The 144179-nt window shown below is 34.8% G+C and overlaps 1 protein-coding gene across 5 annotated transcripts; it reads left to right on the top strand.

Annotated features, from left to right (window-relative positions):
* Nucleotides 1–15027: 15027 nt before the first annotated feature.
* On the top strand, nt 15028–62170 carry LOC111044992 (protein drumstick). Of its 5 annotated transcripts, none has more exons than XR_005571394.1 (4): nt 15031–15295; nt 41291–41750; nt 52631–52695; nt 59161–62170. XR_005571394.1 is itself a non-coding variant. In XM_022330279.2 (4 exons), the coding sequence occupies exons 2-3, from the start codon at nt 41536–41538 to the stop codon at nt 52644–52646; spliced, it is 231 nt and encodes a 76-aa protein (XP_022185971.1). In that variant the 5' UTR covers nt 15036–15299; nt 41291–41535; the 3' UTR covers nt 52647–52695; nt 59161–59299. The 5 variants fall into 5 exon arrangements, 4 of the variants coding, with proteins under 4 accessions (XP_022185969.1, XP_022185970.1, XP_022185972.1 ...); XM_022330279.2 differs by having other exon boundaries at nt 15036–15299; nt 59161–59299; XM_022330277.2 differs by lacking the exon at nt 52631–52695 and having other exon boundaries at nt 15028–15299.
* Nucleotides 62171–144179: the final 82009 nt, after the last annotated feature.

Below are 144179 nucleotides of genomic sequence, written 5' to 3' on the forward strand. Positions count from 1 at the left end.
TTGAAGATTCCTCGGCCCAGCGTCTCCACTCCCCACGATCCTCAGCCAATATTTTCATCTGCTGCCAGTTTTTACCCCTAGCAGCCCCCATTCTCTCGACATGGTTTTCAAACGTTATTCTTGGTCGTCCTCTTTGCCTCACTCCATATTTGTTTGGCCTTTCTCTCGTTTGTCATCCTCGTTACATGACCGAATCATTTCAACTGCCTTTTTTGCATTTTGCCAACCAGGGGTTCAATCTCCACTCCCTGCCTTATGACTTCGTTCCTTATCCTGTCTCTTCTTGTTTTTCCCACAATCTTTCTAAGGAATTTCATTTCAGATACTCTGATTTTCTGGGCTTGCCTTTCAACAACTGGCCAGCTTTCTGTGCCATAGAGGATAGTAGGTACATACACTGCTTGGTATATTCTCTTCTTTGTCGTTTTACTGACTTCAAAGTTTTTGACTCTGTAAGTTATTACGTGAAATTTTACCTCCCCATACGTCACCGTTACCTACCTATGAGTTCTAAACTCCTTAGCCATGATTAGTGAAGCTCATTGGTAGAAATGGACCATTCATCAATTTCAGAAATTATTGAGGTAATACTTTCTTGTAATTTGACTCACCTACTGAGCAGAACAGAAGTTTTCCGACATAAGCGGAATCTATAGATCTTATTTACAATGAGATCACATGATTCAATTCTAATTTATTCAATCTAATACAATTCAGAATAATGTTATCAGTTTCTAGTATCTCAGAGGTCACTCTGAACTGAGCTTGAAGATGAGCCCCTATTTTGAGGCAGTCGAGCCTCCCTGACTTTCCGAATTGGCTACTGTTTTTGGCACTGTATATATGGAATCCCCAGTCCTTCTATCCATCTATTATCCTATCTTCGACAACAACAAATACAGAGATCTTCTTGTAATCCACTCAAAATTTAGATCTTCTCAGTATTGGATCGCGAGTGAATTCAGATAATTATTATTATTGGAGTTGTATACTCTGTTATAAGATAATACTTATCAACATCTTTATCATCACCCACACATGATAATCCATTGAGAAAGAAAAAGTACAGCTCGCAGTGCTGGACGTACGTCATAAGGGCTTTATCTTAGTCAGTACGGTGAATAAAACTGATAATAAGATAACATGTTTAACTGATAATACCAGCTCCAAGACCAATTTTTGAACAAAAAATACTCATAATTTGTTTAAGGCTGTGCAAAGGCTAAAAATAAACTTTCTACTCATGATATTTTTCTAAGTTTTTCGATTTGTATATCATCAAGCTATCAAAAAGAATAAGTTTCCTCAGGAAAACATTTTTTTTTCTGATCATTACTTTTTGAGATATGAGCTCCTAAAGTTTAAATTTTTGTGACAGAACATTTCAAATTTGGTAAGAGATAAATCCATTAGATTTAGAGAATAGATTATTTATGGTATTGTTGTTCTATTAAGTCAAACATTTTCTGAAAATATCAATTTTAAAGATAGTTATTCAATTTACTAAAAATAACTTTCAGTCGAGTTATTTTTGGTAAATTGAATAACTTTTTTAAAAATTGATTTTTTCAGGAAATTTCTATTTTAATAGATTAACAATATCATGAAGAATACATCCTCTAAATGTCAAGGATTTATATCGTACCGAATTTGAAATGTTCTGTCCCAAAAATTCAAACTTCAGGCGCTCATATCTCAAAAAGTAATGAACGGAAAAAATGTTTCCCTGAGAAAACTCGTTCATTTTGATAGCTTGATGATATACAAATCGAAAAACTTAGAAAAATATCACGAGAAGAAAGTTTATTTTTAGCCTTTGCACAGCCTTAAATGAAAAGAGCTCATTCATATATTTGAGTGGCGAGTGTATATAATCGGGGAAAACATAACAAGAGTAAGAAATCAAAGTATATAGCATTAATTAATATCCATTAACTGACTATTACCTAGAAGCATTCCCCTTGGAATGACTGGGAAATAATTCTATCTCAAGACAGCGTCCGACTAAAGCTGAGGTTTCGTTTGTGCGTAAATGCCGTCGTCGACCACGACAGGGAGAGAAACTCAGATTGGGAAGATTTCAATCTGTCTACATAACCTAAAAGATTATGTTCAAAATTATGTTTTAATGGGGCAGGTTGAGCTTATACTTTTTTGTACTTTTAAATGGCAATATGTTGATATTATTAGAAATGTTTAATTCTTTAATAATAACACAAATAATGAGAAGTTATTTGATCAGCTGTTTTAGCACACATGAAATTTGGACAATATGAATGTCAACAATGCTTATCGTCGTCGACTGCGGAAATTCACGCACAAACGAAAATGCACCTTAGGCGATTTAACTCAGTGGTCGCGCTGATAAGCTATTATAAATTTTTGACAATTCCTATACTCTGATTAGAGTCTCTGGGAAGCTTTAAAAACAAACAAACAAACAAACAAAATCGCTTAGATAAGTTAAGAACCATGCGCATGCTACTTTCGTTGAAAGGGTGACTTCTTGAGCCAACTCCTCTGAATATGATTCATAAGTTGGAGAATCACTTCCCGGTGGTTCGGAGCCCACCTTAAACTGTAGGTCCACTCATCTCTCCGTTCATGTGTTGATGGGAACATATCCTTTCCAGAGAGTTACAATCATTAGTTAAAACAACGCCGATCTATGTAGATACTTTACAATACTATATCATAACTAGCAGTCAGGCTCGCTTCGCTCGCCATATCCGTCTAGACAGGGGGCCCCGCCCCCTGGACCCCTGACTGGATCGTCCAGAAATGAGATCAGCGGGCTCGCTTCGCTCGCCTGCATTTTCCGTTTGAGCATGCTTCATTCCATCAGAAAGTCAAAGTCCTTCCTCGCTCGATAAGAGCAAAAAAACGCTAATTTTGGGCGTATCTTTGACGTTATTGCAAATTCCTCCTAACCCAACATTATTACACCCTAGCTGAGCTTCTGTACTAAATTTGAACAATTTCTGTTCATTTTTTCTCGATAAATCTGAGAAAATGCAAAAAAAGCTAATTTTGGGCGTATCTTTGGCGTTATTGCAAATTCCTTCTAACACAACATTATTACAACCTAGCTGAGCTTCTGTACTAAATTTGAACATTTTCTGTTCATTTGTTCACGCTAAAGCTGAGAAAACGCTGGAAAACATTATTACACCCTAGCTGAGCTTCTGTACTAAATTTGAATAATTTCTGTTCATTTTTTCTCGATAAATCTGAGAAAATGCAAAAAAAGCTAATTTTGGGCGTGTCTTTGGCGTTATTGCAAATTCCTCCTATCACAACATTATTACACCCTAGCTGAGCTTCTGTACTAAATTTGAACAATTTCTGTTCATTTTTTCTCGATAAATCTGAGAAAATGCAAAAAAAAGCTAATTTTGGGCGTATCTTTGACGTTATTGCAAATTCCTTCTAACACAACATTATTACACCCTAGCTGAGCTTCTGTACTAAATTTGAACATTTTCTGTTCATTTGTTCTCGATAAATCTGAGAAAATGCAAAAAAAACGCTGGAAAAACGCTAATTTTGGGCGTATCTTTGACGTTATTGCAGATTCCTTCTAACACAACATTATTACACCCTAGCTGAGCTTCTGTACTAAATTTGAACATTTTCTGTTCATTTGATCTCGATAGAGCTGAGAAAAACGCTGATTTTGGGCGTATCTGTGGAAATTTCTCCAAATCCGTTCTTAGTGCGCCTGTAAAGGGCCAACTGAACATACCTACCAAATTTGAACGTTTTTGGTCCGGTAGATTTTTAGTTGTGCGAGTGAGTGTGTCAGTCGGTCAGTCAGTCAGTGAGTGAGTGCCATTTCGCTTTTATATTTATATAACTTAGATTACTAGCCGTCAGGCTCGCTTCGCCCGCCATATCCGTCTAGCCTGGACCCCGATTGGATCGTCCAAAAATGAGATCAGCGGGTTTGCTTCGCTCGCCTAACGAAACGTCTGGCTAAACGGATATGGCAAGCGAAGCGAGCCTGTCGGCTAGTAATATAATATTCCCAGGAATAGCTCTGATTGAAGTAGCAGTACCCAATCAATTTTTCCGCGATAAATCAGGACCTCCTAAATAGGTATTTAGGAGGTACTGGATAAATTGGTATTTAGGAGGTCCTGGATAAATGTATTTCAATCTTCAACTTGGTGCCAACCTAACAAAGTCAACTCAACTTAATGCCAACCTAACCAAATTTTCAATTTAGTTACCAGAACAACTGTCACTCTCTCTAGAGGTACTCTCTCTAGATTATAGTTCTATATTAACATATGGTATGGACATTTCAATTATAATTTCAAGATATTGGAATAAGAAGAATATACATACTAAAAAACGAACTTTAAACCCTTAAAAACTAAGAGATCTTTTGGCAATATTTTAACTCTAAGGGTTGTTTTTGAGGGTTTGAAGTTCGTCTTTTAGCATGTATATTCTTCTTCTCTCAATCACTTAATTATAATTGAAATTTCCATATCATATGTTACTATAGAACTATAATCTAGATAGAGTACCTCTTCGAAACAGTTGTTAACAGGTAACTAAATTAATAATTTTGTCAGGTTGGCATTAAGTTGAGTTGACTTTGTTAGGTTGGCACCAAGTTGAAGATTTGAATGCATTTATCGCGGAAAAATTGATTGGGCACTGCTACTTCAATCCTGGGAATATTTCATTACTAGCCGTCAGGCTCGCTTCGCTTGCCATATCCGTTTAGCCAGACGTTCAGTCTGGACCCCGACTGGATTGTCCTAACATATGATAAAAATGCTCAAATGAAAAATGCAGGCGAGCGAAGCGAGCCTGCTGATCTCATTCTTGGACGATCCAGTCGGGGGTCCAGAGGGCAGAGCCCCCTGGCTAGACGGATATATCGAGCGAAGCGAGCCTGACGGCTAGTAATAAAATATTCCCAGAAGTAGCAGTGCCCAATCAATTTTTCCGCGATAAATGCATTTAAATCTTCAACTTGTTGCCAACCTAACAAAGTCAACTCAACTTAATGCCAACCTAATATAGATACAAATTGCATTCAATCTCAATTCTGATTAATGATTATTAGTCATACTTTGTGAAATTCGTTGAATAATCAGCTATATTGTCATTTGATTTGAATTAGCGTATAAGCAAGAATATAATTATAGTAAAATACATGAATGAAGAACTCTTATCAAATTTAATCCATCTTACGGCTCATCACCAACGAGCTCAGAGCTAATGTGGGCATCATCACCCCCAGCAAAAAGTACATTGTGACCACGGTATTTAGATGAAAATATATATACTTGTTCTATATACCGTGATTGTGACCATGAAAGTAGACATAACACTCAACTGTGGAAACACCTGATATACCTTTACAACCACAATCCATCACCCAATTAAAGAGCGCATGAATCACCGCTACAAACACCCTCAAAAATTTGTTTATCCCGGTGTTGGATACGCATCGTAAGGGGGAAGAGTGATTCAATCAGTTAGTGTCTCAATCATAAGGGCAGTGGGTTATTTGTTAGACAAGGCAGAGCCTGGGAACTGGCAACAAAATAACAAGAGCATCGAGATCATCTTTTCTCGATTGTGCTGTGGCTTGTGCGGTAATTTACGGGTTGGTTTTTCTCCTTTCACGCCCTCTCGATTTTATTGCCTCCATTCATTCATTCATGCGGTGCAGTCGCCCTCTAGTTTGTGGAAGATAGATAAGAGGGTATCACTCAACTATACTGTGAGATCCATTTCAAACTGTCACTATTATTTGAACGGGAGGCATTAGTGATTTCTATGAAAAATTCTGAAAGTCAAGATAGACAAGAGGGCATCAGTCAGCTATAGTGAGATCGATTTCAATCTGTCAGCATTAGTTTTACGTGAAGCATTGAAGCTATTTATGAGGAATACTGACAGATTAACGTGAATCTGTCCGCAGTCGAAATAAGGGACAACGAGACGAAGGTGGTGATGTGGTTTTGAGGGTGGGAAGAATGAAAGGGTGAGAAGCAAAGGAATGTGAGTGAGAGCGAAAGTGGGTGACGGGAGAGAGAGAAGTTGGAAGAGGTAGGTGGAGGGTGGAAAAAAGGATCAGGAGAATTGAGGTGGAATATATGGGTGAAAGGGAGTGGGGAGAAAGATGATGAGGGGGAGAATGATAGGGGGTGGAGGAAATAAGATGAAAGGAGAGAAGAGAAGAATAGAGAACAAAAAAACTTTAGTGTGATAGACAGGATTGAATGAATTGCGGCATCTTTTTCAATCCTGGGTGGGTGAAGTTTGGGCGCAGCCGGCCCTCTCTCACACTCAACCTTCAGAATTCGGAGGTATAGTATTGGAACATGGAAAATGGTGTTGAAATAGTTGAGAGACATCATAAGAGAAATGGAGGAGAGAGAGAACGGAGAAGAGAAGCAGAAGAGGATGAAAAGTGGGAAAATTGAGAGAAAGTCGTAGAAGATGTGGAAAATTAGGCAGAGTTGGAGGAGTTGAGGAGAAGAAAATGTTAGAGAGAAATGGAAAAAGGTGTTGGGTGTGAGAAGAGATAGGTGTTGCGAGAAAGAATAAAAGGGAGGAAGAGGTGGAGAAGAAGAAGAATTAAGAAAAAGATGAAGAAGAATAAGAGAAGAAGAAGAAGAAGAAGAAGAAGAAGGAGAAGGATATAGCCTAAAATAAATATAAATGAGAAGAAAAATGAAATAAGATACAATAAACAAAGAAAGTAGAGGGTCGATGATGTGAGAAATGGATATGATAAATAGAAGAAGGAGATAAATCTCAGGTTCAGAGAGGAAGTATTTAAGTAAGGCGAAAAGGGTAAAAGAAGAAGAGGAAATTACCTGGAAGGAGTTGAGCTGAGTAAAATGAAAAGAAGGCAGAAATGAGAATGAAAGGGTGGCAGGATATAAAATAAATTTGAATCATGATAAAATGTTTAATTTACTTCATGAATTTTATGAAAAATGCAAATATTCGATTTTTGCAAAAATCCATGATGTAAACTGTTATAAAATAAGTTTGAATGCTGATAAAATGTGTAATTTACTTCATGAATTTCATGAGAAAAGCAAATCTTCGAGTTTTGCATGAATGATTTAAATGATAATGGAATGTTTAATTTACATCATAAATTTCATGAAAAGAATGCACATCTTCGATTTTTGCAAAAGAAAAAGGATGGAAAGAAGATTAAAGGAAGCTGGAAAGAGTTGAAATGAGTAGCATAAAAGGGAGGTTAAGAATGAAGATTGTAGAATAAAAGGGTGGCTGGATACAAAATGAATTCAAATAATAATAAAATAAGGAGGATATACGAAAAGAGCTGAATATCTTTTGCCTGAATGAGAGAGTTGCATCTTATCATCAGTAATGGAAAGAGCATGTGGAACGAATGTCAGCTGATAGGTTTCCTCTCAGAATTTTCAAGTATAATCCGGTAGGCCGAAGAGACATAGACAGGCCACGGAAAAGATGGCGATGATCATTATATTTATTATAAAACTAGCCGTCTAGCCAGGGGGCTCCGCCCCCTGGACCCCCGACTGGATCGTCCAGGAATGGGATCAGCAGGCTCGCTTCGCTCGCCTGCATTTTTCGTTTGTAGGACGATCATTTTAGGACGATCCAGTCGGGGGTCCAAACTAAATGTCTGGCTAAACGGATATGGCGAGCGAAGCGAGCCTGACGGCTAGTAATATAATATTCCCAGGAATAGCTCTGATTGAATAAGCAGTGCCCAATCAATTTTTCCGCGATAAATACATTTCAATCTTCAACTTGGTGCCAACCTAACAAAGTCAACTTAACTTAATGCCAACCTGACAAAATTATTAATTTAGCTACCATTTAACATCTGTTTTGAAGAGGTACTCTCTCTAGATTATAGTTCTATATTAACATATGGTATGGACATTTTTCAATTATAATTAAGAGAATAAGAAGAATATACATGCTAAAAGACGAACTTCAAACCCTTAAAAACCACCCTTAGAGTTAAAATATTGCCAAAAGATTTCTTAGTGCGCCTCTAAAGGGCCAACTGAACATAGCTACCAAATTTGAACGTTTTTGTTCCGGTAAATTTTTAGTTCTGCGAGTGAGTGAGTCAGTCAGTCAGTCAGTGCCATTTCGCTTTTATATTATTATATAGATATAGATAAAATAAAAACAGTAGATTGTAGTGATGCTTATGGTGATAGTGATGATATTAGATTATATTATATTGATGCTATCAATTTATACATTTTTGTTTATTATTATTTTTATAAATTCTAATTTAAAGCTGAATGTGAGTCCAAACAGGCAATAGCCTTATCCCTGTTTGAAAGAAGAAGAAGAAGATAAAATAAGGAGTAAGAGGATGGGAAGAAGGCTCAAAGAAGCTGGAAAGAGTTTGAATAAAAGGAAGGTCAAGAGTGAAGAAAGAGAATAATAGGGTGGCTGGATGTATCACCTAGTTTTTTCGAAGATGTTGGTTCGGACAGCAACCCCGTTCTATCATGTCACGAGGCGGCCTCAGGGGACGACTGAGCCCCTGACCACCCTGCCCCCCCCACAACTTCTGCCACCCACGTTCCTTGTGTCATGGGAGTCCCCTGGCCGCTGATTCCCAAGAGAGAAAAGCTCCACTGCCACGGGCCAATTCAAGTTCCTCTCTGAACGCACTCTCTCCTTCTTACGCACTCACAAGCTCTCCCTCTCGTTCCATTCAACACGCAGCTCGCAACCCCCACAAAAACCGATTGGTTCCACAAAATAGCCCGATAATTATAAATACACAAACAGTGAGTGTTTCGGACAACTGGGAATTCGAGACTCCATTGTTGAAGGTGTTGTTGACCACTCAGAATTGCAGATTTACAAATTTTTTTTCATCTTCAACAATATTGTTGGAGTCATGAATACTCAAATTTTTAAGATATTCATGAAAGTCTGTCAAATTTTAACCGTGATCAATGCCAAGAGAACCAATCAGTGATGCCTTCGTTTCAAAAAGCCTTCTCTGACTGGTTCTGGTGGCATTTTTAATCAATCATGATTAAAATTTAGCAGATTTTTGTAATATCATGAAAATTTCAGTATCCATGATTCCAACAATATTGTTTAAGATGAGTTATTGAGTGGTAAACAATAGCACAATTTCAACAATGAAATCCCAAATTCTCTGTTGTCCGAAGCACTCACTGTTTGTTATTTAAAATATCGGGCTATTTTGTGGAACCGCTATTTTGACCTAAGAGATTGAGATACTAGAAGAATTGGAGCTTCATTGGAATTGTACATAATGCAGATATATGTACATTAAAATTATAAAAAAATATTGAGAAATTAGTAGAATTGAAGTTGCATTAGAATGATACATAACGAAATCCCAAATTCTCTGTTGTCCGAAGCACTCACTGTTTGTTATTTATAATATCGGGCTATTTTGTGGAACCGCTATTTTGGCCTAAGAGATTGAGATACTAGAAGAATTGGAGCTTCATTGGAATTGTACATAATGCAGATTGTACATCAAAATTATAAAAAATATTGAGCAATTAGAAGAATTGAAGTTTCATTAGAATGATACATGACGCAAATATAATTCACTCAGAATTCATCAATTGATTGAACATGGATCGATTCATACATTAGCTTTTGCAATATCACTTTTGTGGATCTGTGAACACAGAGAGCGGTTAGGCTTAACGAGTTCTGCGTTCTTGGAAACTGAATACATAAAAATTTTAGCTCAATATTGAATGAGTCGGAAATTTTTGAATATTGGGAGAAGAACGTTTATCATATCAACTCAAAATGTATGAATTCAGGGCAACTTATTTTTATTTATAAAATTATAGTACCCTTTATTGAAATTAATAAAATGATAGATCAAAAATAAAAATTATTACAACTAGTTTCAGAGATCCACATCATCTTCAGGTTTTAAAAAATAAATTTTGAATAAATTTTTAAATTAATAATAATAATATCGAGTGACCTGGCTGGCTCAGGTCTGGTGTCAGAGTTTTCAGGTCGCAACTGATCAATTTCAGGGCCTCTGACGTGACCCAACGACTGCTTTTATTTTTAAAGTTTATCATATTATTCAATCGATACGCCTACTGAAGCTACAGATAATAATAGATCCTTTGTCTTATAGTACAGCTGTACAGCAACTGTTTCCCTAAATTTATCTTCAATTGAAATTTTCAACTTATTTTCATACATTAAATGTATTAGGGCAGAATGCATTTACATCATAAGTGCATTATGAAATTAAAATATGTAATAAATTAGAACGTTGTATTCGACCGCCGCCATTTTGTCCATAGGAAAAACGTTGACAGCAGAACCCAGAACGTCTGGCCGCTCTCTGTGTGCACACACTCTTTTAATATACTCAAAGGTTTATTGAAATTTCCACAGTTAAGGTGGAAATGAGCTGGCCTGGAGTTTAGACAAAAGTGTCACTATATATTCTGTCAACTGTCGCATTCAGTAGCCAGCTTTGCAGGATACGTATAGGCTACCTGCCTTACACGTGTCTTTTGTTCTAAATCTCTCTCTGATTGTTGGGTCTGTGGAAGGGAGGGGAAAGTAAAATGCGAAATACGCTGCTTTGAATTTCTTTCTTTTTATTACAGCCGGCTATTGTCTATCCGACTAATCTATGGTGTCTATCTAGTCTATCAATGTTGGACCGGTAGTAAGACTGCTAGTCGGATCAATATTGGACCGGTAGTAAGACCACTAATCGGATGAATGTTGGATTGGTAGTAGGACCACTAGTCGGATCAATGTTGGACCGGTAGTAAGACCACTAGTCGGATCAATGTTGGACCGGTAGTAAGACCACTAGTCGGATCAATATTGGACCGGAAGTAAGACCACTAGTCGGATCAATGTTGGACCGGTAGTAAGACAACTAGTCTAATCAATGTTGGACCGGTAGTAAGACCACTAGTCTAATCAATGTTGGACCGGTAGTAAGACCACTAGTCTAATCAATGTTGGACCGGTAGTAAGACCACTAGTCGGATCAATGTTGGACCGGTAGTAAGACCACTAGTCGGATCAATGTTGGACCGGTAGTAAGACCAATAGTCCAATCAATGCTGGACCGGTAGTAAGACCACTAGTCGAATCAATGTTGGACCGGTAGTAAGACCACTAATCAGATCAATGTTGGGCCGATAGTAATACCACTAGTCGGACCAATGTTGAACCGGTAGTTAGACCACTAGTCGGATCAATGTTGGACCGGTAGTAAGACCACTATTCGGATCAATGTTGGACCACTAGTCGGACTAGTTGGACCGGTAGTAGGACCACTAGTCGGACCAATGTTGAACCGGTAGTAAGACCACTAGTCGGATCGATGTTGGACGGGTACTAAGACCACTAGTCGGATCAATGTTGGACCGGTAGTAAGACCACTAGTCAGATCTTCCACCTTTCACGCTCCGACTGGTTGGACTACCTAGTCGGATCATTCACCACTCGACTCTGACTAGGCGGCTGACTTTGGAATGTCGGATGTGTTGGAGGTTCAGTCGATTTAACTCGTCCGGCTCGTCATCTAACATTGAACCCGATATAAACAACCCCGTTTACGGTCCGACGTCGAATCCAAAATTGAATATGGACCTCAACTTGGACAAGAAATCGGATAGCGAATGGCTGTGCAAATTGCTTTTGAAATCTTCTTACTGTTTAAAATATTCAAAGTATTTCGATTTAGATAAGTACAATCAAATTACCAAAATGGGACAAATTTCTCAGGGATAATTTTTTTCTATAATTTTTACGTTTTGAGAGGGCCTGTGAATTTCAAATCGTTGGGTGATCCAATTCAATTTAATTTATAATATCCCAGAACATCTGATAAACAGATAGGAGATGCGTCACAGAAACATAAAAGAGACACAAGGAATAGAAATTAACAAATGAAGTTATTGAAAGCAGATTATTAAGCTCTGCAAAAACTCGGCAATAGAGTAGTATGCTTTTTCAATTGAATGTTTCTTCAACAACCCGTATTCCGTATTCAAGGTATGGGAATAGAATTAATATATTCCTATGATTCTTTTTCAGCAGTGACTTGAAACTCAAAGTGCCGGTTGCATAACAGCCGGTTGAATTTTAACCACGAGAACCAATCAGAGAAGCTGTCTTTTCAAAACTCCTCTGTTTGGTTCTCGTGATATTAATCACGGTTAAAATTCAACCGGCTGTTCTGCAACCGGGCCAAAGTGTTTTTTGACACAAAAAGGAGGCTGAAATTCATTTTCGAATTGGTAGAGAATAAATTCATGAATTTTTGAGGATGCATTCTTCAAAATATTTTTGTTAATAGTATGACGTATTCGATTTCTCTGAACATTAATTATATAGGATTGAGAAAAGCCCTGTTTTGCTAACCAACTTGATCAAACTTTATGTCACATATTTCTGATAGTTAAAAGGTATTTTGAGGTGAGATACTTATACTATGTCAAACACTATGTCAAATACTATGTTCACTATGTCAAACACGACTGAACAATAAATAATAGGTTCATCGATGAGTACATTTTTAATGTTTTCTCTATGATGAGACTAGGAACTCGATTTCAAGATTTTGATGATTCATTCCAAAAATCTTCTTTCGAAACTCAATTAACTTTCTCTAAACAAAATAATACGAAATTTGAGATAACTGATGTTTGTCGAGAAGAGATCGCGAAACGGATGTAAAGTGGGAAATTCCAGAGTGAACAATGAATGCTTGATAGTTGGCAATGACGTAAAACAGATTAGGACCAACCATAGAACTAACGATTGATGATTTTGTTGGGAGTTTCATGATGCTCACAAATGTCCTTTAAATAATGACAACTTCTAACCCATTACATATCTGTGATAACCGGAGGGGATCTCTAGTGAATAACGAAAAATTCAGAATGCATACGTTTAGCAATCCAGATTGATGGAAATACATTTTGGATAACCAATCAGTTGCAAACACCAAATAACGATAACTTTGCAACATCTGATATAACCATAACTTAGAGCTTTTTGGGGAGAGATCGTAGAACGGATGCGGAGTTTTAAATACTAGGAGGATCATGATGAACAAAAAACGTTCCAGCCAGTCAATCAGTCTCTGGCGAAGCTATGAAAACTTTGATCTGATGACATATCTATACTATATCTAGACTTAACCTATTTCGGACTATGTGTAACCTTATCTAAACTTGAGAGAGGAATAGCACAAGGTTACCTTTTTTATTCTCTCCCTATCATTTTGATGATGTACTTATTGTATGAATCAATAAAGAATCAATATCAATATCAATGAATCAATGAATCAATATCTGACGTTGTCCAATTTAAATTTGATAAGACTAGAATACATCATGTCTTACCAATCGGTTATTGACACCAAACAGACAAAACTCATGACAACCCATGACCTACCAATCAAAGAGAACTGGAGAGATTTTTGGGGATGTTCGAACAACGGATGCAAAGTACAATCAATGTCAGGATTCAGTGTAATAAGTTTTGTCTAGCCAACCTGTTGCTGGAAAAATTACGAGACCTTCGATTCATCTGTGATTAGCAAAAAGGATTTTGGTGGAAGATCTTAGAATGATTGGGGAATGAAAATGACGAGCTAATATCGTGATTGAGTGAATACATCTTGCCTAGCCAAAAAGTTGCTGAAAAAATTATGAGACCTTGGAATTCATCTGAGATAATAATAATAATAATATCGAGTGACCTGGCTGGCTCAGGTCTGGTGTCAGAGTTTTCAGGTCGCAACTGATCAATTTCAGGGCCTCTAACATGACCTAACGACTGCTTTTCAGGCAGCCGGGACCGACGGCTTAACGTGTCCATCCGAAACATCGGAGATTACCAAAGAGGACTTTGCGGAAAGATCGGACGGATGTAAGATGGGGAATACTGGTCTGGTCTGGACAATCATTAACATTGAGTGAAATACATTTCTGCCAAGCAGCAACCAGTTTAAGGGGAAATTATGAAAACAATGAACTAATCTGTGATTACCAAAGAGGATTGGGGGAAGATCGGATGTCAGATGGAAAGACTGGTAGACAAGTATCAAGATTGAGTGAAATGTATTTTGTCTAGCCAACTAGTTGGTGAAAAATTATGAGACCTTGGAATCGATCTGTGATTACTGAAGAGGATTTGGGGGAAGATCGAATGTAAGATGGGAAAGACTGGTGGACAAGTATCAAGATTGAGTGAAATGTATTTTGTCTAGCCAACTAGTTGGTGAAAAATTATGAGACCTTGGAATCGATCTGTGATTACTAAAGAGGATTTGGGGGAAGATCGAATGTAAGATGGGAAAGACTGGTGGACAAGTATCAAGATTGAGTGAAATGTATTTTGTCTAGCCAACTAGTTGGTGAAAAATTATGAGACCTTGGAATCGATCTGTGATTACTGAAGAGGATTTTGGGGGAAGATCGAATGTAAGATGGGAAAGACTGGTGGACAAGTATCAAGATTGAGTGAAATGTATTTTGTCTAGCCAACTAGTTGGTGAAAAATTATGAGACCTTGGAACCGATCTGTGATTACTAAAGAGGATTTGGGGGAAGATCGAATGTACGATGGGGAATACTGGTAGACAAGTATGAAGATTGAGTGAAATATTTTTTAGCCAAGAAGCAACCAGTTGAAGGGAAAATTACGAAACCTTTGAACTCATGAGAGGTTTTTGGGGAAGATCCAAGTACGGATGCGCCTCTCTTGATTATAGATTGTCAGGAGGGTGGATAATTTTGGCGGGGAGTAAGAGGGGAAGCCGAGTATGGCGGCCGTGATGGCGATTACAATAATTAGGCGTGTGCGACATTTCAATATCGCCGGTTTCGGTATAAATTACGACGTACGCTCAGCCCACGGATGTTGCGATCGGCCAATGATTAAGCTCGGCGAGGGCGGAGCCTGGCTGCTGTGCATTTCCCACGGCCGCTCAGCCGAAGAGTGGGGCGAAACATCTTCAGAAGCTGGGACGAAGCATCATTCCGACACAGCACACGGCAGCTCTATTCTGTTGCACTGCGCTCTGAACGGCTACTCGACTATTAGGTAGGTACCTGCCCTCTGCTTTGCTCTGCTCTGCCCGACGCTGGTAGCAACTGCCACAGACACAGAAGACAACGGCCTACCGCGCTCTCACTGACTTCACTCAGCCACCGGTCACTCTTCTCGCTGCAAGCAGTCCTATCACATCTCATCGCAACGCTACGCGTATTGCTCCACTCCAGCATCAACACCGGTAGGTAAGCAACCAGCCACTGGTCATACTATACTAACCACTCTTATTAATACAACTTACACTAGCAACAGAAATGTTGTGGAATTTCTCCATATCAAGATGAAATGTAAGAGAAAACTGAGTGCAATTGACTACATCTTTTTCATTCCACCTAAATGTTATTGACATTCACATTGTTCCTATGTATTGTTTCTAGTGTTTAGCAATGTTAAATAAATACAATGTTGAAATTTAGCAATGTTAAATAAATGCAATGTTGAAATTTAGCAATGTTAAACACTAGGAACAGAAATGTTGTGGAAATTCTCCATGTCAAGTAAGTTATAATGTAAGAGAAATCATGTGGAACTAACTACATCTTTTTCATTCCACCTGAATGTTGTTGACATTTACATTGCTCCTATGTATTGTTCCTAGTGTCGAGCAATGTACACTAGGAACAGAGATGTTGTAGAATTTCTCCATATCAAGGTGGAATGTAAGAGAAAATCATGTCGAACTGATTTCATCTTTTTCATTCCACCTGAATGTTGTTGACATTTACATTGCTCCTATGTTGAGCAATGTACACTAGGAACAGAGATGTTGTAGAATTTCTCCATATCAAGGTGGAATGGAAGAGAAAATCATGTGAAACTGATTTCATCTTTTTAATTCCACCTAAATGTTATTTACTTGTTAACAATGTAAAACAGGAACAGCGATGTTGTAGAATTTCTCCATATTACGTTGTAATGTAAGAAAAAATCATGTGGAACTGAAAACATTTCTTTCATTCCACCTCAATGTTCGAAACCAGCTAATGGTAACCACTATTCATTCTACTATACTAAGCACTATTATTGATGAAATTTACACTAGGAAGATGTTGTGAAATATCTTCACATAAAGGTGTAATGTTGGAGAAAATTGTGTGCAACTAACAACATCTCTCTTATCCCACCATAATGTTATTGGAATGTTATTATCATGTATGACCACTGTTCTTGTCATCTGTTGAACTTTTCATACAAGAAGTCCTAGAAGATATCAAGTGAATTTGAATTAAATTGTACAAGTTGATTTTGTTGTACTGAGCAAACAGTATGTTATCGTGATTTGTGAACTATGCATACAAGAAGTGCTGAATGAAATTCATGTTGCTGTTGAATCGAGTATGTGGATTTTGTTGATTAGCAAACCGAAGCTGTTAGATATTACGATGTGAAGGATTCGTTACTTGAATCGCTTACATTAGTAGCATAAATTGAAGGGATTAGCTATTGTAGTATGAATTACTGTAGTTTCATTAGAAAAGGAATATTTTGTACTAGCTTTATTCGATCGAGGTTGCGCAATATTGACATGTAAATGAAACACGTTTGTTACATTAATTACATTCGTTTATTGATTGAACCGAGTACAATATGAATTTCATTTAAATAAATAACTATGACATGAATGAATAACTATGATAACTGTATTATTTGTCAATGACTGAACAATGACATTATGTATTTTGACTAATCTCAATTGGAACTGTTCACTGCTTTAAATACAACATCAAACCTTGAGCCTATACATGTGAAAAATGAATATTGTTATTTTTCAAAAGGGTTGTATGAAGTAGGTCTATCACATGTGAAAAATTAACAGGATTTCGAGAAGTTTCAAAATATCTACAAACGTTGATAAGGTCAATTTGCATCAACTAGAAATGTAGCCTATGTAGAAGACGACTGAGAGGAAGGGATCAATACTCTTATCTTGAATGAAAAAGACTAAGAAATTGTCAAAATACTTTCATCCCTATAAAAGTTTGAATTTATCCGGTCAATGTTGAGATTGATTGATTGAGTACGATGAGTTGAGATGGAAGCAAGCCAGAAGTTTTCCGTGGTTGTTTAGCTCAATTAGAACTGATTGGAACAATGATTATCGCCCATTTTAAAAGCATTTGATATTTGAAAAACTGAAACCACTTCATCTGTCAACTCAGAAGTATAGGCTTTCTTATGAATTGGACTGTAATATATAAAAAAATATCGCTAATCCTTTGTGAGCTCTATACAAAGCATTGGCGATAACTCTTCGATTCTGAAAGTTGAGAATAAATGCCTGTAGCCCAGAAAGGATTTTAGTTGGGAAAACAGAGTTGAACCTATTAAAGAAAGAACAAATTGGAATTATAGTATAAATTCATCAGTCAGTAAGCCTGAGCTTGTCTGAAACTCATCAGTCAGTAAGTCTGAGCTTGTCTGACACTCATCAGTCAGTAAGCCTGAGCTTGTCTGAAACTCATCAGTCAGTAAGCCTGAGCTTGTCTGAAACTCATCAGTCAGTAAGCCTGAGCTTGTCTGAAACTCATCAGTCAGTAAGCCTGAGCTTGTCTGAAACTCATCAGTCAGTAAGCCTGAGCTTGTCTGAAACTCATCAGTCAGTAAGTCTGAGCTTGTCTGACACTCATCAGTCAGTAAGCCTGAGCTTGTCTGAAACTCATCAGTCAGTAAGCCTGAGCTTGTCTGAAACTCATCAGTCAGTAAGCCTGAGCTTGTCTGAAACTCATCAGTCAGTAAGATAGGTTGGCAGTTAAATATCGTCGATGATTTTTCTTGCTTTCGAAAATAATTTATTTTATTTTATGTTCAGAAATAGTCTCTCACTACTCCAGGCGTAAATGAGTGGCTTTCCAATTGTGTCAAAATTACGCTACTGTAGTTTTGCTCCACTATTGATCTCCTTATCATCAATTTCCCATTCAACACTCTTTTCAAAACTGAAGTCTCACCTATGTTTTACCATAAAATCCTCAATAACTGGAGTTCAACTAGTCCACATTACCTTTCTAAAGGATTGACAATAACTGGAAAGTACTCTATTCACGATCGTGAAGGAGCAGCCTAATTTGATCATTTGTCATTCATTTTTGTTGAAAAAATTGACAACGGTGGAGAATTATGAAAAGTGTATGTTTTCTAGAAAATTACATTTATTTCAATTGGAGAAATTTGCTCATATGAACCATCACAGTTTAAACAGAGATTGATAAGCTATTTTTCGCCCCACTTGGATGTAATGAGCTGGTTTTCGTGCGTCATATGGAGGCCGAAAATGATTGTTTTCTGACCAGGCCGGTAAAAGTTTTACGGCCCTAGGGCTGTAAAATAACCTTGAAGTCAGCTGATTCTGATTTGATGTGAACGTGTTTACAAAATGGTTTATGAAACGGAATCAGTTTATGCTTCTGGAATTGAATAAGTATTCTGCAATAAGATACTATCATTTTATTTGGATGAATAAAATACAGATACGATATATATTATAAACTATTCAAATTCGATTTTCAGAGTAGGATAGAACTTCTAACCTAAACTTCCGAAGTCAACGACAACAAGCATTGTTGACGTTGACATCCAGATTGGCCAAATTTCAAGTGTGCTAGAACAGCTGATCAAAAAACTTTTCATTATTTGTGTTTATTATTCAAGAATCAAAACATTTATAATAATATCATCTTATTGTCATTTGGAAGAATAAAATGTATAAACTCAACCTCTTACATAATTGAACATAATCTTTTAGGTTATTTAGACAAATCAGAATAAAAAATAAAAATACTTGGACAATTTCCTGATATTCAGATTACCTCAGATTTGCTAGAGCTATGACCCTACGGCCTACGGCCTACGTTCCGATTTCGAGCCGGAAAAGTCTCATTTTCGGCCCTAGGTGCGAAATATACTATTAAACCTGGAATTGAACAAATTTTAATACATATGACCATATAATCATGCAATCATAATTATATTAGCATTAAAACTAGGTGATATGGCTCTTGGTTTGGTTTTAGGAAGACTGTGTTTTAGGCTAGTTACATACACATCGATTTTTGGTCGTACGATATTTTACCGTCCTTATAAATTCTATTAGATTGAACAGATGATTTCAAACATATGATGTTTGCCAAGTTCCGTTTAATCTGACAGAATTCATAGTGACGGCAAAATATCGTACGACCAAAAATCGATGTGTGTGTAACTAGCCTTACTCTGCAGGTTCGCTCTTGAGCAAATTTGGCTCTGGTCAAATTTCAGTGAAAAAACACAATTCGATTTTGGTGAAGTTCCAATGATTTTTGTTCAGTTTTGACGAAACTGAGCTTTGTTCAGCAGGCTTCCCTTCCAAGCAAATCAAATCACCGTCAAATTCTAGCAAACTGATCCGAATTTGGTCTTAGCGAAACCTGTTGACAGCCTATTTTATTAGAATCTCATCTCTTCATTTGCTTCCGCCCCCTCAAGGAATCTAGAATACTTGGGCCCGGCTGCTCAAAAGCCTTTCATAATTTAATCCCAATAAAATTCCACGAGAATCAATCAGAGAAGGTTTTTCAAAGAAGAAGGCTTCTGTAATTAGTTCTCGTTGAATTTAATTGCTATTAAAAGTATGTTAACTTCTAATCCCAATTAAATTCCACGAGAACCAATCAGAGAAGGTTTTTCAAAGAAGAAGGCTTCTGTGATTAGTTCTCGTAGCATTCAATCAGAATGTTTTATTGATTTATCGATTGATTCATACAATAAGTGAATCATCAAAATGATAGGGAAAGATAAAATTAGGTAACCTTGTGCTATTCCTCTCCCAAATTAAGATAAGGTTACACATAGTCCAAAATAGGTTAAGAATTGAAAATTGATAACCTTTTTGAATAATTGGTAAATAATAACTTTGCCAATCTGTAAAGTAGGCTTACATTGAGAGGCCTTTGTTCGAATTCAAAAGTAAATTAAGCTTTATTATTATAGACTCTATTTATTCATTTATTATAGACTCTTGTGCAAGCGGGTGTGAGTTTTTTAGGTTCCTTGAGCTACCTTATCCACTTGCTCGTGACAGCTGAGTAAACAAGTCGGATGAATGAAAATGCTCCAGGTGCAGAGGAAGTAATTGAGTCAGTAGCCGTGTTATTTATGTGTGGCACGGGTCACGTGAGAATTATAGGCTGCCAACATCAACATTACAAGGCGGTGGTTGGTAGCCTCAAGCCCCTTCCACCGTAACCAGCTTTCTAGGTTAAACAATACGGTAGCCGAGCTCTACATTAACTTGTTAGGCTTACCTGATTCGTGTAGGTAAGCCAGCCGATTATAAACTATCGGGCCTATAACTCATTTGAATTGCTGATTGAGAGCTGCTCTTGACATTTGCTCACTACGAACGGTAGCCCGATTGTTTTCTGTCCTACACCTCTCACTCTACCACACAGTAGGCAATTCACCATAAAGGATTTGATTAAATAAATATGATACGAATAAACTATTGTTAGCTACTTGCGAGTTGAGAGCCTACTTTGAAACGATTCTATTCTTGTATTTGTAGTCTAAAACAAGTGAGACTAATTAAAAACAGTAGCCCGATTGTTTTCTGTCCTCCACTTCTCACTCTACCACACAGTAGGCAATTCACCATAAAGGATTTGATTAAATAAATATGATACGAATAACCTATTGTCAGCTACTTGCGAGTTGAGAGCCTACTTTGAAACGATTCTACTCTTGCATTTGTAGTCTAAAAAAAATGAGACTAATTAAAAACAGTAGCTCGATTGTTTTCTCTCTTCCACTTCTTATACTTCTAAGGGCGAGTTTTTTCCAGGCAATTCCAGAGTCATCAGGGCAGAAAGCTCTTCGATTTGCTGATTGGGTTAGCACCTGAAAATGCTTGATATGGTCTCATCCTAAATTATTATTCAATCGACACTTCATTGGTGAATAAAGTGGAAAATAAAGGTTGAGAATGACTATAAAAAGAGATACAATCCAAAATGTTGAATGCAAGATTATTAGTATGATTTGTCAGTTGTGAGCCTACTTCAAGACTAATATTCACCAACATCCAACTCTTTAATTAATTGATATTTTATTTATTAGGTTTGCACAAACAATACAACGATTGGAGAAGAAAAAACAGGGTAATGCCCAAAACTTCTTCAATTTCCTAATTTAGTATCAAATTGTCCAAATATTACACATAGGCAAATTAATTTGAATTTAATTTCAATTCAAAATTGACTCATTCAAGAATATAGAATTCACATGAATTGAACTTACATACAAGTACAATTCAAGAGTTTAAACAATTTCATACCATAACAAAGTTACATCCATCAATATATGTAGTAATAAAAAGTGCAAAAATGTAGGCCTAAGCCCGATATACTTCTCAAAATACAATAATTTTCCCAAATGAAAGTCAGAGAATATAGGAAGCATCAAATAATGAGTTTGATTTTAATGAACCTCTTATCAACTTGGATGATAATTATAAAAAAATTGGTCTATTTGCTATAAAAAATGTACTCATTAAACGATATCAAAATTGCACCCATACATGATTCAATACACACTTATCATGTATGTTATTGAAAAATAAATATTTTATTCGTGGATTATAAGAAATCATATTTACAATCAATTCTTTTCTTTTTTCTTTTTAATACTGAGGGTGAAGCCCACATAAGCTCTTAGGCTTGTGCGTGAGTAATGAGTGAGAGTAATGGATGATGATGATGATAGATGACGACTACTTATTAGGTAGTCGGGATCGATGGCTTATCGCCTCCTCCGAAAACCGGGTTAGAAGTATCTATGTGATTGTGCTGCGGTCAAAAACTCTTGCCCCGGTCGAGATTCGAACTCGGGTTCTCTTGATTATCAGACCAGCGCGTTATCACTTACTCCAACGAGCAACCCAAGGGTAAAATTCAACCCCTTGGAAGTTTCAGGGTGAATCAACACTTCCCTTGAAGAATCGCATAAATCCAATAATAATTTACTCATTCCTTTCCAAGAATATCAGTGAATGTTTAAGAAATCTTCATTTTCGTGATTTGGAGGCTTTCTTATAGCCTCCAGTGTGTTCTGTAACTGATTTTGAGGTTGGTTTCCCGAGGCAACAAGCCGTATTGGCAGTGCATTTTTTGCCATTTGCAGCTATAAGTTAATACAATAAAGATTCCTTTTCAGGAATATCAGAGAATATTATTAAGAAATCTTCACTTCTTACTCAAAACTCTTTCTCAATATTCCAATCAAGTATTATATACTTCGTAGTTTAAGCCTACACCATTTATATAATACTAGCAAGTAACCCGTGCTTCGCAAGGGTCTTTCTTAAAACTTGACGTAATGAAATCTAGAAGAATTCAAAATAGGCCTATGTACAGTGAGTCAGTCATTCTATCAGGGCTCGAATAATTTTGAAATTTTAATTAAATGAAAATGGAAGAATATTATTTCTTCATGTAAATAGCAACACCTTCATTGAAAGACATATTAACTGCAAGCGTTTTCATATTGCCGATACAGCATTGATGAAACTGTAGACGTTTATTTAGCATTTGTCTCAAAAATTGTTCTAGCTGAAAAATTAATAATCTATGCCACGTGTAGGCCTAAACATTGCATCAGGAAAACGAAGTTTCAAAACTATGTTTTTCAGGTAGAAAGCAATATAGAAACAGACGTTCCTTTTTTAATTTCGACCAAATGATTTGGTGATTTTTTTAATGAAATCGAATGAACCATTAATGCAATTTAAACATTAATTCTGAAAAACCTAGAAGAAAAATTAAAATTCGGGCTTCCAGGTGCACGAGATTGATATTTTTAGAATCTATGTGCAAAATTTGGAGATCTGAATCATTCCCGTTTTTCCGGTATGCAATCCACAAGTTGACATGTTTTGATGCGAACACACGAACAAACACAACCCTTCTCTCTCTTTTATATAAATATAGATGCCACCTACAATAATGCGAATCAGTCAGTTGATATAGGGTAGTTGATGAAAGCATTGAGTTGACCTGTCATTGACCTTTACAATTGAAACTACGACAAGTAGTCAAAATACAACAATAAAGATTTATAAAATACTAAAATTTGTATTTGTTGAACTTGCTCAAAATGATAGGCTAAAAAGATACTTATAGTACTTGAGATACTTGGGCTGGAAAGTGCTTTCGAAGTAGACTCCACAAGAAGTAAATATGAAGAAGCTAATCGCTGTGTATTTGCCAAGAAAAAGTGGTTATTACACCGGCCAGTGAGTATTGCGTGGATTTTGTCCATTCAACTTTCCCTCTCAATGCAAGAATGCTGTATACAACTTACCGAATAAATGCCGTATACCTCTCGCTGTTAGTTGCCTGCAATCATTGTAGCCAATATAACCATCGTTCCAGTAGCTAAAACATTACATTATGTAAATCCTGTAACTGGCATTAAAACTGAGTTCTTAGGTTGTTCATAACAACAACGGCTTGAGGAAACAAGAGATTGTACTTGCAAATATGCATAATGTGGTAATATGCTAACATACTCCTTCCAACATTAAGCCTTCAAGATACGCATTTGAATTTTACAATTTATCTTTATAATACGTGTATTTTACATGATGAGAGGTAACCACTTTGCTACTGTTTCAGTTTTTTTGTGATAAATTGAAATATAAAAATGTATTGAGAAGTCAGAGGCTATTCGATAAATGCGAAACACCAGCTCTTAACTGCCCTATAAGATATTTTGTGGATCAATTATTTGAAAAGTTAGCTGGAAATGTAGTGAGAAATCAGAGGCTATTCGATAAATGCGAAACACCAGCTCTAAACTGCCGTAAGATATTTTGTGGACCAATTATTAGAAAAGTTAACTAGAAATTGTCACCTGGTCATATGGGACATATATATGAATCATATATTTATCTCATATTGATCAGGATTTTAGAGTTTTAATTTAGAAAAGTTTAATGAACAATGTTTTTGTCTTTGAACAGTTTTTGTCATCGACAGAAAGATTGTTTATTTCATTTGTTATCAAAATTATTGTAGCTTCTCTTTTGTTTTTGATAACAAACGTGCTCGCTTGTGCGACTGATATAAATATGTATTTGAAATGGCTTCATGTTTGGCATTGACTGAGTTATATATTAATACCCAAAATTTTACTTTTGTGGTCGGTGTGTGAGTTCGTTCGTTAGGACTGTGAGTAAAGTCCGGCTGTTCTGGTGAAAGGGGATACATTTTGTTCTTGTTTTATAATACAGTTTTCCTGTCACAGTTCGGGCAGTTTAAAGAGAATTGTATTATTGAATAAGAAGGGATTTGAACCCACTTCATTTGATCAGTTTTTTTTTTCATTAATAATTAACGTCGCGTTGAACCAGTGGATGCCAAATTGGGGGCCATTATCATAAAGGTAGGTGACTACTGAGTCATTGTTTTAAATTTTCCATAACCACAACAAATTTAATCTTCACTAGCAGCCAAACGAGTAGCCCTTGAAATATTCATCTATTTATTATTATTTCGTTATTTCTAATTATAATTCTAAATTTTGTACTAATAATTTATTGTTTTGTTTTTAATTATCAAAACCAGTACAATCATTTCTTGTTTTTCATTTTCCCACCCTTACATACTCGGTGAAGGCAGATCTTGCTTACATTTTGGTGGAGGTTTATCCTGCCGTCCACAAAATGTATTGAGAAATCGGAGGCTATTCGATAAATGCGAAACACCAGCTCTAAACTGCCCTAAGATATTTTGTGTACCAATTATTAGAAAAGTTAACTAGAAATGTATTGAGAAGTCGGAGGCTATTCGATAAATGCGAAACATCAGCTCTAAACTGCCCTAAGATATTTTGTGGACCAATTATTTGAAAAGTTGGCTAGTGACATCCCGAGTAAGATAAATAATTCAATTCTGAATGATGTCCAGTTTCTATAAATAAGAACCTTTCTTATTTTGTAGTTCAATCAAGATTTGAATTTTCATAATTTTGTTATGATGATTAGAAATATTTCATGAGTTGACTAGAATGTTAACTATGGGTCTATAGAGATATTATATGGAGGATATTCCAAGTCACACAGTCCAATAATCAGAATTTCTTTGAAATGACTGATATTCCCACCCTTGATGCTTGCAAACATAGAGAAAAGATAGCATAGGTTATTTCTGCTATCTTAAAACCATCTTAACTGTACTTGTTCGGTTATTGAGTTTCTACCAACCTTTTGACTTTGAGCTCCATACGGCTTCATTCCAAAAATATTTAAAATTTATAATCACTATGATAGACGTGTCAAACTGAACATTAGGAAAATCTGACTCCAAGAATATTTTTTTCTAGAAATAGCTGGGTTTTGTGGAATATACATGAACCTACATAACATAAATAAACATGAAACATAAACATGAAAAACATTTTTTTTTCATACAGAAAATATAGCATAAGCTATTTTTGCTTTTTTTTCGCCATCCCAGCTATCTTATTATATATTTTCTGAAACTTGGACAACCTCCATATTTCCATTCGATTTGGTGGCATAATTAAATTAATCTATGAATATTGATTTTTTCATTGTAGTTTTACTGTATATCTAATAGACTCTGGCCCGGTCGCACAAAAGCCGGTTAAATTTTAACCGTGATAAACTCCACAAGAACCAATCAGCGAAGGCATTTATGAAAAGGCGGATGATTGGTTCTTGGGGAATTGATCACGGTTAAAATTCAAACGGCTTTTGTGCAACCAGCACTCTGCCTTATAATAGTCTCTTCCTGTTGATGCTCTACTATAATCCTTGTTGTATTCCTGGTTAGGTGTCACTCTAAAATACCCAATTCCTGGTTATATGCGGTCTTTTTGCCAACTATTGTAGTCCTTAATGAGGTTAAATTTTGCTGAAGACTGACTACAGAAATTTGACAGGTAGCCTGACCCCCCTACACCCCTGCTGAGTGACCACCAACACACACAGAGGCGTTTTGCTGACATGTGTCAAAATCGTCAAACAAGATCGATCTCCAACCGCCGTGCTCGAGAGGCTATTGGTTTCACTTTCCAAAACAAACTGTCAAAACAGTTGACAATCGACTGTTTGCAAAAGTTTGTCCATTGTCAAAATGCCACTTCGTTGGTGTTCTGTTTACCTCCTTTTCAGAAAACTCATAACAGCGAAAACCAATTAAAAAGTGACACATTTCACATGCCTCAGTTGTGCAAATTTCTTCTGTTGGTCAAAACTCTTTCTATGCTAATAAAGCGTGTGATTGAGTAGCTCTGCACGAAGAATGGTAGCTTTTTGGCACATTTCTCTAGGGGGATGCTTCCATTTCTTTTGTGAATACTTGTTTTCAGGGAAGTCAACTATTCATAGAAAGCTCTTGGACAGCAACTCTTTCGTATTTACAGAACACAGAGAATCAAATTGAATCAGGAATGAAAATTAAATAGGCATTACAATTACTATTCTGTTTGACTCCATAACAGAATCAGATATCTTTTACTTTGTAGCATGAGTAGCATAACTTAAAAATCATATTCTGATCCTGATCATCATTGATTAATCTAAGTTATATGCTCAGTATAGGTAGTAGCTCTATTCAGTTTACTTAAAAGTTGAAGAAAAGCTGAATTGAGTTACCAAATACCTAGAATGGAGTTTATTTGATAATATTATAATGTTCACACACGCTAGCTTCCTCTCAATGCGAACTTTATAATATAATCGTACGATAACTCATCTAGCAGACTTGAGTCACGTCGTGTCGTGTCTCGATATGAGACTATAGTGAGGTCCACGTTATAATGGCAGTGGAGAAAGATAGGAGAACAACGTTGCCGATCCTCAGTCTTGTCAATGACTACTATAGACAGTAGCTGATATAGCTTTATTGATGTAATATTAACTGTTCATTCTCGTTTAAAATAATCAATTATATTTTATTAAGCAAGAAGTTATATTTTCCAATAATTTCACAATTAAGATGAGATATCTTGTTAATTGATTATCAATTCTACATTGTTGAAAGACGATCTGGAAACGGAGCGAAGCGAGAAAGAGATAGCGCTATCCGCTTTGTTGAATGATAAACAAGGGTAGCAATAACTTTGCTGATCAAACACTGCCATTATAACGTGGACCTCACTATAGCCTAAAAGTTGATGTGGGGATTAATTTTGATAACACTACTGCCCACAAAATAAACCCCATTCTTGGTGGGTTAGAAGAGATGAAATGAAAAAACTCTTTATCAGGCGGAGTTACGACTTTTAAGTCCTCTCTACCACTGATCCTCGCTGAACGATGGTTTATTCCATTATTTAAGTCAAAGCCAGTGCTACGAGTTGGATAGCTTCTTGAAGATACTTGATAGATACTTGATAGATACTTGAAGATAGACAAACGAAAGTGTATAATGAGACGAGGTGTAGAAATGAGTCTAACTGTGTTGAAGAAGCATCACGTGAAGCAGCAAGCAAGAGCACGACTGCAGCGAACGAGTTGGGACTTAATTAGGGCTGGCGAAGCCCAAAGCCGGCAGTCGAAATAGGCGCGGTGGCGGTGCGGACTGCGGTGCTACCGGATGGGGAATAATTGGCGCCCAGCGTCGACCAATCACACGTCAGCTACTGGTGTTGCGCGCGCACACTGCTACTGGCTTGCTACTGGCTACTTGGCTACCTGTATTTCCGCTTTTCCCTTGCTGCTACTGGTTCTCCGCTCCCCCCTGCACCCCGCCCCACAATCACTGCCTCCTCGATCACAGTGGCTGCACGGTAGCAGCTGACTTCATTTTGTGACGCCCACACACTTAACCAGTGCACGCAATGTTTGGCTTCACCAGGACTTCCTGTAGACTGCTTTCTATATATATAGGGGGTCCTGGCTTCACCATTGTTCCATGCATATTTAAGTCAGACACTTTATATTAGTCGATGGTACGTTTTCTAACGATCGTAATAAGGAATACTTCAAGGAATACACTCTTTGTGATCGATATCCTGATGTATATGGGAATGTTTTATCGTTGTACGGTCCTCTAATCCTTCAATGATTTATCCTTTAATGATTTTGGCAATAAATATTTCTTTCTTTCTTTCTTTCTTTCTTTCTTTCTCTCTATAGTGAGGTGCACGTTATAATGACAGTATCTGATAAACTTTGATGTTGCTATCCTTGTCTATCGTTCGACAAAGCAGGTAGTACTATCCTTTTCTAGCTCCACAACAAAGCCGAATATGTTTTTGACGATGTAGAAATACAATTAATTAAGGCAGATGATAGACTAGGCAAAGCTGTTCTTCCTTCTCTATCCACTGCCATTATAACGTGGACCTCACTATAGTATTCAAATGGCTCACTTCTAATGTATCGCAGGAAGCTAATTCTTTCCTGATTTCTATTTTGAGGTATGAAAATACTTGTTATTCACCTCTTGAATATTTAAGTAACTTACTTCACATGAATATTGTTAGAGTGTCATGATGGTCTACTTCTTTCCTGACTATTATTCTAGACTATCTGTGATAGTCTATATCTTGATATCTGTGATATTCAGATTCTTGTACATTCAAACAACGCATCTTTCTCTCCTCGATGAAAATTGTGTTGCTTCTTTCCCGAATCGAATTTCAAAGAAACTCTATTCATAATGAAAAAATCTATTCCTCGCGAAATGATGCTCTATTTTTGAGTTTATTCTCTGTGGATAGATCCTAATGTACATGAATAATTGTCTTCCAAACTATACTTTTCTTCTTTCAGTTGATTTAATTCCTCGTGCAATTTTCTTAACTCACTTATCATGTATGAAGGAACATTCATCATAATATGCATTCCTGAATATCGAATTCATTCATTATAGGATTGTTGGGAAAAAAATCAACGAAGTCCTCCAATTTTTTGATTTCATTCAAAACATGATGGAACTTTTCATCTTGAAAGAAGGTAATTTCTTCTGAAATGAATCTGTGGGAGAAGATCGAAGGAAAGTATTCTAATTTCACAGAGAACGTTATTTCAAGTAGCACCATGGAAGTGGGTTCGTCTTTACTGGACGAACATCAATAAATTGTAGAAAAGACTAATTGAGCTCTTCGAACTAAATTGTTGAACTACGGGTATTTGTGGAATGATTGACATTCTATGAACAAATTTCCTCAAGCTCATCATTTTCTGAAAGGAGAATCTAGTTCAGGCCCCTGTTTCATAAAAACTTAGAAGTCCTGTAATACAGGAACAGCTGATTTTATCAGCTATATTGAGCATGTAATTGGAATGGTGATTCTCCTGTATTAGACTACGTGGCTTATAAGTTTTATGAAACAGGGCCCAGGATTTGTGTTTGTAATAGAAGAGGAGCCTTCTACAAGTTTCGTATATGTATATTGTGTATTGTTTGTACTTTCTAAGAAGAAGAATGAAGATAATTTCAATTTCAATTTCAATAAATATCACAATTCGATTTTGTGACTCATTCTTCATGTGATTCAGATTCACGCCTGACATTATTCCCCATCTACATTATCATTTTCTACTCCATTAATATCACAGCATCAATAAGAAGAGCATTACCATAGCTCACCAATCTCAAATCAGTTCCCAAGAATCGGATCGCTGCTCAAACAATCATGCAATCTGGAGAATCGTCTCCAGACTTGGAGCGTTCTCAAAGTTTAGCGTTACGTGTCATAGCCTGGAAGGTGAGCCAAGTATACCCTGTTCTTCTGATTATTGCTGTTGGTCTGATAGATCGACGAGGCGCATGGGAAGAGAGAAATAAAGAGAGAGAGGCTGATTGAGCGAAAAAGAGAAGAAGTAAGATGAGAGCAAGACGCGAGAAGCTAAGCGACTTTGTTTCTCTTGGATGGTGCTCGGATCTAAATTGGTGGTGATGGCAAGACAAGGAGAAGATGAGGAAGAATAAGAAGGGGAAGAAGAAGAAGAAGAAGAAGAAGAAGAAGAAGAAGAAAAAGAAGAAGGAAAGTAAGAGACAAGCTAAAGACGCCGAAGGGCTGAATCTTTAGCTGGCGCTATGTTCCCACGCCGTTCTTCACCCCTTTCCTCCTTCAGTAAGTTTGCCCCCTTGCCTTCAAACCCCCCCCCCCCCCGGCCGCTTTGTAATGTTACATTGAAATAAATCTTTTGACTTGTAGTTGTGAGTCGCGCAGTCCCGAGTTCTGTGCCGAACGCCGCATCTCATAACTCATCGTCTAAACGACGCTAGTCTCACTACCGTCACTTGCTATCATTTTTCTCATCCCTTTCGGTATAACTTTTTCTTCCATCATTTCCACTAGATCACTGGAGCTGACTTGAAATGATCGTCTCAGTATGAAAGGCTAAAGATGAGTAGTATTCCAAAGTCATCTTAAGTATTCATAGAACTCGCTCATTAACAACGTTCTGACTTTGGCAAGTTTTCGTAATTGTTTATCACTTGCTTAATGTTAATCATAATATCTCTCAGTGACTCCTACCCAAACAATCAAGTTCGAGACATGTATAATCACTTGCTAATCATAATATCTTTCATCTAAAAATAACCTATTTTTATGAACTTGAAGATGACATATGGTCGAAACTAGTCGTTGTAATATTTAAATAATAAAGGGTACTTCAAGCTTCAATATTGTTTTATTATACAGATGGAATTAAATGGATAATGCATTTATTCAAATGCTAATTAATATATAATTATTATTTAACGAAAATCCTAAATAAATGCTATAAATCACCCCGAAGACTTCTGCTGCTGCAGACATTGACAACAGGGTTAACAGCTAGATGGAAATTCGATGAGAACTACTATCCAAAAATTATTTGCCAGCCCGGAAATCGAACCCGGTACCACCCAACGGCTGGCAAATAATTTTTGGATAGTAGTTCTCATCGAATTTCCATCTAGCTGTTAACCCTGTTGTCAATGTCTGCAGCAGCAGAAGTCTTCGGGGTGATTTACAGCATTCATTTAGGATTTTCGTTAAATAATAATTATATTGATTTATTATCTTTCATCTCTATCTGGCTTCTAATACCCTAGAATCAAGTTCCAACTTGATTCGTACTTCTTCCTAAATCATGAGAAAGAGTGATTTCTCATTTTTCTAATAACTTGAAATTGGCACAAATTAGATTAACGAGATACCTATTTTATTTGCTAATTCTCTGGTGGAGTGTTCACATACTATTCATTGATAAACTATTTTTTTGTTATTCTTACGAATAACAAGAGTTTATTATAGATAAAAGCCTTCTTATTCATGGTCTGTCAAATACATTTTTTTAGAAGTTGATTCCAATGAAATTCCAAAGTTTGCTAGAGAAAGAAATAAAAATCCGATTAATTCTTAAGATTCCATGATGAATAACAGGTTGTACCTAACAATTTTAAGTCTCATTAGACAATATTTATGTAATTGCGGTTTTGATGTGGTTCAATACTTGAAGACTGAAAATTTTGTGAATTAAAAAACTACAGGACTTAACCTATTTCGGACCATGTGCTATCTAAATTTAGGAGGGGAATAAGCACAAGGTTACCTTATTTTTCCTCTTCCTATCATTTTGATAATGTAATTATTGTATAAATGGATGAATTAAGGCGTTCTTGAGGAGCAGTAATTTGTCTATTCACTCATTGTCGGTCTCCAGTAGAAATCTCAGCTGAATGGAATTCACCTCTACTATCAACTGATTTCAAGTTTGTATGATCACTGCATGATAGGAATCATTGAAAAACGCAGTTTCATTGGATATCGAGTAGGAAATAGAATGTGAAATCGTAATGAATGCAGGCTTGAAATCGGTAGACCCACGCAAAAAACCTCTCGCCAACTACCTTTCAAATCTCCTCTCTGGGAAGAAGAGAAAGGAATTCACATTGGGGGGCCGATGTAGTCTCTATTTATTTGATTAACGACTTTTCTACAGCAGGTGGTGATGAAACTTTCAAACCAATTAAAATCGTCTTCTCTCTCCCAGTTACTATCACTTGAATGCCTAGAATACGTTTAGCTTCTTCCTAGTCTATACGTGTCGATACATGAAGTGTTCTAGCAAGGAAGAAATAGTAGAAAGACTCATTTCAACACTAGTAATCATTATTTACAAAAAATAATTGTCTTCAATCTTCAGTCTTATCCATAGTTCCTTATGTATACTGAAAGTAAGAAACTTATGTTATTCACAAAAAATAATTGTGTACCTTTATCAAATTTATAAATCTTCAATCTTATTCATAGTTCCTTATGTATACTGAAAGTAAGAAACTTATGTATTGGAACAGATGAGGAAGGCGTAGTCTCTTGAGTTCAATTGATGGAAATTACAGAGATATTGCAATTATTCAAATGCTATTGAGTTATTTTTGCAGTAGCAGAAGTCTTCGGGGTGGTTTACAGCATTTAATTTGGATTTTTGGTTACTAATAATTATTAGATCCATTGATTCCAAAAGCAAGTAATTAAAATTACATTAATAACTGATAATAAAAAAAAAAACGTGAAGTGTAAACATAACCTATTTTTGGTCGATTTCCATTTAAATTTGGGAAAGGAACAGTTTTGGGCTTTAAGCCTGTTGTTCCTCCACCAATCATTCATAGTTGAGAATTATATTGTATGTACCAATGTTTAAATACATACAATAAATGAATAATGTAATCTAAAAATCAAAATGTACTAAAATATTTGAATGATACTAAATATTATATAAATGTAAAGCATATAAATATTTCTGAACGATTCGATTGAGAAATGGTTATCATTTTCATAAAATGCATAAATCGATAAAAGTACAATACAAAATAAACTCATCACCATGGAGGAACACAAACTTTAAGATGTAAATCTATCCATGATAACAGGCCTTACCATGATATCTTACGATCAGAACAGACCAAACGTGTCTTATTATTTTTGATCAAAACTGTCATCCTTGAAGATTTCCCAGAACAATAGTTTATCAAGTTGATGCAAAGGTACAAAGGCATAGCCGTAGATTGATGAAAATGACTCCACATTGAAATTCAATTTGATTAGGGTGTATGATAGAAAGCTAGGAACCCACCCATAAATGTGATGTAATTATGTGTCACAAATCTCTCTCGAACTTTTTCTAGTTGTCCGAAAACAGACCGCGCCGCTTTTATGTCTTTCATCTGGTTTTTGTCTTAAATTTTACGACCTCTTTACGCTCCCACATTGTTTGTATATTTACTCCTCGACCTCATCAACAATTTGGTGGAGAGTGTGGTATGGCATGGCCGCCCACAGCTGGCTCTATATGAGAGCTTTATCGCATCGCCGCTCTCCCTCACGCATAACTTACTTTTGTCGGAAAGACTCACCCTCTCTGTCGCGCACCAGTAGGCCAAACCGTCCATAAATCCAAGGGTAATCATGCTCAGCCACCTCGACATCAGACGTTACTTATTACGACAACGCGAGAACTTGTTTATTCATTACCAAAAATTATTACGGTCTTACGCCTTCGAGAGGTCTCAAAGAGTAGGTGCTATCAAGTCTGCCAAGTGATTGTGAAATATAAGACATTTTTGAAATCTGTATCTTGTTGAGTGTATAGGGGGCGTTCATTTTAAAAATGGCGGCTGTCAGTGGGATGGGTGACAGTCGAAATCCTACACAATTAACGTAATATACAGAGTACACAAGTTTCACAGATTAATAAAAAAAATATAAAACTTGAAATGCTTTAATTAGAAAGGGTACTACAAAATTTATATTGTTTTGTAATTAGAATAGCAGCCCCTATGTGAAGTGACTTTTAGTTACACAGGGTACACAGAGTTATGTCTAATATGATATACACTAACGGATGAATCGTGAAAAGTAATCAGCCATATTTCAATCAGTCTTTTCAATGGGAGAAGAATTTAAGTCCATCTACACGTCTATTATTATGATTATTAGAAGTCCAAAGAGATTAAAGTCCTCCTAGTACCCATGAAGATCACAATATCTGTACTCTTGTATCACAGACATTAATTTTTGACAATAATTTGACATTATTTTGACAATAATTTTGACATAATTTTTGACAATAATTGAATTGAATATTATTCAATGCGGTTGATATCCTAATCATGATATAGGATAATCATGATATATTATCAGGATAATAAGATTTATTCTAGAATAATACTCTACTTCCAAAACTGAACCCAGACAGTTTTTTTCTTATTCTGGACACGAGGTTCAGTCTACTGGAAAATGAATAAATAGTGATAACTACTTGAACAACATCTTGGCAAAATTATCTAGAAAGTCTGTAAAATGTTGAATATTGTTAGTGAATGACGTCTACGTATATTATCATGATTGTTAAAAAAGATTGAACACCTTCTAGTATCCATGAGATCACAATATCTGTACTCTTGTATCACAAACTTACTGGGAGAATATCAATAAATCTATCAATTTTTGACAATTGAATTTAATATTATTTAATGCGGTTGATATCCTATTCATGTAGATAATAAGATTCATTCTAGGATAATACTCCACTTCAAAAACTAATCCCAGACAATTTTTTTTTATTCGTTTTGTGTAGCCTATAGATTTATCAATTTCCGTCAATGAGGCTTGTTCACACGAGGTTCAGTCTACAGGAAAATGGATGAATAGTAATAACTACTTGAACAACATCTTGGCAAAAATATCTTGGGAGTCTGTTAAAGGTTTACTCGCTTGAATATTGGATTAAATAATGATTAAGCTTATCATAGCAAACTTTCTATTGACTTAGAAATATCTAAACAGTCTGTGAAACGTTTACTCTTTACAAAACTCAATTCAATAGTGAATAAACATAGATACACTCTGAATAAACATACAGTGTGAATAAACACACTCTGTAGCAAACTCTCGACTGACATGAATCAAAAATAATTCTATGAAAATGTGCTCTCTGATTTGAGTTTGGGAACAGTCAAGCTACATATCTGACGGGTACCCCAAGTTATTAGTGCAAGTCCACATAAACTTCAAGTCTGAAGCCACTAGTCATAGAATAGTTGGAATTCGACGTGATTGGACCGGTTATAATCAACGTGAGAACATTACGGTGGGTTAGTTGAATGCGATGGTATCACCCGGGCTGGTTCAGTCAATGACTGTGAAGTGCCGGTCTGTATACCTATATTTAGACTAAAAAGGATCTACCAACTCTGCTAGCCAGTATATCTATCTATATTTAAACTGAGGAGGATCTACTAACTCTGCAGAGTATACCTATATTTTGATTAAGAAAGATCTAGCAACTCTGCAGGATAGTAAACGAGTATCTATATTTAGACAGAGAAAGATCTATCAAATTTTTTGGTCAGTATATCTATATTTAGACTAAAAAAGATCTACCAACTCTGCAGGCTACATTATACTTATATTTGGACTAAGAAAGATCTACCAATTGTGTAGGCCAGTATATCTATATTTTGACTGAAAAATATTTACAAACTGTGCAGGCCTCTATACTTATATTTGGACTAAAATGATCTACCAACTGTGTAGGATAGTATATCTATATTTTGACTGGGAAAGATCAACCAACTCTGTAGGCCAGTATACCTATATTTAGACCAAAAAAGATCTACCAACTGTGTAGGCCAGTATATCTATATTTAGATGAGATAGATCTACCAACTCTGCAGGCCCCAGTATACTTATATTTGAACTAAGAAAGATCTACCAACTCTGTAGGTCAGTATACCTATATTTAGACCAAAAAAGATCTACCAACTGTGTATGCCAGTATATCTATATTTAAACTAAAAAGGATTTACCAACTGTGTAGGCCAGTATTATCTATATTTAAACTAAAAAGGATTTACCAACTGTGTAGGCCAGTATTATCTATATTTAGACCAAAAAAGATCTACCAACTGTGTAGGTCAGTATACTTATATTTGGACTAAAATGATCTTCCAACTGTGTATGCCAGTATATCTATATTTAAACTAAAAAGGATTTACCAACTGTGTAGACCAGTATATCTATATTTGACTAAGAAGGATCTACCAGATCTGTGGGCCAGTATATCTATATTCAGACTAAGAAAGATCAACCAACTATATAGGCCAGTATACCTTTATTAAGGGTGAGAAAGATCTATCAAATCTGTAGGCCAGTATACTTATATTTAGACTATGAATGAAAGCTGGTTATTACGGATGGGCTAATGCAGGGGGCCTTGAGCAGAGCAAGGAAGGAGCCGAGTGTTGAGTGTGGATGAGACACCACGGCGCGATAGCTGGACCAACAATAGTAAACAACGAGCCTCCTATTTTGTAGATCAACTCTCTCACACACTCACACCAACACACACCCACACCAACACACACCCACACCGTTCCAGTAATTTGTTTGGGTACGCGTGCGTCGGGAAGTTCTTTATTTTTATAACTTACTATTAATGGGAGGGTCTTCACGAGTCGCCGAGACTACAGGCCTGGGAACACCTTGAGGGCCCAATTACCTACACCTTCTTCTTCTCCTTATTTTCTTTTCCCCTTTTCTCCCTAGCCACGAACCGTGAGACGCACGCGCGGCCCGCTAAACAGGTATGCTCACTCACTCACTCACTCACAATTACCACCCATTCTTGGGAAAAGGTATTTTTGGCTCTTCTCAAAACGGTGAGTTACCGGCTGATTTGTTCGCTTAGTCACATGCAATCCACAATGTTGAGTCATACTGATTCCTGCTCCATAATTTTGTTGCTTTGTAAAGTGACCGCCAATTGAACCGTACAGATTCACGTCAGAACATGAGTATTTTTGAGGAATCATGTTGTTTCCTTGTCTCTTCTCAGCTCCAAAGTCTGATTTTCCAGATTTTAGTCTTTAAACTACAGTAGTTCAATTCCAAATTGAATTCCATGTAAGTTAATGAATGAATTGGAGATTTCGAGAACCACCGTCACAATTTGTTCTAGATTTTTTTTTCGATCGTACCAGGAGGCTGAAGAGAAAGAAGCCTTTTGAACTAGTTTTAAATCAATTTGTAATAGTGTACGCAGACTATATAATTTTTACTGTTCTTATAATCTTCAGAGCTACTTGGGCCATCAACGGATGAACTGAAGTTTTATAGTTTTTCATAGTGAAAAATTTATAGAAAAATGAAAAATAATGATTAGTCTCTAGGAAGCCTTTTGAACTAGTTTTGAATCAATTTGTAATAGTGTACGCAGACTATATAATTTTTACTGCTCTTATAATCTTCAGAGCTACTTGGGCCATCAACGGATGAACTGAAGTTTTATAGTTTTTCATAGTGAAAAATTTATAGAGAAATTAAAAATAATAATTAGTCTCTGAGACTAGTTTTAATGACAATCAACATTAAAAATTCATCCTCAACAGCAAGTTTATCAATCCAGCAATAATGGCACTATCCACCATTAGCCTATTATAGTGAGATTCAAGTTTTATGTCAGAAGAAAGGATAGAACGGTGGGGTTACCAATTATCTTTCTTTGCCGCCTTCTTTAGTAGATAGGTTATCAAGTTATCCCTGTATATATGATATTATATTGATTGCTTATTCTTATTTATATTGTTCAATTCTATCTCAAATACCGTTTATTAGCCAAGAAACCACATCTTCCCATCATTTCATAATAAATTTCAATAATCTAGATTGAATTCGTTATATTCATAGTCATGAATATAATACTCTTCATAGCATGAAAATTATTTGGCAATAGAATGAAGCTAGAACAGGATAGACTCATCTGCTTTGTCTAATCACAGACAAGGATAGTCAACCAATTTCTATCAGAATCTAATTCACTGCGAAATTTTACTTCAGGGGCATGTATCAACTAATATCAACAAATCTATTCTCATCCTAAACTGTTATAATGATAATAATAATAATAAACTTGAATATAATAATAATTATTATTATTATTGTGAAGACAGTGGATAAATCTTCATTGGAGAATACCTAAAACATAATGCAAAGAGATTCCTGTTCAACTTATTATTCTAACCAATTATATTCTTTCTCGAGATCTAATGTCATATTTATTCCTGAAGTACAGTATTTTACTCAACTTAGAGTTCATTCCGAACACAAAAAGAAAGCACTCAAGAAGCGTTGATGTTATTCACATCACACAATCGAAAAGTAATCTATTTATCTAGATTCAATGTCTCGATTATTTCTGCAGAAGTACGCAGTATTCTACTGAACTCAGAATTCATTCTTTATAGAAGAGAAGTAGGCCTACTTGGAGGACTTTCTTCAATATCATACTAGGATGATATTAATTTGTAAAATAAAAGATACAAATTAAACGACTGCGCCCTAACTTCGCTCTCTGGGAAAACTAAAGACAGTCATTCAATTCAAGATCCGGTTGATATTGGACGTTTTATGATACCACTTGATACGGCTTAGATTGAGTAAACACTTGAAGCTGTATGAGCAGAGGCTAGCTCATCAGTGTACAGTTCATGTAGAGTTCATGCTTATGACGCAACATGGCTGACTAGTGGCCAACCAGTCATCTGCTGTACTTTCCATGCCAGCAGCTTCCAATTCTAGGACAGGCGAGTGAATGAATACTTCAGCGTACCTGATGACTCGTTAGCCAATTTCGAATCACTTGAATCATTGTGCTGATCATGCATACACCTGCGTCACTTAATCCACAGAAATTGGCTGACTAGGGACTCGATATTCATTCATGAATCATGATGTTGCATCATTCGAATAAAATGAGGTCACTGTACGCTTTTATATTTTTGTACAGTATCACTTCCCTACACCTTACTTATTCAACCTTCAATGAACAGTATTTTTATCAATAATTATTAAACGAAACCCCAAATTGAATGCTGTAATTCACCCCGACAACTTCTGCTACTGCAAATATTGACAACAGGGTAAACAGCTAGATGGAAATTCGATGAGCGCTACTATTCAAAAATTATTTGTCAGCCCGGGAGTATTTTTATCGTATTCGGAAAAGATTGAAACCATTATGTGCTGTAGGTAATATCCATATCATCATCAATATCGGGGACTGATCTTCGCTCTGGAGTACAGAAGCATAACAATTTATTACGAAAGAAGAAATTATCATAACATTCATACAGAAATGTTCTATCTAATCACAGTAAATTGAGATTAATTCACAGAGGATTGCAAAAATTTCCCTCACAAAGGCCCAGTAGCACAAAAGCTGGTTAAAGTTTAATCCTGATCAACTTTACGTGAACCAAATCAGAAAAGACCATTTCAAAAAGATGGATCTACTGGAATTAATCAGGATTGAAAATAATCGGGCTTTTTTGCAACCGGCATCAAGTACCTGATTGAATGATTACAAAAGTTCAACAGCTGAGTCATAATTTTGACACAGTCCCACACACATGAACTCGCTCACTCACTTCCATCACCAAAAGACGACGAAATAATTATTATTATCATCTGTTTTTCCAAGGATGAATAATATTTATCCTTTTAATGTCCTTCAGCGAGTTTTCCCAGGGATGAGACCTAGTGCAATCCAATCTTTATATTATTATAAACCTACTATGTTCTGAGTTTCGTGAGAATCGTTAGAGCCGGTTTCTAGTTCCGGTGGAATACAAACATATAAACATCTAAACATACAAATATCCAAACATATAAACAGAAGTTGCTCGTTTAATAGTATAGTATTATAAACCTACTATGTTCTGAATTTCGTGAGAATCGTTAGAGCTGTTTTCGAGATCTGGTGAAATACAAACATATAAACATATAAACATCTAAACATCTAAATATCTAAACATCCAAACATCCAAACATCCAAACATCCAAACATCTAAACATATAAACAGAAGTTGCTCGTTTAATAATATAGGATTATGAGAATCATTTCCATTTATCAACACTCTAATTAGGTATGCAATAATTCTAAGATGTGTTTTCATAAAAATATGGAATGATCAAATGTTATGGGCATGCATCTTTTTATTCATTTCAAGGTTTTCTGAAATTACTAGCATTAAGATTCGACTCCCTACCGCACTATCTTAAGGATATTGACATTAGAGTGCAGCTCAAGAAAAAATTGAAGAACTGGCAGACTGATAAGTGTTTTTATTATATGAATGGCTTTTTGTTTTGTGATATGTGACGATTGCCAAACAGTTTTATTGTTGTATACGCAATGAGTAATAATTTTTTTTTATCAATATGACATTGGAGGAAAAACTAGGCTGAGCCTGTACTATTTCTCCCCAAAAATTTCGATAGAATGTTTATGTTATCCAAAGGTTAAGTTTATGAAATTCAAAATACTAGTAGTTCTGTGAACAGTAGACCTCACACAGTATTCTCATTCACAAGTTCCTGATTGAAACTATAGACCTTATGGAAATACAGCAATAGACTAGCTTTTCCACACATCTGTGTAATCACTTGTCAGCTGATTTATGATGAATAATTCTATAGTCCGATTTTTACTCTAATATTGGCGTATGAATGAGGCTCCTTTTTCCTTTTATATTATCCTTGAAATGCAAAATTTCCAAAAACCTTGTATACATCGACACGCAATTGAAAAAGGAACATACCTGTCAAATTTCATGAAAATCCATTACCGCGTTTCACTGTGAACGCGCAACATATAAACATTTAAACATTGAGAGAAATGCCAAACCGTCGACTTGAATCTTAGACCTCACTTCGCTCGGTCAAAAATTCAAATCCAAAGTATTTGATGAATTTCCAATTGGGTGAAAAACAAATAGTAGACACTTAAGTATACATTAAACGTTCAATAGTATAGAGGAAGTACAGTAGATTATATGATTTAGTCATGTCAGCTACAAGAAGTATGGAAAAGACCAATAGCTTCCTCGTTGTAAGCTATTGCATCATATTTTTAGCATCAACTCCATTGCTTTAATAAGAAAAAAATGAATTTTAAAGTAACATCTTTATTGTCATCCTCAATATACTGTATTACCTAATATAAATAAGACTCTCTCCCTCGAGATAACGTCTACTCAAAATTACCAACAACATATCACTTGGCCTACTCCAAGATTTCATTTACAACTTTTAGTTTTCCGACTGTTATTACTCATTGAAGAGGAAGAATCAACAGAACGTATTTAACCAGTGTTTGTCTCTCTTGTTGCAGGTGGGGAAAACACAGCCAATCGTGCCGGAAGTTTTCATAAGAGGCGTGTTCAGTTCGTCGAACAAAAGCGCTCGAAAAAACTGTGTGCTCAAGATTAAGTTTCAAGAGATGCTGGTTAGAATAAGTTTGCTCAGTGAAGTACTGAAAACAGTCTAGTATTGTTTTTTATCTTGCGGTTGTGTCGAGAGGTAGTAGTGGGAGTTGAGTTGATATTGGACAAGAAGAGGCTCGGCTAGACAGAGAAGATGTTTGCGATTATGCAAGTGGAGACGGAGGACCGGAGGGAGTTCCGTCGGAAGATGCGGGCCAAGTGCGAATTCATCTGCAAGTATTGTCAGCGCCGATTCACCAAGCCCTACAACCTCATGATCCACGAGCGCACCCACAAGGATGACGTCACCTTCACCTGCGAGGTCTGCGGCAAGACCTTCAAGCGCCAGGACAACCTCAAGCAGCACAGGTGAGCACAATCACGTCAAACTGGCTGTGTTTAATGATCGGACAGCGTACATAGTATATGCTCAATCAGTCAGCATAGTATAGTCTGATTTAGCTTAAACTGTCACCGTTAGTTGAACGGGCTTCCTTAATGTGATTTTTATAAGAAGTAGTGACTGTTGCTAGAGAATATGGCTGTAATCGGATTCAATTTGAACAGTCAGCGTTAATTGAACGGGAATCCTTAATGTTTTTATGAGAATTAGTGACTGTTTGAAGTAAATCTCACTGTAATAGGATTCAATTTGAACTGTAACCGTTAGTTGAACGGGAATCCTTAATGTTTTTATGAGAAGTAGTGACGTTTGGAGTAAATCTCACTGTACCCGGATCCATTTTGATCAGTCAGTGTCAATTGAACGGGAATCCTCAATGTTTTCTATGAGAAGTAATGACTGTTTCAAGTGAATATGATTGTAGTCAGACTGAGATGAAACTGTCAGAGTTAATTGAACGGGAATCCTTAATGTTTTTATGAGAATTAGTGACTGTTTCACGTGAATATGACTGTAGTCAGACCCAGATGAAACTGTCAGAGTTAATTGAACGGGAATCCTTAATGTTTTCTATGAGAAGTAGTGACTGTTTCAAGTGAATATGACTGTAGTCGGACTCAGATGAAAATGTCAGAGTTAATTGAACGGGAATCCTTAATATTTTCTATGAGAAGTAGTGACGTTTGGAGTAAATCTCACTGTACTCGGATCCATTTTTATCAGTCAGCGTCAATTGACCAGGAATCCTCAATGTTTTCCATGAGAAGTAGTGACTGTTTCTAGAGAATATGGTTGTAATCGGTTTCATTTTGAACAGTCAGCGTTAATAGAGCGGGAATCGTTAATGTTTTTATGAGAATTAGTGACTGTTTGGAGTAAATCTCTCTGTAATTAGATTCATTTTGAACAGTCAGCGTTAATAGAGCGGGAATACTTAATGTTTTCCATGAGAAGTAGTGACTGTTTCAAGTGAATATGACTGTAATCAGACTCAGATAAAACTGTCAGAACTAATTGAACGAGAATCCTTAAAGTTTTTATGATAATTAGTGACTGTTTGAAGTAAATCTCACTGTAATAGAATTCAATTTGAACTGTCACCGTTAGTTGAACAGGAATCCTTAATGTTTTCCATAAGAAGTAGTGACTGTTTCTAGAGAATATGGCTGTAATCGGTTACATTTTAAACAGTCAGCGTTAATAGAGCGGGAATCCTTAATGTTTTCTATGAGAAGTAGTGACTGTTTCAAGTGAATATGATTGTAGTCAGACTGAGATGAAACTGTCAGAGTTAATTGAACGGGAATCCTTAAAGTTTTTATGATAATTAGTGACTGTTTGAAGTAAATCTCACTGTAATAGAATTCAATTTGAACTGTCACCGTTAGTTGAACGGTATTCCTTAATGTTTTCCATGAGAAGTAGTGACTGTTTCAATTAAATATCACAGTAGTCAGACTCAGATGAAACTGTCAGAGTTAATTGATTGGGCAGCTTCAATATTATATTTATGAGAAATGCTGACTGTTATAGTAAGGTCCACGTTATAATGGCTGTGTTTGATTAGCAACGGTATAGCTATCCTTGTCTATCATTCAACATAGCAGATAGCGCTATCACTTTCTCGCTTTGCTCTGTTGCCAGATCGTCTTTTAACAATTTAGAACTAATAATCAATTTACAAAATATTTCAACTTAATCATGGAATTATTGGAACATATATTTTATTGCTTAATAAAATATAATTGATTACTTTAAACGAGAATGAACAGTTAATATTACATCAATAAACCTGTATCAGCTGCCGTCTATAGAAGGCATTGACAAGACTGAGGATCGGCAACGTTGTTCTCCTATCCTTCTCCACTGCCATTATAACGTGGACCTCGCTATAGGAGTATGTCTCATCCTAGTTAGACTCACATAGTACTATCAGTTTTACCATAGAGAAACAATAGCATAAGTAGATATCCCATGGTATAGGGCGTTTATGTCGCAACTTTTACTGTTATCTCAAGCCGCTAGTTCATGTAATTCTTTGCCGTGAAGCCGTGTGACACCGGTAGTCTTTCATATTGTGCCGTTCATACACTCTCACCCCAACAAAACGGTAATATTCGACAATAATCAACAGTAATCGGCTTGAGATAACAGTAAAAGTTGCGACATAAACGCCCTATACCATGGGATATCTACCTACGCTATTGTTTCTATATGGTTTTACTCAATAGGGCAGCTTTAATGTTATGTATCAGAAAAACTGGTGACTGTTGAGAGTGAGTCTCACTTTATTTGATTCACATTTGATTGTCAGTGTGTGTTGATTAGGTATCCTTAATGTTATATTCATCAGGATTACTGACTGTCTGATGTAGATATCACTGTGGTCAGATTCACTTTTGAACTGTCATCGTTAGTTAATTGAGTACCGTTCATGTTATGTATGATATATGCTGACTGAAGTAAATCTCACTGTAATCATATTCACTTATTACTCTCAGTGTCGGTTGATTGGACTGCGTCAATATTGTTCATGAGAAATGATGACTGTTGGAAGTGAAGATCACTGCGATCAGATTCACTCCAATCTGACAGTGTTGTTTGAATGGAGATTTCTGACAGATTAAAGTGAATCTGCAGCAGCGCTTGCAACACTGTTGCATGACCTACTCGTTTTGGCGATCGTCGATTTTATCGTCTATTGACTAATGTCTCTTGTACAGTCGCCACCAAAAGTGTGCTGACTACTTGGCGAACCTATCATCTGAATGGCTTCAATACAGAACCTTCCAATATTCGCTTTCAAAACTGAAGTTACTTGGCGAACCTCCCATCGGAATGGTATCAATACAGAATCGTGTAATACTTGCTTTGAAATTGGGAATAATTTCTAATTTCATTCTCATAGAAGGCTTGTACAGTTGACACCAAAATCGTGGCTACTTAGCAAACCGCTCATTTGAATGGTTTCAAAATAGAACCTTTTTAAATTCAAATTCAAATTCATTTATTTGCCATAAAATAATACAGATTGATAAAATAATTATTCTAACTTACAAAATGGCAGAATTTAGAATTGCTCATTTCTCTCTATTCTACTTCTTTATGATGATCACCACCAAAACTGTGCTGGCTACTTAGCAAACCGCTCATTTGAATGGTTTCAATATAGAACCTTTTTAGATTTGCTAATTTTTCTCTATTGAGAATGATGCTTGAGATAATCTATTAATTTCTATAGAAGACTACTGTGTAAAGACTCCACCAAAATTACAGAGCTGGCTACTTAGCCTCACGTCTGCATTGTTTCAATATACAGAGAATCTTCATAGATTTCCTAAACTCACTTGTTTGAGAATGATGCTCAAGATAATCTATTTATTCTTGTAGAACACTGTTTTGTACTGCCGTTAAAAAAGTGTGCTGGCTAAAGACCCGCACACACACATCGATTTTTGTTCGTACGGTATTTAGCCGTCCTTATGAATTCTATTAGATGAAACAGATGATTTCAGACAGATGATGTCTGTCAAGTTCCGTCTAATCTGATAGAATTCATAAGGAAGGCAAAAAAATCTGGTGTGGCGAACTCACACAACTTTCCTTGCCGTTATGAAAATTGATCAACTGACGCTAGCGTTCCCGCGCAACTCAAGTCTACTATTTAAAGATCTAAGCCAGCTGATGACAGAACAATAACGCTGCAGACACACGAAGTCTGCTATATCGTCATAGTGAATGATTTAATAGAATCAACAGTTGCCAACAGTTTGCAATTTAATAATCTTATTTTCTCGAACATCGAGCTTATTTTCAAATTTAGGTGAAAATGTTACTAAACATTAACTGTAGAGATTTTCATGCTTAATCTTTTCCATTTGAAATTTTTTGTTTAAACTGTATCTGAAGCCTGATAATTGAGAATCTAAAATCAAACTTTGCATAGATGGGGAGCAGCTCCTGGAGTTTTTACACATATGGGACTTGTGGTAGTTGATAGAGCTTATCAATGACTTTTTTAGGTATAAATTTGATCAAAATCGTTGGAGCCATTTTCGAGAAAATTGCGAAAAACCCTGTTTTTGACAACATTTTCGCCATTTTAGCCGCCATCTTGAATTGCATTCGATCGAAATTGTTCGTGTCGGATCCTTATAGTGTAAGGACCTTGAGTTCCAAATTTCAAGTTATTCCGTTGATTGGGAGATGAGATATTGTGTACACACACACACACACACACACACACACACACACACACACACACACACACACACACACACACACACACACACACATACAGACCAATACCCAAAAACCACTTTTTTGGACTCAGGGGACCTCGAAACGTATAGAAATTTACAAATTGGGGTACCTCAATTTTTTTCGGAAATCAATACTTTCCTTACCTATGGTAATAGGGCAAGGAAAGTTATATCGTACGAACAAAAATCGATGTATGTGTACGAGGCTTTAGTTGCGAATGGCTTCAACGCGGAGAACTTTTACAGATTGATTTGCTATTTTCACTCCGATGAGAATGATCATAAATCAATTATCTTTCTCTACCTTCAAAGAGTGATGAGTTCAACAAGTTTTCACGTTTAAATTATACATAAAAGTGGATTATAAGATTCATTTTTCGACCTACTAGTCAGGTTTCACAATATCACTTCTTGCCAAATTCACTCCACTCTCCATCTACTTCATCTAATTGTCATCTCCATTGACTGATCACTGACCAATTTCAATACAATAAACTTTGAGATTGCATTTGGAGGAGATGTATGATTTTCTTTTATGAGAAGATGGAAGGGGAATGTTTAGAAAATTCCACATATCGCGAAGTAGGGAGAGACACTAATAAGATTGAAAATAATCCAAAGTCATATTCAAATTTATCGGAATTTCCCATGGAAAAGTCAAATTCATTGAATATCACTTGAGACTTGATATTCTTCCCAGAGAGAAATAGCTAATAAAATGATTCAATCTATATATACGTCATAGCATATAAATAAAAACTTTTAGCCTACCTTTTTATTAAAAACTTCAAATTATTTTAATGTCTAGTTTCGACCACAGGTTATTTTGAGCTTGAAAATGACCTCTATGGTCGAAACTAGACTTTAAAATAATTTAAAGTTTTTAATAAAAGGGTACTAATAGTTATTTGTATATCTAGAGTGAAAAGTATGACTTTTTCTCCCTGTGGGAAAAAGTTTGAAGCCCGAGGCAAAGCCGAGGGCAACAGTTTTCCTGAGGGAGAAAAAGTATTTTTCGCTCATGATGTACACAACATTTTTCCTACATCTACATTTTTTTATAGAAACTGCAAATAAAATCATTTTAATATCTTATGTATTGGTGACAATGTTTCCTAACATAACCTAAAATCTAAAACCTAAAAACCGGTCGGCTGATTGGCACTGCCGATTTCGCTATCTATCGGCTAAAGTTGTAACAATTATATCAGCTGAGCGGCTACCAAAAATGGCTGACTCCAGATAACGCGTTTCAGATTTGAATAATTGCAGATCAAAAATATTTGTTGGCTGGTATTTTGAATAGAATAAAATATTTTTAAAATTGTATAAATTTTTATCGTCTACTAATATTAAGAATATATCATACAAACATATATTTCATGAGTTGATCAAATTTCTTGTTGTGGTATTGAATTCAGTTGACTCAATGACATACACCTCTATTACGCTTTCTCATCTGAGCTTAGATCTTCTAACCTATTACAATGTGAGTTTTTGAAATAGAGATGCTTCTCATGTTATTTAAATGGAGTCACTTTTCCTCCCTAGGGAGTTTTTATGTTTTTTACTACCGAGAGCGAAAAAGTGACACTTTAGTATTATGTTTCAGGGAGTAAAGTAAGTACTTTAGACAGTAGGTGGAGGAAAAAGTTTTTATTTGAATCAAGTAGCCCATTTTAGCGAAGTGATTTTGTCATAAAATACATATCTATCAGATTCAATCCACTAGAACTCCACTCTTAGAGTATCGCTTTTAGTACACTGAAACATTCAAGTCTCAATTTGAAGAAAAGAATGATGAAGTAGAGGATTATGATTCAAGAAAAAGATTTAGTATAGTCTACTGTTTTAGAAGTGAAAACTGAGACTAATAAAAATAAGAATAGTCCAAAGTAAAGGAGCCGCGAACATTTTGGAGGTGAACTACTCGCTAGTCGCTCAGCGGTCATTATCAGCAGCTCTTTATGACGTCATCAAATTACGAGCAGAGAGAGAGAGAGAGAGAGTGAGTGTGAGAGTTAGTGGGAAGGAGGACAACAACAAAGGAATTATGAATGCCAGTGGCCTTCGACTGACGTAGACCATGGGAAGGGGGCCCTCCGCCAATGGCTACGAGGGGGGAGGGTTGCCAGGGGACATTAATAGCCGTGAGCATGCGATCGATTGCCAAAACCAGGCAACGTTTGGCTACAAATCTATTGGATTTAATTAAGTTTGATAGAACTGTATTGAATTGAATCCTTGTGTAATATTTTGAAACACTGCTTCCCTTGATGATAATTGATCAATGAATTTGACTTTTAATTTGGAATTCTCATAAATTGATGACCTATCACCAAAGAGTTTTTCATGACCATATTCAGTGAGTTGTCAATATCCAATGTTTCATTAAATTCTTTGAACTTGATTTTGCTATTTTATCAGTCATGTTTACTACTGAGTATCGTCATAGAGAAACAATAGCGTATGTAGATATCCCATGGTATAGGGAATTTATGTCGCAACTTTTACTGTTATCTCAAGTCGATTACTGTCGATTATTGTTAATTTTTACTGTTTTGTTGGACTGATAGTGTATGAACGGCACAATTTGAGAGACTACCAGCGTCACACAGCTGCATGGGAAAGAACTATGTGAACTATCGACTTGGGATAACAGTAAAAGTTGCGAAATAAACGCCCTATACCATGGGATATCTCCTTATGCTATCGTTTCTCTATGTCAATATCCAATGATTCACTAAATTCTTTGAACTTGATTTGCTATTTTCTCAGTCATGTTTACTAAAGTGTATCGTATTCTCTTTCTCTCGTTCACTGATTCTTGGAATTGACTGGCGATATTCAATGAGAATTTCATTGAGAACCATTGATGTCTACTATGGTCTGGTCAAAACAAAGGCGTTTGTGGAATGAGGCTTTGGAGACATTAATCATAGAAGATTTACTATGATCTGGTCAAAACAAAGGCTTTTGAGAAATGAGATATTTTCAAGATCCAACACATGTTGAAACATTGACATTTTTCCATGAAAAGCTTAAAACAGCTCTAAGGTTCGTTTAGTCACAAAACTTCAAAAATTTAACGTTCCTCAGTTACGTATTCATTTATGACAGTATACTGACTAAGTATTGAAATTTCATAAATTATTGAGTGGATTTTTGGTTTTCTTGGAATACCGATTCACTAAAATATAACTGATTCACGAGATTTACTAAAAAAAAACTGATTATGATCCAGCGATCTCTGAGAACCATGAATCAGGGGATTCAATAAAATTCTCGAAGTACCAATTCGTGTGTCAAATGAATGTTGAAGATTAGAGCTATGTTAACATTCCTGTCCATCTGACTATCTCCGGAAACAGACTTGAATTTTTCAAAATGTTAAAAAGTTGAAAAAAAATGTTTAATGTTAAAAAAAATCGAAATGTTAAAAGAAAAGTTAAATGTTTTCTAGGAAATTCTAGGCTTGCACCCATCACTTTATTCAGGAGATATGAATATTATAGAGTAGGATTCTCTCAAGAGTGGGATTCTAGCAGCCTACTGAGCCAATGATGAGTCTAGTGAGATATTTATCGAATTGAGGAATATTTTATTCCTTTTTCTGTATTCCATATCTCTCCATAGGTTCTGTAATGTTATACTTACTTTTCTTACCAATTCTAAAAGAAAAAACACATTTACAGTCTATTTCGTGACAATTTTTCATTATTCATGATTGAACTCATCATTTTTCCTATTATTTCCTGGATTGGATTCAACCAATCAAATACTGTATCAAAATTCCCCACCGAATTCAAACCAACTTGTTCTAGAGATTACATTAATAGGGAACTACCTTATTATTTTATCTACCAATGTTATTACATTAGTCTCATTTGCATTGTAAATAAATGGAAAAAAATGAAGTGAAACATTTTAAAAGATTGTTGGAGATTATCTTGTATTCAAATATTCAATGGCACGCCGAAAGCTACCTTCACAATTTCATTCTAAAACACGTGAATTGAAAAAATTATACTTATAAGATTTTGGGTTTTGGAGTGAGATACCAAACATAACAGACAAACTATTTCAATCATTTGTGATTTCCAAAATTTGTTCCAATATTAAGAGTTTTGAAAGTGATGAAGTAGCTTGAAGCACGGTATATAGATGAAGACGGTAGGTGTCACGCGCAAGTTTGTGCTAAATTTCCGGTGTGGCTGACGTCATTTTATATCCAATCATCTGTTTTTAATAAATAAGTTTCATAATTATTGCAAATAGGTGCTAAAAACGTCGGTTGGTGGCTATGACGCAATCTAGCTGGCTGGCCACTGCGCACACATTTCATGACCCCACCGTTTTCATCTAAATACCGTGGCTTGAAGAACCTCTCTGTAACTCAAAAGCTGACATGTTGTAAAATTATTGTTCTACATTTATAAGGTTCTGTATTGATATCAAACATTTCGCAAACAGGCCAACTAAAAACAAAATTTTTAATTGAAATTAACAAGAAGAAAATAAGTCATTAGTTTAGTGGAAGCCATATTTCTCTGATATATTATACTGTATCAACCTATTAATTGATTTTGAATACGATTGGACTCCATATAACCATGTACAATCCTTTAGTGGAAACCATATTTCTCTGATGATATTACACTGTATTAACCTATTAATTATTGATTTTGAATACGATTGGACTGTACATAACCATGTACATTGGAGAAACATTTTTGAGAACCATATCTGAACTCAACATTCAACTGCATAGAGTTGGAGTTTTCTCATCAATCCTCAACACAGATTAGAGAAACATTTTTGAGAACCATAATCTGAACTCAACTATCAACTGTGTTTTAAAGCTACAGTCTTCTGCTGAGTTTTTAAGATTTCTGTCGTATTTGTTCATGGTTTTTTGTATTTTATTCATTGTGTACAATGTGAACTGGTTCAAGCCGAAGTGTGATCCTGGCAGTGTTGCAAACAAATTCATTTTTGGCCTTGTAAGTAGCGCTTATGTATTTTGTGTTATAATATTCACGTTTTCACATTTTTCCAAATAATTCACTTTCTGCTTTTAAAATGGAACTGGCTCGATGCACACAATTAATATCCTTCTCCTGGTTTGCCTGGTGTTGAGAGCAATGCACTAACCAGAATAATGATGTCATTTTAACTCTATTCTTCCAACATGTATCGACCAACCAGTTTCACACTTCGCTTACTAGTATTTATTACTTACGATATTTCTTCCTTTCAACCCTTCTGTGTTTTGATTTACAGGAACCGCAACCCATGAATATTCTCATCGTATAATTATTATTCACTTTCAATAGATTTCTGGGAAATAAACTGTATACGCCCCGGTTTATCAATGTTTATATTTGTTTGTAATCACAATAATTGAATACTGTTACATACCACAAAATGTTTTTGTAACTTGAACAAAGTATGAAGAAGTTTCCCAGTTCTTATCACTTGAATGAAAAATCATTTGAGACTCAGTAGTTGAGTTTAAACTTTTCAACTATAGCTCTTTCCGAGATTAGATTGACTTAGACTTGGTACTTGAGTTTAAACTTGTCAACTATAGCTCTCTTCCCGTAAATTCAAAAAAATAATGAATTTTGATTATTGTAATATTATCCATCATATGAACTTATTTTATTTTAGCTATTTATTATTCATTCAGAATTACACAACTTACAGAAAAGTACCACAAGCTTGTAAGCCCTAAACGGTTCCAATTCTAATTTATAAAACCGTCCAAATGTAGCTAGGTTATGAGTGTCACTTAACATTCTTCAATTACACACTCAATTTACAATTCAAAACACACAAAAATCATTTTTAAATTAATTTGTCTTTTTTAAGGATACTCTTTAAGATGAATTTATTATAAATCTTGATTTTTGTAATATTATCCATTACATGAATAAGCTCTTTCCGAAGATATCAATCAAGCTTCATAGATGATAAATTAAGAATTATTTTTAAATGAAAATGAGAAGAGATAGAACAGAAGTTTGTACAGCCCCATTTGCAATGGACGTAACAATATTGCAGTGACAATCAATTTTCAAGAATATCTCTCCCATTGTTAGGATATTTTCCGAATGCCAAATCATCTGATAATCTCTATTTTGGTCGAATTAATCAGCAGTAGGTGTAATTTTTGTATGATGAATACCTTCTTTACATTGATGTAAAGAACTATTTCAATGTCATGAAAGTTTCCCATTGAATTAAATATCTTAAATCTGATTCATCACATCTCGAATTTCAAAGAAGTTCTCTCCCATTTTCAGGATATTTCCCAAATGCCAAAAAATCTGAAAATCTTTATTTTGGTCGAATCAATCAGCAGTAGGTGTAATTCTTGTATGGTGAATACCTTCTTTACATTGATGGTAAAGAACTATTTCAATGACAGGAAAGTTTCCCATTGAATTATCTAAAATCTGATTCATCACATCTCGAATTTCAGCTCCAGACAATGTCTATGTTTCTATTGTATTATATTTGATAAAATTTCATATTATTTCGAAGTGGAAAGTGAGGACAATGTCTGGTTTTCTTTGTAGATGTGGGTGGCGGTGAAGAATTGTGGTGTATCTGTTCTACCTACAGCGCTCCTCTTAACTGTAATGTAAGCACATTATTACTTACTATTTCTAATACTATAACTACTCTCTACTTTATACTTATAAGGCTCTAATTCACATAACTTTGCACAGATTTTCAGTCACTTGAGCACAATAATTAACAGACTCATTACTGCATCTTTTCGGTGCAGTAATTTTTGGCAAGTGAAAACGTGATGTGAATAATAATAGAACTGCATGTTTAACAATAATATTTTGAGCTAACTAAAGCACACTGCACACAGGGACAATTGTAGCTTCCACTAGCTGATGCGGGAACGCGGAATCGGGATAGCCTAGTACTGAAATGTACATGACATTTCCATTTCCGAGCTCCCACAGTATTCTTTGGAAGCTTCTATTGTCCCTGTGTGCAGCGTGCTTTAGTCCCTTACACAAAAAGTATTTTCAATGTTGATTCACTATGAATGAGGTTTGACTCATGTCAAAGCCAAATTTACTTCACTGTGAATTAATATCAATTAAACTTACTAGAATGTACTATGCAGATGGAAATTTGTGAGAAATTGTATTTATTCAAATTCTAATGGATTAATAATATTATTATGAAACGAAAATCCGAAGAATGTACTGTTGTATTTCAAATGTTGATTCGCTCTTATTGAGATTTCGAATTGCTAAAGCTGCGTTTACACCAAAGTTAATAACAAAATGTTTACTTCTCCGTCTTTAAAGATTCTATTAGAATGAATATAACTTATCATACACATGATGAACATTTATGTGTATGTCAAGCTCCGTTCAATCTAATAGAATCTAAAGGTCAGATTTTTTTTTGTTAATAACTTTGGTGTAAATGCAGCTTAAGTGTATTGGATTGGGATTTGATCTTAGCTCAAATGTCAGATTCCACTGATACAGTTTAAATGTTTATCTACTCTCATTAATAATTAAAATTACTCATGCTATAGTTGAATTTTTGAATTGTGAGTTGATATTTTGAACATGTTAGACTAGTTAAATAATAAAATGAATGAGGTTATTTCGTTTAATCATTGAATTCCATTATGCTATCTGGGATCATAATATTGCTTGAACAAGTCAGTATCGATATTGATTGCCTTGATATAGTTCAGAGCTCCATAATTTATAGGCCTGGTTGCACAAAAGCCTGTTAAATTATAATCATGATTGAATGCCACGATGACCAATCAGGGAAGGCATTTTTGAAAAGACTGCTTCTTTGATTGGTCCCCATGAAAATTAATCACGGTTAAAATTAAACAAACTTGCAACCGGATGATACTCTATCAGATTGATAACCAATGAGCAGCCTGAGTAGTTTATTCAGAAGGCTAAAGGCTAAAGGCTAAAAATAAACTTTCTATTGGTGATAATTTTCATAGTTTTTCGATTTGTATATCATCAAGCTATCAAAATGAAAAAAAATTCAAGAAAACATTTTTTTCCGAGCATTACGTTTTGAGATAAAACGCCTAAAGTTCAATTTTTTGGGACAGAACATTTAAAATTCGGTAAGAGATACATCCATGAGATTTAGTGGATGAATTCTTCATAGTATTGATGATTTAATAAAATAAAAATTCCCTGAAATTATCAACTTTTGATAAAGTTATTCAAATGACATTTTTAGTAAATTGAAAAAAACTTTCTCAAAAATTAATATTTTCAAAACATTTTTGTTCTATTAAATCAACAATACCATGAAGAATTTATCCTCTGGATCTCATGAATTTATCTCTTACCGAATTTGAATTGTTCTGTCCCAAAAATTTGAACTTTAGGCGCCCATATCTCAAAAATTAATGATCGGAAAAAAATGTTTTTCTGAGAAAACTCTTTCATTTTGATAACTTGATGATATACAAATCGAAAAACTATGAAAAATATCACCAGTAGAAAGTTTATTTTTAGCCTTTGCATAGCCTTAATGAGAAATTTGATGAGAATCATAGAATATGTAGAATTATTTGATAGTTTTTATAGATAGCCACGTTAATCATCTCAAAATATACGCATCATCATGTCAATGTCAAGAATATTTAAAATATGCATGTATTATGAACAAAATATTGCATTTACTTTCTTGTTTGAAGCTACTTGTATTCACATAAGAATTGAAAATCATAGAACCCTCTTTTATTCTGTTGTATTGAATTCAATCAGTTATACTGCTTTAAAGAACCATCAAGTTTCCAATCCTCAATATCTCCACCGTTGAATGCAAACATTTACAGAAAGTAATAGCTGTTTTTATTGTAACGTTGCATCGTAATTACTAGTTCCCTAAACAGACAACTGGTTTGAGATTGGCATGAATAAAAAGAAAACTGCTAACATCAATACAGTACTATGGTCATAATTGCTGCAATCCAGGTAATCATATTATTGGCGTTTTGCTGGTTGGCAACAATAAACATAATGATGGGATTCCAAGTAGCCTGCAAAGTGAAACGTTTAGTCATTGATTAGGGCTTACTTACTTCCAGCACAAATTCGAATGGTTTATTTCAACTTTTACGGTCGCCGTTATGGTTTCATTGTTTGCACGGTAGTTATAATGTAAACAATGAGACGTGACGCTAAAAACAGTTTTTCAATGTGCCGGTAGTTCAATTTTTCTCTTTATTTTTATGACAAATTAACTGTCTTATTTGCAGCTGTGAAAAAAAATCTGCAGCAGCTTCTCAACCAGTGTGGTCTCTCTTTCGGGTTCAATGACAGGATAAAGCCACTACAATTTCACTTTTTGTAATTTTTTAATGGTTGAGAGCTGGAAAGTAAAGATTAGATGAGTTCTCTCGGTAGGAGGCATACTGCTCCACATCCATTTCTCTAGATTCATATCGTGTACATCTGATGAATTGAAAGAACCTCCTCAAATAATGAAAACATGAAATTTATCAGATAAATTAATAAAAATTATTTGTATACCCAATTGAAAACTCACAGGAATTGTGAACCCAAAAAATGGTACACCATTTATATTTATCATCCCTCTAATATATTACCCACGCACAAGCCTAGAACTCATGTGGGTAACTCTCCATGAAAGAGGTAAATTTTTTTAATTCAATGGGTGTTTTAAAACTTCAATGTTTCGAATGATTATTATTTCAATATGTGATTCTACATGTCATATTCTGTCAATCTACAGATGGAAATTACTGAGATATGCAATGATTGAAATGCTAATGAATTGATTATTATTATTAAACGAAAATCCAAATTAAATGCTGTAATTCACCCCGAAGACTTCTGCTACTGCAAATATTGACAACAGGGTGAACAGCTAGATGGAATTTCGATGAGCACTACTATTCAAAAATTATTTTTCGCCATACTGCACAGAAAGCAGCTGTTTTCCAGTCCCTACGTAGATCTGAAAGACATTGTTTGCAGACGACTCTCGTCTGACGTCAGAACAGGTTTCTTTCGCGCCTAGGCCGTAAAGAGAGAGTACCCTTTCCAGCCGCTAACAAGGAACTAAGAAAGGTGATCAAAAAACAGATGATCAAAAAACTTTTAATTATTTGTGTTCATTATTCAATAATTAAAACATTTATAATAATATCATCTTATTGTCATTTAAAAGAATAAAAAAGTATAAACTCAACCTCCCACATAATTGAACATCATCTTTTAGGTTATTTAGATAAATCAGAATAAAAAATAAAAATACTTGGACAATTTCCTGATATTCAGATTACCTCAGATTTGCTAGAGCTATCACCTTCCACTTCTGCTTTCGGAAGTGCTTAGTAAACAACTATTCTCATATATATATATATATATATATATATAATATTACATTTGAGTGTTTCGCGGATGGATATATTATATGTAAAAGAATTAACCGGGTACATCCGTTTGTTTTGACTTACTTGAGTCTGACGTTTCGTCGCCATCGCAGACGACATCTTCTGAGGGTGGCGTCGAGATCCACACTGAGTCCTAGGTATTCTTTCTGGGTCGAAGAGCATATCTCCTACCCCTCCCTCCACTTGCTTGTGCTGGCGCTGTTGGGTGAGTGAAATTCCAGGAAAGTTGTCTTGTTTTGGTGACAATGGTGCTGTAGCGGGTTTCATTGTACCAGGTACTGGGCGTTTGGTATTCAAAATTAACTTCCATAAGGGAGACACGTTGAGGCTGTCGTCTCTTTTATTTAGAGAGCCTTGCTTTTCGATTTCCAACGCCTCTCTCACAATCCTGACTTGAAAATCTCGAATGCTGGCTATTTGTTTGGAATTCACGAAATTTATTGTATGACCAGTATTTTTCACATGGTTATATAGGGCTGAGGTTGATTGTTGATTTTTTATGCTTAATTTATGTTCATCTATTCTAGCAGAGATTCTCCTATTTGTTTATGTTAACAATCAACCTCAGCCCTATATAACCATGTGAAAAATACTGGTCATACAATAAATTTCGTGAATTCCAAACAAATAGGAGAATCTCTGCTAGAATAGATGAACATAAATTAAGCATAAAAAATCAACAATCAACCTCAGCCCTATATAACCATGTGAAAAATACTGGTCATACAATAAATTTCGTGAATTCTAAACAAATAGCCAGCATTCGAGATTTTCAAGTCAGGATTGTGAGAGAGGCGTTGGAAATCGAAAAGCAAGGCTCTCTAAATAAAAGAGACGACAGCCTCAACGTGTCTCCCTTATGGAAGTTAATTTTGAATACCAAACGCCCAGTACCTGGTACAATGAAACCCGCTACAGCACCATTGTCACCAAAACAAGACAACTTTCCTGGAATTTCACTCACCCAACAGCGCCAGCACAAGCAAGTGGAGGGAGGGGGTAGGAGATATGCTCTTCGACCCAGAAAGAATACCTAGGACTCAGTGTGGATCTCGACGCCACCCTCAGAAGATGTCGTCTGCGATGGCGACGAAACGTCAGACTCAAGTAAGTCAAAACAAACGGATGTACCCGGTTAATTCTTTTACATATATATATATATATATATATATATATATATATATATTGTTTATTTTTGTGTGTGGCGAAAAATTGCGTTTGCACCACGGGCAAAAATGTTTTTCCGGCTCGAAATCGGTTTTCAAGTCCGAGGCCGTAGGCCGAGGACTAGAAAAGATTGAAAAATCTAATTTTCTGCTCTAGGTGCGTAATATACTATGTCAGCCAGGGAATCGAACCCAGTACCTCCTAAGTGCCGGTCAGGAATGCTAACCCTTACACCTAACTGGCAATCTCTGGATAGCAGCACTCTTTTTATACGAAGCCATAGCGGCAAGCCAGTCTACAGTTTGAAATTACTGAGATATTGCAATTATTCAAATGCTAATGAATTAATTATTATTATTGAACGAAAATCCAAATTAAATGCTGTAACTTGGATTTTTGTTTAATAATAATAATTAATTCATTAGCATTTGAATACTTATTGCAATATCTCAGTAATTCTAAGCTGCAGACTGGCTGGCCGCTATGTCTTCGTATAAAATGAGCGCTGCTATCCAGAGATTGTCAGTTTGGTGAAAGGGTAAGCATTCCTGACCGCCATTTAGGAGGTACTGGGTTCGATTCCCGGGCTGACAAATAATTTTTGAATAGTAGCGCTCATCGAATTTTCATGTATATTCTGTCAATGTTATTGATAGAATAAGTTGATAGCTTTGGTTAAGGAATTGTTGTTTAACGAAAATATCTAATTTTTTTTATTCACAAGTACTCAGATTGCTAATAATAATTACAATAGCTGTGGCTTTAATATACTTGAAAATAGTTTTGATAAATTATTTTTACTTGTCTCGAATCTTCAGACTTATATTGATAGAATCCAACTAGTAAATAAGATATCAATAAGGCTATTAAAAACAATATACGAATCTTGAAGTACCCTTTATCTTTTAAAAGCTTTAAAATAGTTCAACAATTAGTTTCGGTGATCACACCATCGTCAGTTTATAAAATTATAAAATTATAATTTTTATTCAATTTTATAATTTGATAATTAATTTTAATTTTATAATTTTATTATGAAATTATAATTTTATAAACTGAAACTAGAAACTTTATCACCGAAACTAGTTGTTGAACTATTTTAAAGTTCTTAAAAAATAAAGGGTACTTCAAGATTTGTATATTGTTTTCAATTATTTAGAAAGTAGCTCATTTGAATGAAGTGTTTTTACATTAAGGCTATGTATAATTTAAAAGTTGTAATGAAAAAATGTGATACCTGTAATGAAATGCCTGATTACTTGAATGAGTTCAGTGTCTGGCAAAGATACTGTGAACACTTCTTGATAACGTGAAACAGCATGACAAAATTTGAACAAAAGAATGAATTGAACTTCATCCAACATTTTCACAATTGAATTTATTCCTTTCTTCCACACAATTTCATTCCGCGTCACGTAACCAAGGCCACATTTGCAGACCTGGATATCTTATCAGTGCCGACTGTTATTAGATGATTGAGGTCGATTATTATGGTTTCAGGTCGATACACAGTCCCGACAACTGCAGGAATGCTGGCAATGGATACGCAACCAGGTTATGAGTTCTACAAACAATCATTCTTATCGCCTGGTTTCTGTGTTCTTTAGAACTGCACCTGTCACAGTTGATGTTGAACAGTTTGTGATATGCGAACAGTTTTCATTCATGTGGTCTAGAGCCAGTGATATAATGGACTCATTCATGTAAAATGTTCTCTGCACACTTTCTACTACGGAATAGAATAATCCATAGTCTCGAATCAAAAATATGATATTAATAGAATAGGCCTACTATACACGATTGAACTTGTTTATATACAGGTAACAGAATGAATATTTTGACATAGCTCACCAGTCTGTTCCTCCAGATTCAAGTAATAGATTGTATGATCTGCCCTAAGCTTTATCGTTCATTTACTCTCCTCAATGAATTGATCGATCAACGAACTCAAATTTCCTTAAATAATTCCTCAAATAAACTAACATAATACGTATCAGTGTTGTTGCTGAGATAAACAATGACAATTATTGAGAATTAATTATGTGCCCTAAGCTTCACTGTTCATTTACTCTCCTCAATGAATTGATCGATCAACGAACTCAAATTTCCTTAAATAATTCCTCAAATAAACTAACCTAATACGTATCAATGTTGCTGAGATAAACAATGACAATTATTGGGAATTAACATCCTTATAATCTGCAATAAAACTGAAGGCACAATAAATGGAGGTATGTTTGTTTTAATTATATAGGCTAGCAATAATTCCAATTGCCGGGAAATTTGAGCTTGCGAGATTCACATGAGGTCCAATCTGTGTAGGAGACAAAATATCATGTAACTTATTCATGCAACTTTTCTGGACTCGAGTCTGTCGTATACAGCGACATAATGGCTCAGTTATGTGAGCTTCAATTATTGTTTTCACTTCAATTTTCGCAACATTTTTTTTTTGTTTTTGAAATGAATTAGTTAATGCAGATCAACTGCTGGTGATTTTGCTATCATAACTTGTTTCCGTAGCTATCCGATGAATTCGAATGAGTTTCAGGCCAATTAAAACAAATAAATGAGAATTGTATTTGAATACTGATATTGAAGTTAACATTCTAGTCCAGATAGGTAGTTTCTGTCGATGAAGATATCTACTCTATGGCAAAATATAATTATTATTCTTTTTTTTATCAAAGTGAAAAAATCAAAATGACAACTAATAGCTGGAACACTTCGTTCGGAAAAGTCGTATTTCCTCCAAGTTTTACTTGAAAACTTACAAATTCTTTTGAAATTTCTCGAATAATTAGAAGAATTATTCCTACCTAGGTAGCATGTGATCTCATCTTATATCATATTTGTTTTTCTTGTATATTCAATTTTCCTTTTTTAGTATGATCGATACCTTGTTTCCAATATCGCAACCTTCTTTTAAGAAGTATCACTCCCTTACATTCCATAAGAGCACCTCAATTCATACTATCCCAACTTGATAATAAACATGAAATATTTATTTCAATCAGAAAGTGTAATCCAGTTATCAAAACCTGTGTAAAATGAATTTGTAACTCAAGTTCAAATGAATTTCCTTACAAATTAAATATTGCATGTCCCTGAATCTGGAGAGAACATAATAGAATCTATTCCTGTTTTCCAATTGTTTAGAAGTAAGATATATATTATTTAATAGCCTATAGCTAACATGTAAAATATTTTAACATAGAGCATTGCTTGAAGATAAATTCTAGTCTAAGCTGAGACATAACAAAAAGCTTCTTATCATATCATCGTATGTAATCCAGTTCTTGTGTGTGAGACCTAAGATTGATTACAACTCGAATTTCTTTCCTCAGATACACTTTTTTTTTGTAAAATCATTTGATATTCTTATCATTTTCTAGCTTTCTTATCATTTTCTGTCACAAAAATTCAAGTCATTTTTGAGACTGATTATTCAGTTTTTGAATTCTTGAAACTTTTCTTGATATAATTAATTTATCGGATACGAACTATTCAAGAATAGTATCATCTTGTAGATAAATAATAATCCATTGTAAATATGTATGTAATGTCTTCCGATATGTCCATTATGCTGGAGTGCTTGGCTTTAAGTATTTTTTTAGATGTATTCACGTTCTTGTTACTTAAGAAAAATCCGTTGCTTACCCTGGAATAAATCTGTGGCATTCTTCAATTGAATTGATTTTGGATAGAGTCAAGTTCAGATGTTGAACTATTTTACTCATAAAATATTGTATTCATTTTCGTAATCACAGTTTGATCGATATTTAGCTCAAATTTGGTTTTTTGAATTTTAAGATTAATAATAATATTACAAGCTTTTCACAGTTCCATGTAACTCAAAATCACGTATTGATTACTATCAATCGAAAGTGAAGCAGATACAAAATCACACTTCATTACACCACAAGATTTTATTGCCGTATTGGATTGAAATTCCATTGTTTTCAGATTATAATTATGTTTCGAATCAATTTTTAGCTTTGCTTTAGGACTTGTTCCATTTAGTTTAACTGTGCAATATGAAACACATTGAATCGTTTGCCATAAAAACTCACGATTGGGAGTGTTTATAGATACTTAGTGCCGGTCGCACAAAAGCCGGTTAAGTTTTAATCGTGATTAACTCCACGAGAGCCAATCAGAGTAGCCGTCTTATCAAAAAGGCCTTCTCTGATTGGTTCTCGTGTAATTAATCTCGGATAAAATTTAACCGGCTACTGTGCAACCGGGCCTTATCTGTAGTAAAATTATGAACGATTCACCCATGAATATTGTAAAGCAAGAAAAATTCTAATGGTATGTTTACCCTGATAAAATTATTTATTTTGTAAATTTGAAAGATTTATTATTAGTTGATACTAGCTGAACTTTTCATTGTAGATTACCATTGTAGGTGTAGATAATGAGATTAATAAGATTTATTCCACTTTAATATAAGAAATTTGTAAAAAGGATAGTCTACTATTGAAATAAAAATTCATTGAAAACCCACCATCATGTTGCTGGTTTTATTGTCACCCACCTTAATTATCCGCTATTAGAATAAGTTTTGATAAAAAATAATTTAATATTGGTATTCATTGTTATTGATGAAAATTGATAGATATTCATGAACAAAAAATATTTAATTTGTCTGAACTTAATCGAAAAAAATTACAAAAAAATCAATTACATCACAGAGTTTATTAGAGGCCAATCATTATTGACCTAGAGTATCATAAGAGTATTATTATGAATATAAAGAAAAATAAAAATCTCAGTACCCTTTTCGAAATATTAAAATATTTTTAATTATTAAAAAGTTATTTCTTGTTTAAAAGTATTTTTATAAAATGAATTTAAAATATTAAAATATTTCAAAAAGGGTACTGAGATTTTTATTTTTCTTTATATTTATATTGCAAGTAGCCCTATACAGAAAAGAGGTATTATTATGACTCTGGAAGCTTTTAGGGCAAATATCACTCAAAAATATCACATTTTCCAAATCGTACGATATCGAATAGTTTGAGTGCTTTGAGAAGCACTTCTTATTTGATTTTAATTACATTTTACTCAAGATCTCTTCATGATATTCATTCAGTGGCAACTGAGCCATCGCTGTGAAATACTCATTATCATGAATACCAGCATGAAAAGGATATCAGCATACATTTATTGCAAGGAGAGGAACTGGTGGAGATTGGAAGAATGCATCCTGGAATATAACTAGCCTACTCTTCCAAGATTCCCATGCAAGATCCAAGACAGTTATCTCATGTGAGTTAGATGAGTTAGTGCCGGTTGCACAACAGCCGGTTAAATTTTAACCGTGATTAATTCCACGAGAACCTATCAGAGAAGCCGTCTTTCCAAAACCGCCCACTCTGATTGGTTCTCGTGAAATTAATCATGGTTAAATTTCAACCGGCTGTTGTGCAACCGGGCCTTAGTCAGTCAGTTAGTGAGTCAGTTGGTCATATCAGTTAGATTGGTTTTGATAGTTCTCTGAGGAATTTCCAAGTCAAGGCAATTCCAAAAGTTTCAAAACTTGTGTATAATATTCTATGGTAGGCAAAAGGAAGGAATGATCAATAAAGTTACATTCTTACAGCCTCTAAATATGATAATAGAGAATATAATTTCATTTCATTTCATAATTTCTTCATTCATAAATTTGTACATTGTATACAATGAATAGTGTCATAATATATATCTTTGATTGGATACAATTAAAAATAAAATACATAACAAATAAAATATCTACAGAATACAACAATACAAACATACAATACAATTCAACTCATAGGAGCTGATCTCATTCATTCAAATATTCTTCGATATTATAAGAGCTCTTTCAGTTAAATATCTCTTCAATTCCAATTTGAATTTATTGGGATTCAGCTCTTGTTGGATTCGCGTCGGCAGCTTGCTATAGAACTTGGCTCCTATGTATGTGGGCTTCTTCTCGTAGAACTCAAGTCTATGGGTTTGCAAATGTAGAAGTTCATCTCTGCTTCTAGTGCTGTACCTATGATTATGTCCTAACATCAAAATATTTCCAAGATTTTCTTTCACACACATAATTGTCTCAAAGATGTAAAGACTGTAAACTGTCATTATATTCAAGTGAGCGAAATGTTCTTTAACTAATGCTATGGGGTCTAGGTGTAAAATTACTCTTATAGCTTGTTTTTGTGATTTAAGAATTGAATCCATGTTCTGATTTGAAGTAGATCCATAAAGACTTATACCAAAGGATATTATAGAGTGTATGTAGGCAAAATAAGTAATTTGCCTACTAAAATAAATAATAATGAAGATACGATGATACGAATCTTGTAATATAGTAGTTTATGATATCATAAACTACTATGAAATATAGTATCATAAAATATATTATATGATAAAACTATATATAAAATATCTATCATAATATATAATAAAAATATGATGATACCAATCTTATAATATAGTAGTTTATGATATCATGGCGTAGTGCTCTCCCCCTTGAATGAATTCTACAACTTACTAATATATTCATTAATAACCAATTGCCCAAAGATCTGGGAACCGGAACCGGTTAATAATCAAGATTGATCCTTTAAGTAAAGAACAAGAAGACTAATAGAGTCATGAATTTGATAAATTATAATGATTCATCAACTAAAAGAGACCTCAGGTTCTTTGCGTTTACAAGGATTCAACACAATATAGAATATAGATTAACACAATAGATCAACACAATATAGAATATAGATTAACACAATAAATCAACACAATATAGAATATAGATTAACACAATAGATCAACACAATATAGATTGTAGCAAATTTTACATAGGTAGAATAGAAATTTCATTATTTTGAATTGAATTTATTTCGCCAAAAAAGCACATTACATCATTAAAATAAATTGAAACAAAATGAAAATTCAACTATACAAAACAGAAACAAAATTATAAATTATACTAAATACTTATGTACAATAGATTAAGTAAATAACTCAATGCTTATAAGATTCAAAGAACACACAAGAGCCATTACCCATCCTTCCTCCCATTCCACCTTTGCAGAACACATAATCTCCACTGACCACACACACCCTGACATAAACAACAACCTCGAAATACTCACTATTCCCACAAGAACAGAAAATTAAATGTACTAGAACAGTTTGAAATATACAAGTACACCAAACAATATTCTAAATGTCCAAATCAACTTTTCCTCCCACACTCTGTTGACAAAAATATTTAAATCCTCCTCCATTAACCGCCAAAACTCCCCTCCACCCCCACTCTGACCAAATTTCACCCTCATAACCTTAAATACTTCGGTTTCTGTTTGGCTTGAAAATGTGCAATACCAGCACGAAACGGACGTCGCCACATCAAAGAATGTGAGTGTTTTTTCACTTTAAAGTTTTATGAAATACGATAGTAATAATAATAGTGAAAAGAAGATGGATAACCAACAACGGACAATATAGAAATAAATGTATTATAGAAATAGAAGGAAAGCATTTCACACAATATTTCAGACTTTACAAAATTGCGGTCCAGATGAGCTTATTTGAACCTCGTTAACTGTGTCAAGTTTCAAAGGTAATGTGCAAAATTAGATATTTTCAAAATATAGATTTTATTGGATACTATTTATTCAGGCCTGAAAGTGATTAAAGTTTAATAAAAAGAATATTTCCTAATAACGTATCCCAATAGGGAAACTTTATCTTCCAATAAATAAAATGTTTATTTCCCAAAAAACTAAAACTACTACATCAATTACAGAGAATGTTAGATAAATCACAATTACATACAATAGTTAGTTACAAAAAATTTCTTATAATGTGTCCTCCACATGTTTAGTTTTTTTCTGTGGAAATTGACCTACTCCACTATGGCGTACCATGTTCTAGAGTAGGTTATGATACAAATTGATACAAAATAATTCCATAGTAGGCAATCCTTTTGTTTTAAAAAACTTTTTAATATAAAACACAAAAGGTTTCTTGAAAATGGATTGGAAAGGCCGAAACTAGTTGTGTTTTATATAAAACGGTTTTAAACAATGGAATTATTTCCTATTAATAAAAAAATGATATCATTTTGTTCCATATTCATTTTGATGAAAGCTGCAAGCTTATTCTAACATACTAGTAGTTCTGTGAACAGTAGACCTCACGCAGTTTCCTCATCCACAAGTATCTGATGTCACCTCTTTGAAATGTTGACAAACTCAGTTCACGTTTGAATTTGTATTCCATATGATATAATTCATCCAGTTCCGTGATAATCTAATGAGAATTAATTTTTTACAATCAAAAATATCATAATTTCTTCAGCATTATTTAGTTCATTTGATTAGGCCTATTTTTAATCACCCATCAAATTAGGTTTTTTTCAAATGTGAGGATATTGATACAGATGGGCTCGTTTAATAATACCATGACTGCAAAACAGAATATTGAAGCTGAAGACATCAAAGATGCATAACTTTTCAAGGTCTTTGATTGAAACTATAGACCTTTTAGAAATATACACGGCTTCTCCAGAACATCTATGTAATCCACTTGTCAGCTGATTCATTATGAATAGTTCTATAGTCTGATTAATCCTATTTTAAGAGTAGATGATATAATTATTATATAGTGAGATCAGAGTATTGAGGAATTCCTTTTCTTTTCATATTGTCAATGGAAAACTTCGAAAAACCTTGTGTATACATCGCCGTGTAGTTGAAAAAGGAATATCCCTGCCAAATCTCATCGAATTCTATCAACGCGTTTGGCCGTAATCGCGTTACATACAGACAGACAAAAGAAAATCCGAGTTGAAACATTGACCTCATTACGTTTTGTCTATTGGAACATTTCCAAAAATACAAATTATAACTAATTTCTCATTTTTTAAGCCGTAAGTTTGTTGGCAAGGGCCTTTAGATGACCACATCATGCGTGAGGGTTGAAATCATGAAATAATCATTAATAATCTCGAGTTATAATAATAGTAAAGCGGAATGCAATTAATTACTAACAGAATTGTGTAGGCGTAAGATAGGCTACACGGAGAACACAAGTTCTAACCAGTCAGCAATTTATTCCCACGGGCCGTAAGGACAATGCGGCGTAACAGGTCAACGGTAGCAAATGCAGGAGTCAAGTAGGCTACACGCGTAACACGCGGCCCTGTACTGTATGTATAGCAGATGCAGTATAATATTCCGATCTACGTTAAAATGGCATAGACTGATAGAAGAACAGCTTTGCCGACTTTCTGCCCTCTCACTGCCTTCTGTAAGAGATAGTTGATTACGGTACACTATCTGATGTGATATTGTACTGTTCTTTCTTGTTAAGAATAATAATTATTAATAACAATAATAATGTTTTTTAATTTAATTAATTATTAATTACATTTCATTCATTTATCAATGAAATATTTTTTATTTTATTCTTCAAGAAAACATATTTTTCAACCAATTTTTTCAATGAGTTTCCATAATTGAGATCAAATATTCTGTTAAATTCCTACATATTAGGCTATAAAACGACATGGAGACGTTTCGAAGCACAATCAATATTTCAATAATTTTATTCAGTAAAATGCATTACAAAATTGCAAATATAGCCACAAAAGGATAGCGCTATAGCTGTTTTGTCGAATGATAGACAAGGATAGCAACACCAATGTTGCTAGGCTTAGCCTAGTTTTTCCTCCAATGTCATAATTGTATTATGATTATAGTGTTTTATACAATAAATGAATCAATGAATAATTTTTAAAATGTTAATCAAACATATCACAACAGAGACTTCACTAAATAAATAGTATCTTACGTCACAAGGACGGGAAGGGGCCTTTTGCAGGCGAGAATGATGTTTCTAGACGAGCCGTTAGCCGAGACTGCAAAAGACATTCACGTACAAGTAACGTACACTATTTTTTGTCATAATAATCTAAAGAAGAATAATTGAGAATAAAAAACATTACCTACTTGTGCTGAAGTTACTACATGTATTCTATAAACATAATCTAGTTTACAAATTCCGAAAAGGTATTTTGGGAAGTTGGCAAAACTTCCACCTGAGTGCTGAAGGTGGTTTTTTTACTTTCCTTGCCCTATTACCATAGGTAAGGAAAGTATTGCTTTCCGGAAAAAATTAAGGTACCCCAATTTCTAAATTTCTATACGTTACTAGGTCCCCTGAGTCCAAAAACTGGTTTTTGGGTATTGGTCTGTATGTTGTGTGTGTGTGTGTGTGTGTGTGTGTGTGTGTGGTGTGTGTGTGTGTTGTGTGTGTGTGTGTGTTGTGTGTGTGTGTGTGTGTGTGTTGTGTGTGTGTGTGTGTGTGTGTGTGTGTGTGTGTGGTGTGTGTGTGTGTGTGGTGTGTGTGTGTGTGAGTGTGTGAGTGTATGTGCGTCTGTGTACACGATATCTCGCCTCCCAATCAACGGAATGACTTGAAATATGGAACTTACGGTCCTTTCACTATAAGGATCCGACACGAACAATTTCGATCAAATGCAATTCAAGATGGCGGCTAAAATGACGAAAATGTTGTCAAAAACAGGGTTTTTCGTGATTTTCTCGGAAACGGCTCCAACGATTTTGATCAAATTCATACCTAAAATAGTCATCGATAAGCTCTATCAACTGCCACAAGTCCCATATCTGTAAAAATTTCAGGAGCTCCGCCTCATCATGCAGATAGATTCCCAATTATCAGGCTTCAGATACAATTGAAACAAAAAAAAAATCAAGTGAAGTAGATTGAGCATGAAAATCTCTACAATTGATGTTCAGTAACATATTCACCTTAAATTGAAAATAAGCTTCAAATTCGAGAAAATGTGATTATTCAATTGCAAATTATTGTTGATTCTATTAAATCATTCACTATGAAGAGTTAGCAGACCTCATGTGTGTCTCCAGCGTTATTGCCCTGTCACCAGCTGGCTCAAATCTTTGAATAGTAGACTTGGGATGCGCGGGAACACTAGCGTCAGGTGATCAATTTTCATAACGGGAAGGAAAGTTGTGTGAGTGCGCCACACCAGACTTTTTGTAGCAGTTTTGCTGTTCTTATTGCTGACTAAAGAAAACATATGGTTCCATTACAGTAGAGTATGCTGTAATGAGAATCATATGTTTATTTGTTCTGCAAACAGCTGTTTACCGGATTGATGCATGAAAAACAGCTGAGATTGAATGACTATGAAAAAAAATTACTTTTTGAATGGTCTGAAGCTGATGTTCAATTTTCTGCTCACCTGAAACAATAATGAATATTTAAATTGCTTAATATGATAAGCTAGAACAATAATACCGATTCAAATGAAATAAAATGCTCTGAAAATTATCAAGTACTATGAGTGGACCAGTTAATCGATGCATAAGCAAGAAGATTAAATACTTAAATTACGGTTTCAAAAATTCAAGATGGTCAAAAATCTTTGTCAAAAATGTTTATATGTTTGTCAAAAACGTTCACAATAATACACACTGCAATTCAGTGGTCAATGGAAACTCGGAACGTATCAAAATGATTCAATTATCCAATATTTTATATTATACAAGAATTGCATTTTAAAATAACACTTGAAATCGCGATAAACATGAAGTTCTGCCCTACTAGTGCTACTATAGCTGATATTGTTGAAAATATGAATTCATTCAATGTACAGTCAGTTACACACACATCATTCTTTTATGAATTCTATTAGATTGAACGGAACTTGTCAAACATGATCTGTTTAACCTAATAGAATTTATAAGGACGGCAAAAAATCGAACGTCCAAAAATCGATGTGTGTTAACTGGCCTTAGAGTGTATCTCAAAAAAATATACATTGATAATCATTGTATCGTATTGTTTTTGAAATAATAATAAATTCCTTAGTATTTGAATAATTGCAATATCTCATTAATTTCCATCTGTAGACTGGCTGGCCACTATGGCTTTGTATAAAATGAGCGCTGCTATCCAGAGATTGTCAGTTTGGTGTAAGGGTAAGCATTCCTGACCGGCAATTGGGAGGTACTGGGTTCGATTCCCGGGCTGACAAATAATTTTTGAATAGTAGCGCTCATCGAATTCCCATCAAGCTGTTTACCCTGTTGTCAATATTTGCGGTAGCAGAAGTCTTCGGGGTGAATTACAGCATTTAATTTGGATTTTCGTTTAATAATAATTATTATTATTATTATGCGTCAAATTCCCTTGTATGGGTATCGCTGAGTATTTACTTTGGATGCCGTACTAGATCCTTATTTCTACGATTTTTCCATAAAAATTTCATTCTAGCCGATATAGCCTCTCTTCTTTCTTGGGAAAAGACTACGTTTCTCCTCTTAATTTCCACGGGGCGTATTTCCCACTTTGCAACACTCCTTCTAAATTGGTTTCTGTCAAATATTATGTCATCATCAATTCCTGCATCAGATAAGTCCTTCTGTACATTTTTAATCCAATTTCCCCCCGTCTTTTTGCTCTTCACAAAAAGTAGGATTCTCTTTGTCATTCGATCCCCCGGCAGTCTCATCAAATGTCCAAAGAATTTTAATCTTCTCCTTTTGATATCGGCAGATACTTTTGAGTATTTTTCCACAACGCATTGGAAAAATAATAATAGTTATTATATATAGGTTATGTCCATTCAAATTTCAACACCAAATCACAACCTGAAAATATAAATTAGAATAAAACAAACAATTTTAGATTGAAACCTGATCACTGATATGGTACAACAATTGGACAGCGTTCGGCCAACTACTGATCCTACGTGACCTCTACGATTGTTCGAGACTGAGCAGTATGATTTCATGAAGCCTCTAGTCTGTGTGCGTAACTAATGATCGCCGCTTATCAACTCTATTATCAGCGTCACCATTGACGACACGCCACTTGCCACTATCAACAACATACCAGTCCACACCTTGGCCGTTGGAATTCGGTCGTCTTCATGAAAACAGTCGGCGTTCTTTACGTTGCGGCAGAGCAAAGCCAGGCATTCTGATGTGAGACTCACGTTCAACTGACAGTGTAGCTCATGAATGACGTCAATGCTACCCATTTACCCAATGCTGACACTCGGTTACAAACAAGTTTAACGGAAGAGTGAAAGAATACTGTACATATTTACGTCGGAGCGTTTTACATAACAATCAAAAGGTGGTTTGTGAGCCACAGAACGAGGAAGTGCAGGTGTGTTGAGTGTGGTCGGGGGGCAGGGGTGACCCCCCGTGATGGTTGGGAGGGGGGTGAAAGCACCCCGGAGGGCCCTTTGTGTCCTCAGGCCCTTGAATGGGAGTGAGTCTGTGTAATAGTGATTCACAAGGACCGCTTTTAGTGATTGATGATCGTTGTTGCTCTGTGAGGAGGTTGAGGAGGAGGAGGAGACGGTGAAGGAGGGGGAGGAATATTAAGAGGAGGAAGAGGAGGAGGCGGTGGTGGTGGGGAAGAAGGAAGTGAAGGAGGAGTTGAAAGAGGAGGAGAAGGAGGAGGTGGAGGAGGAGGAGGAGGAGGAGGAGGAGATGAAGGAGGCGGTGGAGGAGGAGGAGGTAGATGAGGAGGAGGAGGAGGAGGTGGAGGAGGCGGTGGAGGAGGAGGAGGTAGATGAGGAGGAGGAGGATGTGGTGGTGGAGGATTACAAGGAGGAGGAGAAGGAGGAGGACAAGGAGTAGAAGAAGGAGAAGACACTATCCACACCACGAAAGACGACAGACCTCCTCACACAACTGAGGAGAATGTTTATAATAAAAATAATAATGATGATGATGATAATGATTATGAGTATGATAGTGATAATGGTAATGATAAGGTCTAAAAAAGAAGAGAAGGTTCAATATAAGGGTTCGTAAGAGAAGGAGTTGGAGGAGTAGAATAATGATAAGGAAGAGGAGAATAATTATGAGTAGGATGTGTGGAGGTGGGAGTGAAAGAAGGAGAAAGATGAGAAAGTATAGGATGAGGACAGAGAGAAGGTGGTTAGGGAGGAGGATGATAATGAGGAGGATTAGGAGGAGGAGGCAATCATGAGAGAGAAGGATGCAAAGGGAGGAAGAGAAAGAAAAAAAGAAGAACAATGAGAGAAAGGGGAAGGGAAGAGAGAAGAAGGAAGAGAATGCGGAGTAGGAGGAAAAGAAGAAGAAAGAAAATGCGGAGTAGGAGGAGGAGGAGAAGAAAGAGAAGGATATGGAGAAGAAAGAGATGGTTAAGTGGTATAAGAATGCAAGGGAAGTAAAATAGGAGAACTACATTTTTAGGAGGATGAATAAGAAGAAGAAAATGAGGAGCGTAAGGAGGAGAAGAAGAAGGAAGAGGAGGAGGACGTAAGAAAAGGAAAAGTCGAAGAAGATGAAGAAGAACAAGGAGTAGTAGAGTAGTGCAAAGAAAGTGAAACACTAGGAAGAGGAGTAGGTAGAAGAAGAAATAAGGGATGAGGAGAAGAAAAAGTAGTTATGATTAGCTGAGTAGTTATGATTAAGAAGCTGAGAAGGAGGGGGAGTAGAAGGAGGTGGAGAAGGAAGAAGAGGATGAAGTGGGAAAAGGAAGAGGAGGAGAAAGACTAGGAGTACTAAAAAAAAGTGAGGCACTGGGAGAAGCAGTAGGTAGAAGAAGAAAGAAGAAATAAGGAGAAGAAAATGAGAAGGAAGGATGCAAAAGGTGAGGAGGAGAACAAGAAGGAGGAGGAGAAGGAAGATGAGATTGAGGAGGAGACGGAGGAGGAGTAGGAGAAGGAGGAGGAGGAGGAGAAGGAGGAGAAGAAGGAGGTTAAAGAGGAGAAGACACTATCCACACCACCACAGACGACCAGCCTCCTCACACAACTCCTCAGGTTCGAGACAGTCCACCTCCTCCGTATCACAGTGCCCATCTGACTATGACACATCAGAAACCCTCGCACCACGGGACAAGGCCCAGTGATATGCTCACAATGGATGCATATTTATAATGAGGAATGTAAATCTGATAATGGTTTCATCGAGGCTTGTGATAGCCATCGTGCCAATTCATCCGAGAATGTGGGGTCGGTCGTCCTTCCTTAACAATAAATTCAATATAAGAACCATTAGTGATAATTTTTTCTTCCAAAGAAATCATCTTTAGAAGATGTTTAGCAAAATGTGATTTTATATGAACAAAATCAAGTGATTAGGAACTACTGTAAATGGGATGGAAATAAAGAAATAGGAAGTCGTAAATAAGAAGTAGCCTCAAATAGTTAAATATAAAGAGGAGTAAATGAAAAGAAATATAAATTTAGAGATAGAAATAGACAGTAATGACAAGAAATAAATAAATTTATGGTAATGAAAAGGTTTGTAACGTGAATATTGATGATGTGGAACTTTTCCATAATCGAAGAGACTTGAAATGTTCATGTGAAATAATAATTTTTAATGAAGTGGATTTTTCGACAACATTTCAAGTTTCTTCAAGTAGTAATGAGAAGGGTAAAATTCGAAAATTGAGGAAGTCGCAAATAAGATGAAGTCTCAAATCATTAAATTACTGTCACACTACATACACGCTCTACACGGGGACAATAGTAACGTTCACTTTAAGCTTCCACCAGCCATCACGGGAACACGGAATTGGAAATGCCATGTACATTTGAGTGCAGGACATTTCCAATTCCGTGCTCCCGCGATAGCTACTATTGTACCTGTCTGTAGGCTGCTTTATTGCATAACTATTATTAAACAAAAATCTAAATTAAATGCTGTAAATGAAATTTCTCATCAATTTCTAACTGTAGACTGCTTTATTGCAGTTATTCGAGTGAAGTGGGGAAAGGAGCTCAATCTAAACAGCAATGTTACAATATCGATTGTCAGGTTAATTAATTACTAGTCAAGTTAATAGTATTCTTGAATATAGAAGTACATTCCAGTTGAAGAACTGCAATATATAATCCCAGAGAACGAAATAGAAAATCTTAAAATCATTTGTATCACTTAACTAGACTCTCAAGAGTTCATCGAAGTAATCTTAATAATTATTGCAGAATAATAATAATTTTTGATAATGGGCCTACTGCGGTCAATATTTTGGTTTGTTTCCTGTGATAATGGTATTTTTCTTATCGTCTGTAACGGGACAGATGTATTCTCTATTGGGAAAACTATTTTTGACTCTTGTGAAAATGTAAACTTTTTCTGATGCCCACATGGTCGTTAATTCTAACATAAATCTCGAAATTTCATTGATCTGATATCGTCATAGAACTTGTGTCTACAGTGAATAGTTAACTATTTGAAACAAAAAGTGAGAATTTTTGAAATGTCAATTCTCAAGTTCCTGAATACTGAAATATTAATTACAGATAGTTTTGAGTTCTTAAAATTCTAATTCTCAAGTTCCAGGTATATGTTTTGGTTCTGCATATTCCAATAATTATTGAGAAAATACAGTTCTCTGCTTATTTGAGAAATTTAGATTTAAGATAAAGAAAGGAAAAAAAAATGTCGATTTCCACTATAATATTTTTATTCACCAAAACTAGTTTTCGTTGCCTATGGCAACATCTTCAGTGGCAACTCTTTTTTTTTCCTTTTTTTCCTTTCTTTATCTTAATATGGAGAAGTTCCACAATATCTCTGATAAAAGTGTTAAATTTAGATTTTTGAGATACCGTACGCCTAGATAGGTACCGTATTAGAATTTGAGAGATGACATAAGCTTTCCACTTGAGCATGCGCAATGAGATGAGATGATAATGTGAACAAGCAATTACTGTAAACTTGGTGAGATGTGAACCCACAAAAGCTGCTCATCAAAGGTACATAGAATATATGTATTCTAGATAGCTTGGTAGATATCGTCTTATTCCACTGTCTGCAACTTTCTTTGCTTTTCACTTCATAAGAAGGTTCGTGAATATGAGAATAAGGAACAAAATTAAATATGAACCCTACTGTTGAGACAGTCCCATCTTATCTCTGTATTCTCAAAGCCACAAGTGTTAATTGATTTAGAAAGTCAAGTCGCTTGTTGTGTAATATGCTTCCGGAAAAGAAGGGAGCATGCAATTACTATCAAGCCATTCATTGATGGAAGAGGATAAAAGCTAAAATACAATCGATTCAAGAACGTGTATTACACATCAAGCAAGTCACTGATAATAAGCGAAGGATCAGGAAAATATTTGTAATTCGAGAATATTCTGGAGAATAATTAAGTATTATTTCTATAACTAATAACCTTAGTAACAGCTTATCACTGGTATTGAAGCCAATTATTAATTATTTAGACAAGAGAACACTGACCGGGAGAGAGAAAATACGGATACTCCTTGTATTATTTCTTTCCCAAATTTAGACAATGTATTAAGAGTACAAAATGGGACTATAATTGAATAGATCTGAGGGTCAGATTCATGGAAATCTAATTTAATTCTACCATTGTAAAATGACGTCATCGCATTGACACGAGATTCACTAAATGACTACACTAGTAGTTCTGTGAACAGTAGACCTCACGCAGTATTCTCATCCACAAGTACCTGATGTCACTTGTTTTAAATGTTAACAAACTCAGTTCACGTTTGAATTTGTATTCCATATTATAATTCATCCAGTTCCGTGATAATGTGATGAAAATTATTTTTTTACAATCGATAATATTATAATTTCTCCAGCATTATGTAGTTCATTTGTTTATTTTTGATTACCTATTAATTTAGTTTTTTCTAATGTGAGAATATTGCATAATAATACCATGACTGCAAAACAAAATATTGAATCCAAAGACCTTAAAGCTGCGATTAGACCAGTTATTAACAAAACGTTGATAACTCAATCCTTATAGATTATATTAGATTGAACATAACTCATTATACACATGATGAAGAGGTGTGTCTGTCAACTTCCGTTCTATCTTATAGAATCTATAAGGATTAAGTTATTAACATTTTGCTAATAATTTTGATGTAAGCCCAGCTTAAAGATGCATACCTCTTTGATTGAAATTATAGACATTACTAGCCGTCAGGCTCGCTTCGCTTGCCATATCCGTCTAGCCAGGGGGCTCCGCTCCCTGGACCCCGACTGGATCGTCCAAGAATGAGATCAGCAGGCTCGCTTAGCTCGCCTGCATTTTTATCATATGTTAGGACGATCCAGTCGGGGATCCAGACTAAACGTCTGGCTAAACAAATATGGCGAGCGAAGCGAGCCTGACTGCTAGTAATATAGTATTCCCAGGATTGAAGTAGCAGTGCCTAATCAATTTTTCCGCGATAAATGCATTTAAATCTTCAACTTGGTGCCAACCTAACAAAGTCAACTCAACTTAATGCCAACCTGACAAAATTATTAATTTAGTTGCCAGTTAACAACTGTTTCGAAGAGGTACTCTATCTAGATTATAGTTCTATAGTAACATATGATATGGAAATTTTAATTATAATTAAGAGATTGATTGATTGATTGAGTACTTTATTTATGTAGATTACAATATATACTGGCTTATACACTTATATACAATAGCTTACAATACAGCAAAGTTATAGATGAATTTACATAATATAGACTAAGAAAAATAACTATTGAACTGTATATGACATGAAAAAGCAATTTGTAATATAATAACTATAGATAATAATCATATTGTTATGCATCTACATAAATTGGCGGAGCTTTGGACATATCAATGTCCATTCTTTGGGAAGAATATTAAAAATATCCTCCCCACTAACTCTCTACCAAAGAAAGAGATTGGGAGAAGAAGAATATACATGCTAAAAGACGAACTTTAAACCCTTAAAAACAAAACCTTAGAGTTAAAATATTGCCAAAAGATTTTTTAGTGCGCCTCTAAAGGGCCAACTGAACATATCTAAAAAAATTTGAACGTTTTTGGTCCGGTAGATTTATAGTTATGCGAGTGAGTGAGTGAGTCAGTCAGTCAGTGAGTGCCATTTCGCTTTTATATATATAGATACAAATACAGTAATAGACTGACTTCACACATCTGTGAAATCACTTGTCAGCTGATTTATGATGGATAATTCTATCGGTCTTCGCTCGGTCAAATATTGCACTGGTTCCGTAAAATGACATCATTTCAACGTGTCTGGATTTGTTTGTATTTTCGTGTATCTGGCGTTCCGGTTTTTGTTTTGAAACTTTATTTAAAACTGGTCTTTCTTACTGAAATGAATTCAAAGGAAGTTTTCTCCTAGTATGCTTATCTTTTGGTTAGTTACTCTCAGTGAGCCGTTCAGTTTACATGGTCTTTGAACTTGTAAGAAATTCAATCACGGAATGTTATTTGAGACAGGTGAGAATTTGTCCCAATCGTTCGGAAATTCGGGAAGGACTGTGAAGTTGGATCAGTTTATTACCCGCATGGTCAAAAATCACAATACATATCTCTTTGTTTTTATATACGAGAGACAACGGAAAGAATAATATGCAAGGAGCTAGAGTGTGGAGAGTTCAAAGACCGACTGAATGAATACTTAGTACTTCACTCAAGTTATTAAGTGTCTTTAACCCTGGGTTTCAAATGGCCTTCTATAAGAAAAAATATTATTTGTGAAGATGAACTGTGAACAGTTTTATTGTTCGAAAATGTAGTTATCCTGCAAGAAATGGAACTGGTAGGAAAAAATGATGAATGAGAATTTGATTCAGGATTGTTAGTTGAGAAATGCATTCAATCTTCCTGGTTTAATGACAGACAAATAATATGATCATAATACTGTTGACAATGGATCCTGTGTGATTTCTCCAGTCAGTGAGTAAATCTATTTATATAAAAAGCGAAATAGCACTCGCAGAACTAAAAATCTACCGGACCAAAAACATTCAAATTTGGTAGATATGTTCAGTTGGCCCTTTAGAGGCGCACTAAGAACGGATATGGAAAAATTTCCAAAGATACGCCCAAAATCTGCGTTTTTCCAGCGTTTTTTCAGCTTATTCGAGAACAAATGAACAGAAAATGTTCAAATCTACTACAGAAGCTCAGCTGGGGTTTAATAATGTTGTGTTGGAAGGAATTTGCAATAATGTCAAAGATACGCCCAAAATTACCGTTTTTCCAGCGTTTTTTTTCTTTGCTTTTTCTCAGATTCATCGAGAACAAATGAACAGAAATTGTTCAAATTTAGTACAGAAGCTCAGCTAGGGTGTAATAATGTTGTGTTAGAAGGAATTTGAAATAACGCCAAAGATACGCCCGAAATCTGCGTTTTTCCAGCGTTTTTCGCTTTTTCAGCTTTATCGAGAACAAATGAACAGAAAATGTTCAAATTGGGTACAGAGATTTAGCTATGGTGCACAAATTTTGTGATGAGGTGACTAATATTTCATCAAAGATACGCCCAAAATCAGCGTTTTTCCAACGTTTTTCTCAGCTTTTCAGCGTTTTCTCAGTACTTTGACTTTCTGATGCTCAATTGAAAAATGCAGGCGAGCGAAGTGAGCCTTCTGATCTCATTTTTGGCCGATCCAGTCGGGGGTCCAGGGGGCAGAGCCCCCTGGCTAGACGGATATGGCTAGTGAAGCGACCCTGACGGCTAGTATTTCATAATTGCATGAATAATTCCATGAAAATGCACACTTGGTGGATTCTTGGAGCTATACGTTGTATAAGAATTGGTTGACGATGATTTTTATGTTATTATACAGAACATTTGCTGAACAATGTTACTGCATTGATAATTTTCAGTTATTCAATCAAATATTTGAGTCAGAGAGAGTCTATTCAAATAATGTAGAATGAGAACTCGGTCATTGATTAATCATCGAACTTTGTAGAAAGAGGATCTGGATCTTCTTGGCTCAGCTTCTTGGCTGAATCCTTTTAGGCTGAAGCGTCGCGTGTTGGGAAATTTATCTTCCTCCGATTTCATAGTTCACTTTGGTATAATAATGCAAACTATAATAAAAAAATGTTATGAAAAACTTTGATTTTTGAATCCAGTGGTATTCAATTCTAATAAAACGACCCAAAACTCCAATAAATAGTACATACTCATTTTTGATAACTTTACTGTCCATCGGGCTTTAGGATCGTTTTTTACTTTCCTTGCCCTATTACCAAAGGTGAGGAAAGTATTGCTTTCCGAAAAAAATTAAGGTACCCCAATTTCTAAATTTCTATACGTTTCAAGGTCCCCTGAGTCCGAATGAGTGTGTATGAGTGTATGTGCATCTGTTTACACGATATCTCATCTTCCAATTAACGGAATGACTTGAAATTTGGAATGTAGGTCCTTATACTATAAGGATCCGACACGAACAATTTCGATCGAATGCAATCCAAGATGGTGGCTAAAATGGTGAAAATGTTGTCAAAAACAGGGTTTTTTTGCGATTTTCTCGAAAACGGATCCAACGATTTTGATCAAATTCATACCTGAAATAGTCATTGATAAGCTCTAACAACTGCAACAAGTCCCATATCTGTAAAAATTTCAGGAGCTTTGCCCCATCTATGCAAATTTTGATTTTAGATCCTAATTATCAGCCTTCATATACAATTTAAACAAAAAAAATCAAGTGGAAAAGATTGAGCATAAAAATCTCTGCAATTAATGTCCAGTAATATTTCCATCTAAAATTGAAAATAAGCTTGAAATCCGAGAAAATGTGATTATTAAATTGCAAACTGTTGGCAACTGTTGGTTCTATTAAATCATCCACTTCGAAGAGATAGCAGACCTCGTGTGTTTCCAGTGTTATTGACCTTTCACCAGCTGTCTCATATCTTTGAATAGTAGACTTAAGATGCGCGAGTACACTAGCGTCAGGTGATAAATTTTCATAACGGCAAGGAAAGTTGTGTGAGTGCGCCACACCAGATTTTTGGAATTTGATCATTGGTGATGTATAAGAACTTATTAAGCTATCAAAGTCAATTATCAACTTTTACAAGGAATTATATGAATTATTCACGGGATAGATAGAATCACAGTTATCTACTATAGAATGGAAACGAAAAGTGGGAAGTATGCCGTCCTATCATTTCTACTGACCTTATTATGTGAATCTCTCTAAAGCATTATAGACGTATACAAGTGGTGTTTTTAATCCAGTGGTGATTAAACTATAATCGTAGAGAAATTGACTAGGCACACACAACAGTAGTATTCGCAGAAAATACTTTAAATTAATAAAACATGGTGCACAAAAATGATATATTTATTTTTCTCATGTCCAGTCCCTTATCGAAGTGGGAATTCTAGCTTATGGGGGTGCCAATAAAACATTACTACAACCCTTGGAAGTTACACAGAAATCTATTATTAAAACAGCATTAAGAAAACGTATACGCACTCCTACTGATGAAATTTTTGAAGAATTCAATGTTTTAAGGCAAATTAATGTAAGAAATATATTTTTATACGTGTACAAAAATCATAAAGATATGTTTAAGAAAATTGAGCACAGCTATCGAACTCGTTCGTCAGAAGCAATAGGAATTCAAGTTCCAAGGCTAGTCAAAACTCATTCCACTACAAATACTTATTATAATATAGTACACACTCTATATAGAAATCTGCCTGAAAATCTACGTAATACCGAAGGTAAATCCAAATTGAAAAATTTAACAAAATATATTATTAAGTAGCCTATAAAGACAATTTTCTTATGATAAATGAATCTCATTACAATTTTAGACCAAATACTATCAATAAATACGAAGTTTATTATGCAAAATTTACACTAGTTAAGAGACAGTTGATATATTTAAGCAGCAAGTTTATAAATATATTACCTTTTAATTTAACACATATAACTAGAGATACCAGTAATGATATAAAAAATTGGATAATTGCAAACTATTTCACTTCAATAGAAAACCTTATTTAAATTAAAATTTATTGTATCCCTTATAATTTATTTTGATGAGGATTTTTTTTTAATATTATAATAATATTTTCGATTTGCAACGGTCACTAGCGGACAAAGTTTATTCTTTTGCTGGTGATGCCATATATAATACGTAAATTATATATACATACGTAGAGAGATATTTATGATTATTTTCTTATTTTTAAGTTAACACTTGTATTTTGTTTAAATTTATTGTTTATCATATTTGATTTGCTCTTTATTTGTGATTTTTTTTTAATGGCGGAATAAATTATTTGATTTGAAAAAAAAAATATTTATAAAAAAAATGTTGATGACTGGTTAAAGGAGATTGGGAGAACGAATATAGAAGTGATAATTCATTCATTGTATAAATAAAGCAAATGTCGTGTAATGATAGTATGGGGACAGTCCGACGTTAGCCAATCATCGCCAAGACCCTCTTCCACACACAGGCTTTGCCTTTGTGGAGAGTTTTCATGAAGTTCTTTAAAATATAATGTTGTATTTTCTGTAGCTACGATATATAGCTGCTAGATTTAGTTATACTGATTAATTGTTCAAGTTCAACTGTAAGTTTTATTTATGATTGTTTGGTTGCAGAAGATGTAACGTTGTAGTATGATATGAATATTTTCACCCTGAAATCATGTATTATAGTAACTTGAATGAAAACAGACTAAGAAATTTTCAAAAAACCACTGATTTATTGATAATTAGAAAGACCGGTTTCGGTTATTACATCATTGTCAATCTCTGATAAACTCTGATAAACATTGATAAACAATTAATCTCTCAGTTTATCAGAGATTATCAATGTTTATCAGAGTTTATCAGAGATTGACAATGGTGTAATAACCGAAACCGGTCTTTCTAATTATCAATAAATCAGTGATTTTTTGACAATTTCTTAGTCTTTTCCATTCAATATGAATAATTACCACAATATCAACTTCTCAACTACACAAAAAGTATTATAAAAACCAATTTGATTTGATTCAATCTGATATGAATGTTTTGTGTATTGTGTCTGACGCAGAACGTTCTGCGACAAAACAACTGAAACAGATTCAGTCGATGTTATGTGTGATGATAGCAGCCAGCCTCGTGTCGGCTAGTAAGAAGCATATAAACAGGGAAGGAACGACAAGTGTACGAGACGCTTCGAGAGGCGTTACAGATAACATAAATATGAGTCTATTCCAAATTTCACAGGTCTGTGAATGGATGCCTGTTGCGATGCTCTGTCATTACATGCAGTAACGCACTGCAATGACTATAAATATAATGATGGGACAATAGCGGGCGTGGGTGAATGGAGCTGGGGAGTGCGGCGCGAGTTTACCCGTTGACTACAATACAATTTGCCCGGTGCCCAGCCCCTCCCATTTCCTTCTCATTGTCTCCACATGAATATTAACTAGCCGAAAGAGAGAAGATCTCGCTCGCTTCATTACAGACAATGATGCAACGATGAGTGCGATAGGTGTATTCCGAACAACACCTGGCACCTCGGAGAAAGACAATGAGCTACAAAACAAAATAGTGTGTGTGTGTGAGAGAGAGAGAGTGAGAGAGAGAGAGAGAGAGAGAGAGAGAGAGAGAGAGAGAGAGACTACGCCCAGAGAGCCTGAGTGCTAATCACAATCTGTAATTCATCTCATCGAATAAGTATCGGTTACAGCGTCGCTTTCAGAGCTAGACTGCGTGAGGTCGGTTGACAGCTCAGAAAAATACTGGCGAAAGTACCGCTGCAGAGTCCTGCAGCAAATCAAACTACGAGCAGAATAGTGTTGCTATGACAAATCTAAAGTGTCTCGTGCTTTTGGCAGGTTATCATAGATTATTCAATCCAGCGTATTCTCACCACATAATAGTCTGTGTAGGATACTATGATACTGAACTGTTGAGGAAGCCGATGACAAGATCTGTGGCTTCAAGCAAACTTATCATTCATCTACTTATTTAAATAATAATTCAAATTCAAACTTATCATTCATCTACTTATTTAAATAATAATTCAAATTCAAGCCGATATCAAGATATGTGGCTTGAAGCAAACTTATCATTCATCTACTTATTTAAATAATAATTCAAATTCAAACTTATCATTCATCTACTTATTTAAATAATAATTCAAATTCAAGCCGATATCAAGATATGTGGCTTAAAGCAAACTTATCATTCATCTACATATTTAAATAATAATTCAAATTCAAGCCGATATCAAGATATGTGGCTTAAAGCAAACTTATCATTCATCTACATATTTAAATAATAATTCAAATTCAAGCCGATATCAAGATATGTGGCTTAAAGCAAACTTATCATTCATCTACTTATTTAAATAATAATTCTAATTCATTTCAGAAAGAAGAAGACAATAAAAGATGCAATGCGAAATACAAACCGAAAAACTTTTTCTGGCAACCCATTCCCATGTTTTTGCATTTTATCCTATACTATTGAACGAGTAACTTCTGTTTATATGTTTAGATGTTTAGATGTTTAGATGTTTAGATGTTTAGATGTTTAGATGTTTAGATGTTTAGATGTTTAGATGTTTAGATGTTTAGATGTTTAGATGTTTAGATATTTAGATGTATAGATGTTTAGATGTTCAGATTTGTAGATGTTTAGATGTTTAGATGTTTAGATGTTTAGATGTTCAGATGTTTAGATGTTTATATGTTTAGATGTTTAGATGTTTAGATGTTTAGATGTTTAGATGTTTAGATGTTTAGATGTTTAGATGTTTAGATGTTTAGATGTTTAGATGTTTAGATGTTTAGATGTTTAGATGTTTAGATGTTTAGATGTTTAGATGTTTAGATGTTAGATGTTTAGATGTTTAGATGTTTAGATGTTTAGATGTTTAGATGTTTAGATGTTTAGATGTTTAGATGTTTAGATGTTTAGATGTTTAGATGTTTAGATGTTTAGATGTTTAGATGTTTAGTTGTTTAGATTTCTAGATGTTTAGATGTTAGATGTTTAGATGTTTAGATGTTTAGATGTTTAGATTTTAGATGTTTAGATGTTTAGATGTTTAGATGTTTAGATGTTTAGATGTTTAGATGTTGAGATGTTTAGATGTTTAGATGTTAGATGTTTAGATGTTTAGTTGTTTAGATTTCTAGATGTTTAGATGTTTAGATGTTTAGATGTTTAGATGTTTAGATGTTTAGATCTTGAGATGTTTAGATGTTTAGATGTTTAGATGTTTAGATGTTTAGATGTTTGTATTTCACCGGATCTCGAAAACGGCTCCAACGATTCTCACGAAATTCAGAACATAATAGGTTTATAATATAAAGATTCGATTGCACTAGGTCTCATTCCTGGGAAAACTCGCTGAAGGACATTAAAAGGATAATTATTATTCATCCTTGGAAAAACAGATGATAATAATTATTTCGTCGTCTGTTGGTGATGGAAGTGAGTGAGCGAGTTCATGTGTGTGGGACTGTGTCAAAATTATGACTCAGCTGTTGAACTTTTGTAATCATTCAATCAGGTACTTAGTGCCGGTTGAAAAAAAGCCGGGTTATTTTCAATCCTGATTAATTCCAGTACATCCATCTTTTTGAAATGGTCTTCTCTGATTTGGTTCACGTGAAGTTAATCAGGATTGAAATTCAACCAGCTTTTGAGCAACTGGGCATTTGTGGGGAATTTTTCCAATCTCAATCTACTGTGATCAGATAGAACATTTCTGTATGAATATTATTATAATTTTTTCTTTCGTATTAAATTTTTTATGCTTTTGTACTCCAGAGCGAAGCTCGGTCCCCGATATCAGAGTTTGATATGATCAACGATCTATGTAACTAGTATATATAGATTGTTGGATATGATACACCATTTAAGGGTGATGAAATAAAATAATGGTAGAATTTAACAGTTCATCATCGTATTGGAAAAAAATTCAGAACAGTCTCAACTTGAAAAGTGCTCATTATCTTTGACAATTACAATATAATTACAATATTGACAATTACAATATAATTTGACAATATATTACAATATAATTTGACAATAATATAATTTGACAATTACAATATTAATCCAATTCCTGTCAACTTTGACAGAATGGAATTTCCAAAGTACAGTGGGATTTTCATGAAACGTATAGTTTTTCGTGGTATTTGATTATTCTGATATTTCTATTTAAATTTCAGATTACTAAACATCACCTCTCCAAGAAGCCTATATTGAAAATTGAAAGATTTGAGGCCAGTTTTGTGAAAATACTGTATGAATAATCCAACAAGCATGCTTGATAAATGTTAGAATTCCTGTTTTGAATATGTCACTCCATGACAGACCACTTATTGCTCTTGATGAACAATGTCTTATTGGTCTGCCCTGATTACAGTACTAAAAACTATTGAGAGTGATATTCAGGAGTCTCAACTCTGTCCATATTGTTACATCAGTTATAGTGAGGTCCACGTTATAATGGCAGTGGATAAAGATAAAAGAATAGCGATGCCGATTCTCTGCATTAATTAATTATATTTCTACACTGTCAAAAACATACTTGGCATCGTTGTGGACCTGGAAAAGGATAGTACCACCGGCTTTGTCGAATGATAGACAAGGATAGCAAAACCAAAGTTGAACAAATACTGTCATTATAATGTGGACCTCACTATAGATGATGTAAAGATTAATGAATAAAATATTTATCAAAAAAACGTGACTGCTGCTTATCATTAAGTTATCCCTATACAAATTCAACTTCATGCAAAAATATCGGGTATAATAATTGATGTTCAGAATCTACTTCATACTCATGTGTAACTTATCGATTCAGTTAGTGATAAACTTATTCATAGTGATAGTCTTTTTAACAATGTAGAATTAATAATTCATTAACAAAATATTTTATCTTGATTATAAAAATACATCATGAAATTATTGAAAAATATAATTTCTTGCTTAATAAAATATAATTGATTATTTTAAACGAGAATGAACAGCTGATATTATAAACCTGTATTAGATACCGTCTATAAAAGGCATTGTCATGACAGAGGATCGGTAACGTTGTTCTCCTATCTTTCTTTACTACCATTGAAAAGTGGACTCACTATAAATTCTCGTCTGAATGGATTTCATTACAACTAAAATTATGACAGACTAATCAAAGTACTTTTTGAAAATAATTGCAAGATTAATAGAAAAATCTGGTGTGGCGCACTCACACAACTTTCCTTGTCGTTATGAAAATTGATCACCTGACGCTAGTGTTCCCGCGCATCTCAAGTCTTCTATTCAAAGATCTAAGTCAGCTGGTGACAGGACAATAACGCTGGAGACATACGAGGTCTGCTATCTCTTCATAGTGAAAATCACGGTATTTCTTCTTCTATATACCGTGGTGAAAATCATTCAACAGTTGCCAACAGTTTGTAATTGGATAATCACATTTTCTCGAATTTCGAGCTTATTTTCAATTTTAGGTGAAAATGTTACTGAACATCAATTGTAGAGATTTTTATGCTCAATCTTCTCCACTCAAAATTTTTTTTCAAATTGTAGGCCTATCTGAAGCCTGATAATTGAGAATCCAAAATCATACTTTGCATAGATGGGGCGGAGCTCCTGAAATTTTTACACATATGGGACTTGTGGCAGTTGATAGAGCTTATCAATAACTATTTCAGGTATGAATTTAATCAAAAGCGTTGTAGCCGTTTTCGAGAAAATCGCGAAAAACCCTGTTTTTGACAACATTTTCTCCATTTTAGCCGCCATCTTGACTTGCTTTTGATCGAAATTGTTCGTGTCGGATCCTTATATTGTAAGGACCTTAAGTTCCAAATTTCAAGTGATTCCGTTAATTGGGAGATGAGATATTGTGTACACAGACGCACATACACTCATATACACACACACACACACATACAGACCAATCCCCAAAAACCACTTTTTTGGACTCAGGGGACCTTGAAACGTATAGAAATTGGGGTACCTTAATTTTTTTCGGAAAGTTATACTTTCCTCACCTATTGTAATAGGGCAAGGAAAGTAAAAGTATTAATAAATTTATGACGTAACCAGACAAAACAGATGGCTTTGCTAATAGCATTAATGACAGTTCGTCTTTGATAACAACACTTCTGTTTTACAATTGAGTCAGCCTTCGTGAATGGAACTAGGTCTGGTATCTGTTTCTTTTCTCAATGAGCTTCACTTTTTCTTGAGGAAGTAAGCAATAAGCATGGTTGTTTGGTAATGGTGCTTTATTGAGCGTATCCTACGATAGTCACAAACAGGAAGTTGTGAGTGTGACTCTCATCTACTTTCAAATGTAATAAATCTGGTGCAAACAATGAAGATAACATAACCTATTTACCGATTGTTTCTTTATATCCCGATCTTGTGTAAGCACACGTTTTGTAGATCGGGAACGTTTGAAAAACATGGAGGGGATAGAACTTTTGAGTTTATTTATTTAATTATTTATTTAATCAATGAGAATTACCCAACTTACAGAAAAGTACCACAGGATTATATGCCCAAAACGGTTCCAATTCTAATTTATACAACAGTCCAAATGTAGCTAGGTTATGTGTCACTTAACATTCTTCAATTACACACTCAATTTAAAATTCAGAACACCCAAAAATCATTCTTTCATTAAAAAAAATACTTCTAAATTGAATTGAATCAATCACAATTAATTATCCATCTGTAGACAATCACCATTAATTGGAAAATTCCAAACTTTGAAAAACTATAAAATTTTGAGACCGAAATAGGATCATCTAGTGAGTTCACTCAGTTCAGAAAATTATTATATTGTATTTGTATCAAACTCATTTGGATTATTGAAAGTCGGGAATGGAACATTTTCAAGAGCTCCACCATTCAGTTTCATTGTTCTATATTTATTATTCTATTCTGTTTTCTTGGATTCAGGCTCCTGGTTGATTTTACATGAATCGATAAAAAAATCAAAATCAAATCAAAATTTTTATTTACAACTCAAAACAATAAATTGAGGGTCCTGCCAAACCCCGAAGGTTTTTCAGCGGGTGCCCAGTTACAAAAAAAAACAAGTTACAAAAGTTAAATAAACTTAGACAAAATAAATACTATGACTTTTATGAGTAGCTTCTAATACTAGTATTCCGAAAAAAGTAGAATAACACTATTATAGTGACGAATAACCATCGATTGATTCATAACAAAAGTCATTGCTTGATTTTCATGTCTAAAGTCATTTTGAAATCAGTCACTTTGTGGAGTTATAGTAGTGATAAAGTAGAAATCATAAGGAAAGTTGTAATGTGAAGCCTCTTCTTTAGATTAGTAGAATGATAGAGCACTCAATCCCCCGGTTGCACACAAGCCTGTTAAAAATTTAAATGATGATTGAATGCAAGTGGAACCAATAAGAGAAAACGTTTCTGAGAAAAATTGGTTCTTGTGGCATTTTATCACGTTTAAAATTTAACATACTTTTGTGCAACTCAGCCAATGGATTGAAAATATCCCATTTTTGGCCAGAGTGAAATGTAATTGATATTTGAAAAAACCTTGAAACAAGATATTGAATATTGGTTTATTTATAGCATTCGATTCTCAACTACGCGTATTTCTTATATAAACGAGGATATTTTATAGATTCTTTATAACCAAATTACCTCCACTATTCTCAAATAACATGTATTTTGTATTTCCATTCTTCATATTATGTCATGGATTTGGTCTGAGATCAATGTCCCATTATACATTTCTTTGAAAAAAAAAAACATTTACCCATTACACTTCCAGATACGGTACACGGGAAATCTATCAATATACTTTCAAGTCATTGATTTGATATAAAAGGTATTCTCAGTGAAATAATAATACTCAACTACTCCTCACCTCTATAGATTCATTTCAAATACATTTTGTGAAAATACTTGAGGACTGAAAATTTTGTGAATTGATGAACTACAAGACTTAAGGGTGTGCAAAGGCTAAAAATAAACTTTCTACTCGTGATTGATATTTTTCAGAGTCTTTCGATTTGTATATCATTGAACTATCAAAATGAAAGAGTTTTCTCAGGAAAAATTTTTTTCCGATCATTACTTTTTGAGATATGAGCGCCTGTAGTTTGAATTTTTGGGACAGAACATTTCAAATTCGGTAAGATATAAATCCATGAGATTTATAGGATGAATTATTGAAGGTATTGTTATCTAGTAAAACACACATTTCAATTTTTAAAGAAGTTATTCAATTTACCAGAAATATCAAAAAATGACTCAACAACGTTATCTTTGGTTATTTTAAGTAAATTGAATAACTATCTTAAAAATGGATATTTTCAGAAAATGTTTGTTTTACTAGATCAACAATACCATGAATCAATCATCCTATCAATTTCATGGTTTTATATCTTACCGAATTTGAAATGTTCTGCCCCAAACATTCAAACTTCAGGCGCTCATACCTCAAAAAGTAATGATCGGAAAAAAAAATGTTTTCCTGAGAAAACTTTTCCATTTTGATAGCTAAATGATATACAAATCGAAAAACTTTGGAAAATATCACGAGTAGAAAGTTTATTTTTAGCCTTTGCACAGCCTTCACCTATTTTGGACTATGTGTTATCTAAATTTGGGAGAGGAATAGCACAAGGTTACCTTATTTTTCCTCTCCCAATCATTCTGATAATATACTTATTTCATAAATGATTGAATGGAATGGACATTTGCAAAATCGATTGAATAGATGTTATTATGGAAGTGAATTATACACACAGCGTTGAAGAAGATGTTGCATATTTCAGTGCAAGTTGTGTCTGAGTGTTTACCACGTCAGCCAACTTGTATTGAGTGGCTTGTATCTCACGAGGAATCTTTCACGGCTGGTTTCTTGAATAACCTGTTCCTACTTCCACCACTTGGGGCAGCACTTCCTAGACACTGCTTCGTTTGTCACTATTCAATCCCATACACAGAGATTCCTATTTGGGTACAGTAGCCTCTCTCTTAACCGGACACCTTTTAACCGGACATCGGTTTAACCGGACTGCACTCCACGGAAGTGACATCTCTTTAACCAGAAAATAATTATCAGCACATCGGTTCAACCGGACTGGATTGGCAGGAAATGGAAACTGCTGTTATAATGGCTGTTTGGTTTTAAATATTTCAAATGTAAAAAGGCTTAGCAACTAACTATTTTCTTGTGTTTTGTGTTCACAGATATCATAATAAAGCGTCTAGTTTTTTTTATTTTTACGTAAAAGTCATTATTGGCTTATAAACTACAAAATATGCGTACCAATTTAACGACTTTTAGGGAACGTCGGTTTAACCGGAAAAAACGTTATCCGGACTGGCCTCAGTCCCGATGAGTCCGGATAAGAGAGAGGCTACTGTACTGAACAATATTGGCATTGAATGAATTGAGTAAAAGCACAGTCGGGATCAACATATTTTCATAAGCATAAATAGATATGATACAGATATGTTGTGTATTTTCTCCTTTCTATAACATTTGAGTTAATTAAAAAAATACCACTGGAGATGATGCATCATTTAAAAATCTGGTGTGGAGCACTCACACAACTTTCCTTGCCGTTATGAAAATTGAGCACCTGACGCTAGTGTTCCCGCGCGTCTCAAGTCTACTATTCAAAGATTCGAGCCAGCTGGTGACAGTTCAATAACACTGGAAACACACGAGATCTACTATCTCTTCATAGTGAATGATTTAATAGAATCAACAGTTGCCAAAAGTTTGCAATTGAATAATTACATTTTCTCAAATTGCAAGCTTATTTTCAATTTTAGGAGAAAATGTTACTGGACATTAATTGAAGAGATTTCCATGCTCAATTTTTTCCACTCGAAATTTTTCTTTTCAATTGTATCTGAGACCTGATAATTGGAAATCTAAAATCGAACTTTGGATAGATGGGGCGGAGCTCCTGAAACTTTTACAGATATGGGACTTGTGGCAGTTGATATAGCTTATCAATGACTATTCTAGGTATAAATTTGATAAAAATCGTTGAAGCCATTTTAGATAAAATCGCGAAAAACCCTGTTTTTGACAACATTTTCGCCATTTTAGCCACCATCTTGAATCGCATTTGATCGAAATTGTTCGTGTTGGATCCTTATAGTGTGAGGACATCATCAGTATTAGTTGAACTGAATGAAATTTAATTGGAGTGATTCAATACTAATTAGAGATTTATCAAATTTCTCGAAAAATCAAGAATTTATACATATTACATTCATGATACAAACACCATTCCTAGACCTGGAGGACATAACAGAAACTCAGTACCTATTTAGATTGATTAGGCCTACATGAAGATCATTGGTACAGATGAATTAGATATAAGAGAATGGTATTGCATCCAAGGTACCCAGGAACACATTATCATCAAGTTTTTCTCTAGTCATTGCATCTGGGTGCGACTGATCTGATTGGAACAGTGATTGTCTGGGAATCAATCACAAAATGTCAAGTGATTGACATTAAGGTCATGGAAAGTTCACGTTATCATTTTGATCAATCAATCAGATTGCTATTAGAGTTTGAAAAACTCTAGATAAATATTGTATTGATTTCCTATAGCAAAATATCTATGGTTCTATCTGTAATGGAGAGTTATCCAAAGTTATCCTTGTTGCAATAAAATTTTAAATTCCCGTACTTAGTGATGATCATGGTCAGAGAGAATAGGATAAGAAGAATAAGTACTATTCTCTCCAGTAATGGCTATATGCAAATAAAAACAATAAATTCTGGAACCATCCATTGCTACAGTTACTATAGTAATATAGTATCTGCAGTATTGATTATAAGGCACAGATGAGATTAAATAGACAATGCATTTATAACTGGTTGGCCGCTATGGCTTTGTATAAAATGAGCGCTGCTATCCAGAGATTGTCAGTTTGGTGTAAGGGTAAGCATTCCTGACTGGCAATTGGGAGGTACCGGGTTCGATTCCCGGGCTGGCAACTAATTTTTGGATAGTAGTTCTCATCGAATTTCCATCTAGCTGTTAACCCTGTTGTCAATGTCTGCAATACATGAAGTCTTTGGGGTGATTTACAGCATTTATTTAGGATTTTCGTTAAATAATAATTATGATTATAAGGCACTTTATCAGGCAATTTGTCTGGATTCACCATACTGAGAAATCTAAATCAATCAAACTTTCTGAATATCTATTTTTTCTGTGGAATATCAAGAATGGAATACACTTGTATCAAGTATTAATAAGTGGATTGAGTGCTTAAAATTCATATTCTATTATAGAAATTTTCTCAATACTTCCTGGAATAGCACTCAGCAATATTGACTGGCTAAGCTACATTGAGTTTCAATCCAATAATATATGTTTAATATGATGATAATATATTTAATATCATTCCTATATTCACCAGCGGGCAAGGCTTGATTCCTTATGCTGGTGATGCCGGATTACCATTGAGAATTATCTAATTATGATTTTGGTATTATTTATGCTTAATTTTTATTTTATTATTTTATACTTTTGATTATAAAATTATGTATTTTCTTTTATTATGTTTTGAATACGTATTTATTGTATGGCAAATAAATTATTTGATTTGATTTGATTTGCTTTGATATTCTCCAAACCTGTTCCTGAAAATTGTATATTACTAAACGAAAGCCATTATTCAAGATATTTTAAATGTAGTGACATTGATGGCAATATAAATGCTAATATTCGTTACTATTCATCAAGCCAAAACTGAATTTGACTGATATCTTATTACGCTAAGAGATAATTTCCTCTATTATACCCATGTCTACAAATATGGAAACCTAATAAAGAGTTTATGGATTTTTTTTCAGTGATCAAATCTAGAAAAGCTGCTGTGGATGTTGATAGCTTGAGGGGTGAAAGTCGACCTCACTCAAATTTGAGCAATAATCATACATTGGATAATAACCCTTAAGATTATATTCTCTTGTTTAGGAAATGTAAATAGAGTTTGAGTTTCAATGCATATCATTATTATAATAGGTCAATATTTACTTGCTTTCTGAAACATGAGTAGATTCTCCGGTGCTCGCATTATAATTATTATAATTATTAATTAGTTGATTATCCCATTACAGTAATAACTCCACAATTATTGAAATGATAGAACAAATAAATAGCGGGTTTCCTATTTGAAATCTACTAATCATTTCCAAAATGCTTTGATTACTTCTTAGAGGAAACGATTTGATCATTTCTTAGAGGAAACGATTTAATTAATTTATTTATTAGGTCAACAGAAACAATACAATGATCGGAAAAGGAAAAACAGGCTATTTCCCAAAACTTCTTCAATTTCCTAATTCAGTTTCAAATTGTCCAAATATTTTACATAGGTTATGTTCATTCCAATTTCTACGCCAATTCACAATCTGAAATTATGAATTAGAATAAAACAAACAATTTCAAATTTGGATGGATTGATAATAAAACTTTTATAAAAACATGAAACAAACTTTAAATTCACAAAATAAAGAATAAAACCACTTAAATTTTGCGACTTCGACAATCGACAATCGATCTCTTACAAAAACTCTCGACTCATTTTGTACAAATACTGATGCTGGTTTAGAGATTTGAGATTTGCTAAAGAATCACAATAAGCTGTGGTGATCTTATTATCTCATACACAGTACAGAAATCCTTTCAATATTTTCTGAATTTATTTATAGAATTGTAAATAGAGAACTAATCAATTTGAGTTTGAATTTGAAAAATCTCATATCAGTAGATGATACAACATACAACCTTTGTGTGGATTTTGTTTTGTTTACTTAATTCAATAGCATTGACATGATTAATGTAAAACAAAAAAGAAGTCAGAACAACAGAGAAATTTTAATTAAGTTGAATAATTAATTATAACACAACAATATTGTTACTAATATAATATTGGAAATAACGATGAATTCAAAACTTGAAATACGGAGAATAAAACAACGAATTGAGTTTGAGCAATTCATAGTTATTTTTTAGAGGTTTGAACACTCAATGAACACAGCACTATAGTGAGGTCCACGTTAAAATGGCAGTGGAGAAAGATAGAAGAATAACGTTGCCGATCATCTGTCTTGTCAATGCCTTCCATGAAGTGTAACTAATACCAGTTCATTGATGTAATATTAACTGTTCATTCTCGTTAAAAATAATCAATATTTCATCAAGCAAAACATTATATTTTTCAATGATCTCTTAATGAATTTTCATAATCAAGATGAAATATTCTGTTAATCAATTATATTTCTACATTGTTATAAACAATCTGGCAACAGAGCAAAGCGAGAAAGAGATAGCGCTATCCGCTCTGTTGAATGATAGACAAGGATACAATAATTGCTGATCAAACACCGCCATTATAACATGGACCTCACTATACAACATCCTATAACATATCAGATTCAAGCCTTGAAATAATTCTCCAGAAAGCTTATGTATCTTCCAAACATCAATGCTCCATATACTGTTGTTCAAGAGCTCAGCTGAAAGAAATCATGTTTTACTGGAATCCACAGAAAAACTAGGAATTCACACAAGTTGTCGAGATGTCTCAGAAGTTCAGATAAAGTATTACAACACTTGAGAATTAATTCTACTTCAATGAACACACTGTATTCATTTGATGAGTCATCTGCTCTGTTTTTCTGGCGTCTGAATATCATGCGGATCAAGTTTCAGGTATCAGATACCTCAATGATCTGCTGAATGATCATCCCTCTATGGCGCCAGTTGATTCTGTGTTTCTTCATTAACTCGAAGACATTCCCCTGCAAGCCTCAGTCCACCATTTTTTTCTGCGTCTGGCCAATACCACTCATTAGTCTGATCATTGTGCAAACAATAGTTTGGCAGAAATTAATGGACTACCGGAAAATTGATTGTTTTGCCATTGGTCACGGTATTCACGATTAGAAAAAAAACACTTTTCAGTATGCTCAATATCCCGCAGTGTAGAGATTCATCAGAGACTGTATAAGTGGTGTGTTATTAATGATATGAAAGATTTAGATGTGTGTGATTCCATTAGGTTTCAGTAATAAGCTACCTTAATTTTAAAAATAGGTATTTTCCAAGCTGGATTCCTATAATTCATCAGTGTAAATGTCAGGTACAGTGTAGATATCATCTACTTGAGTTCTAACGGGACTATCTATTTATTTATACGTTGATAGATACAATATCATTCTCAACTTATTATGAACTAGCAAGTAACGTGCTCCGCAAGGGTCCATTTTAAAACTTGACAAATTGAGAACTTGACCGAGTGAAATCTTGAAGAGTATGAATTAAGCCTAGAACCATCCTCGTTTCATTAAGAATCTATGTGCAAAATTTCAAGTTAATCAGTCCAGTAGTTCAGACGTGATGATGCGTCAAACATAATTTTCACAAATCCCGTACGTTTATGAGCCAGTTCTTCCCTTTATTATAGTATAGTAATAGAAAAACGATAGCGTAAGTATATATCCTATGGTATAGGGAATTTATGTAGCAACTTTTACTGTTATCTCAAGCCGATTACTGTTGATTATTGTCAATTTTTACTGTTTTGTTGGAGTGAGAGTGTAGGAACGGCACAATTTGAGAGACTACCAGGGTCACACAGCTGCATAGGAAAGAACTACGTAAACTATCGGCTTGGGATAACAGTAAAAGTTGCGACATAAACGCCCTATACCATGGAATATCTACTTACGCTATTGTTTCTCTATGGTATAGTTCATTAACTTGGTGCTAAAATAATAGAGTGACATAACTCAAATCTTGTTTGGAAACCTTCCTCAACTTAATGCCAACCTGAAAAAATTGGACTGGTTATTTATTTAGTTGCCAATATTAACTATCTGTTTTGAAGTGGTAGGATCTCCAGATTATAGTTCTATATTAACATATGGTATGCATTCTTGTCCCATGAATGAAATTTGAACATTAATTCTGAAAAATCTAGAAGGAAAATTGAAATTTCTGCTTCGAGGTGCATGAGATCGATATTTTCAGAATTTATGAGTAAAATTTAGAGATCTAAAATATTCCCGTTTATGGAATCCACAAGTTGACATGTTTTGATGCGAGCAAACACAACCCTACTCTCTCTTATTATACAGATGATTGGGAAAGGAACAGCAGGCTTAAAGCACAAATTTTTTGTTTCTCAAATTCTGATAAAATTTGTCCAGAGAAACGTTATGTTAATCTATTTCCATTAAGCCCAGCCGAGCGAGTATGAATAATAAATAATCATAATAAACTATTTAGTTACAATGACAAAATAACTTGATCGAATGATTGGAAACGGAAAAATGGATAGTGTCATTAGAACTCAAGGGAACGATATTTTCACTGTACCGGATACGTGCATCCATACCAATAATAATATTAGTACTGTACTCTTAGTACAGTACTGAGAAATCAGTACTGTCGTATAATTTGATTTTTACATTTAATTAACCTTCACATTTACGCATCTCCGTTGTATTGAGCCGACTCCACCGTATCTTGAAGACAAGATAACTATCATTGGTTAATTAATTCTCATTTCAAGTCTATAGAAGTAATTATAAACTATTATGTAAATGTAGAGAGTTCGATAAATTTCCATATCTTGTCCCTTCCTACAAAATGAGTCTGTGAGACTCCTTATCTGTGATCGACCAATGAGAGTAGAGAGGCGTTCACTACGAAGGTGTTAGTCGCTTGTGATTGGTCGAGGAGAGTGAGCTGTTAAGAGTTGGAGGAGGGATCTGTTTGACGTAGTACCATATTTGTTCGATAGAGTGCAGCAGTCTATGGGACGATATTTTTGTTCTGGACAAATGAAATTGGAGGCAGGTGTTGATCGCTTGTGATTGGTTGAACATTTCAAGCGATTTTATATCTTACATGGTTCTTAATTTTTATAGCATTAGGCTACTGAAAGATTAAATAGTTCAAGGGCCAGTTTCCGAGCTCGTGATTTAGCTGAGTTCTAGACTTTAAACAGCTGGAGTCAGAAAATTGGCTTCCCGAAACGGGGTGTAGCAATACCTACTATTACTTAGTTTAAAGTATTTATTGGGTGTGGTCGCAGTTTTTATGACAATCTTAATTTTCCCATTTCTATATTGGAAACGTTTTTCCTTGACGGAATTAAACATTCCTAAATAATTCAAAATACCGGTAGCTGAAACTTTACACTTGACTTGAAACTCAAACGTGACTATGACTACGACTACGCCCCGTTTCGGAAAGCCAATTTTCTGACTCCAGCTGTTTAAAGTAAAGTCTAGAACTAAGCTGAATCCCGAGTTCGGGAACCGGCCCTTGAACTATTCAATCTTCAAGTATATGAATATAGTGATTATCAATCAATATGGATGCAATGAAGACTGTTTCAGGATTTGCCTGTGGTATTTTTGTAAACTTGTAAAATAAATGAATCTATATATATATATATATATATTATATATATATATATATATATATATATATATATAAAAGCGAAATGGCACTCACTGACTGACTGACTCACTCACTCACTCACTCACTCGCAGAACTAAAAATCTACCTGACCAAAAACGTTCAAATTTGGTAGGTATGTTCAGTTGGCCCTTTAGAGGCGCACTAAGAAATCTTTTGGCGATATTTTAACTCTAAGGGTTGTTTTTAAGGGTTTGAAGTTCGTCTTTTAGCATGTATATTCTTCTTCTCCCAATCTCTTGATTATAATTGAAATTTCCATACCATATGTTAATATAGAACTATAATCTAGAGAGAGTACCTCTTCGAAACTGTTGTTAACTGGCAACTACATTAATAATTTTGTCAAGTTGGCATTAAGTTGAGTTGACTTTGTTAGGTTGGCACCAAGTGGAAGATTTAAATGTATTTATCGCGGAAAAATTTTTGGGCACAGCTATTTCAATCCTGGGAATATTATATTACTAGCCGTCAGGCTCGCTTCGCTCGCCATATCCGTTTAGTCTGGACCCCCGACTGGATTGTCCTAACATATGATAAAAATGCTCAAATGAAAAATGCAGGCGAGCCAAGCAAGCCTGCTGATCTCATTCTTGGACGATCCAGTCGGGGGTCCAGGGGGCGGAGCCCCCTGGCTAGACGGAAATGACGAGCGAAGCGAACCTGACGGCTAGTCAATCAATATAACATCAATGAAGACGGTTTCAGGATTTGTAAACTTGTAAAATAAATTAATAAATCATAGAACACAGTGACAATATTATAAAGACGACTGCTGTCCCAGATTCTTGGAGTAGTTGCATTGGATGAAATAGAAAATAATTTCAGGTGTTCGGATCCTGATTCGGTTCCTTATCATATTAATGTGTATCAAATCACAGAGTCAAAAATGTGATTAGCGTTCGTATAATTAATTTGAATTAATTAATTTAACGTAATTAATATTATAAATTATTGTTCTCTCCTATCCATGAATGGAGAACTTTGTTTGGCTTCAATTTATTTCTCCAAAATAACTGGACTGCTCGCTTGATAATGAAGACATGTCGACAATACTGGAGTGATGATCCTCGTCTAACGGTGAACATTGTGGAAACGAACCCGTTACAGCTTTCACCTCTCCCACTAAAAACGGTTTTTGTCAAAATATTTACGGAAGAAACTACCGGAACTGCCTGATGGAATGGGGGTGGGGGATTGTCTGCAAGGAAGAAAAAGGGTTCAGATGCTCGTGAATCGTCCCACGGTTCTGAACAGTTGCTAACGGTTCTTGGTTCACCACTAACTTTCCCCGATTGTTTCAATTTTTGAAACCCTTTGGAAAATTTGTCTCGCCCCAATAGGCAAATAAATTAATGAAGTAGTGGATAGCTTGACAAGACACTACTGTTATGTAGCCCGCTAACCGTAAATGCTCTTCTATTCAACCCTTTCCAAGGAAAACTTTCTTGTTCCGTGTTTCTCACACTTTTTGTAATGGTGAAACATTTTTGGTAGTTTTTGTTTCCTCAACACAGTACCGTTCTCTCTCTCACAATGAAAGTAGCGGGATCTGTGGACTGTGATTGTGAAAGTTTGTTGATTTCTGTGAACAATGAAGAAAAACTGCTGTTGACATCCAAAACACTGGTTTAATAGATTAATATCAACATCTGGTAGAATAACACATGAATAAATTACTTGCCATTAGTTTATCAATAATTCTTATTTCCAGTCCATAGAAGAAATAATGAAGGTTTCGGAGAATTCCCATATATTATAATAAATTTATGATTTGATAATGATTGCATTTATGGCTGATAGTGCTTTATTGCAAGATAGCAACATTTTTGAGAATTAATCTGTTGCAAACCGGTGCACAAGTTGTGCCATTTTGTAATTATTTTATCAATTTGTATATTATTTAATGGCAAAAGTTCAGAAGAGAGATAATTTCAAGTCAAGTTTGCTTTTTTTCTTTCAATATTATTGTGATCTATGATTCGATGAACGATATAGAGAATAAACGCTATCGAAATTATTCCATTTTCTCGTGAATTCAAGTATTTCAAATTTCAAGTTCATCAATGGACTTACAAAAGTATAAAGATGAATGAATTTTCATATCAGCTAAATATAAATAGTGCAAGTGAATGTTCCTTTATCACTCAGTTTTGAGAATTCTGTTTTATCAATTTATTTTTGTGTTTATTCATTAGCCTTATTTGTTATGAGCAGAGAGAATAGGATAATGATTAATTCTTCCAAAGAGGGTAAGAATAGGATATTTATATTTGCTTCAGTTTTATTTTCTATTCACTATTCTCTCTGGTTATGAGTTCCTGAAGAGCCATGTAATCTTCTCTCACATATCAATTAATTAAAAGTTGATCTTCGCTTCCGAAATTGATATAATTGATTATCATTCTGTGGTAAATACATTCAAATATCATCCATATTATTTCATCGTATCGAAGATTTTGCAATCCAGAATCGAATCCTACTCTTAAAGCCTGTTGGTCCTTTCCTAATTATTCATAGTTGAGAATGATATGTTATGTATCAATTTATAAATAAATGAATAAAACAGTAGGTTCACTCATTTCTCATCATTAATGGGTGATATACCCATTAATGGGTATCATTACCCACGCATAAGTCTTGAGGTCATGTGGGCATCACCCTCAGCGTAAAACAAAAAGGTATTGGAGCAATAGTGCAATTCATTTCAAGATCAGTTCAAATTCGACTAAGATATTGGACATTTATTCTAGCTATAGTTCAGCATATAGGAGACCACAAGAGCGAATTTCCTATCAAGTTTGTTTTGCTAATAAGTATAGTATTGAACTTCACTGAGTATAATTCATTACATGATCTGTAACCAATCGGGAACAAAATTTCAAATTTATAGGGTTCATTCAAGCAATGAATAACTTCTATTCCAGTCATGGATGGACTTCATGATGTATCTCTAAAGCGAATCTTTTCCTAAGTTGGTTTTGGCGAATCAGAATCGAGCATTGAATCTCAGTTTAATGCAATTCATTCATTACAAGATCAGTAATACGTCAACGATAAAATTACAAATTCATAGATCTCACTCAAGAAATGAATAATTTCTATTCCAGCTATGACTGGTCTTCATAACATATCTTCAAAGCAAATCTATTTGTGAGTTTGTTTCAAAGATTAAAATCGAGCATTGAACTCCAGTATGATGCAATTCATTCATTACAGGATCAGTAACTTGTCAACAATAAAATTACAAATTCATAGAACATAATATAGCGATCGATAAAGTTTATTTCAGCTATATATAGGTGAACGTCATGATGTGTATAGGGTAACTCGAAAGCAAATCTATTCGTAAGGAAACAAAGTTTATACTCACGAATCAAATTTGAGTGATCAACTTCAGTGTAATGCAACTTATTCCATTACAAGGTCAGTAACTTGTCAACAATAAAATTACAAATTCATAGAGCTCACTCAAGAAATGGATAACTTCCATTCCAGCTATAGGTGAACGTCATTATATATCTCCAAAGCAAATCTATTCATCAGTTTATTTTGAGTATTGAACCTCCGTGTAGAATTACAAATTCATAGAGCTCACTCAAGAAATTGATAACTATTCCAGCTATAACTTGACTTCATGACATATCTTCAAAGCAAATCTATTTGTAAGTTTGTTTTGAATAATTAAAATCAGGCATTGAACTTCAGTGTAATACAATTCATTCTTTACAAGATCATCAACTTGTCAAGGATAAAATTACAAATTCATAGAGTTCACTCAAGAAATGGATAACTTTCATTCCAGCTATAACGTCTGGTTAAAGCTGGAATGAAAGTTATCCATTTCTTTGCAGGTTGACGTCATTATATATCTCCAAAGCAAATCTATTCATCAGTTTATTTTGAGTATTGAACCTCCGTGTAGAATTACAAATTCATAGAGCTCACTCAAGAAATTGATAACTTCTATTCCAGCTATAACTTGACTTCATGACATATCTTCAAATCTATTTGTAAGTTGTTCTACATAATTAAAATCAGGCATTGAACTTCAGTGTAATACAATTCATTCTTTACAAGATCATCAACTTGTCAACAATAAAATTAAGAATTCATAGTGCTCACTCAAGCAATGAATAACTTCTATTCCAGCTCAAATCAAATTCATTTTCCTTTTTCAAGACAAAAATACAATTGAATAATAACACACTATTATGCAATATTGTATACAAAATAATACACTTAATTCAATACAGGTAAAAAACCTGCCCGAGCGCAGGTAAGTTGCAAATAAACTTATCTAGTGCATCTTAATAATAAGAATATTTTATAATTTGTAATCATGATAAAAATCAATGAAGATAATGGAAAGGAATATATCCAGCTATAGCTGGACTCCATGACGTATCTTCAAAACAAATTCATTTGTAAGTTAGTTTTGAAGAAATAAAATCGGGTATAGAACTTCAGTATAATGCAATTCATTCATTATATCATCAACTTGTCAACAATAAAATTACAAATTCATAGAGCTCACAGGAATGGATAACTTTCATTCCAGCTCTAGCTGGATGAACGTCATAATGCTCACTCAAGAAATGGATAAATTCCATTCCAGCTCTAGCTGGATGAACGTCATAATGTATCTCAAAAGCAAATCTATTCGTAAGTTTGTTTTGGCGAATCAAATTCGAGAAGGCCTATTGTGATCTCAGTGTAATGCATTAGAATGCAAGATCGGTTAGCAGTGGGCAATAAAATTACAAATTCATAGAGTTCAGAGCAGCAATGAATTGGTGGTCTTTACGACGGTATTGTGCGACGATGAGCTAATAGCGTTTGCTGGCCACAGAGCGGTAAGATGAGAGGCAAAAGTGTTGTGTTGCGGGGTCCATTACTCATCCGCGCGTCCGTCCCGCGTCCCGCCGCGTTTATGCGGCAATAAAACGACGGTGGCTTCGCCTCAGACGCACAGCGGGAATGTCAACTGTTAATTACCCGCCGGTCAGCATTTGCATGGCAAACTCATTACTCTACAACGGCACCCATTGTTAACTTCATTATCTGTCTTTCGTGAACCGTCATAAAATAGCCTCATCATCGTACATTTGAATTTCACCCGTATGATTATTCCTGACGAGATTATGGGAAATTAATGGAACCGTATTGGAGATGAACTTGTGTGGAGTGATGAGTATTGAGAGACTTGCGTTGAGTGATACATTTGTTCCGTCTGTAATGTCTATTTACTTGTATTGGATCTAGCAATATCCAATATTTATCCAATAAGGGAATAGGGGATAAATATTGAATATATAGAGTTCAATAATCGATTCAGCCATTCATGTTATTTTTTGAATGAATGAATTCTATTTGCAAAAAACAAAAAAATACAAAAAAGCTTTACAAAAAATAAATATAAGTATATGCTACTGCACTTAAACCAAGATACATGAATTTATTTAATAAGATATAATAACGAAATGATTGAACTATTAGCATAATTCGACTGAGTCACTGTCAATGTTCTGCAACCGTTCCATAATGAAATAAAACACACATATATTGTCAAATTCTACAGTCTTTATCCATGGTCCTGTACCAAATAAAACTGTAGAATTTCACAATATTATTTGTGTGTTTTTATTTCTTTATTAGCGTAATCATAAAATGAACATCTCAGGCTGGCCACTAACGATAGAGCATGCATGACACACATCCACAATACATTATTGTGTCATTACAGCTGATCACAGCAAAACGCTTCGAGCAAAGTTTTTTGAGGTTAGGTTTTCGTATCTCCGATTTTTTCGTTTTTTTCTTTGCTGATGTATTTGAGGTTAAATTATTTTTCTATCATCCTAGTTTGTAATGTTCCTGCAGTTTATTTATTGTTAATAGTTGTTTATTTTATGTTAGAAGCCTCTAGCTGATGATGAACTTGCATGATGAGCATGTGTATGTGCAAGATAAACATGCATGCATGTTCTACTGTTAGTGGCCAGGCTTAGCCTTTCTTTAATAATAAAAATGAACATTCAGAACATTAGATAAAAAAGTTATTCATACATTAGTACCTTATATGATTACATAATAATAAACATGGTTTTAGTTGGAAATTCAACCTAAATAAACATTATACTACACCATATTCAAAGTGGAAATAATAAATGGTGCAACTTATCCCAAATTAACTTGGCTCAATTGAAGATGATGTCAAAACTCAGGGTTTTGTCAAAATAAAACATCAAGTGGAAAATACAACACAATTATTGTGTTCTTACTTTATCCCAAATTATTGTAAAATGATGGAACTTGCATTTGGGAATGAGGATCAAATGGGACTACTCAAGTACATTTTTACATTACACGTTATGCCTTCTGGTTAAAATGAAGTGTTTCTGGAATAATCTACAATCTCTCCAGGTGTCTTACTGAAGCTGTCGAATAATTTCAACAATAATTACTATTATCTTTTAAAGAACTCATGTGAAGAAATGAACCTATAATATTTTAAAAGGTTGAAAATAATATTTTAATAGTAAATGGTTACATTGGGAGGAGGTTTTTGAAGATCAATCGTAAAAACGATTCTCCAAAAACAATAACTGATTATTTGCTATCACCATAACAAATTCTCTCGATTACTGGTAAGAGAGAATACTATATGTATATTGTAACTATAATAGTAGAATATTGGAATATATATTATATATTACTATATACTTCTTTGGAAAAGTATAGAATGCTATTCCACACATCACATGAATACTATGAGCATTCAATTTCCATGATTACGGAAATATCACTTGAATAATAAATGATTTTTCAGTTGGATGTGAACCTTCAGCTTCAAAGAAGGTTCAAGCACCAAAAATAATGAGGGTTGTTGACCCGAGCCGCAACTTTCTTTGAAAAGATTTGCAAAACAACACCCTACAATGAACTGAGTGGCTCTAATTTTTTCTCACTCTAGTCCGTGGAAACAAAAAACTGAAAAGATTCAGCAAAAAACTGAGACAGTTCAAACGGTACTCTATTGATTATGTGAACGGTTCTAACAGATGACGTATGTTACGGTAACTCTCAGTTTAGAATGAAAAGTGCCATTGTTTTGGGGTGTAATCAGTGATTCGAGTGTCTTTGAGTGCGTGACTTTCGTCGACAGTAGAAAGCGTGGGAAGGGAAAACTCGTAAAGGGAAGATGTGTTGAAATTTGAAAAGCCGGGGTTGTCGAACCCTGGTTGAATACTTCCTCTTTTCTTCTATTCTTTTGTGTCGTTGTTCTTGTTATTTTTCCACCCTAACTCTCCCTTTGTTTCCTCCAGTTTCGTTTCTCCAACAAGGCGGGTTGTTGACCCATGCTTCGCTTGTCAAAATATTTCCCATCCAACTTCCTGGCAGGAGAGAGAAGTCCCGTTTCTCCAGAAGAAAAATACAATGTATCAGGGATGAGCGCAACTAATCACTGAAAAGATTAAACGTTCTGCTATATTCTGTGTCTTGAATTCTATTATGTTTGTGAGTAACAAAATGTATCTATTTCATTCATTGTTTGCTGATAGTTGTAGAACGTTGAATCAATTTATCTATGGTAGATCAAATAGTGTTAACTTGTGAAATTTGAAAATATTCACCGTACTTGATATTTGAATTCAACATTGATATGTCAATGAGTCTGGTATATTTTCGAAAATTGTAGTGATTGAAAGGATTCTCCTCTGGACAGAGAACGCTTGGAATAAGATTCATTCAAATTATAGATTTCACAGGAAGTATTTCTCACAGAAGAATTTGAATTAAACAAAGAATACAATGAAGATGATTTTGAGCAACTAAGAGAGTAATTCAGAATTATAAGTAACTTGTTTTTGATTGATTCTAGCATTATTCTACCACGAGTGTTCCACGAGAAGTGTAACAGCCGAAGATAGATTCAACATGAAATAGAAAGAAAAATAAAAATCTTAGTACCCTTTTTGAAATATTTAATCAATTGAACAATTTTGATCAAATGCAATTCAAGATGGCGGCTAAAATGGCGAAAATGTTGTCAAAAAAAGGGTTTTTCGGGATTTTCTCGAAAATGGCTCCAACGATTTTGATGAAATTCATACCTGAAATAGTCATTGATAAGCTATATCAACTTCCACAAGTCCCATACCTGTAAAAATTTCAGGAGCTCCACCCCATCTATGCAAAGTTTGATTTTAGATTTCCAATTATTAGGTCTCAGATATAATTTAAACGAAACATTTTGAGTGGAAAACATTAAAATCTCTTCAATTAATGTTCAGTAACATTTTCACCTCAAATTGAAAATAAGCTTGAAATTTGAGAAAATGTGATTATTCAATTGCAAACTGTTGGCAACTGTTGATTCTATTGAATCATTCACTATGAAGAGATAGCAGATCTCGTGTGTATACAGCGTTTTTGTCCTGTCACCAGCTGGCTCATATCTTTGAATAGTAGACTTGAGTACACTAGCGTCAGGTGCTCAATTTTCATAACGGCAAGGGAAGTTGTGTGAGTGCGCCACACCAGATTTTTGAGATATATTTCTTAAAAACGTCAATAACTAGAAAATTATTAGTCGAAATCCAATTCAAAGGATATGGTTTGAAAGAGGAAAAAATTCACAATGAAATTAACAAAATTTCCTTAGTTTGAAGTTTTTGAACGTTTTATAAGCGTTCATACTGTTTGAAATTTTCCTCGACAAATGAACTTTTTCACGTTTGATCGCTCATGAGAAGTTTATAAACGTTGAACAACGGATGAAATTAAATGAATCTTATTGGAAATTTCTTCTTTTTCCAACCTCTCCATAGAATTAGATTTTGATTCATAGTTTTCTAGTTATTAAAGTTTTTAAAAGATATCGAAAAATCTATATATCTTGATAACTAAGGTCGATATAAGAGAATGTTACTATACATTTTTATTATATTTCTATAGCCTTCGGCTGCTACACTTTCCGTGAAAATACCCTGTATGAGTAATGATTGATAATAATGATATATTAAACCTACAAAACTAGAGTACAAGACTAGTGCAATCTTAGAATATTCGATTAATTTTCACAACACTTGTTTATCCAGTTCAGTTTTTTCAACTTTATCAACACCTTGGATAGAAGTTTCTCGTGGATAGAAGATGTCAATCGTGTGTAGAATTTCAATCTACAGAATAATAATTACTAATAAGAATCATTAACATACTCTAAAACACTGACTGATACAGACTTGATTCACAGAAATATGGATAAAATACATTAATTATTTTCAGAAACCTCTATAAATCGTTACCTAGCTGCAGAAAAATTATGTTGTATACTATGTGAAAGCGCTGAAAATACACATAAATATAAGTGGGCTTCTTGTTTCAAACAAAATGGGAATTTTTTCGAAAGATAGAGAATTAGGTTCCTTCTTCCTTCTATCAAATTTGTGAATTTTTAATATTATTTAGAGACGATCCTACAATATGTTTTCAGAGTGAGCATCAAAGATCCATTAGACTAGGCGCACACCAGTTAGTCAAGACAAGACAAGACAAGACATGATCAGACATGTTCAGTCAGAATACTCCACATTGTTGCTTATGAAGACATATCTATCGGTGTAAGTTGCGTCATAAGCAGCAATTTTAATTATTGTGACTAAACGTGTCTGATCATGTCTTGTCTTGTCTTGACTAACTGATCACAATGCCTTATGATCATAATGATGCGATTTTGTTTGATACTCAGGCCAAGAGAACTCTAGTCTACTAAACACCGTGGTCAGTGACGTTTCATTTTGACTACTGTAACAAAACAATTATTACAGACGGTTAGATTAAAAGTACGCTATTTCATTACAGTCTAATTACACAATCAATCATGGATCATGCTACTGTTTTTCAACTGCAGATAATCTCTTAATAATTGCTTGGGAAGAGCTTCTATTCAGTCATGATTATTAGGCTGTAAGCATGACTGGGACCTGGAATTGTTATTAGTGCTCAAAAATGAATGAAAATGACCATAGAGCTACCAAATGATTCACTGGTAACTTAATTGAGTAGCTGGAGTATACGAGTAGTCAATTAGTATGGAATGATTTTCCCGAAACTGAGTTCTCAGAAGACTATAGTGAGGTCCACGTTATAATGGCAGTGTTTGATAGGAATTGTATTGCTATCCTTGTCTATCATTCAACAAAGCGGATAGTGCTATCTCTTTCTACAGGCTCGCTTCGCTCGCCATATCCATTAAGCCAGACGTTTAGTCTGGACCCCCGACTGGATCGTCCTAACATATGATAAAAGTATGACATAACATTTCAAATTTGGTAGGTGTGTTCAGTTGGACCTTTAGAGGCGCAATAAGAACGGATTTGGAAAAATTTCTAAAGGTGGTTTTTAAGGGTTTAAGTTCGTCTTTTAGCATGTATGTTCTTCTTATTCTTTTAATTTATAATTGGAAAATGTCCATACCATTTGTTTATATAGAACTATAATCTAGAGAGAGTACCTCTTCGAAACAGTTGTTAACTGGTAACTAAATTTATAATTTTGTCAGATTGGCATTAAGTTGAGTTGACATTGTTAGGTTGGCACCAAGTTGAAGATTGAAATGCATTTATCGCGGAAAAATTGATTGGGCACTGCTACTTTAATCAGAGCTATTCCTGGGAATATTATATTACTAGCTGTCAGGCTCGCTTCTCTCGCAATATCAGTTTAGTCTGGACCCCCGACTGGATCGTCCTAACATATGGAGGGTCTGATGCCAAAGTGAACCAAGTCGTTTTTTCTGTTTTTTTCAGTATCGATTGTTGTAAGTGAAATCCATTTTATAAATTCAATATTCATGGTATGTTTATTTTGAAAATTTATAAGCAATTTATACATATTTCTTCAAAGAATGAGCAAGAAATTTCAATTCAGGGACTTTGCATGTTACTAGTGAAGAAAAAAATATGTTTAGAAAACCGAACTTGGTTCACTTTGGCACCAACATCCAACTTAGTTCATTTTGGCATAGCGAGATTTTGATTTGTGGTGAAAGGATCTATACTAAAAAACACACAAACTGTCGATCTAACTTATATATTTCAAATAATACAGTAAGATACAGCATAAAGAGAAGTACGGTACTGAAATATTCATACTAGTACCATTCATATTAGAATAAAAATATTTCAAAATTAATATTACAATTTCCAGCCAAAGTAATAACCAATAAAATTCAAGCTACATGATGGAAACGTTATTCAAAGATGAATATTTAATGGCAAGTCAAAATCTTGGAAAAAGCAAGTACAAAAAAATAATAGAATTAAGGAATTTAAGAATGATTCGGAATTAATAGTTCAATTTCAAGTCAAATGTTCCAATTAACATTTTTCAAGTGACTTATCATAGAGAATCATATTGATATTTGGCTGATTGATATTTGTATGGCTCATTATCACATCATAATAAAGATGTGTAATAATTAATAAATTCATGTAGAAACAGGTTGTATTATCTAGCTGTAAATATTTCAAAAAACTTCTTTTGCCAGAGTGAACCAAGTACATTTTTCCATGTCAATCTCATAATAAAGCAATGTTGCCAAAACTGGCATGTGGGAAGGATGTAGTATTTTGTTTACTAACATGCTTTTATAATAGTTGACATGTAATTCTACAGGTAGCGCCACAATAAAATCATTTGTAGTTGGTTCACTTTGGCAAATGAAAAAATAGAATGCATTTCACATAACCTCAAAATAATGAACACGAGATGAAAATGTTTGATAGAGTGAACTATTCTTATCTTCACTTTCAGAAGTTGAGGAACTTGGAATATAATCGTCACTGGAATGATCTGCAGCATCAAATCACTTTCTGAACTATCTTCCATGTCATTTGATTTGTCTACATTTGAAGCTGCCTGAACCAAAATCTGAGTAGAAGCCATTTTGAATGATAGTTAGTTCAGTCTGCCAAGAGAATTAATACTAAATTTCCCTTTTTGCAGAATAAAAAGCTGAAAAATTTCCCTTCATAACAGCTGTGGGACTTGGTTCATTGTGGCAAAAGAAAGATCTCCTGATTGACTAAGTACAGATCAGAGTATTACAAAAATTCAAATTTTGGAGTTGGTTCACTCTGGCATCAGACCCTCCATATGATAAAAATGCTCAAATGAAAAATGCAGGTGAGCGAGGTTAGCCTGCTGATCTCATTCTTGGACGATCCAGTCGGGGGTCCAGTCGCTAGACGGATATGGCGAGCGAAGTGAGCCTGACGCTAGTAAATGTATAAGTGAGGAATGTATGAAATCCCTTCTGATAAATCGGCAAGTTTTTTCCCAGGAAAGAAGAATGGAGTTTGCGTGACAACTGACTCGTGTTTTGTTGTTTTCAGGTTTAGTGCATTTCTGGATGGAACCAGTGCATTGACTCGAACGAGGTAAGACAAATAGTGGTGTGATTGTTGGACAGACAGCTGTTGTCTGTTGATGTGGGAGCTGTCACTGGCGCACTATTTGCGGGCTCTTTCTCTTCCTGGTCAGTTCTTCCGCGATTGTTTGGCTTGAGTAGCCTGGCAGCGCCGGAGGGAAAGCTTCCTCTTCTTCTGATAGAGAAAGAAAAAAGCTTCCTCTTCCTCTGATTTGCACACGGCTCGTAAATCTCTCTCAGCTCGATCTGAAAGGGCTCTGATTTCATGCCAGGTCGCTGCCCGGCCAATAAGCATACATGCGTAGCCAACACGCATGTGTGCGTCACTAAACTCAGTGTTGGAAACATTTTGGAATCAATTTGTACCAGATTAATAGCAAAGCAATAGTACCAGAGTGGTAGAAAAACATGTAGAGTGATTTGGGGGCCAATAGCAGAGTAAAAGTATCTTGGAATTAGCGAAACATGTGGAGGGATTTGGAGGCTAATAGTAAAGTGATAGTTTCAGAGTAATAGAAAAACATGAAGAGGTATTTGGAGGATCTCTGAGAGAATAATTGGATGGAGCAGGGATAATACACATTTATAATATTGCAAGAGAATATAATCTTAAGTCAGTCGTTAGTGATATTACCATAGAGAAAAGATATCGTTAGTACTTTGCAAAATTTCAAACTTAATGTACTAGCAAAAATAATATTCATCTATAATACTAGCGAATATTACTATAATGCTCTCAAAAACATTAAATAGAAAGACATCCTCGCATATTATACAATCAATGACGTATGAGGAAAAACTATCATTCGGGTATCCTATTATATCAAGCGAGCGATTTCTGTATATCTGAATATATTTTTATATTTGGTTATTTATGTCCAACGGATCTCGAAAACGGCTCTAACGATTTTCACAAAACATAGTGGGTTTATGATATAAAAATTTGATTGCACTAGGTCTCATCCTTGGAAAAACTCACCGAAAGACATAAAAAGGATAATAATTATTTATCCTTGGAAACATAGATGATAATTTCGTCGTCTGTTGAAAACAGAAGATGTGTGTGCCTGTGTGGGAGATCAGCTGTGTAATCAATCAGCTTACCGTATCGCGCGAGAAATCTACAAATTTTAATAGACTCGATCAAAATAATCTGATTTGTTGACATTTGTTTATCTTATAATATTTAAAGTTAATAATTATTTTACAGTTTTTAATGATTAGTGAGTGTTATTTTGTTATTCGATTTGGTTTGTAAACAATCTAAATCAGAACTTTTCTGTTTTCAAATATTTGTACGTAAAGTTGGACCTGAATTCAAGTGTATGGAACATATCCTACTTTTTGGACCATTTATAGTGTATAAATCAAAATTTGGGGAAGAAAGAGTTTTGGGCTGTGCCTGTTAGTCCTTCCCCAATCATTTTGAAGAATTGTGCTCTGTTTATCAATAAATAAATAACGACCTTAGCTCGGTGCCCCGATATTATTCTTAAATCGAGGTCATTGCTTACCAAGTTATATTCTCAAATCAAGATTATCGCTCGCAAATCGCAAATTGAAATTATTTTTTTGAGACTGAGGTCATCTGGAAGAGTCAGAGTTTCTAGGAGTTTTGGAGGTATGCTTTTATCCATTGTGAGAGTTTTGTGAGAATTCTATGCTATTTCAATTTTGAATTTTTGATTTTGTGAGTAATCCTCTCTAGCCCCCATCCAGTTTGAGGACAGTTCTGATCCAAGCTTTGGCATACTTTGCAATCCTGGTGAACTCTCTAAAATTCTGTATTTCAGTCTACGTATACTGTTTCAGAGCACAAACTGCAAGCCAGAGAAACAAAAATCCCCTCTGATCTGCCAAAAGCTGATCCCTTTACCTCCAAATAATATCTCTGTTTTACTGTTATTATCATTTATCAATTAACATTAACATTCATTTATTGTATAAAATACTACAATCATAATATAATTATGACATCGAAGGAAATAATAGGCTGAGCCTGTACTATTTCTCTCCAAAAATCGATTAACAATTCATCTTTCAAGCAAATGGGTATTATGGTTGAAGAATTATTGTAAGTATGTTCATTACTTTTCCCATATTATGTTTTCAATGGATCTTGAACTTCCAAATCCTTATTCTCATCTTCAGCTAAGGGGTGAGATGGTTTTTAATACCATCAAATCAGCCTACTTCATCTGTAGGAGATCTTGTTAAGACTGGTTCAAGTACCTTGAATTCTTCAACCCTACTCGACTACGTGTGATTATAGGATCAGATTGTGTCAAATATTGGAATGGCAATCATTGTAGATTTTCAAGCACTTATCAACAACCCTACTAGAAAGTATAGCACTGGAAAGTTTTGTTCAGTCACTCCTTTGTTGTGTTCTTTTTCTCACGGAATATGGAAGTTCCAGGAACGAGTAGTTTGTTCTTTTTGGAAGTGACCATTGTCAGTCTGACCAGAACAATCAATCTGTAGACAACACACAATAATAGATGAATGGAAACAGAGGAAATGCTTCACACAGGCAGGTTTGGTTCCGGCAGCTTTTCAAAGCCACATAAATAATTATTCCGTCCTCTTTGTTTTCTACGTTGAGAGTTCACAGCACTTTAGTGACTAGAAACCAAAGACATATTAAGTATTTCTATGCTCTTTGGAGCTCGTGACATTGTTCTCAACATTATTGGAAGCAGTTTGAAGACTCGACAAACTAAAAAGCACATCCATAGAGTTTCTTCAGTAGAACTACACATTTTCAACTTGGACTTTTGTTGAATAGAAAATAGCAAGCAGTTAGTTCAGGTCCGTCTAGCTCCGTTCACTGTTGATGTATTATCTAGTGAATTATGAAAACAAATGTTTTTCATCGCTTTGATTTGAAATTTATCGGATATAAGGACTTGACTGGTAGATGGTCATGTAGATAATGTTGAATTGAAATTAATCTTTTGAACACTTTGTCCTGTAACGAAATAAAAACACACATACGTTTACGCACGGGCCGTAGGCGAGGGCGGAATGGTTTTTTGAGTGCAGCAGAGGAACTTTGCGCACGTATTACACATTAAATTTTTCCTACAGTTACCATTGAATATGAGAAGTGGTGATTATGGTAAAATGATGGCTGAAATCCATCAAATGTTTGTCAGTATAATTTTGTTATTAATAACAACTTTAATTTATTTTAAACTTGATAATACAATTGAAAATTAATGATCGATAATTTATTCAAATTAAAAACTAAATCAATCCAATTAATTTGAAAATTTGAATAATTTTGAGTAAATCCTAATTTCTAAATAACTTTCCAACCAATCAATTTATGAATGAAAAAATATTATTTGAAATAATGAATAATTAATAATATTCAAAATTTATAATTTAATGAGTTCTCCTTTTTATTTATCTGAAAATCAGAAAAAATATAGATAGAACAAATTCGCATTCAAAATAAACGGCAACAATGTCAACAGCTGATTGGGATGGCTACAAGATAATACGCAAAGTATTAAGAGTACGCAAAGTAATACTTTGCGCACTAGAGCGGAAAAGTGATTCTTTGCGTTCTGTAATCAGTGCAGGAATGGTCACTTTTCAAGGTACCTGCAGGAAAACAATTTTATCAGGCAGGAAAGTCTTTCTATTGCACATAATTCAAACCCTACTTAACTTCGAAATTGTTGTAGCAATCAGTTTTTATAGTTCAAATATGTGTAACGCTAGTTCGCCTCCAAATGGTGCACATATTGGCTAACACTAAATGGACTAGCAAATAATGGCGGTCAGACAAACTAATGTTCTCCTGACCAAAAACTACGCAACATATCAAAGAAATGGGGAAGCATTTGAGCCTTTTGAGCTTCATATGTGTTGTGTATGTGTCATTTATGCTAAATAAATAAATACCTTTATTTAAATTTTCCACTGTTGAGGGAGATGTTAGTTTTTGTTCGATATAATTCCAATTTGATTCATAGTTTTATTCTTGAGCTCTTTTTGTTGTAGCAACCACAACGAGATGTGTGTAGTTTTCCCAACTTTGATTCTTCCAGAGATATGTTGATTTTTGTTCAAATCAATTTATACATCTATATTCAATTAATTCATTACCAACCACAATCCGATGTGTTCAACAACATCTCTATGGCTACATCATTTCATGGTTTGATTTTGATGAATAAATGAAAGGTTTCTGAATGTATTCTGGTGAATAAATGAATCAAACTTTATTGGAAGGTCCCTGAAGATTGAAGAAGCTACTGAGGATGGACATCGGACAAGTGTTGAAGCTGACCACTTTACTTTTGTATGCAATTTATTTCTAATCAACCACAATTATATGTTTTCAACATCTCTGTCGATACGTCATTTCATAGATGTATTATGTTGAATGAATGGTTATTCTTTATTGTAAGGCACCTGAATATTGAAGAAGCTACTGAGCTACTGAGAAGTGTTAAAGCTGACCAATATGTTGAATGAATGGTTATTCTTTATTGTAAGGCACCTGAATATTGAAGAAGCTACTGAGCTACTGAGAAGTGTTAAAGCTGACCAATATAGTGTGAAGTGGTGAGTGAGTACATGGAGGCTGGATGCTCGCTCAATACTGCCTGCACACGCATGAGGAAAAGACCGTGGTCTGTGAACCGTTATGACCCCTGACCCCGGCACCGAGCAGCAGACTGGTCTTGAACGATATTCAACGACACCGACACGTGAAAATACTGAACAGCATTTGCGCTCAACGAGGATAGAAAAAACGGGATAAAGAAAGATTAGTTACGTCGTGAATGGGACGGAAATCAAACGTTGAAAAGATCAAGACAGAAAGGTTATGAGTGTGGAATGGATACCATCAAGGACTTCATTGAGAGTGGTGCCTGCTCCTTCACTAATTCAATAGAAAGGATTGAATAGTGGGAGAAAGTTAATTTCATAAGTAGAGGTCACTCCATCCTAGCGAGCGATCCCCACCGGCGTATCGTGCTCGACGAAATTATTATATTAAAATACATTTCTAAATTCACACCTCACAAGATTGTTTTGTGGTCTCGGGGAGAGCGGGAGAAATACTATTTTCATTACAAATATAATTTTATTTTTAGATCAAAATCCTTCATGCTTAGTTGGCCATCTATTGAATATTTGATGCTGAAACAAACAAATATACTAGTAGTTCTGTGAACAGTAAAACTCGCGCTCAGTACGTTACATTGACCTGTTGTTATGTTTTCTCAAAAATTAATAGATAATTTATCAATTTAAAATGTCTAGAAAAAATCCTAAATAAACATAGAGCTCTCTGTCCTATCGTACCGTGACATGTCGTCCCGGAATGTGAGTGTGAGCGCTGTTATCAGGTCTGGCTGCAACTGTCTACAATGTTCGATGTTGTTCAGCTGTTTCAAGATGTTCGATGTTTTTGAACGGGTAGTATTATAGTCCACTGGACAGCTGATTTATGATGAATAATTCTATTAAACTAATATTGGCGTATTAATGAGGCTCATTTTTCCTTTTATATTATCCTTGAAATGCAAAATTTCCAAAAATCTTGTATATACGTCGACGCGCAATTTATAAAGGAACATATCTGTCAAATTTCATGAAAATCTATTACCGCGTTTCGTCGTAAATGCGCAACATATAAACATTAAGAGAAATGCCAAACCGTCGACTTGAATATTAGACCTCACTTCGCTCGGTCAATTAAATACGTTTCTAAATTCACACTTCACAAGATTTTATTGTGGTCTCGGATCATTATACTAAAGTGTCACTTTTTCGCTCTCGGTAGTAAAAACAGAAAAACTCCCTAGGGAGTAAAGTGACTCCATTTAAATAACATGGGAAGCATCTCTATTTTAAAAACTTACATTATAATAGGTTAGAAGGTCTAGCTCAGATGAGAAAGCATAAAGTGGTGTCTGTCATTGAGTCAACTGAATTCAATACCACAACCAGAAATTTGATCAACTCATGAAATATATGTTTGTATGATATTATATTCTTAATATTAGTAGACGATAAAAATTTATACAATTTTTAAAATATCTTATTCTGTTCAAAATACCAGCCAACAAATATTTTTGATCTGCAATTCAAATCTGAACCGCGTGATCTGGAGTCAGTCATTTTTGGTAGACACCCAGCTGATATAATTGTTACAACTTTTGCTAGATAGCGCAATCGGCAGTGCCAATCAGACGGCCGGTTTTTAGGTTTTAGATTTTAAGTTATGTTGTTAGGAAACATTGTCACCAATACGTAAGTTATTAAAATGATTTTATTTGCAGTTTCTATAAAAAATGTAGATGGAGGAAAAATGTTGTGAACATCACGAGTGAAAAATACTTTTTCTCCCTCAGGAAAATTGTTGCCCTCGGCTTCGCCTCGGCTTCAAACTTTTCCCTCAGGGAAAAAAGTCGTACTTTTCACTCTAGATATACAAATAACTATTATTCTTAGATCAAAATCCTTCATGTGTAGTTAGTCGACTATTGAATATTTGATGCTGGAAACAAACAGGCTCTGCTGTAAGTGTATCCCTCCAGATTTAATTCCTACAGTATATGCAGTATAAACAGTCTGTAACTACTGTGATGAATCGTTGGAAAATACTCATCATGCGTTGTACCATTCATGGCTTATTTTGATCAGGTATCGACATTCGATTCAAGATTATCCACGATTGACGCAAGCGTCTGAGAGAGATAGTATGGACGAAATTCTACTGTCCATTAGCTAGTAATATAATTATATCATGAGGAATTAGCGTGATGCAGCTCATGGAACATAGAGTATTCATCCTCCATATGAATTTGTACATATTATTTTTGACAATGGAGAATCAAAAGAATCTAATCTCTGATTTCTTTAAGCAGATGAATGTATAATCATACTTCTATCTAACTCTTCATTACCATGTTAGTGCAAGGAAGGAAACATATTTTGTTCTATTTGATGATCAACTTCTACTAGTAGTTCTGTGAACAGTAGACCTCACGCAGTATTCTCATCCACAAGTACCCGATGTCACCTGTTTTAAATGTAAACATTCTCAGTTCACGTTTGAACTTGTATTCCATATGATATAATTCACCCAGTTCCGTGATAATCTTTTCATCTGATGAAAATTAAATTTACAATCAAAAATATTATAAATTCTTCAGCATTATTCAGTTCATTTCAATCAAATATTAAATTAGTTTTTTAAATGTGAGAATATTGATACTGACGGGCACGCATAATAATACCATGACTGCAAAACAAATATTGAAACCAAAGACCTCTTTAAGGTATTTGATTGAAACTATAGATCTTATAGAAATACAGAAATAGACTGGCTTCTCCAGACATCTGTGTAATAACTTGTCAGCTGATTTATGATGAAAAATTCCATATTCTGATTAATCCTATCTTTAGAGTAGATGATATATATAGTGATATCGGAGTATGGAGGAATTCCTTTCCTTTTCATTTTACCCTTAAAATGCAAAATTCAAAAAACCTTGTGTGTACATCGACGCGTAGTTGAAAAAGGAATATTTCTGTCAAATCTCATAGAATTCTATCAACGCATTTGGCCGTAGTTGCATTACATACAGGCAGACAAAAGAAAATCCGAGTTAAAACATAGACCTCACTACGTTCGGTCAATCATCCTTCTATTAATTGAAAATTAGTGGACCCAAGCGGTAATCTTCTATATTGGAAATGGCTTGTAACAGACCAAATATCTCCTGTACTAAGTTTAATTTTTTTTTATCTTTTGGATTTCATTTATTGATTGATTATAGAATTTAAAAAGAATTTATCGATAGAATTACACATTATGATTTAAAAACAATGTAGAATTTCAATGTTTTGTTTCGAAGACTGGGAAAATTTATACTCGTGACAGGGAAAATCTGAAAAGCTTCAGCAAGCCTACAACCAAACTCCAAGCAATCAAGAGTTCGAATCAAGTTTCATGCTGCGATTATTTATCATAATAATGCGAGCCATTGTGAGTGTCAAGTGTTGAGTCATGCAACAATGGCCGCTGTCGGACTGTTGAGTTGCTCGTCACAAATATACTGTGCGACAGCTATTGAGACGGATGATCAAGATAAAGTTATTGATAGGTGAGTGTATGGAAAAGAGTCGGTGAGGTTCATGGGTGAGAGGTGGGGAGGGGGAGTTTGGGACAACTCTACAAATTGTGGACTTGGGTGGTCATACAACCCACCTTCGAGAGAGACACCTTGGGGGGTCAAACCCTGCACTAAACACTGTTCATCGGTACATATCGACATTTCACATCACATTATGCTGACCTAATGGAAACACCAATGAAAATTCCAAATACGAATAATTTTATATTAATTTTGTGAAGAATCGATATATTTGTCGTGGTGAAATTCTCATCCTCAGAAACCTCGAATGCTGAAACAGTGGCAAAATCTTTATTGATTCATAACATAAGTAAAATAATCATAAAAATGATAGGGAGAGAAAAAATAAGATAAAATATTATTCGAATGTGTGTTCTAAATTAATACAGACATAACATTCGAGGACTTGCTTCAATTGCCAGATTGGCACTCTAGACTAGACTTGTGAAAACATCTATGTTTCCATTTGTGCACCAAGTGTGTTTTCATTAGCCCTTTCTCACTCACCTAAAGAATGTATGATTTGATTATATTATTACAAACTTGAATTTTCCGGCTTGTCTAAGCAAGCCCATATTTCATACATTCAAAATCAATGAATGATTTCGATTATATTGTAAGAGAATACATTGACAAATGCTACATGAATCTAAAATAATTATCTTCGCATTGAGAATATTCCATAGTTCTCATTCATTATCCTCTGATTCGTAGGGAGATAAACAATAGCTCAAAACTTATATCCTCCCAAATTTCCAATTAATTTATGATATAATGTATCAAATACGGTTTTTTTTCAACGTAAAGACTTGAACCAAGTCTAGAGTACTAACTTGATCAATAAAGCATTATTTCTATTCTATTCTGTATTCTCTTTACAATTGTCTAAACAAGCCGTAAATTTGTTCTTGTCTATATTGTATTGTATCAACTTGATCAATGAAGCATTATTTCTATTCTATTCTATATTCTATACGGAACTGACCTAATAAAAATCTTAGGGCAAATTTTATTCAAAATTTGTGAAATAGTGATATTTATCATTGTATTGTTTAATCATGATGATAAACATATTTCATACATTCAAAACCAATGAATGATTTCGATTATATTGTGAGAGAAAACATTGATACTGCTTCATGAAACTAAAATAATTATCTTCGCATTGAGAATATTTCATAGTTCTCATTCATTACTCACTTATTAGCAGGGAGGAAAACAATAGCTCAAAACTGAAATCTTCCCTCATTTTGAAATAATTTGATATAATGTAACAAATCTGGGTTATTTTTTATGTAAAGATTTGAACCATGATAATAGCTTAAAGTATAGAGTTTAGAGCAACATAATAAACTTTTGAAAAGAACAAGTGATTTGATCTGTAGATTGTTAAGTTTACATGTCAAGGTAAACGTCTGCCATTGGCCTAGACAAGCCACTCCCACAAATTATTTTCTCATTCAATGAACCGCTATTAGTGGGAGTCGCTGCTTGTCTAGGCCAATGGCAGAAGTCCACCTTGATTGGTCACACTCTCCACCAATCATAACGCTTGCTCATTACAATATATCCTGTTGTTCAGTATACCAGTACCTCGTTAATAGAATTTATGCTTGAAAATAACTATAGTGAGGTCCACGTTATAATGGCAATGTTTGATTAGCAATGGTATTGCTATCCTTGTCTATCATTCAACAAAGCGGATAGCGCTATATCTTTTTCGCTTTGCTCTGTTGCCAGATCATCTTTTAACAATGTAGAATAAGTAATTAACAAAATATTTCATCTTAATTATGGAAATTCATTATACAGTTATTGAATAATATAATTTCTTGCTTAATAAAATATAATTGTTTATTTTAAACGTGAATGAGCAGTTAATATTACATCAATAAATCTGTATCAGCTACCGTCTATAGAAGGTATTGACAAAACAGAGGATCGGCAACGTTTTTCTACTATCTTTCTTCACTGCCATTATAACGTGGACCTCACTATAAGAACATCCGACATGGGTTACTATGCACCACTGATTTGACCATCAAACAGAAAACTTCACTTCACACAGAAAATAAGTTCTGTCTAATGAAAATACAAAGATGTAGTCAGCTACCACAAATTTGAAAATAAAGATACGAACATAATTCCAACACCCATGTGTGATTTAGTATTTATGGTCCACTTCTTTCAATAATCTATATTCATTTTCCAGACAAAAAATAATCATGAGCCTGGTGATTTGAAGGCCAAAATACAAGGTTTGTTTTAAGATGATTTGGGAACTGAATAAGAATAGAATAGGAGTGATTTGTGATCACTTTATTTGTGATCACTTTATTTGTGATCACTTTATATGATCATAAGATCATATAATAGATAAGAATAACATCTATTTCGCGTACTCTTGAGGTGCGTACAGATATATGCGCCGCGAACATGAGCAATTCAATTTTAATCAGCTGACTATATCTGTATTTTTACAGAAACGGTAAGATACAGATATAAAAAACTTGGCATCAGCTGATTAAAATTGAATTGCTCATGTTCGCGGCGCATATATCTGTACGCACCTCAAGAGTACGCGAAATAGATGTTATTCTTATCTATTATATGATCTTATGATCATATAAAGTGATCACAAATAAAGTGATCACAAATAAAGTGATCACAAATCACTCCTATTCTATTCTTATTCAGTTCCCAATCATCTTAAAACAAACCTTGTATTTTGGCCTTCAAATCACCAGGCTCATGATTATTTTTTGTCTGGAAAATGAATATAGATTATTGAAAGAAGTGGACCATAAATACTAAATCACACATGGGTGTTGGAATATGTTCGTATCTTTATTTTCAAATTTGTGGTAGCTGACTACATCTTTGTATTTTCATTAGACAGAACTTATTTTCTGTGTGAAGTGAAGTTTTCTGTTTGATGGTCAATCAGTGGTGCATAGTAACCCATGTCGGATGAAAAGGTTCTTATAGTGAGGTCCACGAAAACAATAGTTGGATGGACTGAACGAAATTGAGATTATCTGAATCCATAATGGGAAAAGAGCTATTTCAGTTGCGATTCATGGAGGCTGTCGTGAGATAGCTCACAATTCATTGACTGTGGAGACAGAACTATCATCACACCTAATAATTGCACAATAAATTGCAGTGGTCTGACATATGCCCTGTCCAGAGGGTTTGATTCATGCCAGAACTAAGCCACTAGACATCCATTGTCCACTGTGAGTGATTATTTGACTTATACATCCTCCTATTATAAGACAGCGGTGAGCAGGATTGCAACAGTTAAATTACGACATGATTCAGCGTACGTTTGCAACATCATCTTGAAGTTAAATTACGACAAGATGCAGCGTACAATTCAATTGTTCTTATTTGATTGAATTACTAGTCTGTTTCAATGAAAAACTCAACATTAGCGATGATTGATTCGAAAACTGGTAGTAACTGTTCGTGTTCAGCGAATCAGAATTGTTTAAACTTCATTTTCACACGTACTTTGTGTTGTGATGAAATTTATTTGAAATTGTCTTCAGTTTTGACAAGTGTGTTACACTAGTTATCTGTGAAAGAGACTTTCATTACAATGTGTTATGGGATTGTACTCGTATTGACCATGAATCTCTTCATGTTGGCTTATCTGAACAATAACAAATAATACCTATATAGTAAGGCCGGCCTCTAACGACAGGACAAGTGTGTTGAGCATGTGTAAACGAATGGAAAAGACATTCACAAATGTTTCGAGCGTAAAACAGCTGTTTGACAAGAGCTTCTACAATAAATGAACTACTGAAAAATAACAGATTATAATGACACAAAAATGATTCAAACTGGAATATAATGGAGCAGTCAAGAAAAAAAAACAACAAAATATGGAGGATGCAAAGTCAACAAATTTTGTTCCAAGCATTTCGCTGATAACACAACATGTAAAGGTGCGTACAGACTTTCGCTCTGCTCCGCAACCAAACGTCACTCCAGCAGAGCGATTGATGATCGACCGGGGATTCGACCGGGGAACGCGAGAAGATCTAACATCTTCCGTAACGTTCATGATGGGTGCGTGGGTGGAGCGACTGTGGTTCGATGAAGGAGCGAGGGCGGAACGAGGGCGGTACGAGGGCGGAGCGTGCTCGGTGCGGGTTGGAAGCGCGAATATGTGTACGCAGCTCTACATCTTCCGTAACGTTCATAATGGGTGCGTGGGTGGAGCGACTGTGGTTCGATGGAGGAACGAGGGCGGTACGAGGGCGGTACGAGGGCGGGGCGTGCTCGGTGCGGGTTGGAAGCGCGGATATGTGTACGCAGCTTTAGACGAACATGTGACGTGTTCACACATGTTCAACACACTTATCCTATCGTTTGTTCAGACAAACCTAAGTTGAATGCTTGTACTTAACTGAAGTTAATCTGAGTCTTCACTGCTTCACTTTATTAGAAACGTTAACAACTATAAGTATAATACGTTAAGTATAAAAACGTTAAAAAAGTATAACAACTGATGGACAAATTGAAGTATACTTGACAACTTCTCGTCAAATAGGTGCCAAAATACTGATGATCGATTATAAATAAGCAATAACTAAGAAAATAGTTCTTTCTAACCAAATTTTATTCTGAGATCGATAGTTTTTGCTGTTGTTTCAGAACATGAATTTGGAAATGCAAATTATAGTGAATTGGGAGCAGTGTAATATTATGATGGAATGATTAATAAACAGTAAATAAAAAATCATTAAAATGTGATGGATGATGAGAACTGATAAGTTCTCAACCGTCAAAATTTCAAAATTATTAGTTTCTGTTCCATTTTTTCCGAAAAACGTGTGAAGAAGAACTAAGTTTCAGGAAAGTGGAATCATAACCTCATTACGGACTTTTAAAATATTATCTAAATTTGGGAGAGAAATAATACAAGGAGTATCTTTTGTTTTTCTTTTTCATTCAGTGCTCTCTTGTAAAAAAAAAAATAGAATAATAAATAAAATAAATCAACCAGTTGTACATAGTTTGATTCTTGGACATCAGATTTTTGCCGTCCTCATAAATTCTATCAGATTGAACGGAGCTCGTTCAGATACACATCATGTGTTTGCCAAGTTATGTTCAATCTAATAGAATTTGTAAGGACGGAAAAATCGGACGTCCAAAAATCGATGTGTGTGTAACTGGCATTAGATGAATGAGACCAGCTCATTCACTCTGACGATTCAGGAAACTTATGGTTCAGAATATTTTCCAGACATTTTTTGTGCGTCAGACAACGCCCTGCCCCCATCATTGTTCGACCACACATTACATCATATTTTGATGATATCGCGTTGGTGTTAACTCATGAGAACCTCTGCCCAGGACGGAACGGTTCTCAGGCGATGTCAGATAGATTAAAGCTAATCGGATGTTTATACAGATCCAGCCAGATGATGGAATCACAAGTCAGCGAGTGGCCTAGCACAGTTCAGTGGTGCGTTCACAATACTGCTCCAATAAAAGTGGTCGCTCCTAAGTTGTTTTCACGCTACCAACTGACAAATTAATCCGGTGGGAACTTGGAATTGGGAACTGGGAACCCGAGGTGCCCCGAGCTGGTCCATTCAACATAGACAAATGTTGATCATGACCTTGTCTACTTAGCGACTCATCCGGCTGGAAATTCTTTGTCAGCTGTAGTGAAACTCAGTATAAACTGTCATTATTCCCTATAAATAACATTAATACTTGCCGTTAAACTAATGCTGACATTTCAAAGTAATGACTCAGATAAATTAAAGTTGAAAGATTCACTTTTCACTGTCATCAATCTTAATAGTAAAAATCTGGTGTGGCGCACTCACACAACTTTCCTTGCCGTTATGAAAATTGATCACCTGACGCTAGTGTTCCCGCGCATCTCAAGTCTACTAATCAGTGATTTGAGCCAGCTGGTGACAAAGCAATAACGCTGGAGACACACGAGGTCTGCTATCTCTTCATAGTGATTCATTTAATAGAATCAACAGTTGCCAACAGTTTGCAATTGGATAATCACATTTTCTCGAATTTCGAGCTTATTTTTGATTTAAGGTGAAAATGTTACTGGACATTAATTGTAGAGATTCTCATGCTCAATCTATTCCACTCGAAAGTTTTTGTTTAAATTGTATTTGAAACCTGATAATTAAGAAGATAAAATCAAACTTTGCATGGATGGGGCGGAGCTCCTGAAATTTTTACAGATATGGGACTTATGGCAGTTGATAGAGCTTATCGATGACTATTTCAGATATAACTTTAATCAAAATCGTTTTAGCCGTTTCCGAGAAAATCGCGAAAAACCCTGTTTTTGACAACATTTTCGCCATTTCAGCCGCCATCTTGGATTGAATTTGATCGAAATTGTTCGTGTCGGATCCTCATATTGAAAGCACCTTACGTTCCAAATTTCAAGTCATTCCGTTAATTGGGAGATGAGATATCGTGTACACAGACGCACATACACACACACACACACACACCACACACACACACACACACACACACACACACACACACACACACACACATACAGACCAATACCCAAAAACCAATTTTTTGGACTCAGGGGACCTTGAAACGTATAGAAATTTGGGTACCTTAATTTTTTTCGGAAAGCAATACTTTCCTCACCTATGGTAATAGGGCAAGGAAAGTAAAAATGTGTTCTGGTCATTCAAGCAATAGTGACAGTTTAAAGTGAAGATTAACTTCAAGTGAAGAAATTTTCTCTAAACTTTCAGAAATTCCCCATCATAAACATTAATGCTGTTCATTCAATCAGTTCTGACTGTTTCAAGTGAAGATTAACTTCAATGGAATGAAGAAATCCATTTTTACTGGCACTAATCCCAATTATAAACATGAATACTAGTCATTTAACCAATACTGCCAGGTTTAAGTGGAGATTCACTTTAAGTGGAGTGGAGAGATTCACTTTAATCTGTCAGCGTTCTCGATCATGAACATTATAAGTGGCCGTTCAAACAATGCTGACAGTATGCAGTGGATTTCACTGTAATCATCTCCTGCTTTATCAATGTCAACACTGTCACATTAATAAACAGAGTCCGCTCCTTATTGTTTTGATGCTCTATAGATTACGAGGAGAATAGTTTTATTTAAGGTTGAATCGATTTGAGGCAGTGTTTATCGTTTGCTATTCTTAGATTGTTTATTGAATGGGATCAAATCTGAGAATGGAGTCTCTTCAATTGAAGAATTGATCATTAATAGTTTTATTTAAGGTTGAATCGATTCGAAGCAGTGTTTATCGTTTGCTATTCTTAGATTGTTTATTGAATTGGCTCAAATTTGAGAATGAAGTTACGTGAATCTTGATGGTCTGAACCTGGTTGATCCTTTCAACTTCTAATCATAACATCAGATCAAATTCTCAGTCGATTATGAATAATATTCCTCATAACAGAGAATGACGTTTTATGAGTCAAGAAGAACCAGTTACCATTTCTCTTCGCGATAAATCTGGTTTTTAATTTATTATTTAAAAATCTGGTGTGGTACTCTCACACAACTTTCCTTGCTCATTGATCTATAAGCCTCATTAACGAGGATAATTTAGGGATAACATTATGCCGATTGGCGGCTAAATAATTAAAACTACGATTATACTATTGTGATTGTGTTCAGAGTATATTTTCCTTCGTTTGAATTATGAAATTTGAGGAATTTTTAAAAGTTGTCAAAACAGCTGTTCTACAAATAAAATATCGACATGTGTTCTTTTGAATAAACTGCTCTACCTACAAACAACCTACCTCACGCACGAGAAGGAGGTTACAAAGTGAATTTCTCAAGGATGGGGTGGACCCCCTGTTTATTTCTCAGTCATTGTCGGATCCTCATGTCGGATATGCCCCTCATATCCCCCTGCTCATTGTCGGATCCTCATGGTATAAGGAACTTAAGTTTAAAATTTCTAGTCAATCGGTTAATTAGGAATGGAGTTATCGTGTTCACAGACACACACACACCCACACACACACAGACCAACACCCAAAAATCATGTTTTTGGACTCATGAAATTGGTGTACCTTAAATTTTTTTGGAAAGCAATACTTTCCTTACCTATGTTGATAGGGCAAGGAAAGTAATGAAACGTATAGATAACATGAAATTAGGGTACCTTAAATTTTTTTGAAAAGCAATACTTTCCTTACTTTTTCTGTCTGTAGCTTGGATTTGTTTTCATTGATAGAAAAATAAATGAATGAATAAATATATTTTCTCCTCAAAATAACATAAGTAGAAATTAAAGAATATTGTTGGTAATTTTACTCATCACTTTTACTTTGTTTTCACTTTTGTTTTAATTTTACTCACCAAGAAATTGTATCTAAATTGATGAGTGGTAATTGAAGATGAAGATGTAATTCTTGAAGATGATGATGATGATGATGATAAGAGTGTTTTATATTTAATGTAGAACGTGGAGAGAAGAACAACGATACAATAATACAAATGTAATGAGAAGACAAAAACTAAGAAATGTCAAATATAAATATGAAGCGATTGATAGTCGTGGTGGAGAAGAAGAAGAAGAAGAAGAAGAAGAAGAAGAAAGAAAAGAAGAAGGAGAAGAAGAAGACGTAAAAGAAACAATTCACAAAACCAATAATCCCTTCAACAAGTACTGTAATAGAATAGCATACACTCTTTACTAACACTTCCAACAATCTGTTGCTCCTTCATCCTGAAGCCAAACAGTGAAGTATCAATTGCAAAGTAAAAACAGTACAATCAAATAAAGTAACTACGAGAGTAAAATAAATACAACAATAAATATGCTAACAATATGGAATGGAACTGTTGAAGTAGTGAATCAAGGAAAGAAGAATGTGGAAGAAAAAGATAGAGAAAGAATGTCATAAATTGAGAGGAAGATACATAAAATGGAATACATAAAACAGTATCACCTAAATAGGGCAAGTGTGGTAATAGGGCAAGGAAAGTAAAAATTCAAGGAAACTAATCTCAAAATAAAATCTACTGAATAGAATCTTATCATTAATTTTCTCAATTTAAATAATTACAATGTACCTTATTCTCAATTGGTTGACCACCAACACCGGATTGAACACCGTTAAACCACCGGTTGCACAAAGTTGGTTGAATTTTAATCATGATTGAAGCAATCAGAGAAGGCTTTCTCTAAAAAAGGGCTTCTCTTATTGGTTCTCGTGAAATTAATAACAATCGTAACTATGTGGTATGTGGAGTGTCACAAAAAGTTGGGGCCAAGACACAAGAAGCGTTTTTCAGGAGTTTTCAAACGAGTCGTCAGTACAGGAAGATCTCCGATTGGATGATTATCAGCTGATTCCCGAACGCTAACCCAATCGGAGAGCTTTCTGCCCTGTCGACTCGTCCGAAAAAGCGCTTAGTGTGGCTTGGCCCTCAATGTAGACTCTTCAGTGAGCCATAGTTATAGATTTATGGAGTCATGGATTTGATTCCTGCTCCATCTGGTATCTTTTCACATCTTCTCTCATCTCATTTTGAATAAAGAAAAAATAATATTTTTCATCGAAGTAATCGACAGTATTACTCAAACACCAAATGATGAACGGTGATACACAATAGCAATAATATCATTTTGATTTTAAAAATCGACTCGAAAATCGAATCTCTTGAATATTTAAATTCAAATTTATTTCTCAAAAAACATACACAATAATAATGATATAATATTATTATAATTAAAAATAATACAAGAAAAATACTTTTAAATAATTATATGAAAATACTCCCAAAACTGCAGTATATTTTTTATGTCCATCTATGTTTAAGGAGTAGCCTACAAGGTAAAACCTGTGCTTAGACCTAAGTTGCAGGAATATATTTATTCAATATAAACTAAGAAATTACAACCAAATTAAGAACAAAGATTAGTGGAATTCACACAAACATATAAATTTGTAGATTAGTAAATGATGAAATTAGATAAAATTTAGTAACACACAACAGTAATTCTATGATAAGAAAACATGAAACAAGAAACAGTAGGTGCCTAGAATATATTTTCTTCAGTTTTATTTGATCTCATCCATTCCTCAATCTCGCAATTCAGTTTTTTGCCCCGGCTCATATTGGCAACAAAATGAGTGGGAACAAGATTTATCAGCCTCTGTGATAAGTAAGTGAATTGTCTTCTGCATACATTCAAATCCATCCTGTCTTGATGGAATGTTTCTCTAGTAGGACGTAGATTTAAATTCAAGTTGCTTTCACGAAGAAGGAATTTATTTTTATTCTTTTTACTTCCCTTGCCCTATTACCGTAGGTAAGGAAAGTATTGCTTTCCGAAAAAAATTAAGATACCCGAATTTCTAAATTTCTATACGTTTCAAGGTCCCCTGAGTCCAAAAAAGTGGTTTTTGGGTATTGGTCTGTATGTGTGTGTGTGTGTGTGGTGTGTGTGTGTGTGTGTGTGTGTGTGTGTGTGTGTGTGTGTGTGTGTGTGTGTACACGATATCTCATCTCCCAATTAACGGATTGATTTGAAATTTGGAACGTAAGGTCCTTACAATATGAGGATCCGAAACGAACAATTTTGATCAAATCCGATTCAAGATGGCGGCTAAAATGGCGAAAATGTTGTCAAAAACAGGGTTTTTGCGATTTTCTCGAAAACAGCTCCAACGATTTTGGTTGAAGTTATACCTAAAATAGTCATCGATAAGCTCTATCAACTGCCACAAGTCCCATATCTGTAAAAATTTCAGGAGCCCCGCCCCATCTATGCAAATTTTGATTTTAGATTCTCAATTATCAGGCTTCAGATACAATTTAAACAAAAAATTTGAGTGGAAAAGATTGAGCATGAGAATCACTACAATTAATGTTCAGTAACATTTTCACCTAAAATCAAAAATAAGCTCAAAATTCGAGAAAATGTGATTATCCAATTGCAAATTGTTGGCAACTGTTGATTCTATTAAATGATTCACTATGAAGAGATAGCAGACCTCGTGTGTCTCCAGCGTTATTGCCCTGTCACCAGCTGGCTCAAATCTTTGAATAGTAGACTTCAGATTCGCGGGTACACTAGCGTCAGGTGATCAATTTTCATAACGGCAAGGAAAGTTGTGTGAGTGCGCCACACCAGATTTTTAATGTATATTAACAAGTTTTTTATGTACAGCTGTCGAACAGTTAGTACTTTGAATTCATTGAAAAGATCGCTTTTAGGATAAAGTCTGGGTTTGCCTAGGATTGTTTTGATAATTTATTTTTGAATTATGGAAAGTTTATATAAAACAAAAATATTGTCTCCACAGTAACATCTCTCCCACACGATGACACACAAGAGCAATAATATCCTTTTCATTTCGAAAATTGACTTGAAAATAGAATCCCTTGGATATTGTCTCCACAGTAACATGTCTTCCAGTCAACAGCAGCTGAGAAGTGCCCACCGCCAGAGGAGATTTCTGATTTATAGCCGGCTCAACTGTGTAGACAATTTCCAGATTCATGCGGTTATTTACAGCGGTGACAATCAACGCGACGACACGGGATAAATGTGAATGGAGAAAAAAGAAAACCAACAAGAGTAGATCACAAGTTAGTCCTTTGCTCAATGAAAAAATCCTAGCACTGCGATGAGATATGCTCGGTTGGGATTCTTGCCGTAATCATCGTTTATTTTCCATTCTTTTCGAGCGCATACACGAGCAACGTTCACCATAAGTCGATACTTTCCGTTGTCGTTGATTCCGATAGCAACCAGGCAACATGGTCTCGACTCTGCGGGAAGCGACTCCGCGCCACAATGCCCCATCCGAACGCCACACTGTTTCCATTCTACTTTATAAACTCTACACTTGTCTCCATTCTACTTTATAAACTTGTTGACGATGAGGACAGGTTAATCCATGATTATGTATGCGACTCTTCATCACATTCGGAGAACAAGAGAAGAGTTTTCTACGAGACCGTTTAATTTTGTTGGGATGAAGTCGGTTTCCTAGTTTTATGAGTTGGGTGGTGGTTCTTGCACATACTGCACTCCTAAACTTTGTGGAGAACTTGATGTTCTTATAAAAAAAACTATTCCAATAAAGAGCATACAATACTGTACTCCATAACTTTGTGGAAAATGTGAAGATTCAATTAAATGAGTTCATATAATTATATGAGTTCCGACTCCATATTGACTTCTGTGAAACGCTTTATTTTGTATTTGTCTGTGTGACTGTTGTATGTTTTATGTTTCCTGATTACTATGTCTCTTGCACTGTGTGTTTAATGACAATAAAAAATTCTATTCTATTCATTCCTATACAGGGTATACACTTTGGCTTTTTTTCAAATCAGAATCTTCCTCTAACTTGTCATTTATTTGTTGTATCATGTTTTTGTATTGTTCGTAACATAGATTCTACTGTATTGGAGGGTTAAGTGTAAGACAGGCCGGCTGTGCCCCAACCTCGCCCTCCTTGGTTCTAAATGGAGGCAACTATTCAATGCAATTACTCTTAGGCTAGGCGCACACCAGTTAGTCAAGTCAAGACAATACATGATCAGACACGTTCAGTCACAATACTTCACATAGTTACAAGCAACAATGTGAAGTATTGTGACTAAACATGTCTGATCATGTCTTGTATTGTGTTGACTAACTGGTGTGCGCCTATCTTAAAAGTTTGTCGCAAATTCAGATAAGAAACGACATTCCACGACTTGACGCCAGTCTGCTAGACAAATTAATTCCATATTCTATTATATAAGGCGAGCAATTTCTGAATGTATTTATTTATGTATGAATTTATTCATTTATGTATGTACTCATGTATTTATGTATGTCCAACGGATCTCGAAAACGGCTCTAACGATTTTCACGAAATTTGGAACATAGTAGTTTTATGATATAAAAATTCGATTGCACTAGGTCTCATACCTGGGAATACTCGCTGAAGGACAAAAAGAGAATAATAATTATCCATACTTGAACAAACAGCTGATAATTTCGTCTGTCGATAATGGATTTGCGAGTGCCTGTGTGGTGGGAGAGAGACAGAATTATGCTCAGCTGTCGAACTATTGCAATCATTAAATCAGGTACTTAGTGCTAAGTTGATGATCTGACTCACATGCAATATTCAAGTCAAACAATGGATTAACTGAAATAATGAAGTGATAAGATCAATCAACTTTGAGACACGAGACCAAACTGGTATCTTCAATCACAATTGTAAAAAATATTGAAAAGTTCACTTGAAACTACGATCATAATTAACTTTATGATCATTATGAGTTACATTACGTGTTAACCAACAGGGTTCAGTTCCGTTTGAAGTGAGATAATGCATGACACGATATTCAGATCTCTATATCTTGAGTGCATATAATAATCCTCAAAGTATCAGAATCTCAAAACCAAATACTTTTCCATATTTCATAGCTTGGCACTATCAGAGACTCTCCGTTTTTCACAAGTTCTCCACAATCAGCTATTTACTCAACTATATGATTACTCAAATAAAACCCAGACAATATCGAGAAACGTATAAGGAACTAATCTCCCCGCGTTTTGAAACCTTAATCCTCAGACAGCGCTTCCGAATATAGGAAGTAGAATTTGTGAAAATAAAACTTTCTATCGTATAATTGATCACTCAGTTATTCCATAATAGCGGTGGTTTCACAGTTGAGTCTGATGTAAATAATCCAATCAGAATCATACGAGAGATTAGTTTGTCCACGCAGAAACAACAGGTAGTTTATCCAAATAAAGCTGTGATTCTCTTGAGCTACTTGGGCAGTAGCTCGTGAAAGCTTCTTATACAGTAGATCGTTTTTGGGCAGTCGTTGATTGTTAGCAGAATGAGTTTAGCTCAGAAGACACTCTCTTGACCTGAACATTTCTTTTTCCACAATGCAGTTCTGTTGTATCTGAATTTCAATATGGAAATGGAGAATAAATAATGAATAATCTTGGAGAGACTTGAAGAAGAAGAGATAGAAGAGGAAGAAGGAAACATAGGAAATGAGCGCTGCTATCCAGAGATTGTCAGTTTGGTGTAAGGTAAGCATTCCTGACTGGCAATTGGGAGGTACCGGGTTCGATTCCCGGGCTGGAAATCGAACCCGGTATCTCCCAATTGCCGGTCAGGAATGCTTACCCTTATTTATTTATTTATTTATTATTCAATCATTCAGAATTACACAACTTACGAAAAGTACCACAGGCTTATAAGCCCAAAACGACCATAACCCTTACACCAAACTGACAATCTCTGAATAGCAGCACTCAGTCCGGGCTCGATTCCGGGCTGGCAACTAATTTTGGATAGTAGTTCTCATCGAAATCCCATGTAGCTGTTAACCCTGTTGTCAATGTCTGCAGTAGCAGAAGTCTTCGGGGTGATTTACAGCATTTATTTAGGATTTTCGTTAATTAATAATTATAAAATATTTCCCTACTCGTTGAATAATGGATCTTCCTACAGTCTAATTTAAAACCATCCGTCCAGCTCCGTTCGAAGTGAGACGGTGCATATCACGATATTCAGATTGATATCATATCACTCTCTCTTGTGTGCATATCATAACCTCCAAAGTATCAGAAACTCAAAACCAAATACTTTTCCATATTTCATAGCTTGGCACTATCAGAGACTCAAAAACTTCTATTTCATAACTTCATCAGAGACTCTTTAAGTTATTTTCACAAGTTCTCCACAATCAGCTATTTACTCAACTATATGATTACTCAAATAAAACCCAGACTATCGAGAAACGTATAAGGAACTAATCTCCCCGCGTTTTGAAACCTTAATCCTCAGACAGCGCTTCCGAATATAGGAAGTAGAATTTGTGAAAATACAACTTTCTATCGTATAATTGATCACTCAGTTATTCACAGCGGTGGTTTCACAGTTGAGTGTGATGTGAATAATCCAATCAGAATCATACGAGAGATTAGTTTGTTCACGCAGAAACAACAGGTAGTTTATCCAAATAAAGCTGTGATTCTCTTGAGCTACTTGGGCAGTAGCTCGTGAAAGCTTCTTATACAGTAGATCGTTTCTGGGCAGTCGTTGATTGTTAGCAGAATGAGTTTAGTTCTGAAGACACTTTCTTGACCTGAACATTTATTTTTCCACAATGCAGTTCTGTTGTATCTGAATTTCAATATGGGAATGGAGAATTTATAATAAATAATGTTGGAGAGACATGAAAAAGAAGAGATAGAAGAGGAAGAAGGAAACATAGGAAACATCTGATGAGAAAAAGGATAGAACGGGTGAATAGGAAATACAAGAAAGCAGAGAAGAAAATTGATAGAACGGGTTAATAAGAAATTCAAGGGAAAAGCGGAGAAGTTTTTGTGCTTGGTCCATGTAACCTCCATGGATAACCCATTCCATGGAGGTGATGACTGAATCTCCATGGAGTTGACGTAGAATTCAATAAAATTATGTAGTTTTTACAAAAAAATAACAATCAAAATTGTATGTTCACTTATTACATACTTCGACAGTTTTGTTTTTCTGGAATGAACAATGAGGAAATGTCACCTTCATGGATGCCACCTCCATAGATAACTCATTCCATCGAGGAAACATAACCCTGAAAGTATGATAATAAGTAAACATACAATTATTTTGAATTATATTAATTTGTTAAAAATACAAAATTTTATTGAATTCTAAGTCACCTCCATGGAGATTCAGTCATCACCTCCATGGAATGAGTTATCCATGGAGGTGACATTTCCTAATTGTTTATTCCAGAGAAACATAACACTCTAAGTATGTTTATGAGTAGACATACAATCTCGATCATTATAAATTTGTTAAAACTACATAATTTCATTAAATTCTATAGTTTGTGTAAAACAAGTTGAGACTTGGCCCTCCATCCGAAGAAATTACAGGGTTGCCAAATCGTGTAAAATTGCAACTTTCTCAAATTTCCAATTCAACGTCATAATTTGATGATATTATACATGAATTTGATCCAGACACCAATAGAAAGGATACAGTCTCCCCGTTCATTTGATATAAATTATTACTCATAACGACGCTACATGATTCAAAAGAAGTGATATTCAAAAGAAAAACAAATCTTCACGATGTTTCCAATTTCATCATAAAAGTTAAATTTCCTTTCAATCCTTCACCCTGAAACTTCATTAGCACTACTAGGATATCGGGCATGATATTATACATCAAATTCTGACGTTGAATTGGAAATTTGAGAAAGTTGCAATTTTACACGATTTGGCAACCCTGTAATTTCTTCAGATGGAGGGCCAAGTCTCAACTTGTTTTACACAAACTATAGAATTTAATGAAATTATGTAGTTTTAACAAATTTATAATGATCGAGCTGTATGTCTACTCATAAACATACTTAGAGTGTTATTTTCTCTGGAATAAACAATTAGGAAATGTCACCTCCATGGATAACCCATTCCATGGAGATGATGACTGAATCTCCATGGAGGTGACTTAGAATTCAATAAAATTTTGTATTTTTAACAAATTAATATAATTCATAATTGTATGTTTACTTATTATCATACTTTCAGGGTTATGTTTCTCTGGAATGAACAATTAGGAAATGTCACCTCCATGGATAACCCATTCCATGGAGATGATGACTGAATCTCCATGGAGGTGACTTAGAATTCAATAAAATTTTGTATTTTTAACAAATTAATAATATTCAAAATTGTATGTTTACTTATTATCATACTTTGAGGGTAATGTTTCTCTGGAATGAACAATGAGGAAATGTCACCTCCATGGATGTCTCGCCCATGGATAACCAATTCCATAAAGGTGATGACTAAGTCTCCATGGAGGTGACTTAGAATTCAATTATATTTTGTATTTTTAACAAATTGATATAATTCATAATTGTATGTTTACTTATTATCATACTTTGAGAATTATTTCACCTCCATGGAAAACCCATTCCATGGAGGTGACTAAATCTCCATCAGGATGACTTATAATTCAATAAAATTATTTAGTTTTAACAAATTCATAACAATCGAAATTGTATGTTTACTTATTACCATACATTGAGGGTTATGTTTCTCTGGAATGAACAATGAGGAAATGTCACCCCATGGAATGAGCTCTGATGGAATGATCATCTCGCAGCAATACTTTCTTTCCAGAGATTTACACCTTTCCGTTGTTCCACGTAGGTACTATCGATGCATCAACTTTTCTCCTTGTGACTTTCGCCGCGGTAAAGAGCAAAGCAGCAGAGTGTCGTCAGAACTCAGAAGGTTGACAGGCCGAGGGCATTATACTTCAACAGATCTCATCTTACCTCGTACATTGCTGGTGAACTTTTATAGCTATAAAAAGCGCCTGTGATGCCACACACATCGCGACAACTGGTGTCTCTTACCGAATAGATTCTAAAACAGATATCAGTGTCTTTGGCTCTCTCCGAAATTTATTCATCATGAGTGTTAATGAATTCTACGGGAACTCGTCATTCGTCAGTTATTCTTTGTTCTAGCTCTTTCTTTTGAAAAATTTAAGAAGGTTAAGGGGATCTGGTCGATCAAATGGAAGCTCCTTAGGCTTTGCGCACACCAGTTAGTCAAGACAAGACAATACAGACACGTTTAGTCACAATACTTCACATTGTTGCTTATGACGCAACTCACACTGATTAGTCATTGCAATTAGACATGTCTTCCTTCATAAGCAACTATGTGAAGTATTGTGACTAAACGTGAAAAGCCTTAGGTTAGGCGCAAACCAGTTAGTCAAGACAAGACAATACAGACAAGTTTAGTCACAATACTTCACATTGTTGCTTATGACGCAACTCACACTGATTAGTCATTGCAATTAGACATGTCTCCATAAGCAACTATGTGAAGTATTGTGACTGAACGTGACAAGCCTTAGGTTAGGCGCAAACCAGTTAGTCAAGACAAGACAATACAGACAAGTTTAGTCACAATACTTCACATTGTTGCTTATGACGCAACTCACACTGATTAGTCATTGCAATTACACATGTTTTCATAAGCAATTATGTGAAGTATTGTGACTGAAAGTGTCTGATCATGTCTTGTCTTGTCTTGACTAACCGGTGTACGCCCAGCCTTAGGGTGGGCACACACCAGTTGGTTGAGAAAAGACTAGTCACGATTAGTCACAATACTTCACATAGTTGCTTAAGAAGACATGTCTAATTGCAATGACTAATCGGTATGTGAAGTATTGTGACTAATCGTGACTAGCCTTGTCTTGACTAACCGGTGTATGCCCAGCCTTATACTTGACAGATTTATCATGTCTTAACCTAGTTAGAATCTAAAAAAATCTCTGAGACTCTCATACTTTATTCTTTATTGATTCATACAATAAGTACATCATCAAAATAATAGGGAGAGAAAAAATAAGGTAGCCTTGAGCTATTCCTCTCCCAAATTTAGATAAGATTACACATAGTCCGAAATAGGTTAAGTCTTGTAGTTGTTTACTTCACAAAATGTTCAGTTGTTTCAAAATGTTTCACTTGTTTCGACTATTATTTTATCACCATTAAAAGTTCATACAGAAGAAGGTGGAGATTATCATTGGAATTAGCAATAACCTGAGGATCAAAAAATATTGGAAACTCATCATTTCCATATATATTGCTTCTGAAAATTTATTAATTTGATGAACAATTTCGACTATTCATTTGAACTGCTACTGAAATCGATGTACAGGATCAATCTGTATCCTGTTCAAGAAAGCTCAAAAAAGGAGCCTTCACAATTCACACACTCTATGATATTTAATTTGAAGAGAAGGCCATTCATAATGTAAATATTGAATAAATCTTGTTGATCAAGTAATTTAATTTAATCAAATTAGAAAAAATTCGTTTTTTAATTTAATAAAATAATTTATTTTGTTATTCAATTGAGTTAATGTTGTAATAATTGTAAGAACTAGATACATAACCTTATTTCAACTATATACAAATATAAAAATTTGCAGGTAAGCAGTTTTAGGGTAATCCTGTTTGTTGTTCCCCAATCATTGACTCGATTATGTGTTTCTGTAAATTATCAAACTCATTTATTGAATGATAAATATGACTTCAGCTTTACTTAGAACGTATATCTTGACATGTCCCTTCAATTAGTGAGTCTACCAAAAAAAGTATGGGTTGCCTCAAAATGATTCTACTCCACTATCCTACAATTACAGCCACAATATATAAAACCTACATTTGGCTCTTGCAAACAATGTAGAAAACACTTCACTTGAATGGGCTACTTTTCAACAAATTAATAGAAACAATATAAAAATCTTGTAATACCCTTTATTTTAAAAAACTTTGAAATAGTTCAACGACTAGTTTCGATCCTAATTTAAAATAAAGGGCACTACAAGATTTTTATATTGTTTTTATTAATGTATAAAATCTGGTGTGGCGCACTCACACAACTTTCCTTGCCGTTATGAGAATTGATCACCTGACGCTAGTGTTCCCGCGCATCTCAAGTCTACTATTCAAAGATTTGAGCCAGCTGGTGACAGGACAATAACGCTGAAGACACACGAGGTGTGCTATCTCTTCATAGTGAATGATTTAATAGAATCAATAGTTGCCAACAGTTTGCAATTGAATAATCACATTTTTTCAAATTTCAAGCTTATTTTTAATTTTAGATGAAAATGTTACTGAACATCAGTTGTAGAGATTCTCATGCTGAATCTTTTCCACTCGAAATTTTTTCTTTAAATTGTATCTGAAGCCTGATAATTGAGAATCTAAATTCAAACTTTGCATAGATGGGGCGGAGCTCCTGAAAATTTTTACAGATATAGAGCTTATCGATGACTATTTCAGGTATAACTTTAATCAAAATCGTTGGAGCAGTTTTTTAGAAAATCACGAAAAACCCTGTTTTTGACAACATTTTTGCCATTTTAGCCGCCATCTTGAATCGCATTTGATCGAAATTGTTCGTGTCGGATCCTTATAGTGTAAGGACCTTGAGTTCCAAATTTCAAGTCATTCCGTTGATTGGGGGATGAGATATCTTGTACACAGACGCACATACACTCATACACACACACACACACACACACACCACACACACACACACACCCACACACACACACACACACACACACCACACACACACACACACACAACACACACACACACACACACACACACACACACACACACACACACACACCACATGATCAGTTCTTAATTATTTCCACTTGCTTCGACTATTATTTTATCACCATTAAAAGTTGAATATACAGAAAGAGTTGGAGATTATCAGTGATCATTGGAATAAGCAATAACCTGAGGATCAAAAAATATTGGAAACATCATTTTCATAATATATAGCTTCTGAAAATTTATTATTTTGATTAATAATTTCGACTATTCATTTGAACTGCTACTGAGAATGATTCACAGGATCGTTCTGTCAATTTGTCTTATTCATCTTGTATTTTGGAATAGTTATTTGTGCAACTAGTGCGCAAAGTGACAGTTTGCTGCACCGAGGTAATCAGTGCAGCAATGGCCACTTTTCAACGTAACTGTAGGAAAAATAAATATTTTAATCTGTATCCTGTTCAAGTAAGCTCAAGAAAAGAGCCCTCACATACTCTAATCTCTGGTGTTTAATTTTGAGAGAAGGTCATTTATAATGTAGATTCTTTTCTTTCCCTATCATTTTGATGATGTTCTTATTGTATGAATCAATAAAGAATAAAGAATATAAGACAAATATCCCTTCAATTAGTGGGTCATACCGTGAATGTGGGTTGCCTCGAAACATTTCTACTCCACTATCCTACAACTACAGCCACGATGTATGAAACCTACATTTGGCTCTTGCGAACAATATAAAAAACACTTCACTCACAGGGGCTACTTTTGAACAAATTAATAAAAAAATATAAAAATCTTGTAGTACCTTTATTTTTTAAATACTTTAAAAAAGATTAACTACTAGTTTCGGCCCTAACTTAGGTCATTTTCAAGTTTCATCTCAACCAACTGACCCTAACTTAGGTCATTTTCAAGTTGAAATGAAACTTGAATATGACCTAAGTTAGGGTCGAAACTAGTCGTTGAACTACTCTAAAGTTTTTAAAAAATAAAGGGTAGTCTACTACAAGATTTTCATATTGTTTTTATTAATGTAAAAAACGTATGAATTCCGGGCTACTTCCTTGTATTTATAAAATAGAATTATATTACCCTTTGAAATTAATAAAATAATAGAATAAGAATAATAATGGTGTGATCACCGAAACTAGTAGTTATAATTCGAATTCTTATTCTATTATTTTATTGATTTAAAAGGTACTATAATCCAATTTTATAAATGTAAAAAACGTATGTCTCATAAGAGTTTTGGTGAACTCCAAAATTGATTCGTCTCTAACTGCAATCAGTTGCCAGCCGGCTCAAGTTACAACGTTATCAGCTATCAATAAGTATCGGTTGCTCCTGGAAATGTCAACCGAAGACACACAAACCCCGCTAATCTACTTATGGTGTAGGAGGATGCCCCTTGTGACAGGTCAGGAGATCGATAAGTTTTGTAGTCGAGTGCGGGAGATCGATTGTTTCAGGAATGGCGATCCATCTTGAGTGATGCGTAGGCCTACACATGTGAGCGTTTTATGGTAACAGAATACGGGACGCTATCGGTTGCGGTCATCGAGGAGGCGAGCTGATAAATTAACTAATAGCGACAGGTCTTAATTCGGCCCTGGGAACGGCGCTTATCTGATGACGAGCCACGAGAGAGAGCTCTTCCCTGTCGCACCGCGGTCCGCGACGCATCAGGTTACAAAAATGTTCTCCCTCTCTTACATCGTCCACCTCCTCTCACCCTCACATCATCTCTTGCATCAGCCCTCCCCCCTCGTTCCATTGCTGGCAATTGCCTTGACATCAGCAATATTTACCAGATGAAAAATCAATAGTGAAATCACTTAAGCTACATTTACACTAATTATTTTTACGTTTATATAGCTGGAGAGCTTTATACTGTAGAGAGATATATAAAATTTGAACTAAATATAGCTCTGTCAGCTACATATAGCTCTGCTAGATGTAGCTCTGCTATGAGTAGATTTAACGCTAATGTAGCAGAGCTATATGTAGCTCTGCTAGATGCTTCTCTTTGCTGTCATTATTTGTAGCAGAGCTACATATATGTATATTAGGTGACAAAAATCAAATTTCCATATTAATTAATATTGGCCTAATAGGTACCCTACCTACGTTCGCGATGATATGCTTTATGTACTATATTCATTTATTTACCGCCGTGATACGATATACTAAGATCCATAGGATCAGTTTTCTTGACAGAACCACTCAATAACGAATACCTCTCGGCACCGAATTTTTCTCGGGATAATTGACTTCGTTATAATAGAGGTTCGACTGCAGTTTGGAATAAACCAATATTCACTGCTCAGTTCCCAGCCAGATGCCGAAGAAAAAGGTAGTTCTTGCAGCTACTGTGATATTTCCAGCACAGAGAAGAAAAAGAAGATATTAGATGATGTTGCCTCTATTCCAGTCAAATTCACTCTCCATTATTACACAATAATATATAAATCAAAAAGAAATGATCGCAATGCGCAGTAACCTACTAGCACTCTGGCAACAAATGGATACAGTATATCTGGTTTAAACCCAGCAGGCTCTAAACAGCTGGCAAACAGCAGTAAACAGCTGTGGCAGCCTTCCTTCAAGGACAGAGCAGCTACATCTAGCTCTGCTATAAACAAAAATTTACATGTAGCAGCGCTATAAGTAGTAGAGCTACATATAGCTCAGATTCTCTTCGATGTTTACCGAACATTTTGGATAGCTCATTTTCTGCTATATGGCTGAGAAAATGGACTTAAAACTGCTAGATAGCCTGGCTGTATAGCAGATCTCCAGTTGTCACTTTTTGAACTTGTAGCAGAGCTATAAAGCTGAGCTACATGTAGCTCTGCTATATAGCTCTGCTACATAGTGTAAACCTAGCTTTATAGACTATATCATCAATACTTCTCTCAATTCTTAATGAACTCTCAATAATGGCAATATCCATTCAATCATAACCAACCTGACTTCTTATTACCTGAAACTACAAACGTACCTGTCGACCACCTTTCCTTGCAAATTGATAGTCTGAATTTGTGAAGTTTGTCTCACAAACTTGTGTCATAGAGAAACAATAGAATAAGTAGATATCCCATGGTATAGGGCGTTTATGTCGCAACCTTTACTGTTATCTCAAGCCGATTACTGTCGAATATTGTCGATTTCTACTGTTTTGATCGGGTAAGAGTGAATGAACGGCACAATATGAGAGACTACCAGCTTCATAAAGCTTCACAGGAAAGAACTACACGTAGAAGCTGGTAGTCTCTCATATTGTGCCGTTCATTCACTCTTACCCAGTCAAAACAGTAGAAATCGACAATATTCGACAGTAATCGGCTTGAGATAACAGTAAAAGTTGCGACATAAACGCCCTATACCATGGGATATCTACTTACGCTATTGTTTCTCTATGCTTGTGTCTATCCAATCTCAGATAGTGGATGATAGTCTCAAATTATCAAGATCTCAGTCCATCAAGTACATATTTTGCCCATTTCTTGAGATACCGAAAGAAATGGGAAGCTGAACCGTTCAGCTCTTAAAGTCTCACGGTATCAATAATTTATCATTGCAGGATAAAACACAGTCATTTACACCGCTGCACTCCAAATTATTAGGGATTAGTGAGAGTGTGTTAGGGAAGTTAGTTTAGGTTATGTTAGTTGAGAGAAAAATCAGGGGTTGGGTTTCACCTTTTGAATAGTGATATACTAGTATTATTCATGATTTAAAAATTCGACTGAGTCATTGTCAATATTGTAGAACCGTTCCATAATTGAATAAAAACACAAATATGTTTTCAAATTCTTCACTGTGTAGAATTTGACAATATATTTGTGTTTTTATTCAATTATTCATGATTTGTTGATAATATTAGAATTTAATATATTTTGATACTGTATCTACTGAAGTTGCTTACTCGAGCTGATTCATGATCAACTAGGATCTTGATGAAGTGAATTTTACCGACAAATACGTCAACTGTATCATAGAGAAACAATAGCGTAAGTAGATATCCCATGGTATAGGGCGTTTATGTCGCAACTTTTACTGTTATCTCAAGTCGATGCCTATCGATTATTGTAGATTTTTACTGTTTTGTAGGGGTGAGAGAGTATGAACGGCACAATATGAGAGACTACCAGCGTCACACAGCTTCACAGGAAAGAACTACGTGGACTATCGGCTTGAGATAACAGTAAAAGTTGCGACATAAACGCCCTATACCATGGGATATCTACTTACGCTATTGTTTCTCTATGACTGCATCCTCTACAACGGTTAAGTGTATATGGGAAGGGTTACTTTGACCAAGAATGGGAATCTTTTAGTTCAATTTTCCATAGTCGGTAAGAAGTACAAGAGTTGATTATTTTTTGTTTCAAACTCGTGATTTTACTCTGAGGATTTGGGGCTAAGTCATATGCCTGCAACTACTAACTACTTATCCCCCTACCAGAATAGTCTACCTCCTTACAGCTTAGGCTCAATTCAGGTTTTGTTTTACATTGGTAAAACCATAGATAAACAATAGCATAATTAGTTATCCCATGGTATAGGGCGTTTATGTCGCAACTTTTATTGTTATCACAAGCCAAAGGATACTTAGTTCTTTCCCTTGAAGCTGTGTGACGCTGGTAGTCTCTCATACTGTGCCGGCCAAATCAGTAAAAATCGACAATAATCGACAGTTATTGAGATAACAGTAGAAATTGTGACATAAACGCCCTATACCATGGGATATCTACTTACGCTATTGTTTCTCTTTGGTAAAACCATTTTACAAAATCATGCTGAGGCCATGCTGAGGCCATTTCACTCAATACAAAATCACACAACCGCATGTAGTTTGTTTTTGAAAGCAAAAGTGTGTTTTTGATTCAGTATATTTTGAAATTAAGATCAATCGAATGTAATTCACATGTAAAGAAACATTTTTTTCCTGAAAAATATATTCATCATGAAAATGACTGACTGTTGTAAAAAGTACAGGACGGGAATGCTATGGGAAAATGCTTAATGAAATATTCCATCCATTTGTGTGAAGAGATCATCAGTTTACTCAATCTCATTTTGACTGCATTCTCTGAACTAACCAACTTCTCAGATGTTACTAAGGTCGTGAATAGAGATCAGTCTATCCTAAGTTACATAAACTGTATTCCTCATACGCAACTTCTTGTTTGTTACAAGGTCGTCAATACTCCATATAATAAAAAGCAGCATGAAAATGAAGAGAATGCAACTCTGTGACACTGAAGCCATGCCAATCGCTGGAGCTTGATGTAAGTGTCTTCGAGTGTGGCGCGGCTTCACCTCTCTTATCTCTTCAGAGAATACGATCGCCACCTGGGTGCGAGAGTGAGAGAGCGTGTGTGAGGCGAATACCAAGATTGATAGCAAGAGAGGGAGGTGCAAGAGAGAAGGAATCAACCCCTCCGACCCCTCTCTCGACAAGGTCCGATCTTGATATCATCTCCCCCTTCCGCCCGGACCTTCGCGCCATTAAACCCGGTGACATCTTTACAAATTGTCTGGCCATTACTTTGAATGCATTGGCCCACCAGCGCTAACATCTCAACTTAGCATCCATTGTGAGGCAATAAAGTGCTACGGACAGCTAAGAATGACTTTTTCAATCTTTCTCCAATCCCTTCAGCTTATGGCTTTTAATTCTATCAATGAACATTCTAGAAACGGCTTTTTTCAATTTTCCTCCCATAGTTAAGCTTTTAGGCTCCAAATATTATTGGATTTACATTTCAATAGTGAATTTCTAGAGAATGTATCTATTTGCTACGAGCACGAAGGTGGAGGGGATATCAAAAACGTCGAAAGCGCCCGTGGCGGAGTTTTTATGAATTAAATTCGTCAATTAGGCCACAATTTTACACGGTAAGATGGGGATTCTGCATTAAAACCGCCAAATAGCTGTTATTGTCTCTTCAACTGGAAAAATAACAGCAGTAGTAAGGCACTTCTTCTATCATTCTATATGAATAACATCTATTTTCATTATGCTGAAAGATTCAAGTAAATCTAAATATGATTTATTTATTTGGATGAAGACGATTATAAGCAATCGATTACTGTCAATCCTACTACTGTTTTAAATAGGATTTGTATTACATAATTTTCTTGTGTTGAGGCTAAGGTATTTTGAAAATCATGTACGGAATGAATTAAGTTTGTAGTGTTAATGTTGATGTTGTGGAACTTTTCCATAATTGAATAGACTTAGAACGTTGTCAAAAATCCACTTTAATTGAATAAAAATTAAAAATTAATATTTTACAGGAGCATGCTTTCGTGTGTGCTCACACATCATCATGATGATTGTGGATTTTTGACAACGTTCTAATTCTATTCAATTGCGGAATGAATGACTGAATAGAATTAAA

Source organism: Nilaparvata lugens, chromosome 1, assembly GCF_014356525.2.
Source record: "Nilaparvata lugens isolate BPH chromosome 1, ASM1435652v1, whole genome shotgun sequence".
Taxonomy (NCBI): Eukaryota; Metazoa; Arthropoda; class Insecta; order Hemiptera; family Delphacidae; genus Nilaparvata; species Nilaparvata lugens.

What these genes read in the sequence shown, in the direction of transcription:
- LOC111044992 (XM_022330277.2), top strand. Translation starts at nt 41,536, where the DNA reads ATGTTTGCGATTATGCAAGTGGAGACGGAGGACCGGAGGGAGTTCCGT. An exon ending in GACAACCTCAAGCAGCACAG is followed by an intron (nt 41,751 to 59,160) that starts GTGAGCACAATC and finishes TTATGGTTTCAG; the next exon opens with GTCGATACACAGTCCCGACA.